The sequence below is a fragment of the Neolamprologus brichardi genome, chromosome 3 (assembly GCF_056152115.1).
Source record: "Neolamprologus brichardi isolate AB-2024 chromosome 3, ASM5615211v1, whole genome shotgun sequence".
NCBI classification, from domain to species: domain Eukaryota; kingdom Metazoa; phylum Chordata; class Actinopteri; order Cichliformes; family Cichlidae; genus Neolamprologus; species Neolamprologus brichardi.
The window spans coordinates 47,925,925-48,057,365 of record NC_142106.1 but is presented as its reverse complement, the minus strand read 5'-3'; the positions used below and the strand labels follow the sequence as shown (position 1 = coordinate 48,057,365).

The following is a 131,441-nucleotide window of genomic DNA, read 5'->3' as shown; positions in this document are numbered from 1 at the left end:
TTTAAAAAAAACTTTTAGAATCATTGTTTTATAATACATCTGAAAGCATAAGGAAATCAAAGCAACCTGTCTGAACTGTTTACTTTCAGGACCCTAACATAGCAATCTTAAGAAAAAACTTCCTAGAAGTGAGTTGCACCACTCAGCAGCCATTCTGAAACGCCTCTGGCATTACTTTGAAACATTTTCTTAATTAACCAAAATTCCAAAGATTCATTGGGACATAAATGCATTTATAGACCGGTCAATCAATCAAGATCCATATAAAAGCCATACTTCTACCATGTCAGGATTATTGCGTCTCTCTCTCTCACCACATGTAGGTACGTCTTCTTCAGCTGATGATGTCTGTTCATCTGTGGAGGGCTTCTTCTTTCCAAGTCCAATGATCTTAGTGATTTTCTTACTTGCTCCCTTCCCCACAGTGCCAGTCTTCTGCTCCGACTTTGTATTTTTCTTTCCTTTTCCTGAGAGAACATTTTGAAATTAATTCCTTTTTTACACTGAAGAGTAAATTAGTAAAAAGAACTCTAACAATCCTTGCTGAAGGACTCCTGCAAGCTATGAGGCAATCTATGATCTTGATCTCAGCACAGGAAAATACCAAGAGAGATGTTGATTCAGTTATGTTTGGATGCTTTTGTAATAATGTAAAAAAGAAGAGAAACCTTAGATTCTACTATAAACAACGCCGAGTTCCGAACGGGTTTAATCAGACCCTTGTGTTCAAAAAAAGCAATGTTGGAGAATTAAACTCATTTCAAAATCCCAACATTCCCTCTGGTCTGAGTGTTCTGATTTGAGCTGCCCTAGTTTCTATTCAAATAGCAAAAGAGAGTTGAATGACTGTGCACATTCTGCTGGAAAGAGGGCTAACGGTGAAAAAAAAGGTCATGAGAGGCTATGTCTGAGTCGCTCTGTCTGTGTAAGGAAAATAGCTTCTGCTCGACTCTCTTGCTTTGCTGATACTCTGGTCTGTGATGTATCTGAATGAGTGTAAATGAGAGTGAGAGAATATAAGAAAGACAAAAGAAAGATGTGTGTTTTAATGTGTTTGTATCTCTACACTAGAAAGGGAAAAAAAACTTGACTTTTGACCTCTCTCTACTGTCAGACATCGAAGTAAAACAGACAGTGGAGAACAAGCGGGGGAGGGAAATATAAAGCATTCCCCTTCACTTATGTCATAGCCAACGTCTGGACTGATCTAAACACACATGTGTACACAGAGATCTGTATAATCACTGAGGCTAGTTTGCACTTGCACTTGCACACACACACACCCATTAATACTTAACAGGAATCAGCACCTGGCTGCTAAAAACAATGAATAGCAGTTCAAACTGATATGATATAATGACAGCAACTCCCTGTGTTAACTTCCTCTTTGCAGTCAAAAATTCCTGATTTGGCATTTTTCCCACATTGCATTTTCCTCAATGCAAGATGACAATTACCATGGCAACTGTCTTAATTAAACAGTAAGCTGTCTGCAGTCAATTTAAGATGCAGGGTCTTTCTTGCAATAACAAAAGAATACAAAGACACAATGCAGGGCTGAGGTGGAGCGTAGACACACAGTTGTAAAAGTAATTTAAAAAAAAACTCTGATCAGGCTAATTTAATTCCAGTAAATCAGCTTTTTTTTGTTACCTGCCATGGAAAGAATGTGGCTGATTAAGATTAAGAGAGTTCTTGGACTGAATAAGAGAAGGAGCAAAGGATGAGAACTACTAACTATTTTTTGGCAATTATTACAGCTGATGATGTTGCTGTGACGATACTGCATGATTAATATATGTGAATTCTGCTCCAATCAGTCAGAGAAAAACCACATCCAAAACTTCCTGAAGTCTTTAAACATGGTTTGCAATACATTTTGGTGTAACAGAAGTCACATTAATAGTCGCCAATGTTCCCTCTAAGCTGCGCACGTGCGCAATTGCGCACTGCTGGCACGGTCTTTGCGCACAGAAAATCTGCGTTGCGCACAAAAAAATCCAACCTGAATTGAAATTAAAATTAATACTTTAACAATTCTGTTTTGCAGTGTTAGTCAGTAAGTGACTGGCTGCTCCCGTATGGGATTAGAACGATCCCACCTTATACCATAGTCCAGCCAATATTGTGATTCACGTTCGTATACGCAGCCAATCAACGTCGCTGACAGGCTATGACAGCGTCCTTATGTGCCGACACCAGTAGTGATGGGATTTCCGGTTCTTTTTAGAGATCCGGCTCTTTCGGCTCGGCTCACTAAAAAGAGCCGGCTCTTTCGGCTCTGAACCGGCTCTTCAGGTTGTTTTGTTGCTTTAATTATTTAATCATTAACAATAATAGAAAATTATGCAGAAAAGGAATTACTAATGTAAAAAAAAGTGGTTTTATTTATATATGTTTATATATGGCCCCTAGAGACAAAGCACGTACACACTCTAAAGCATATACAAACTCCAAAAAGCACGTACAAACTCCAAAACACATTTCTAGCGTTTACTGAACTTCCAAAACAGAGCTACCCAGATCACTTAAATTACACAATTGAAAGCATGTGTGTATTGTTTGTGTATTTATAGACAAGCACTCATATTTATTCAAATAATTAAAAAAAAAATTAATTTACCTGTTACTACCACACACCAAATCCGGTTGTTGATACTTCCTGGCTTGTGTAGCCACTAGGTAACAAAAGCTCAACACTGCGCCCTAGCATCCTGGAGCACTTCTGTTGTCTTTTGTAAGTGCTTCTTAGTTTTTACGTGTTTTGGAGTTTGTACATGCTTCGGGGTTTGTAAGTGCGTCTGAGTTTTTATGCGTTTTGGAGTTTGTACATGCTTAGGAGTTTGTACGTGTTTTGGAGTTTGTACGTGCTTTTTCTCTAAGGGCCACCATAAATATACTTTATTTATTCACTCCACATAAAATGTAATAAATAAATCATATAATACAAAGAACAACTATTTACATTTTAGACTTTTAACTATTTAAATTTTCAGCTTTTTCCTTTTAAACAAATTTAACGTGAAACAACACAAAACACTGCAAACCACAACACAATTAAATATAAATTAAAATATTAAAACAAAAAGAAGATGCACATTCTCTGTCATATGGGCCTGCATGATTTCTGAATCCTTTATCATCTGCAACTGAAAATAGTGGATGATTATGTGGGATTATGATATTATTTTATGCCATGTTATACCCCTAATTAAAGATTGTGAATTATTATGTAGTTTTAGTTTGCATTATGCTCCTGAATTAGAAGAAGGTGATAACTATTACATTTGGTAAACTGATTTGCATTACATTAGACTGCTGATTTATTGTGAATGAATGATATTGTTTTGTGATGCATTATACTGCTGAGTTAGAAGAAAATATTGTTCACAGAAAGTCATCGCCTTATTTGTCTGATTAGAAGAGAACAGAGCATACTGCCCCATCTCATCAGGAGCAGATAAACAGGGAGCCAAGGTCGTAGCTTAGGCGCTGTGTGAGAAAGAATGTGAATGTTTAGGCTTTTATGATTAGGTGGGGGCCACTAGAGGCTATAAGAGTTTGATCAAGGCTCCACCATTTTGAGATCTGATGCTGTCTGCTGTATGGTGTCTATCTCCCACGCGTGTGTTCATTAAATCATCGTTTGACTTGACCCGGCCGGACCAGTGTGGTTATTTTGGGTTTTCCTCCTGTATCCATCCCCAATATTTGAATCCGTAACAGTTTTGGGGGCTCGTCCTGTGGTATTGGGATGGAAGTTTTGGAGGTTTGGACGGTCCGAGGTGGTTGAACGGGCAGGCACGAGCCAGTGGTCTGACGTGAGTGGGCAAGCCGGCACATTTAAAGGTGAGGCACAACCTGTTGAATGTAAATCCAAACTGTGCCAAATTGGACTGTATAAATTAAAAGTCTACCCACTGAAATTACTGGTGAAGGCCTGTTTTGATTTTGATGAAAAATCTCATGAGTTTTGAAACTTGAAATAAGCTTAAAGGTAAAAATACTGAGTTAGAGTCTCAGGTAAAAGTAAAAATACTGAGTTAGAGTCTCAGGTAAAAGTAAAAATACTGAGTTAGAGTCTCAGGTAAAGGTAAAAATACTGAGTTAGAGTCTCAGGTAAAGGTAATAATACTGAGTTAGAGTCTCAGGTAAAGGTAATAATACTGAGTTAGAGTCTCAGGTAGTTTGATAGGGAATTGGTCATTTTGTGAGTTAGAGTCTCCATTGGTCTAAGGATTGCATCTGTGTTGGTCATTTTGCGAGTGAGAGTCTCCAATGTCCATAACGTTGCATCTGCCTCAGTCATACTCTTGTTTTTTGGGTGTTGTCTGTTGTTTAAAAGTATTATAAATTTTGTGAGAATGGTGGTTAGAGTCCACTAGGAGGCGCAGTGCTCAGAGGTAACGCTTGCCAAGGCCAGGGACGCCTAGGCCTTGTCCTCTTGGAGGGATAGTCAGTTGGTCACTGTGGAGCTTGGGGCACTCCAGAATAACTAGGAGTTAGAGTCTCCTTACCGTGTTGAACGGTATCTGCGCTTTTTTGGGCACTGTAAATTGAGTTAGGGATTTTAGAGATGAGGCCAGATACAGTTAGAGTCTGATACTGGTTAATTGATTACAAAAAAGTTGGACTTTCTTCGGTTGGACCCGTTAACTTAAATTTGTCAAAATTGTGTAGGCGCTAAAACTTTCAGGCCTGAGAGTGATTGTAAATATAAGACGTCTTTGTAAAATAATAGAGAGTTGAGTGTGAAACGAGGCTGTGTGTGTGACGACAGTGCGCTGCAGCGCTGCGAGCTATTTTGTGTGAACACGCAAATGAGGTGGCTGCTGTGAAGCCCACAGAGGACTTCCTGTTTAGTGTGTTATTGAGTTTTATATACGTATGATTTGCAAACAATGATACATGCCTGTAATTAAAACGCTGATTTTGCTGATTATAATATTACAAATAAAGTTTTGAATGACTACAGTGAATGTTTAATGTTTGGCTGGGTTTTGATATGGGAGAGACGGCTTCGCAGCTGCTGGGGGTAAGTGACCGGAAACTTGCATGCCCATAAAAGGCAACTGCCTGACTGTGTGAACTATGCACCAAGAGAGAGAGAGAGTAAAATCTAGGCAGATGAACCAAATGGATGTTGTAAGAAAAATAGTAAATGAATGTTTTAGTCTCTTAATACAGGTGGATTTCTCTCAACCTGGAGACCTGAGTACAGCAGCAAAAGGATAGATTAACAAAATTGGGACGACACACAGGCCAAGCTCTGGCTTAAAATTTTACAGCTTGACCTCTCACTTTGTCCCTACATGAAAAAGAAGCTTAAAGGACATCTTCTCCTCCAGTTATCGGCTACCATCACTGGAAATTTTCAGGCAAGTTTTTCACTGAATTGTTTTTGGCACCATGTGTCCCTGAATCTCACAAGCAAGCTCTAATTCCTGGCTGAAGACATGGAATGCTGTTATTTAAGGTGGGAGATCAAAATTTGGGAAACAAAATTAAAAACACACACAATTAGAGAAATGCCTTGTTGGAGAAAAAAAAAAGTTAAAATAACCCACCCAAAAACGCACACACACGCAATGAAGAAACAGCTTACATTCATGAACACGTGAAGATTTTCCAGCAAGCTTAAAGCAGCTAAACTTAACATACACCTGATGTTAAAAGATAAAGTTTATCCACTACTAACAAATAAACTCTCTGGGTTGCAGGACAACTTGACTTCAAAAAGAAAGACACTGGTAAATCACAAACCAGTGATGAAACAACAAATTTAGTGGTTAAAAGAGTCAAATTGTGACGTGATTACTATACCTTTCTAATGTGACGTTGTTGTCCCTCACTCTCTTTCTCTCTGGCTCTGTTCCTGTGCTACTGCAAGTGTAACTAACGCCCCTCCCCCCTCTGCCCAGCGCAAAGTACAGGCCGCGCGTGCGGAGTTTAGCAGAAAAAAGGGCGAGAGAGAGGGTGAGAGAAAGAAAAAAAAAACCTCACGGCTCCCAATAAGGAGCCGGCTCGCATCGTTCACTTCAAAGAGTCGGCTCTAAGAGCCATTTCGTTCGCGAACGACCCATCACTAGTGTTGATATCTGTGCATTCCTGTATTATCCTTCTGTGTTACACATTTTGATGTTTTTTTTCCTCGCTACCTAGCCTGACCTGTCTCCCCAATGTGATGTTTGTGTATTGTATGTACGGTCGGCAAGGTCTGTCATCTCGGTTGTGGGCAAAAGACCTCCAACTGACAAATAAAGGCTATCTCTCTCTCTCAAATAGATGAAAACCTGTTTAGCATGGTGATTGAGGACTCCCAGCCATTTAGCATTGTGGAGGACAAAGGATTTAAAAGATTTGTTAAATCATTAAATCCTAGCTATGTTCTCCCCACTAAAAAGGCCATAAAAGCAGTGAAAATGTATTTTTTTACAGAATAAAATGTGGGCATGACTGAGCCTCAGTCTGTAGCTGTCCATACCTCAACATTACAAAAGCACAACCACTGTCCACACCCCAACCACACCTCACCTCACAGTAAATGATCATTTCCATTTTAAGCATTTCCAAATAATCATTTTCCATACTGCCAGTATAAATATACACAGTATACTGCCATCACTACAATATACATGTTTTACACACTCCTTTTGTTGTTGACATTTACAGGCTGTGTGCAAAAGGTCACACTCTTCAAATTCATGCCAACTAATATTTTTACGTCCAGTAGGTGTCCTACTAGAGCAAATGAAGCTTCAAGACGCTTTGCGCTGGGGTGAACCAATTGGATGAAAAGCTTCAGTGCTTCATGAAGCTTCATCTGCCCATCACTACTACCAGGGGACCTAGAAGGGAGAAATACATCGCCCACGGAGGATGCCGAAGCACGCTCCAATAGACGCACACACACAGTACTCTCAAGGTAAGCACTCTTTCGCGCACACACACAACAAGTGGAGATCAACGATCACCGGTGTCACGTCTGCACAGCTGTTTTATACGTAAGCTGTGGGGCGTAGCCGGGCATGCCAGAGTGTCTTAAAGAAATATCCACACGCCACGACCAAGGGGGGGGTCGTACCCCGTACACATGGAATATGTAACGGTGTGGAGAGATAGTCTCGATATGCTAGAGAACTGTCACTATACAGAGATGTGCTTCTGAATGTGGATGATGTGTCTTCTGATTTTGTAATTAAAGTTATGCTTGTGTTAAGTGATGTAAACAACCAATCGATCTACACTCTTCAGACGTCAAAATTGATCATTCGATTTTTTATGACACAGTAATGGTAAGTGTTCCCACCTACTACTCTTTGTAACTTAACGTGATTCTTCCATTTTCGTGTTTTGGACATGATTTTGGAGTCCATCTTCGCAGTAGCGATTGACTGCAAAAAAAACCCTACCGGAAATGTACAACTCTACATCTGGTCTTAAAACAGGAAGTTAGCATTTTCTTGTCAGGGTCTATTGTGTCAGAGAAAATCTCATGTCCTCTTCATGCAGCTGAGTACATTCAGTTTTTAAAACCGAAGCTCTGCAGGTCTGAGATCAGTGGCTTTCTGAACCACTAAATTGTGGTACTGTTAATGCTGATATATAGTGACACCAGTTAAATGGATGATACCTTTGACTTTTTGTCTTTAACTTTATCAATTAAACAGCTGAAGCTTTCACTGACAGCACATGTGATACTTTAACTTTTGTACTGTTTTCATCAGTTAATTTTAACATGTGAAAATGTTGGATGATCGGTCTGCTGTCACTGGGTGGAGCTGAGGTCTGAATCTGAGGGCAGCTCCTGCATTCACAAAGGGAACAGAACCATCACAAACTGAAATATAAAGTTTATCCCTCAAATCTGAAATAAAGCTGATCCTCCCTGTCCTCACACACTCACATTTTTTTTAGTTCTACATTTCTGCTGACATATGAGCTGTTTATTTACAATGTGCAAAACCTTATATACTATATTTACCTTTGACCTGTTGGTGCTTTTTGCATGATGAACTGCAAAGATGAGATGATGGAGCAGGTTTCAGGCCCGGTTCAGTCTTCTGCTGCATAGTAGACAGCAACATGCAGAGGTATTATAACTGGTGTTTGAGCTGCTGCTTGAGAATTGGACAACAAATATTAACGCTTTCAATTATTTTTCTCAAAGGATGTAAGCTGTAAGCACTACCGGACATCTAACGCTGTGAACAATACCTCATTAAGATTAATTCAGACTGTTTTTTTAACTGAAACTAATTCAGTAAAATAAATACACAGAGTCAGTACTAAAAGTTAATCAGTGGAAAAATTAAACAAATTTTAACTTAAGCTGCCAAATGTCCATAGCCAAATGGCCATAAATAGCAAAAGCTATTTATGTACTGGTCCTTAGGGACTAGCAAAGCGCTATACAAATACAGGCCATTTACCATTTAATCGATAGTGAATGAGTTATGAGGTGCTACTGCAGTGCAACCTTTTTTAAACTTTGGTGTTACTGTCTTTACAGATGTGGCAAGAGACAGAAAACGTGCTGCTGTTTGCACATATTTAATAATCAGCTCTGCACAGGAGCTGTAGAGTCCAGCCTGTTGCTCTTACAGTATAATACTCATAATAAACGTACAGTAATGGTTTTTCTCAGGATAAATTAATTAACCTGCACAGATGAGCTAAACGAACTTTACAAAATTAGTTATTTTTTATTTTAGTCTGACGCCAGTACTGCAGCCAGACACAAGGGGGCAGTAGAGACATTTTGGCTTCATTTCTGGGGAGTTATCTGACTCATGTGAAAAGAGACTTTTTAATATATTTAAGATGACAATAAACGAAGCAGCTATAACTCCTCCAGACAGTTACACTGAATTCTGTGCTTGAATAATGAATTGTACAATACATGATGCATTTCTAAGTTCATTTACGATTTCATGTTTTAAAATTATTTTATTTATTCAAACATTCAAACAACACTAAAGTAATTTATTATTTAACAAGTTAATTTAAAATAAAAAAAAACGTTTTAAATGAAAATTTTAAACCTTATTATTACTATTAATAAATACTTCAAATCACAAAAAATTAAATTCTCAATATAAACCGCATTTGAAAAACTATTTTCGAATTCTAAATTAAAACACAGATTTTCAAAATCATTTTTAAAACACAATTTAAATGGATAAAAAAAAAAAAGATTTATTTCTGACATTTAAAATGGCGATTTGTGCCTCTCATTTGAAAATCCATTTCCCTTTCCTGTAAACTCGCGGATTAGCTTTTCAGATTAGCCTGCCTGGATTTTTCTACACAGCTGTGCACTGCCAAAAAGCGTGTGTGCTTGAACAAAGGCCATTCAGCTGCGGGCTTTACACTCTTGCCCGACATGGATATATGAAGAATGAAGGAGCTCTCCAGGGAAACGTAGTGCGCCTGTGGACTCAGCTTGACCACCTGTTGAAGGTAGTTTGATACCATGGCTAATTCTAGCATCACCGCATGTAGCCCTGCTGTTCTAAGAAAATATTACCCAGCTGAACTAGCTAGCATTATCTCCAGTCTTAGCAGAGGACAGTGACACTATTATTTTAACCGGCAAAAGTTGATTCTATTCATCTTATGTACCTTTTTTGGATGAGTGACAAAATGTTTCTCCCACTAAAAAAGATAAGACTTGATGAACAGAATCAACTTTTTAAGATTTCCTTACCTGGATGATTGAGCATACATCAAGACACTATTGATTTAAGTCCATAAGTGTGCGCAAACATTTCTTGCCTCTTGATTTAAATTTCTGAATCTAAAAAGTGAATGCATTTAAAGCAGGAACTGCACACCTAGCCATCAAAAGGTTGGTGAACTTAGGGTACTCATCCTACTGTAGGGTCCTGTTAAAAAAAATCACACAAGCATCACATCACCTCTGGTTATATTTTGTAAATTACAATCATAAACTATACATTCCAGTCATCCACTAATCAGTATTTTTTTGAGTAAATGGATGTCACTGATAAATCAGTAAACATCCATCACTACGTTCTCACTATTAAAAAGTACAATTATTTTCTAAATAGATTCATTATTCTCAGTCAGCTACACACAAACCAAGCTATCTAAATCTTGCTGGGTTTGATGGCTTGATAGAATTAATCAAAAAACAAAAATTGGAAGAAAAAAAAACTTCCATTTTTGCAAAATATACATTGAGAAAATTTCTGCTTTTGTCTGTGTCAACAAAATTAAAATAATTGTGAACGTACACTGACCATCAAAGAACAACATAAAAGCTTCTTCTGACATGAGAATTGTAGAACAGTGAAATCTACTACGTCCTGATGAAGCTCTATAGACTAGCTCTACCATACACATGACTAAAGTGAAACTCGATTGACAAATTTAAAGAAAATTTCCAACTCTGACTCTGTCACTAGAAAATTTCAAACCTCTTACACTTTTAATGCTAGGAATGATGATGGATTCTGAGTATTGGATGTGCATAACCTGTAGAACACTGGAAGGAACACTTCCAGAAATCAATGTCTATGAAAAGTTTATATCTAGATCTATCTACAAATTCAGGTTAAAGCTCTAACATTTAAAGAAGAAGCCAGATGTGAATAGGTCTGGAAACACTGCCATTTGCCCTGGGCCAAAGCTCATTTAAAACGATTGGAAAACTGTTCTGTGGTCAATACATTGCTCTGCTTTTGAAAAGAACCAACAATAAGGCACAAAGTCCAAGACCGGTTTGTTCGGAGGTTTATTAATTTATGTACAAGTGTGCCTGTCCCCGAGTTGGAGACTGTCTGTGATATAAAACAAGAGAAAATGTATATGGTGCAAAAGAAAAAATAAAAAAAATTCAAAGCCCTCCTGCCCTTCTACAGTACTACATTTACCAAGCTATGTACAGCAGGTTCACATTTACTGACATCAGACATCCTTTTTTGTTGCAGGTCAACACTTGCTGACCACCATCTCTTGTCCCATCTTCAAGCTAACATGCTTGTAAAACCTTAGGGATATCATTCAGGCAGGAGACAGGAAATATTTACATCACCACGAACCAGTGAGTGTCTGTGTGTTCAATGAGTTCCAAACTGAGTGCATGCTTTCACTACATCTGTCAACACTCCCCATAAAGTAAATTAGCCTTATATACATAGTAGCAAAGCTTAGGCAGTGAAACATCGTCCAAAAACAACAACAACAACACAAAAGAAACACCATTATCAGTGTGACACTGATGAATGTATGTGTGTTTAACAGTGTGGAAATCAAACTCACAGTCTTTGATTGAGCAGAACACACAGCAGTGTGAGTTTACAAGTGCCCCACTTTTAGTCAGTGTAATGTTGAAGGATTTGCAATGTGCCATGAAGACATCTCTGAGCAACACAAGCACACACACACAGAAAGAAGCGCAAGTTCTCCATTAACAATACAACTATTACAAAGCATGGATGATGATGCTCTTAGTGAGGCCTTAATTAGAAACATTTTAATAAACATATAGGCTGTATAATATGTATTTTATTTGGGTCTGTCACCAGTATGGCCTTTCTTGATAAACTGGTCTGATTTGTCATATTTTCAATTTTAACTTTCACCAGTGAGTGAGAGTATGGACTGCAGGCAGGTACTCTTAAAAAATGTCACCTGACTATATGTTGTTCCTAAACTTGTTTACATCATTAATGGTGCCTTCACAGAATGAGCGAGCTTCCCATGCCATGCGCACTAATTTCACTTTGTTATAGCCAACCATGTTACTGTCTAATCTAACTGTAAGGCATCCTGTTGTTCTTTAAGCGTTACACCTTTCCTGTCTTTTCTGCCCCGCCTACTCTTTATATTAACAATGTTCACATGTTTCACCACATATTAAAAAAAAATCTTATATGTGAAATCGAATATGTAAATTTAACAGGTTATATTTATATTTGACTCAGCATCTAATCTACTTTCAGTTAGTTGGTCAGCTTTCTGTTCATAAACTTCTCTAAACTGGCAGAAAAAGACATCCTTTTGGAAGTTGTCCAGACCACACATGTCTGTATTCAGTCATGGTTGTTTTAATGCAAAAAGAAAAGCTGAAACAAACAGAATAAACAAGGAACTTACCAAACCAACACAAACTTACCATCGGATTACCCATAGCAATAAAGTCACAGATATAAAATATGGACATTCATATTAAAACACGCTTCAAGTGTGATTCATCATGATCTGTGTGTGAAAAGGTCTTTAGCTTTTCAAACACTTAACACAATTAACAAAATCTTCTGCTAGCCATGAGTCGGTGTTTCTGACAGTTGGGACAATTGTATTTGTACTTCTTCAAACATCAATGAGAGAGGAGCTACATTGTTGCCAGGCTGGTGTGTGTTACAATTATTGTTACTACAACAGAGGCATCATGACTGATGACCAATTATGTTGTGGGAAAAGGGAGAGTGAGCAGAGCCACAAACTCTACGAAAATACTTTAAATACGTCAACATAAATAAACACAGGGAAGCTAGTATTTCCTTTAACATTTACAAATAAATACTTGGTTTTGACCTTGGACCTTTTTAACTTCAAATGGCTGGAACACATTTTGAGAGGAAAAATAAAGACAGGTGTTTGCTTGAAAAGATGTCAAAGCGGAAAACACAAGTTGCACAAGCAAGTACACTGAACATGCTCAATAGTATAAAAGTTTATGTTGTGGTACTTACAGTATACTCAAACTAGGCATGTGTTTTAGTACATGTGAATGCTATGCATGTATCCTCCTCAGCACACCTTCTGACGGTATTTTGTTTTTTTGTTTTTTAAATAAATATATACACAATTTCAAAAAAAGAGATTGGAGGAAGACGGATGCAAGGGTGTATGTGATGGGTTTATGTGCCGGTCTTCTGTTCCCATTCCTGCAAACAAACACAAAGACTTGGTTTGCATACTTGTACACAGATTGCAAGTATTTGCATTTGCTGGGATTCTCTCATTTGTTTACTACCTCAATGCATTTTTCATTGCTAGTCAGTACCAAATTAAATGAGCAGCTACATCACACTTATGTACGTGTTTGTGGAGTACCTAAACTCACTCGCTTGTAGTTCACTGAAGCATGCAGTGAAATACAAACTTTATTAACCATCTTTATTAGCCTCACTGGTTATCTAGTTGGTGGAACTCCTCTGTGGACCTTGACACACACACACACAGCTGTTCTCTGCACTGCAGGAATCCTGAACCATAACGCTGCTGACCCGATCATTCTTATGCAAGTTGTTATGAGCTAACTCACACTGTTTCCACTGCTACCACACAAGTTCAAGACAAATGTAATTAAAATTACATATATTACATATGACTAAAAGAATGGGGATACTAACGTTACATTCATATTTAAATATGTCGATATTTTAGGAGTGACAAAACCATCTTAAGCCGAGGAATGCATCTTTTAGATGTATCAGAGCCTTTCAGAAGGTTCCAAGAAGTTGATTGCTTAAAATACTCAGCCTACTGTTTTATAACAGCCACATCACACAAAACAGGGAAGTCAAAGAGAATAAAACCAGATTTCAAAAACAAAGGACCCTGTCCACACCAAACAATGTGCTTCCAAAAAGGTCCCAGCATAGTTTAAAGTTTTGCAAAAGACAGAGCTAGTCAGAGATGTAAAGTTAAAGGCACACTAGAAAAATTTGCATTTCCTGCGAAAATGCTGTGTGGATGCCTTAACGTTGAAGATGTCTGCTGAAAAAAGCTGAAAAAGTTGCAAAGAGTTGTATGGTGGTGAAGACACTTAAAATTCTGCTGAATACAGGTGAAGAAGCAGAAAATTTTGTTGAAAAGTGGTGAAAAGGCTGAAAATTTTTCAGAAAAGAGATGAATCAGCAGAATTTGGGCTGAAAAGAGGTGAAAATTCTGCTGAAAAGAGTTCAATCAGCAGAATTTCTGCTGAAAAGAGTTCAATGAGCAGAATTTCTGCTGAAAAGAGGTTTTTGCTGAAAAAAGCTGAAAAAGCTGGGATTTGTGCTGAAATGTGGTGAAAAAATTTAAAATTCTGATGAAAAGAGGTGAATCAGCAGAATTCTGCTGAAAAGAGGTTTTTGCTGAAAACAGCTGAAAAAGCTGGGATTTGTGCTGAAAAGTAGTGAAAAAATTTAAAATTCTGCTGAAAAGAGTTCAATGAGCAGAATTTTGCTGAAAAGAGTTCAATCAGCAAAATTCTGCTAAAAAGAGGTTTTTGCTGAAAACAGCTTAAAAAGCTGGGATTTGTGCTGAAAAGTGGTGAAAAAATTTAAAATTCTGCTGAAAAGAGTTCAATGAGCAGAATTTCTGCTGAAAAGAGGTTTTTGCTGAAAAAAGCTGAAAAAGCTGGGATTTGTGCTGAAATGTGGTGAAAAAATTTAAAATTCTGATGAAAAGAGGTGAATCAGCAGAATTTCTGCTGAAAAGAGTTCAATCAGCAGAATTCTGCTGAAAAGAGGTTTTTGCTGAAAACAGCTGAAAAAGCTGGGATTTGTGCTGAAAAGTAGTGAAAAAATTTAAAATTCTGCTGAAAAGAGTTCAATGAGCAGAATTTCGCTGAAAAGAGTTCAATCAGCAAAATTTCTGCTGAAAAGAGTTCAATGAGCAGAATTTCTGCTGAAAAGAGGTGAATGAGCAGAATTCTGCTGAAAAGAGTTTTTTGCTGAAAACGCCTGAAAAAGCTGGGATTTGTGCTGAAAAGTGGTGAAAAAATTCAAAATTCTGCTGAAAAGAGTTTTTTGCTGAAAACGCCTGAAAAAGCTGGGATTTGTGCTGAAATGTGGTGAAAAAATTCAAAATTCTGATGAAAAGAGGTGAATCAGCAGAATTTCTGCTGAAAAGAGTTCAATCAGCAGAATTTCTGCTGAAAAGAGTTCAATGAGCAGAATTTCGCTGAAAAGAGTTCAATCAGCAAAATTCTGCTGAAAAGAGGTTTTTGCTGAAAACAGCTGAAAAAGCTGGGATTTGTGCTGAAAAGTGGTGAAAAAATTTAAAATTCTGCTGAAAAGAGTTCAATCAAAAGAATTTCTGCTGAAAAGAGTTTTTTGCTGAAAACAGCTGAAAAAGCTGGGATTTGTGCTGAAAAGTGGTGAAAAAATTCAAAATTCTGCTGAAAAGAGTTCAGTGAGCAGAATTTCTGCTGAAAAGAGTTCAATGAGCAGAATTTCTGCTGAAAAGAGGTGAATGAGCAGAATTCTGCTGAAAAGAGTTTTTTGCTGAAAACACCTGAAAAAGCTGGGATTTGTGCTGAAAAGTGGTGAAAAAATTCAAAATTCTGCTGAAAAGAGTTCAATGAGCAGAATTCTGCTGAAAAGAGGTTTTTGCTGAAAACAGCTGAAAAAGCTGGGATTTGTGCTGAAAAGTGGTGAAAAAATTCTGCTGAAAAGAGTTCAGTGAGCAGAATTTCTGCTGAAAAGAGTTCAAAGAGCAGAATTTCTGCTGAAAAGAGGTGAATGAGCAGAATTCTGCTGAAAAGAGTTCAATGAGCAGAATTCTGCTGAAAAGAGGTTTTTGCTGAAAACAGCTGAAAAAGCTGGGATTTGTGCTGAAAAGTGGTGAAAAAATTCTGCTGAAAAGAGTTCAGTGAGCAGAATTTCTGCTGAAAAGAGTTCAAAGAGCAGAATTTCTGCTGAAAAGAGGTGAATGAGCAGAATTCTGCTGAAAAGAGTTTTTTGCTGAAAACACCTGAAAAAGCTGGGATTTGTGCTGAAAAGTGGTGAAAAAATTCAAAATTCTGCTGAAAAGAGATGAATCAGCAGAATTTCTGCTGAAAAGGGTTTTTTGCTGAAAACAGCTGAAAAAGCTGGGATTTGTGCTGAAAAGTGGTGAAAAAATTCAAAATTCTGCTGAAAAGAGTTCAGTGAGCAGAATTTCTGCTGAAAAGAGTTCAATGAGCAGAATTTCTGCTGAAAAGAGTTCAATTAGCAGAATTTCTGCTGAAAAGAGGTGAATGAGCAGAATTCTGCTGAAAAGAGTTTTTTGCTGAAAACACCTGAAAAAGCTGGGATTTGTGCTGAAAAGTGGTGAAAAAATTCAAAATTCTGCTGAAAAGAGTTCAATGAGCAGAATTCTGCTGAAAAGAGGTTTTTGCTGAAAACAGCTGAAAAAGCTGGGATTTGTGCTGAAAAGTGGTGAAAAAATTTAAAATTCTGCTGAAAAGAGATGAATCAGCAGAATTTCTGCTGAAAAGGGTTTTTTGCTGAAAACAGCTTAAAAAGCTGGGATTTGTGCTGAAAAGTGGTGAAAAAATTCAAAATTCTGCTGAAAAGAGTTCAGTGAGCAGAATTTCTGCTGAAAAGAGTTCAATCAGCAGAATTTCTGCTGAAAAGAGTTCAATCAGCAGAATTTCTGCTGAAAAGAGGTGAATGAGCAGAATTCATATGTAAGACTGCGTTCTTCCATTTGCGCAACATCTCTAAAATTAGAAATATCCTGTCTCAGAGTGACGCTGAAAAACTAGTTCATGCATTTATTACTTCCAGGCTGGACTACTGCAATTCATTATTATCAGGATGTCCAAAAAACTCACTGAAAAGCCTTCAGCTAATCCAAAATGCTGCAGCAAGAGTACTGACAGGGACTAGAAAGAGAGAGCATATTTCTCCTGTTTTGGCTTCCCTTCATTGGCTTCCTGTTAAATCCAGAATTGAATTCAAAATCCTGCTCCTCACATACAAGGTCTTAAATAATCAGGCCCCATCTTATCTTAATGACCTTGTAGTACCATATCACCCTATTAGAGCACTTCGCTCCCGCTCTGCAGGCCTTCTTGTTGTTCCTAGAGTATTTAAAAGTAGAATGGGAGGGAGAGCCTTCAGTTTTCAGGCCCCTCTTCTGTGGGACCAGCTTCCAGTTTGGATTCGGGAGACAGACACTATCTCTACTTTTAAGATTAGGCTTAAAACTTTCCTTTTTGCTAAGGCATATAGTTAGGGCTGGACCAGGTGACCCTGAATCCTCCCTTAGTTATGCTGCAATAGGTATAGGCTACTGGGGGATTCCCGTGATGCATTGAGTTTTTCCTTTCCAGTCACCTTTCTCACTCACTATGTGTTAATAGACCTCTCTGTATTGAATCGTATCTGTTATTAATCTCTGTCTCTCTTCCACAGCATGTCTTTCATCCTGTCTTCCTTCTCTCACCCCAACCGGTCGCAGCAGATGGCCGCCCCTCCCTGAGCCTGGTTCTGCCGGAGGTTTCTTCCTGTTAAAAGGGAGTTTTTCCTTCCCACTGTCGCCAAAGTGCTTGCTCATAGGGGGTCATATGATTGTTGGGTTTTTCTCTGTATCTATGAAGCGCCTTGAGGCGACTTTTATTGTGATTTGGCGCTATATAAATAAAATTGAATTGAATTGAATTGAATTGAAAATTCTGCTGAAAAGAGTTTTTTGCTGAAAACACCTGAAAAAGCTGGGATTTGTGCTGAAAAGTGGCGAAAAAATTTAAAATTCTGCTGAAAAGAAGTGAATGAGCAGAATTCTGCTGAAAAGAGGTTTTTGCTGAAAACAGCTGAAAAAGCTGGGATTTGTGCTGAAAAGTAGTGAAAAAATTTAAAATTCTGCTGAAAAGAGTTCAATGAGCAGAATTTCGCTGAAAAGAGTTCAATCAGCAAAATTCTGCTGAAAAGAGTTCAATGAGCAGAATTTCTGCTGAAAAGAGGTTTTTGCTGAAAAAAGCTGAAAAAGCTGGGATTTGTGCTGAAATGTGGTGAAAAAATTTAAAATTCTGATGAAAAGAGGTGAATCAGCAGAATTTCTGCTGAAAAGAGTTCAATCAGCAGAATTTCTGCTGAAAAGAGTTCAATGAGCAGAATTTCGCTGAAAAGAGTTCAATCAGCAAAATTCTGCTGAAAAGAGGTTTTTGCTGAAAACAGCTGAAAAAGCTGGGATTTGTGCTGAAAAGTGGTGAAAAAATTTAAAATTCTGCTGAAAAGAGTTCAATCAACAGAATTTCTGCTGAAAAGAGTTTTTTGCTGAAAACAGCTGAAAAAGCTGGGATTTGTGCTGAAAAGTGGTGAAAAAATTCAAAATTCTGCTGAAAAGAGTTCAATGAGCAGAATTTCTGCTGAAAAGAGGTCAATGAGCAGAATTTCTGCTGAAAAGAGGTGAATGAGCAGAATTCTGCTGAAAAGAGTTTTTTGCTGAAAACACCTGAAAAAGCTGGGATTTGTGCTGAAAAGTGGTGAAAAAATTCAAAATTCTGCTGAAAAGAGTTCAATGAGCAGAATTCTGCTGAAAAGAGGTTTTTGCTGAAAACAGCTGAAAAAGCTGGGATTTGTGCTGAAAAGTGGTGAAAAAATTCTGCTGAAAAGAGTTCAGTGAGCAGAATTTCTGCTGAAAAGAGTTCAAAGAGCAGAATTTCTGCTGAAAAGAGGTGAATGAGCAGAATTCTGCTGAAAAGAGTTTTTTGCTGAAAACACCTGAAAAAGCTGGGATTTGTGCTGAAAAGTGGTGAAAAAATTCAAAATTCTGCTGAAAAGAGTTCAATGAGCAGAATTCTGCTGAAAAGAGGTTTTTGCTGAAAACAGCTGAAAAAGCTGGGATTTGTGCTGAAAAGTGGTGAAAAAATTTAAAATTCTGCTGAAAAGAGTTCAATGAGCAGAATTTCGCTGAAAAGAGTTCAATCAGCAAAATTCTGCTGAAAAGAGTTCAATGAGCAGAATTTCTGCTGAAAAGAGGTGAATGAGCAGAATTCTGCTGAAAAGAGTTTTTTGCTGAAAACACCTGAAAAAGCTGGGATTTGTGCTGAAAAGTGGTGAAAAAATTCAAAATTCTGCTGAAAAGAGTTCAATGAGCAGAATTTCTGCTGAAAAGAGGTTTTTGCTGAAAAAAGCTGAAAAAGCTGGGATTTGTGCTGAAATGTGGTGAAAAAATTTAAAATTCTGATGAAAAGAGGTGAATCAGCAGAATTTCTGCTGAAAAGAGTTCAATCAGCAGAATTTCTGCTGAAAAGAGTTCAATGAGCAGAATTTCGCTGAAAAGAGTTCAATCAGCAAAATTCTGCTGAAAAGAGGTTTTTGCTGAAAACAGCTGAAAAAGCTGGGATTTGTGCTGAAAAGTGGTGAAAAAATTTAAAATTCTGCTGAAAAGAGTTCAATCAACAGAATTTCTGCTGAAAAGAGTTTTTTGCTGAAAACAGCTGAAAAAGCTGGGATTTGTGCTGAAAAGTGGTGAAAAAATTCAAAATTCTGCTGAAAAGAGTTCAATGAGCAGAATTTCTGCTGAAAAGAGGTCAATGAGCAGAATTTCTGCTGAAAAGAGGTGAATGAGCAGAATTCTGCTGAAAAGAGTTTTTTGCTGAAAACACCTGAAAAAGCTGGGATTTGTGCTGAAAAGTGGTGAAAAAATTCAAAATTCTGCTGAAAAGAGTTCAATGAGCAGAATTCTGCTGAAAAGAGGTTTTTGCTGAAAACAGCTGAAAAAGCTGGGATTTGTGCTGAAAAGTGGTGAAAAAATTCTGCTGAAAAGAGTTCAGTGAGCAGAATTTCTGCTGAAAAGAGTTCAAAGAGCAGAATTTCTGCTGAAAAGAGGTGAATGAGCAGAATTCTGCTGAAAAGAGTTTTTTGCTGAAAACACCTGAAAAAGCTGGGATTTGTGCTGAAAAGTGGTGAAAAAATTCAAAATTCTGCTGAAAAGAGTTCAGTGAGCAGAATTTCTTCTGAAAAGAGTTCAATGAGCAGAATTTCTGCTGAAAAGAGTTCAATTAGCAGAATTTCTGCTGAAAAGAGGTGAATGAGCAGAATTCTGTTGAAAAGAGTTTTTTGCTGAAAACACCTGAAAAAGCTGGGATTTGTGCTGAAAAGTGGTGAAAAAATTCAAAATTCTGCTGAAAAGAGTTCAATGAGCAGAATTCTGCTGAAAAGAGGTTTTTGCTGAAAACAGCTGAAAAAGCTGGGATTTGTGCTGAAAAGTGGCAAAAAAATTTAAATTTCTGCTGAAAAGAGTTCAATCAGCAGAATTCTGCTGAAAAGAGGTTTTTGCTGAAAACAGCTGAAAAAGCTGGGATTTGTGCTGAAAAGTAGTGAAAAAATTTAAAATTCTGCTGAAAAGAGATGAATCAGCAGAATTTCTGCTGAAAAGGGTTTTTTGCTGAAAACAGCTTAAAAAGCTGGGATTTGTGCTGAAAAGTGGTGAAAAAATTCAAAATTCTGCTGAAAAGAGTTCAGTGAGCAGAATTTCTGCTGAAAAGAGTTCAATGAGCAGAATTTCTGCTGAAAAGAGGTGAATGAGCAGAATTCTGCTGAAAAGAGTTCAATCAGCAGAATTTCTGCTGAAAAGAGTTCAATCAGCAGAATTTCTGCTGAAAAGAGGTGAATGAGCAGAATTCATATGTAAGACTGCGTTCTTCCATTTGCGCAACATCTCTAAAATTAGAAATATCCTGTCTCAGAGTGACGCTGAAAAACTAGTTCATGCATTTATTACTTCCAGGCTGGACTACTGCAATTCATTATTATCAGGATGTCCAAAAAACTCACTGAAAAGCCTTCAGCTAATCCAAAATGCTGCAGCAAGAGTACTGACAGGGACTAGAAAGAGAGAGCATATTTCTCCTGTTTTGGCTTCCCTTCATTGGCTTCCTGTTAAATCCAGAATTGAATTCAAAATCCTGCTCCTCACATACAAGGTCTTAAATAATCAGGCCCCATCTTATCTTAATGACCTTGTAGTACCATATCACCCTATTAGAGCACTTCGCTCCCGCTCTGCAGGCCTTCTTGTTGTTCCTAGAGTATTTAAAAGTAGAATGGGAGGGAGAGCCTTCAGTTTTCAGGCCCCTCTTCTGTGGAACCAGCTTCCAGTTTGGATTCGGGAGACAGACACTATCTCTACTTTTAAGATTAGGCTTAAAACTTTCCTTTTTGCTAAGGCATATAGTTAGGGCTGGACCAGGTGACCCTGAATCCTCCCTTAGTTATGCTGCAATAGGTATAGGCTACTGGGGGATTCCCGTGATGCATTGAGTTTTTCCTTTCCAGTCACCTTTCTCACTCACTATGTGTTAATAGACCTCTCTGTATTGAATCGTATCTGTTATTAATCTCTGTCTCTCTTCCACAGCATGTCTTTCATCCTGTCTTCCTTCTCTCACCCCAACCGGTCGCAGCAGATGGCCGCCCCTCCCTGAGCCTGGTTCTGCCGGAGGTTTCTTCCTGTTAAAAGGGAGTTTTTCCTTCCCACTGTCGCCAAAGTGCTTGCTCATAGGGGGTCATATGATTGTTGGGTTTTTCTCTGTATCTATGAAGCGCCTTGAGGCGACTTTCGTTGTGATTTGGCGCTATATAAATAAAATTGAATTGAATTGAATTGAATTGAAAATTCTGCTGAAAAGAGTTTTTTGCTGAAAACACCTGAAAAAGCTGGGATTTGTGCTGAAAAGTGGCGAAAAAATTTAAAATTCTGCTGAAAAGAGGTGAATGAGCAGAATTCTGCTGAAAAGAGGTTTTTGCTGAAAACAGCTGAAAAAGCTGGGATTTGTGCTGAAAAGTAGTGAAAAAATTTAAAATTCTGCTGAAAAGAGTTCAATGAGCAGAATTTCGCTGAAAAGAGTTCAATCAGCAAAATTCTGCTGAAAAGAGTTCAATGAGCAGAATTTCTGCTGAAAAGAGGTGAATGAGCAGAATTCTGCTGAAAAGAGTTTTTTGCTGAAAACACCTGAAAAAGCTGGGATTTGTGCTGAAAAGTGGTGAAAAAATTCAAAATTCTGCTGAAAAGAGTTCAATGAGCAGAATTTCTGCTGAAAAGAGGTTTTTGCTGAAAAAAGCTGAAAAAGCTGGGATTTGTGCTGAAATGTGGTGAAAAAATTTAAAATTCTGATGAAAAGAGGTGAATCAGCAGAATTTCTGCTGAAAAGAGTTCAATCAGCAGAATTTCTGCTGAAAAGAGTTCAATGAGCAGAATTTCGCTGAAAAGAGTTCAATCAGCAAAATTCTGCTGAAAAGAGGTTTTTGCTGAAAACAGCTGAAAAAGCTGGGATTTGTGCTGAAAAGTGGTGAAAAAATTTAAAATTCTGCTGAAAAGAGTTCAATCAACAGAATTTCTGCTGAAAAGAGTTTTTTGCTGAAAACAGCTGAAAAAGCTGGGATTTGTGCTGAAAAGTGGTGAAAAAATTCAAAATTCTGCTGAAAAGAGTTCAATGAGCAGAATTTCTGCTGAAAAGAGGTCAATGAGCAGAATTTCTGCTGAAAAGAGGTGAATGAGCAGAATTCTGCTGAAAAGAGTTTTTTGCTGAAAACACCTGAAAAAGCTGGGATTTGTGCTGAAAAGTGGTGAAAAAATTCAAAATTCTGCTGAAAAGAGTTCAATGAGCAGAATTCTGCTGAAAAGAGGTTTTTGCTGAAAACAGCTGAAAAAGCTGGGATTTGTGCTGAAAAGTGGTGAAAAAATTCTGCTGAAAAGAGTTCAGTGAGCAGAATTTCTGCTGAAAAGAGTTCAAAGAGCAGAATTTCTGCTGAAAAGAGGTGAATGAGCAGAATTCTGCTGAAAAGAGTTTTTTGCTGAAAACACCTGAAAAAGCTGGGATTTGTGCTGAAAAGTGGTGAAAAAATTCAAAATTCTGCTGAAAAGAGTTCAGTGAGCAGAATTTCTTCTGAAAAGAGTTCAATGAGCAGAATTTCTGCTGAAAAGAGTTCAATTAGCAGAATTTCTGCTGAAAAGAGGTGAATGAGCAGAATTCTGCTGAAAAGAGTTTTTTGCTGAAAACACCTGAAAAAGCTGGGATTTGTGCTGAAAAGTGGTGAAAAAATTCAAAATTCTGCTGAAAAGAGTTCAATGAGCAGAATTCTGCTGAAAAGAGGTTTTTGCTGAAAACAGCTGAAAAAGCTGGGATTTGTGCTGAAAAGTGGCAAAAAAATTTAAATTTCTGCTGAAAAGAGTTCAATCAGCAGAATTCTGCTGAAAAGAGGTTTTTGCTGAAAACAGCTGAAAAAGCTGGGATTTGTGCTGAAAAGTAGTGAAAAAATTTAAAATTCTGCTGAAAAGAGATGAATCAGCAGAATTTCTGCTGAAAAGGGTTTTTTGCTGAAAACAGCTTAAAAAGCTGGGATTTGTGCTGAAAAGTGGTGAAAAAATTCAAAATTCTGCTGAAAAGAGTTCAGTGAGCAGAATTTCTGCTGAAAAGAGTTCAATGAGCAGAATTTCTGCTGAAAAGAGGTGAATGAGCAGAATTCTGCTGAAAAGAGTTCAATCAGCAGAATTTCTGCTGAAAAGAGTTCAATCAGCAGAATTTCTGCTGAAAAGAGGTGAATGAGCAGAATTCATATGTAAGACTGCGTTCTTCCATTTGCGCAACATCTCTAAAATTAGAAATATCCTGTCTCAGAGTGACGCTGAAAAACTAGTTCATGCATTTATTACTTCCAGGCTGGACTACTGCAATTCATTATTATCAGGATGTCCAAAAAACTCACTGAAAAGCCTTCAGCTAATCCAAAATGCTGCAGCAAGAGTACTGACAGGGACTAGAAAGAGAGAGCATATTTCTCCTGTTTTGGCTTCCCTTCATTGGCTTCCTGTTAAATCCAGAATTGAATTCAAAATCCTGCTCCTCACATACAAGGTCTTAAATAATCAGGCCCCATCTTATCTTAATGACCTTGTAGTACCATATCACCCTATTAGAGCACTTCGCTCCCGCTCTGCAGGCCTTCTTGTTGTTCCTAGAGTATTTAAAAGTAGAATGGGAGGGAGAGCCTTCAGTTTTCAGGCCCCTCTTCTGTGGAACCAGCTTCCAGTTTGGATTCGGGAGACAGACACTATCTCTACTTTTAAGATTAGGCTTAAAACTTTCCTTTTTGCTAAGGCATATAGTTAGGGCTGGACCAGGTGACCCTGAATCCTCCCTTAGTTATGCTGCAATAGGTATAGGCTACTGGGGGATTCCCGTGATGCATTGAGTTTTTCCTTTCCAGTCACCTTTCTCACTCACTATGTGTTAATAGACCTCTCTGTATTGAATCGTATCTGTTATTAATCTCTGTCTCTCTTCCACAGCATGTCTTTCATCCTGTCTTCCTTCTCTCACCCCAACCGGTCGCAGCAGATGGCCGCCCCTCCCTGAGCCTGGTTCTGCCGGAGGTTTCTTCCTGTTAAAAGGGAGTTTTTCCTTCCCACTGTCGCCAAAGTGCTTGCTCATAGGGGGTCATATGATTGTTGGGTTTTTCTCTGTATCTATGAAGCGCCTTGAGGCGACTTTCGTTGTGATTTGGCGCTATATAAATAAAATTGAATTGAATTGAATTGAATTGAAAATTCTGCTGAAAAGAGTTTTTTGCTGAAAACACCTGAAAAAGCTGGGATTTGTGCTGAAAAGTGGCGAAAAAATTTAAAATTCTGCTGAAAAGAGGTGAATGAGCAGAATTCTGCTGAAAAGAGGTTTTTGCTGAAAACAGCTGAAAAAGCTGGGATTTGTGCTGAAAAGTAGTGAAAAAATCAAAAAATTCTGCTGAAAAGAGTTCAATCAGTAGAATTTCTGCTGAAAAGAGTTAAAAACGTTTAATTGTTAACTGAAAGAAATTTTGCCATAAGCGGGATTTGAACCCGGGCCTCCCAGTCTGAGAACGGATGCTCATCTCACTGAGCTAAAACACAGGTCAACCCGGCAAGGAAAATCAGTGAGGCCACTGATAATGTGGCAGAAAAGGGCAAAAAATATTGCAAAAAAAATTCAATATCTCAAAAAGTATAGAAGTTATGAGCACCAAAAGTCATAGCAGGAAAGAGCAGAATTTTTTAAGATTTGAACGGTGAAAATAGCATGAAAACTGAGGGAGTAGTTAAGGTCCAAAAAACGGAAGCAACTTGAAGAATAATAATAAAGAATAAAGAGAAACAGGAACTCAATAGTGTGGATGCCCTATGAGGGCATCCACACAATTATATTCTCAGAGAAAGCCAGTCGCGTTGTGTAGCGTGACCTCTGACCTTAGCCTTCCTGAGGACATGTCCCCGGACTGCTGAGGGCTTCTGGCTGCCCTGCTGCCGGTAGAGCAGTGAGGCGCTGTTGACCGGCAGCGAGCAGGACTCGGTGTCACTGGTGTCACAGCTGGAGAATGGAGAAGACTCGTGTGTCCGTCGCAGCATTGCTGGTGACTATACAAGACAAAAATATGAAGGAAACATGAGTACACTAACGTGTCAGCACAAACTTATAAAGTAACTTCATACTCACCTGGAGGCCAGAGGAGCCAGCTTTCGGCTCGATGGTGAGGCCCAGGGTGACACCTCCGCTAAGGGCTTTCTTCAGGCTCTCTTTCACCTCAGTTAGCTCCAGCTCCAGGTTCACCCGCTCCTCCTCCTTCAGTTTGCACTGTTCTTCCAACTTCTTCAGGCGCTCTGATAGTGAAATATGTGAGCGTTTGCCTAATGTGAAAGAGAGGAGAAATATTACTTTATTAAACTCGTCTTTTAATGACAAGCACGTTTCTATCTCTCTCTCTTACCAGCCGCTGCCTCCACAGCAGCACGAAGGTCTCTCCTCTCCTTCTTCAGCTGAGTCAGGTGGTTTCTGATTTCCTGCTTCTTCTTCATCAGCTCTTCCTCCTTTGATTGCAGTCGCTTGGCATCAGCCTCCACACGGTTCTTCCCATACTTACACTGGTCCCCATCTACACAAGAAAAGTCGGGTTTCAAAAAGTTAGAAGCCAGAGACTGGGGTCATTTGCTAGCAGAGAGAGAGAGGGGGGGGATGAACTGCTTAGAAACCCATTGATCTCAGTGCCATACGCAGGAATTAATTGCCAAGCCTATGTTTCAGTGAAAAATACACTCATTGTGAATAACTGTGAAGAATCAGTCATATAAACCGCTGCTAATAGTTTCAAATTTAGCACTCTTATCTGTGGTACTCTAAACCCAACATGAAACATTTGGTGTTTGCATTCTGACATTTGGAGGAATTGCAAGCTACACTAAGTGGTTACAACCCTCCTCGTTCACACATTAGGCAAAAAATATTTTTCTGAACCACAAGGATTAACTCGACCACATTTCGCTCTCTTCCAATGAGCTAGGGTCTGTTTCTGCTATCGCGCCTCTTACCCTGGAGTTGGCAGGAGGCTCAAGGCCCACATGCGTCACATGGACTGTCTCGAGGGTAGGATAGGTTTAAAGGCTTTCAGTTATTTACTCCCCTCTACTTAAACCAACTGTAATTTAGATATCCTGCATTTTCCACATTGCTGTGGAACAGAATTTTGCTTGAAAGCAATCAGCGGTGAGAAGCCAGACACACTGTCTGCTATTCCTTACAGAGCAAGACCTGACTGGGAAAGGTGGGTGATATTTCAATTCAAGATGACTTCCTGTTGGTATCTTCAAATCTCAAAACTTACTGGAGTTGTTGCGCTTCAGAGACGCAGTCCCATTTGTGCCAATGACTCCATTCTTCTTTGGCTGGTTCTTTGGCTCTGGCTTCTGTTTTGATGCCACCCCATTGGTTGTTGCTCCCTTCTTTCCCTTTAGCTGAACAAACAGGAAGGACACAATTCAAATGACCCTTCAAATAGATGTTAGCAATGCCTATAAGCTATACACATACAAAACTGTACCAACATGCTCTTCCATAAAAAAAAAAAATAAACATTTCAAAGAAAAATGTGTAACTGTTGTTTATGCCACAGGTTTTCTACTTGGATTGCACTCAATATCACAAAGGTTACAAACACTTTTATTATTTCATTAATTTTCCTACACTGGACTACTGTAATTCAGTTATCACTTTGTTCTAAAAGTTTCACAAAAAGTCTAAGCTGATCCAGAATTATGCAGCCAGATCACTAACTGGGACTGGAAAGAGAGACTATATTTCTCCCATATTAGCTTCTTTTTATTTCTTCCTTTTAAATTCAGAATTGAATTTAAATCCTTCTCTTGCATTATCAGACATATCTAAACGACTGCACCTTATTATCCTAACAGATCACAGGAGACAGTTTCCTTTTCGGCTTCAGGAGACAGGCATCATCTCTACTTTTGTTGTTTGGTGTTCATAATGACACAGGAAGAAAATCAGCAAACAAACTCCAGTTCACACTAGTTTCATGTTGGCCTATTAAATACATAAACATAAGAGATCACTAAGTAAACAAACAGCGAAGGAGAATTAAAAACACTAAAAGTTAAGAGGAGGTTAAAACAAACCCTGAATTGTTAGACAGTTAATATGCAGAAATGCAAAAAGAAACATGAAGGTTATGCAGCAGAGTGTTAGTCACCTGAGCGGAGTCTTTAGTTTTAGAATCAGCAGACAGGAACTTAGAGGAGATTTTAGAAACAGGGGTTTTGTAGTGACAAGCAGAAGAAGATGCAGCAGTAGAAGAAGAAGCCTTGGGAGGACAGCTGGTGACTAGCTTGGGTGAGGGCATGTTCTCATAGAGCTCAGTGTTTTCATAGTGCAATTCCTCTTTCCGCTGGCGCCCCCCTGTGCTGGGAGTGGAGTACTGCATCTCTGGGTCCTTGGGTTAGACCAGGTGAGCATGCAATAAGCAGAAGATTTAAGAATAAGGAGATGCCATAAAGGGGTGGGGGGGAGGGGGGGGGGGAATAAGGAGAACAGAAAGGAAGAAGATGATAGCAGCATTACTGCAGTATGTGAAATTAAAGAGCAATTGCTTTGACTTAACAAATTTAGTTTAGCTTCCCAAAATGGAGAGTACTGCTCCACGACTGAAAACATATTTAATGTTTCCTCTTTTTAATTGTTGATGAGCTTTTATCCAAGTCCTGTAACGTTAAATCACAGGTTACTCTTTACTCCTTTATTATAGCATCTTTTATGAATAAACAATGTTATATTCTCTGTCTGCTTGTCTTTATTAGTTTTATATCATTATTATCATGCAACAGTGTAATTTTGCTCTTCTTTGGGTGCAGACAGACTCAGCCCTCAGGTTTATATGTAAATCTGTCAGGAGGTCAATGAGTGCAGAAGGTAAAAGCTGTGGTATGCAAGGGGCCCGAGCACCATTATTGCAAATAGCAAAGTACATACCATTACTTGGTCTAATTTGATTTTAGGAAAGAAAAAGATTTTTATCATGCAGGCTCACTGGAACTTCTGAAAGTGTCATAACAAAAATGACACATTTTCCAATAATATGTTAATGATATGCAAAAAATGAAAAGCAAAGAAAGAATCAGCCAAGAGTTTGTAAGCAAACTAGAGGGTGCTGAAGTGAATTATCTCACACTTTTTTCATTGCAGTACATATGCAACATCAGCAAGCAGTTGTGTCCTTACCATTCCATTTATGGGCACATCATCATAGTGTAGTGCCATACCAGTGGGGCAGGCATAGCCACTGACTGGGTTGTCCAGATATGGGTTAGGAGACACGGCACGCTTACTGGTGAAACTAAACATAAAACATCACGATTGAGGCTTAAATATACAGTGCCCTTCATATATCTTCATTACCTGCGATTTTTGTATCTCTTAGTCTACAAAATAGTACAAACTATCGTATAAAAACAGGAAAATGAAAAAAGCCAGACATACTACGTTTCAACATATGAGTCATTGTGAGCTAATGAAATAAGAAATAAAACACATTAAGCACTAATTCTTTAAGAGTTCTTTCAGGTATTAACCAGAGAGAAAAAGATTCATGTGAAATGATGTGGATGCATCTCTCACCAGAAAGACTGTTTGGCAAGCTGGATGACGTTAGCAGTGGTCTCAACATCAATGTAGTCATAGTGCAAGGTGGCTGGGTCTGTGGTAGATCCAGTCTCAGCTAGCAAAACCCCCAACCAGCGACCCATCTCCTCAGAGGAGGAGGCCTGAAGGCAAAAGTCAGAGTTACAGAATATGCAATCCCGCCAGTGTCTGTGAAGAGTTAAATGTTTAAAAAGAGAGAAGGTTTATGATTTAGTGAAGGAGGACAGTAGAAACAGGGTGAGATGGAGGCAAATGATCCCCTAAAAAGACCAGCCAAAACAAGAAGAGGATCCTTATAAACTTTAAATTCCTTATTATTATTATCTGTTTAAATGAAGATAATAATAATTGGATTGTTTAAGGATAGCGTGCAGACTATGTGAGGAAATAGAATCAAAACAAACTGGATGGCAAATGGAGGAAGTTTGTGAAGACCAACAACATTAAACACAAAAATCACTGTGGGTGGAGGAGATATGGAGCACTCGAGAGGAAGATAAAAAATAAGGAGCAATATTTTCCTGCACCAGCTTAAGTGTGATTTAGTGGTGTTTGAGGCATTTCTAATTCCCTCAACAAAGTTTTTTTTCTATGAAAATCTCTCAAGTATGTAATCAAACTCACCTCCAGTACGGCCACTTCTTGGCTGTTACGAAGGAGGCGGAAGGCAAAGGGGTGTTTGTGATCAAGGCCGGGGCTGACCTCACAGCCTCGGAGGGGCAGTGAGGCTATGTGGCTCTTCAGGTCATCCCGGTCCTTGTGAAGGAGCAGCTGGTTGTCCTTGAGGCGGCACCAGCGCTCCCTCCAGCGGTTATTAGAGAGAACATTCAGGTAGCCTGTCAGAGCAAACACAGTCAAGAGGATACCATCTGAAAGAAGCCGTTACAGTGACAATATTTTTACAGGCCTGTCTAGTTGGGAGACATTTTAGTCGTACCTATTTGAGCCTAAATGAAGGAAATAATAAGACATAAAAGGCATTTCTATTTGTTTGTCCATCACTGGTCCTTATTGCACACAATGGGGTTAGCATGGACCCTTGAGTACATGGGTACTTCAGCATCTAGCTAGTGCTACTAGCTACTCAACAAATATCAGCAAACACACAAACTGTTTCTGGGCAGTTTGTCACACATTGTGTTTGGTAGCTAAAGGTACAACTGCTATATTTCCCAGGGAGAGAAAAAATGAGAGATAACTTCACTTTGAGATGGAGAAAGATGTAAGAAAGAACACAAGACGGTGGGGTTACACTATCCTACTAATCTAAAAATGCCAAGAAACACAACAAAAACAGGATGTCCAGAAACATGCACTTCTAAATGAATTTTTAAAAAAAACTTTTAGAATCATTGTTTTATAATACATCTGAAAGCATAAGGAAATCAAAGCAACCTGTCTGAACTGTTTACTTTCAGGACCCTAACATAGCAATCTTAAGAAAAAACTTCCTAGAAGTGAGTTGCACCACTCAGCAGCCATTCTGAAACGCCTCTGGCATTACTTTGAAACATTTTCTTAATTAACCAAAATTCCAAAGATTCATTGGGACATAAATGCATTTATAGACCGGTCAATCAATCAAGATCCATATAAAAGCCATACTTCTACCATGTCAGGATTATTGCGTCTCTCTCTCTCACCACATGTAGGTACGTCTTCTTCAGCTGATGATGTCTGTTCATCTGTGGAGGGCTTCTTCTTTCCAAGTCCAATGATCTTAGTGATTTTCTTACTTGCTCCCTTCCCCACAGTGCCAGTCTTCTGCTCCGACTTTGTATTTTTCTTTCCTTTTCCTGAGAGAACATTTTGAAATTAATTCCTTTTTTACACTGAAGAGTAAATTAGTAAAAAGAACTCTAACAATCCTTGCTGAAGGACTCCTGCAAGCTATGAGGCAATCTATGATCTTGATCTCAGCACAGGAAAATACCAAGAGAGATGTTGATTCAGTTATGTTTGGATGCTTTTGTAATAATGTAAAAAAGAAGAGAAACCTTAGATTCTACTATAAACAACGCCGAGTTCCGAACGGGTTTAATCAGACCCTTGTGTTCAAAAAAAGCAATGTTGGAGAATTAAACTCATTTCAAAATCCCAACATTCCCTCTGGTCTGAGTGTTCTGATTTGAGCTGCCCTAGTTTCTATTCAAATAGCAAAAGAGAGTTGAATGACTGTGCACATTCTGCTGGAAAGAGGGCTAACGGTGAAAAAAAAGGTCATGAGAGGCTATGTCTGAGTCGCTCTGTCTGTGTAAGGAAAATAGCTTCTGCTCGACTCTCTTGCTTTGCTGATACTCTGGTCTGTGATGTATCTGAATGAGTGTAAATGAGAGTGAGAGAATATAAGAAAGACAAAAGAAAGATGTGTGTTTTAATGTGTTTGTATCTCTACACTAGAAAGGGAAAAAAAACTTGACTTTTGACCTCTCTCTACTGTCAGACATCGAAGTAAAACAGACAGTGGAGAACAAGCGGGGGAGGGAAATATAAAGCATTCCCCTTCACTTATGTCATAGCCAACGTCTGGACTGATCTAAACACACATGTGTACACAGAGATCTGTATAATCACTGAGGCTAGTTTGCACTTGCACTTGCACACACACACACCCATTAATACTTAACAGGAATCAGCACCTGGCTGCTAAAAACAATGAATAGCAGTTCAAACTGATATGATATAATGACAGCAACTCCCTGTGTTAACTTCCTCTTTGCAGTCAAAAATTCCTGATTTGGCATTTTTCCCACATTGCATTTTCCTCAATGCAAGATGACAATTACCATGGCAACTGTCTTAATTAAACAGTAAGCTGTCTGCAGTCAATTTAAGATGCAGGGTCTTTCTTGCAATAACAAAAGAATACAAAGACACAATGCAGGGCTGAGGTGGAGCGTAGACACACAGTTGTAAAAGTAATTTTAAAAAAAACTCTGATCAGGCTAATTTAATTCCAGTAAATCAGCTTTTTTTGTTACCTGCCATGGAAAGAATGTGGCTGATTAAGATTAAGAGAGTTCTTGGACTGAATAAGAGAAGGAGCAAAGGATGAGAACTACTAACTATTTTTTGGCAATTATTACAGCTGATGATGTTGCTGTGACGATACTGCATGATTAATATATGTGAATTCTGCTCCAATCAGTCAGAGAAAAACCACATCCAAAACTTCCTGAAGTCTTTAAACATGGTTTGCAATACATTTTGGTGTAACAGAAGTCACATTAATAGTCGCCAATGTTCCCTCTAAGCTGCGCACGTGCGCAATTGTGCACTGCTGGCACGGTCTTTGCGCACAGAAAATCTGCGTTGCGCACAAAAAAATCCAACCTGAATTGAAATTAAAATTAATACTTTAACAATTCTGTTTTGCAGTGTTAGTCAGTAAGTGACTGGCTGCTCCCGTATGGGATTAGAACGATCCCACCTTATACCATAGTCCAGCCAATATTGTGATTCACGTTCGTATACGCAGCCAAACAACGTCGCTGACAGGCTATGACAGTGTCCTTATGTGCCGACACCAGTAGTGATGGGATTTCCGGCTCTTTAAACAAGCACCACAATAATCATGGTGCTTGTTTTTTTATTCATAGTATAATATGTCATTAAATCACTCCAAACCTCCATCCTGTGAACAATGGTGTAAAAATAAGTCTCACTAAAAAGAGCCGGCTCTTTCGGCTCTGAACCGGCTCTTCAGGTTGTTTTGTTGCTTTAATTATTTAATCATTAACAATAATATAAAATTATGCAGAAAAGGAATTACTAATGTAAAAAAAAGTGGTTTTATTTATATATGTTTATATATGGCCCCTAGAGACAAAGCACGTACACACTCTAAAGCATATACAAACTCCAAAACACATTTCTAGCGTTTACTGAACTTCCAAAACAGAGCTACCCAGATCACTTAAATTACACAATTGAAAGCATGTGTGTATTGTTTGTGTATTTATAGACAAGCACTCATATTTATTCAAATAATTAAAAAAAAAATTAATTTACCTGTTACTACCACACACCAAATCCGGTTGTTGATACTTCCTGGCTTGTGTAGCCACTAGGTAACAAAAGCTCTTCAAATTCATGCCAACTAATATTTTTACGTCCAGTAGGTGTCCTACTAGAGCAAATGAAGCTTCAAGACACTTTGCGCTGGGGTGAACCAATTGGATGAAAAGCTTCAGTGCTTCATGAAGCTTCATCTGCCCATCACTACTACCAGGGGACCTAGAAGGGAGAAATACATCGCCCACGGAGGATGCCGAAGCACGCTCCAATAGACGCACACACACAGTACTCTCAAGGTAAGCACTCTTTCGCACACACACACAACAAGTGGAGATCAACGATCACCGGTGTCACGTCTGCACAGCTGTTTTATACGTAAGCTGTGGGGCGTAGCCGGGCATGCCAGAGTGTCTTAAAGAAATATCCACACGCCACGACCAAGGGGGGGGTCGTACCCCGTACACATGGAATATGTAACGGTGTGGAGAGATAGTCTCGATATGCTAGAGAACTGTCACTATACAGAGATGTGCTTCTGAATGTGGATGATGTGTCTTCTGATTTTGTAATTAAAGTTATGCTTGTGTTAAGTGATGTAAACAACCAATCGATCTACACTCTTCAGACGTCAAAATTGATCATTCGATTTTTTATGACACAGTAATGGTAAGTGTTCCCACCTACTACTCTTTGTAACTTAACGTGATTCTTCCATTTTCGTGTTTTGGACATGATTTTGGAGTCCATCTTCGCAGTAGCGATTGACTGCAAAAAAAACCCTACCGGAAATGTACAACTCTACATCTGGTCTTAAAACAGGAAGTTAGCATTTTCTTGTCAGGGTCTATTGTGTCAGAGAAAATCTCATGTCCTCTTCATGCAGCTGAGTACATTCAGTTTTTAAAACCGAAGCTCTGCAGGTCTGAGATCAGTGGCTTTCTGAACCACTAAATTGTGGTACTGTTAATGCTGATATATAGTGACACCAGTTAAATGGATGATACCTTTGACTTTTTGTCTTTAACTTTATCAATTAAACAGCTGAAGCTTTCACTGACAGCACATGTGATACTTTAACTTTTGTACTGTTTTCATCAGTTAATTTTAACATGTGAAAATGTTGGATGATCGGTCTGCTGTCACTGGGTGGAGCTGAGGTCTGAATCTGAGGGCAGCTCCTGCATTCACAAAGGGAACAGAACCATCACAAACTGAAATATAAAGTTTATCCCTCAAATCTGAAATAAAGCTGATCCTCCCTGTCCTCACACACTCACATTTTTTTTAGTTCTACATTTCTGCTGACATATGAGCTGTTTATTTACAATGTGCAAAACCTTATATACTATATTTACCTTTGACCTGTTGGTGCTTTTTGCATGATGAACTGCAAAGATGAGATGATGGAGCAGGTTTCAGGCCCGGTTCAGTCTTCTGCTGCATAGTAGACAGCAACATGCAGAGGTATTATAACTGGTGTTTGAGCTGCTGCTTGAGAATTGGACAACAAATATTAACGCTTTCAATTATTTTTCTCAAAGGATGTAAGCTGTAAGCACTACCGGACATCTAACGCTGTGAACAATACCTCATTAAGATTAATTCAGACTGTTTTTTTAACTGAAACTAATTCAGTAAAATAAATACACAGAGTCAGTACTAAAAGTTAATCAGTGGAAAAATTAAACAAATTTTAACTTAAGCTGCCAAATGGCCATAGCCAAATGGCCATAAATAGCAAAAGCTATTTATGTACTGGTCCTTAGGGACTAGCAAAGCGCTATACAAATACAGGCCATTTACCATTTAATCGATAGTGAATGAGTTATGAGGTGCTACTGCAGTGCAACCTTTTTTAAACTTTGGTGTTACTGTCTTTACAGATGTGGCAAGAGACAGAAAACGTGCTGCTGTTTGCACATATTTAATAATCAGCTCTGCACAGGAGCTGTAGAGTCCAGCCTGTTGCTCTTACAGTATAATACTCATAATAAACGTACAGTAATGGTTTTTCTCAGGATAAATTAATTAACCTGCACAGATGAGCTAAACGAACTTTACAAAATTAGTTATTTTTTATTTTAGTCTGACGCCAGTACTGCAGCCAGACACAAGGGGGCAGTAGAGACATTTTGGCTTCATTTCTGGGGAGTTATCTGACTCATGTGAAAAGAGACTTTTTAATATATTTAAGATGACAATAAACGAAGCAGCTATAACTCCTCCAGACAGTTACATTGAATTCTGTGCTTGAATAATGAATTGTACAATACATGATGCATTTCTAAGTTCATTTACGATTTCATGTTTTAAAATTATTTTATTTATTCAAACATTCAAACAACACTAAAGTAACTTATTATTTAACAAGTTAATTTAAAATAAACAAAACGTTTTAAATGAAAATTTTAAACCTTATTATTACTATTAATAAATACTTCAAATCACAAAAAATTAAATTCTCAATATAAACCGCATTTGAAAAACTATTTTCGAATTCTAAATTAAAACACAGATTTTCAAAATCATTTTTAAAACACAATTTAAATGGATAAAAAAAAAAAAGATTTATTTCTGACATTTAAAATGGCGATTTGTGCCTCTCATTTGAAAATCCATTTCCCTTTCCTGTAAACTCGCGGATTAGCTTTTCAGATTAGCCTGCCTGGATTTTTCTACACAGCTGTGCACTGCCAAAAAGCGTGTGTGCTTGAACAAAGGCCATTCAGCTGCGGGCTTTACACTCTTGCCCGACATGGATATATGAAGAATGAAGGAGCTCTCCAGGGAAACGTAGTGCGCCTGTGGACTCAGCTTGACCACCTGTTGAAGGTAGTTTGATACCATGGCTAATTCTAGCATCACCGCATGTAGCCCTGCTGTTCTAAGAAAATATTACCCAGCTGAACTAGCTAGCATTATCTCCAGTCTTAGCAGAGGACAGTGACACTATTATTTTAACCGGCAAAAGTTGATTCTATTCATCTTATGTACCTTTTTTGGATGAGTGACAAAATGTTTCTCCCACTAAAAAAGATAAGACTTGATGAACAGAATCAACTTTTTAAGATTTCCTTACCTGGATGATTGAGCATACATCAAGACACTATTGATTTAAGTCCATAAGTGTGCGCAAACATTTCTTGCCTCTTGATTTAAATTTCTGAATCATAAAAGTGAATGCATTTAAAGCAGGAACTGCACACCTAGCCATCAAAAGGTTGGTGAACTTAGGGTACTCATCCTACTGTAGGGTCCTGTTAAAAAAAATCACACAAGCATCACATCACCTCTGGTTATATTTTGTAAATTACAATCATAAACTATACATTCCAGTCATCCACTAATCAGTATTTTTTTGAGTAAATGGATGTCACTGATAAATCAGTAAACATCCATCACTACGTTCTCACTATTAAAAAGTACAATTATTTTCTAAATAGATTCATTATTCTCAGTCAGCTACACACAAACCAAGCTATCTAAATCTTGCTGGGTTTGATGGCTTGATAGAATTAATCAAAAAACAAAAATTGGAAGAAAAAAAAAACTTCCATTTTTGCAAAATATACATTGAGAAAATTTCTGCTTTTGTCTGTGTCAACAAAATTAAAATAATTGTGAACGTACACTGACCATCAAAGAACAACATAAAAGCTTCTTCTGACATGAGAATTGTAGAACAGTGAAATCTACTACATCCTGATGAAGCTCTATAGACTAGCTCTACCATACACATGACTAAAGTGAAACTCGACTGACAAATTTAAAGAAAATTTCCAACTCTGACTCTGTCACTAGAAAATTTCAAACCTCTTACACTTTTAATGCTAGGAATGATGATGGATTCTGAGTATTGGATGTGCATAACCTGTAGAACACTGGAAGGAACACTTCCAGAAATCAATGTCTATGAAAAGTTTGTATCTAGATCTATCTACAAATTCAGGTTAAAGCTCTAACATTTAAAGAAGAAGCCAGATGTGAATAGGTCTGGAAACACTGCCATTTGCCCTGGGCCAAAGCTCATTTAAAACGATTGGAAAACTGTTCTGTGGTCAATACATTGCTCTGCTTTTGAAAAGAACCAACAATAAGGCACAAAGTCCAAGACCGGTTTGTTCGGAGGTTTATTAATTTATGTACAAGTGTGCCTGTCCCCGAGTTGGAGACTGTCTGTGATATAAAACAAGAGAAAATGTATATGGTGCAAAAGAAAAAAGAAAAAAAATTCAAAGCCCTCCTGCCCTTCTACAGTACTACATTTACCAAGCTATGTACAGCAGGTTCACATTTACTGACATCAGACATCCTTTTTTGTTGCAGGTCAACACTTGCTGACCACCATCTCTTGTCCCATCTTTAAGCTAACATGCTTGTAAAACCTTAGGGATATCATTCAGGCAGGAGACAGGAAATATTTACATCACCACGAACCAGTGAGTGTCTGTGTGTTCAATGAGTTCCAAACTGAGTGCATGCTTTCACTACATCTGTCAACACTCCCCATAAAGTAAATTAGCCTTATATACATAGTAGCAAAGCTTAGGCAGTGAAACATCGTCCAAAAACAACAACAACAACACAAAAGAAACACCATTATCAGTGTGACACTGATGAATGTATGTGTGTTTAACAGTGTGGAAATCAAACTCACAGTCTTTGATTGAGCAGAACACACAGCAGTGTGAGTTTACAAGTGCCCCCCTTTTAGTCAGTGTAATGTTGAAGGATTTGCAATGTGCCATGAAGACATCTCTGAGCAACACAAGCACACACACACAGAAAGAAGCGCAAGTTCTCCATTAACAATACAACTATTACAAAGCATGGATGATGATGCTCTTAGTGAGGCCTTAATTAGAAACATTTTAATAAACATATAGGCTGTATAATATGTATTTTATTTGGGTCTGTCACCAGTATGGCCTTTCTTGATAAACTGGTCTGATTTGTCATATTTTCAATTTTAACTTTCACCAGTGAGTGAGAGTATGGACTGCAGGCAGGTACTCTTAAAAAATGTCACCTGACTATATGTTGTTCCTAAACTTGTTTACATCATTAATGGTGCCTTCACAGAATGAGCGAGCTTCCCATGCCATGCGCACTAATTTCACTTTGTTATAGCCAACCATGTTACTATCTAATCTAACTGTAAGGCATCCTGTTGTTCTTTAAGCGTTACACCTTTCCTGTCTTTTCTGCCCCGCCTACTCTTTATATTAACAATGTTCACATATTTCACCACATATTAAAAAAAATTCTTATATGTGAAATCGAATATGTAAATTTAACAGGTTATATTTATATTTGACTCAGCATCTAATCTACTTTCAGTTAGTTGGTCAGCTTTCTGTTCATAAACTTCTCTAAACTGGCAGAAAAAGACATCCTTTTGGAAGTTGTCCAGACCACACATGTCTGTATTCAGTCATGGTTGTTTTAATGCAAAAAGAAAAGCTGAAACAAACAGAATAAACAAGGAACTTACCAAACCAACACAAACTTACCATCGGATTACCCATAGCAATAAAGTCACAGATATAAAATATTGACATTCATATTAAAACACGCTTCAAGTGTGATTCATCATGATCTGTGTGTGAAAAGGTCTTTAGCTTTTCAAACACTTAACACAATTAACAAAATCTTCTGCTAGCCATGAGTCGGTGTTTCTGACAGTTGGGACAATTGTATTTGTACTTCTTCAAACATCAATGAGAGAGGAGCTACATTGTTGCCAGGCTGGTGTGTGTTACAATTATTGTTACTACAACAGAGGCATCATGACTGATGACCAATTATGTTGTGGGAAAAGGGAGAGTGAGCAGAGCCACAAACTCTACGAAAATACTTTAAATACGTCAACATAAATAAACACAGGGAAGCTAGTATTTCCTTTAACATTTACAAATAAATACTTGGTTTTGACCTTGGACCTTTTTAACTTCAAATGGCTGGAACACATTTTGAGAGGAAAAATAAAGACAGGTGTTTGCTTGAAAAGATGTCAAAGCGGAAAACACAAGTTGCACAAGCAAGTACACTGAACATGCTCAATAGTATAAAAGTTTATGTTGTGGTACTTACAGTATACTCAAACTAGGCATGTGTTTTAGTACATGTGAATGCTATGCATGTATCCTCCTCAGCACACCTTCTGACGGCATTTTGTTTTTTTGTTTTTTAAATAAATATATACACAATTTCAAAAAAAGAGATTGGAGGAAGACGGATGCAAGGGTGTATGTGATGGGTTTATGTGCCGGTCTTCTGTTCCCATTCCTGCAAACAAACACAAAGACTTGGTTTGCATACTTGTACACAGATTGCAAGTATTTGCATTTGCTGGGATTCTCTCATTTGTTTACTACCTCAATGCATTTTTCATTGCTAGTCAGTACCAAATCAAATGAGCAGCTACATCACACTTATGTACGTGTTTGTGGAGTACCTAAACTCACTCGCTTGTAGTTCACTGAAGCATGCAGTGAAATACAAACTTTATTAACCATCTTTATTAGCCTCACTGGTTATCTAGTTGGTGGAACTCCTCTGTGGACCTTGACACACACACACACAGCTGTTCTCTGCACTGCAGGAATCCTGAACCATAACGCTGCTGACCCGATCATTCTTATGCAAGTTGTTATGAGCTAACTCACACTGTTTCCACTGCTACCACACAAGTTCAAGACAAATGTAATTAAAATTACATATATTACATATGACTAAAAGAATGGGGATACTAACGTTACATTCATATTTAAATATGTTGATATTTTAGGAGTGACAAAACCATCTTAAGCCGAGGAATGCATCTTTTAGATGTATCAGAGCCTTTCAGAAGGTTCCAAGAAGTTGATTGCTTAAAATACTCAGCCTACTGTTTTATAAGAGCCACATCACACAAAACAGGGAAGTCAAAGAGAACTAGAAAAATTTGCATTTCCTGCGAAAATGCTGTGTGGATGCCTTAACACTGAAGATGTCTGCTGAAAAAAGCTGAAAAAGTAGAAAAGTTGCAAATAGTTGTATGGCGGTGAAGAACTGAAAATTCTGCTGAAAACAGGTGAAGAAGCAGAAATTTTTTGCTTAAAAGTGGTGAAAAGCCAAAATTTCTACTGAAAGGGGTAAAGACGGAGAATTTTTTGCTGAAAAGTGGTGAAAAAAAACATTGCCCTGAGTAGGATTCGAAACTGGCTCTTTTAGTCTCAAGGTGGCTATTCAGCTCACTGAGCCAAAGTCATTTTCACAAAGAAGAGGTGGAGAGACTGACAATTCTGATGAAATGAGAAGAAGCTGCTGAGAATTGTGCTGATAGGAGGTGAAAAGGCTGAAAACGTTGCAGAAAAGAGGTGAATCTGAAGAATTTCTGCTGAAAAGAGGTAAAGAAGCAGAAAGTTGCGCTGAAAAGAGATGAATCAGCAGACTTTCTGCTGAAAAGAGTTTTTTCTGAAAACAGCTGAGATTTGGGTTGAAAAGAGGTGAAAATTCTGAAAATTCTGCTGAAAAGAGGTTTTTGCTGAAAACAGCTGAAAAAGCTGGGATTTGTGCTGAAAAGTGGTGAAAAAATTTAAAATTCTGCTGAAAAGAGTTCAATTAGCAGAATTTCTGCTGAAAAGAGTTCAATCAGCAGAATTCTGTTGAAAAGAGGTTTTTGCTGAAAACAGCTGAAAAAGCTGGGATTTGTGCTGAAAAGTGGTGAAAAAATTTAAAATTCTGCTGAAAAGAGGTTTTTGCTGAAAACAGCTGAAAAAGCTGGGATTTGTGCTGAAAAGTGGTGAAAAAATTTAAAATTCTGCTGAAAAGAGTTCAATCAGCAGAATTTCTGCTGAAAAGAGTTCAATCAGCAGAATTTCTGCTGAAAAGAGTTCAATCAGCAGAATTCTGCTGAAAAGAGGTTTTTGCTGAAAACAGCTGAAAAAGCTGGGATTTGTGCTGAAAAGTGGTGAAAAAATGTAAAATTCTGCTGAAAAGAGTTCAATCAGCAGAATTCTGCTGAAAAGAGGTTTTTGGTGAAAACAGCTGAAAAAGCTGGGATTTGTGCTGAAAAGTGGTGAAAAAATGTAAAATTCTGCTGAAAAGAGTTCAATCAGCAGAATTTCTGCTGAAAAGAGGTGAATGAGCAGAATTCTGCTGAAAAGAGGTTTTTGCTGAAAATAGCTGAAAAAGCTGGGATTTGTGCTGAAAAGTGGTGAAAAAATTTAAAATTCTGCTGAAAAGAGGTTTTTGCTGAAAACAGCTGAAAAAGCTGGGATTTGTGCTGAAAAGTGGTGAAAAAATTTAAAATTCTGCTGAAAAGAGTTCAATCAGCAGAATTTCTGCTGAAAAGAGTTCAATCAGCAGAATTCTGCTGAAAAGAGGTTTTTGGTGAAAACAGCTGAAAAAGCTGGGATTTGTGCTGAAAAGTGGTGAAAAAATGTAAAATTCTGCTGAAAAGAGTTCAATCAGCAGAATTTCTGCTGAAAAGAGGTGAATGAGCAGAATTCTGCTGAAAAGAGGTTTTTGCTGAAAATAGCTGAAAAAGCTGGGATTTGTGCTGAAAAGCGGTGAAAAAATTTAAAATTCTGCTGAAAAGAGGTTTTTGCTGAAAACAGCTGAAAAAGCTGGGATTTGTGCTGAAAAGTGGTGAAAAAATTTAAAATTCTGCTGAAAAGAGTTCAATTAGCAGAATTTCTGCTGAAAAGAGTTCAATCAGCAGAATTCTGCTGAAAAGAGGTTTTTGGTGAAAACAGCTGAAAAAGCTGGGATTTCTGCTGAAAAGTGGTGAAAAAATTTAAAATTCTGCTGAAAAGAGTTCAATCAGCAGAATTTCTGCTGAAAAGAGGTGAATGAGCAGAATTCTGCTGAAAAGAGGTTTTTGCTGAAAATAGCTGAAAAAGCTGGGATTTGTGCTGAAAAGCGGTGAAAAAATTTAAAATTCTGCTGAAAAGAGGTTTTTGCTGAAAACAGCTGAAAAAGCTGGGATTTGTGCTGAAAAGTGGTGAAAAAATTTAAAATTCTGCTGAAAAGAGTTCAATCAGCAGAATTTCTGCTGAAAAGAGTTCAATCAGCAGAATTCTGCTGAAAAGAGGTTTTTGGTGAAAACAGCTGAAAAAGCTGGGATTTGTGCTGAAAAGTGGTGAAAAAATGTAAAATTCTGCTGAAAAGAGTTCAATCAGCAGAATTTCTGCTGAAAAGAGGTGAATGAGCAGAATTCTGCTGAAAAGAGGTTTTTGCTGAAAATAGCTGAAAAAGCTGGGATTTGTGCTGAAAAGCGGTGAAAAAATTTAAAATTCTGCTGAAAAGAGGTTTTTGCTGAAAACAGCTGAAAAAGCTGGGATTTGTGCTGAAAAGTGGTGAAAAAATTTAAAATTCTGCTGAAAAGAGTTCAATTAGCAGAATTTCTGCTGAAAAGAGTTCAATCAGCAGAATTCTGTTGAAAAGAGGTTTTTGCTGAAAACAGCTGAAAAAGCTGGGATTTCTGCTGAAAAGTGGTGAAAAAATTTAAAATTCTGCTGAAAAGAGGTTTTTGCTGAAAACAGCTGAAAAAGCTGGGATTTGTGCTGAAAAGTGGTGAAAAAATTTAAAATTCTGCTGAAAAGAGTTCAATTAGCAGAATTTCTGCTGAAAAGAGTTCAATCAGCAGAATTCTGCTGAAAAGAGGTTTTTGGTGAAAACAGCTGAAAAAGCTGGGATTTGTGCTGAAAAGTGGTGAAAAAATTTAAAATTCTACTGAAAAGAGTTCAATTAGCAGAATTTCTGCTGAAAAGAGTTCAATCAGCAGAATTCTGCTGAAGAGGTTTTTGCTGAAAACAGCTGAAAAAGCTGGGATTTGTGCTGAAAAGTGGTGAAAAAATTTAAAATTCTGCTGAAAAGAGTTCAATCAGCAGAATTCTGCTGAAAAGAGTTCAATCAGCAGAATTCTGCTGAAAAGAGTTCAATCAGCAGAATTCTGCTGAAAAGAGTTCAATCAGCAGAATTCTGCTGAAAAGAGTTCAATCAGCAGAATTCTGCTGAAAAGAGTTCAATCAGCAGAATTTCTGCTGACAAGAGGTGAATGAGCAGAATTCTGCTGACAAGAGGTTTTTGGTGAAAACAGCTGAAAAAGCTGGGATTTGTGCTGAAAAGTGGTGAAAAAATTTAAAATTCTACTGAAAAGAGTTCAATTAGCAGAATTTCTGCTGAAAAGAGTTCAATCAGCAGAATTCTGCTGAAGAGGTTTTTGCTGAAAACAGCTGAAAAAGCTGGGATTTGTGCTGAAAAGTGGTGAAAAAATTTAAAATTCTGCTGAAAAGAGTTCAATCAGCAGAATTCTGCTGAAAAGAGTTCAATCAGCAGAATTCTGCTGAAAAGAGTTCAATCAGCAGAATTCTGCTGAAAAGAGTTCAATCAGCAGAATTTCCGCTGACAAGAGTTCAATCAGCAGAATTCTGCTGACAAGAGGTTTTTGCTGAAAACAGCTGAAAAAGCTGGGATTTGTGCGTAAAAGTGGTGAAAAAATTTAAAATTCTGCTGAAAAGAGTTGAATCAGCAGAATTTCCGCTGAAAAGAGTTCAATGAGCAGAATTTCTGCTGAAAAGAGTTAAAACAGTTTAACTGTTAACTGAAAGAAATGTTGCCATAAGCGGGATTTGAACCCGGGCCTCCCAGTCTGAGAACGGATGCTCATCTCACTGAGCTAAAACACAGGTCAACCCGGCAAGGAAAATCAGTGAGGCCACTGATAATGTGGCAGAAAAGGGCAAAAAATATTGCAAAAAAAATTCAATATCTCAAAAACTATAGAAGTTATGAGCACCAAAAGTCATAGCCGGCATTAGCAGAAAGAGCAGAATTTTTTAAGATTTGAACGGTGCAAATAGCACAAAAACTGAGGGAGTAGTTAGGCGCCAAAAAGTGTACGGAAGCAACCAGAATAATAAAGTAGGATAATAAAGAATAAAGAGAAACAGGAACTCAATGGTGTGGATGCCCTATGAGGGCATCCACACAATAAAACCAGATTTCAAAAACAAAGGACCCTGTCCACACCAAACAATGGATCAAACAATGTGCTTCCAAAAAGGTCCCAGCATAGTTTAAAGTTTTGCAAAAGACAGAGCTAGTCAGAGATGTAAAGTTAAAGGCACATTATATTCTCAGAGAAAGACTGGTGCCAGTCGCGTTGTGTAGCGTGACCTCTGACCTTAGCCTTCCTGAGGACATGTCCCCGGACTGCTGAGGGCTTCTGGCTGCCCTGCTGCCGATAGAGCAGTGAGGCGCTGTTGACCGGCAGCGAGCAGGACTCGGTGTCACTGGTGTCACAGCTGGAGAATGGAGAAGACTCGTGTGTCCGTCGCAGCATTGCTGGTGACTATACAAGACAAAAATATGAAGGAAACATGAGTACACTAACGTGTCAGCACAAACTTATAAAGTAACTTCATACTCACCTGGAGGCCAGAGGAGCCAGCTTTCGGCTCGATGGTGAGGCCCAGGGTGACACCTCCGCTAAGGGCTTTCTTCAGGCTCTCTTTCACCTCAGTTAGCTCCAGCTCCAGGTTCACCCGCTCCTCCTCCTTCAGTTTGCACTGTTCTTCCAACTTCTTCAGGCGCTCTGATAGTGAAATATGTGAGCGTTTGCCTAATGTGAAAGAGAGGAGAAATATTACTTTATTAAACTCGTCTTTTAATGACAAGCACGTTTCTATCTCTCTCTCTTACCAGCCGCTGCCTCCACAGCAGCACGAAGGTCTCTCCTCTCCTTCTTCAGCTGAGTCAGGTGGTTTCTGATTTCCTGCTTCTTCTTCATCAGCTCTTCCTCCTTTGATTGCAGTCGCTTGGCATCAGCCTCCACACGGTTCTTCCCATACTTACACTGGTCCCCATCTACACAAGAAAAGTCGGGTTTCAAAAAGTTAGAAGCCAGAGACTGGGGTCATTTGCTAGCAGAGAGAGAGAGGGGGGGGATGAACTGCTTAGAAACCCATTGATCTCAGTGCCATACGCAGGAATTAATTGCCAAGCCTATGTTTCAGTGAAAAATACACTCAATGTGAATAACTATGAAGAATCAGTCATATAAACCGCTGCTAATAGTTTCAAATTTAGCACTCTTATCTGTGGTACTCTAAACCCAACATGAAACATTTGGTGTTTCCATTCTGACATTTGGAGGAATTGCAAGCTACACTAAGTGGTTACAACCCTCCTCGTTCACACATTAGGCAAAAAATATTTTTCTGAACCACAAGGATTAACTCGACCACATTTCGCTCTCTTCCAATGAGCTAGGGTCTGTTTCTGCTATCGCGCCTCTTACCCTGGAGTTGGCAGGAGGCTCAAGGCCCACATGCGTCACATGGACTATCTTGAGGGTAGGATAGGTTTAAAGGCTTTCAGTTATTTACTCCCCTCTACTTAAACCAACTGTAATTTAGATATCCTGCATTTTCCACATTGCTGTGGAACAGAATTTTGCTTGAAAGCAATCAGCGGTGAGAAGCCAGACACACTGTCTGCTATTCCTTACAGAGCAAGACCTGACTGGGAAAGGTGGGTGATATTTCAATTCAAGATGACTTCCTGTTGGTATCTTCAAATCTCAAAACTTACTGGAGTTGTTGCGCTTCAGAGACGCAGTCCCATTTGTGGCAATGACTCCATTCTTCTTTGGCTGGTTCTTTGGCTCTGGCTTCTGTTTTGATGCCACCCCATTGGTTGTTGCTCCCTTCTTTCCCTTTAGCTGAACAAACAGGAAAGACACAATTCAAATGACCCTTCAAATAGATGTTAGCAATGCCTATAAGCTATACACATACAAAACTGTACCAACATGCTCTTCCATAAAAAAAAAAAATAAACATTTCAAAGAAAAATGTGTAACTGTTGTTTATGCCACAGGTTTTCTACTTGGATTGCACTCAATATCACAAAAGTTACAAACACTTTTATTATTTCATTAATTTTCCTACACTGGACTACTGTAATTCAGTTATCACTTTGTTCTAAAAGTTTCACAAAAAGTCTAAGCTGATCCAGAATTATGCAGCCAGATCACTAACTGGGACTGGAAAGAGAGACTATATTTCTCCCATATTAGCTTCTTTTTATTCCTTCCTTTTAAATTCAGAATTGAATTTAAATCCTTCTCTTGCATTATCAGACATATCTAAACGACTGCACCTTATTATCCTAACAGATCACAGGAGACAGTTTCCTTTTCAGCTTCAGGAGACAGGCATCATCTCTACTTTTGTTGTTTGGTGTTCATAATGACACAGGAAGAAAATCAGCAAACAAACTCCAGTTCACACTAGTTTCATGTTGGCCTATTAAATACATAAACATAAGAGATCACTAAGTAAACAAACAGCGAAGGAGAATTAAAAACACTAAAAGTTAAGAGGAGGTTAAAACAAACCCTGAATTGTTAGACAGTTAATATGCAGAAATGCAAAAAGAAACGAAGGTTATGCAGCAGAGTGTTAGTCACCTGAGCGGAGTCTTTAGTTTTAGAATCAGCAGACAGGAACTTAGAGGAGATTTTAGAAACAGGGGTTTTGTAGTGACAAGCAGAAGAAGATGCAGCAGTAGAAGAAGAAGCCTTGGGAGAACAGCTGGTGACTAGCTTGGGTGAGGGCATGTTCTCATAGAGCTCAGTGTTTTCATAGTGCAATTCCTCTTTCCGCTGGCGCCCCCCTGTGCTGGGAGTGGAGTACTGCATCTCTGGGTCCTTGGGTTAGACCAGGTGAGCATGCAATAAGCAGAAGATTTAAGAATAAGGAGATGCCATAAAGGGGGTGGGGGGGGGGAATAAGGAGAACAGAAAGGAAGAAGATGATAGCAGCATTACTGCAGTATGTGAAATTAAAGAGCAATTGCTTTGACTTAACAAATTTAGTTTAGCTTCCCAAAATGGAGAGTACTGCTCCACGACTGAAAACATATTTAATGTTTCCTCTTTTTAATTGTTGATGAGCTTTTATCCAAGTCCTATAACGTTAAATCACAGGTTACTCTTTACTCCTTTATTATAGCATCTTTTATGAATAAACAATGTTATATTCTCTGTCTGCTTGTCTTTATTAGTTTTATATCATTATTATCATGCAACAGTGTAATTTTGCTCTTCTTTGGGTGCAGACAGACTCAGCCCTCAGGTTTATATGTAAATCTGTCAGGAGGTCAATGAGTGCAGAAGGTAAAAGCTGTGGTATGCAAGGGGCCCGAGCACCATTATTGCAAATAGCAAAGTACATACCATTACTTGGTCTAATTTGATTTTAGGAAAGAAAAAGATTTTTATCATGCAGGCTCACTGGAACTTCTGAAAGTGTCATAACAAAAATGACACATTTTCCAATAATATGTTAATGATATGCAAAAAATGAAAAGCAAAGAAAGAATCAGCCAAGAGTTTGTAAGCAAACTAGAGGGTGCTGAAGTGAATTATCTCACACTTTTTTCATTGCAGTACATATGCAACATCAGCAAGCAGTTGTGTCCTTACCATTCCATTTATGGGCACATCATCATAGTGTAGTGCCATACCAGTGGGGCAGGCATAGCCACTGACTGGGTTGTCCAGATATGGGTTAGGAGACACGGCACGCTTACTGGTGAAACTAAACATAAAACATCACGATTGAGGCTTAAATATACAGTGCCCTTCATATATCTTCATTACCTGCGATTTTTGTATCTCTTAGTCTACAAAATAGTACAAACTATTGTATAAAAACAGGAAAATGAAAAAAGCCAGACATACTACGTTTCAACATATGAGTCATTGTGAGCTAATGAAATAAGAAATAAAACACATTAAGCACTAATTCTTTAAGAGTTCTTCCAGGTATTAACCAGAGAGAAAAAGATTCATGTGAAATGATGTGGATGCATCTCTCACCAGAAAGACTGTTTGGCAAGCTGGATGACGTTAGCAGTGGTCTCAACATCAATGTAGTCATAGTGCAAGGTGGCTGGGTCTGTGGTAGATCCAGTCTCAGCTAGCAAAACCCCCAACCAGCGACCCATCTCCTCAGAGGAGGAGGCCTGAAGGCAAAAGTCAGAGTTACAGAATATGCAATCCCGCCAGTGTCTGTGAAGAGTTAAATGTTTAAAAAGAGAGAAGGTTTATGATTTAGTGAAGGAGGACAGTAGAAACAGGGTGAGATGGAGGCAAATGATCCCCTAAAAAGACCAGCCAAAACAAGAAGAGGATCCTTATAAACTTTAAATTCCTTATTATTATTATCTGTTTAAATGAAGATAATAATAATTGGATTGTTTAAGGATAGCGTGCAGACTATGTGAGGAAATAGAATCAAAACAAACTGGATGGCAAATGGAGGAAGTTTGTGAAGACCAACAACATTAAACACAAAAATCACTGTGGGTGGAGGAGATATTGAGCACTCGAGAGGAAGATAAAAAATAAGGAGCAATATTTTCCTGCACCAGCTTAAGTGTGATTTAGTGGTGTTTGAGGCATTTCTAATTCCCTCAACAAAGTTTTTTTTCTATGAAAATCTCTCAAGTATGTAATCAAACTCACCTCCAGTACGGCCACTTCTTGGCTGTTACGAAGGAGGCGGAAGGCAAAGGGGTGTTTGTGATCAAGGCCGGGGCTGACCTCACAGCCTCGGAGGGGCAGTGAGGCTATGTGGCTCTTCAGGTCATCCCGGTCCTTGTGAAGGAGCAGCTGGTTGTCCTTGAGGCGGCACCAGCGCTCCCTCCAGCGGTTATTAGAGAGAACATTCAGGTAGCCTGTCAGAGCAAACACAGTCAAGAGGATACCATCTGAAAGAAGCCGTTACAGTGACAATATTTTTACAGGCCTGTCTAGTTGGGAGACATTTTAGTCGTACCTATTTGAGCCTAAATGAAGGAAATAATAAGACATAAAAGGCATTTCTATTTGTTTGTCCATCACTGGTCCTTATTGCACACAATGGGGTTAGCATGGACCCTTGAGTACATGGGTACTTCAGCATCTAGCTAGTGCTACTAGCTACTCAACAAATATCAGCAAACACACAAACTGTTTCTGGGCAGTTTGTCACACATTGTGTTTGGTAGCTAAAGGTACAACTGCTATATTTCCCAGGGAGAGAAAAAATGAGAGATAACTTCACTTTGAGATGGAGAAAGATGTAAGAAAGAACACAAGACGGTGGGGTTACACTATCCTACTAATCTAAAAATGCCAAGAAACACAACAAAAACAGGATGTCCAGAAACATGCACTTCTAAATGAATTTTTAAAAAAAACTTTTAGAATCGTTGTTTTATAATACATCTGAAAGCATAAGGAAATCAAAGCAACCTGTCTGAACTGTTTACTTTCAGGACCCTAACATAGCAATCTTAAGAAAAAACTTCCTAGAAGTGAGTTGCACCACTCAGCAGCCATTCTGAAACGCCTCTGGCATTACTTTGAAACATTTTCTTAATTAACCAAAATTCCAAAGATTCATTGGGACATAAATGCATTTATAGACCGGTCAATCAATCAAGATCCATATAAAAGCCATACTTCTACCATGTCAGGATTATTGCGTCTCTCTCTCTTACCACATGTAGGTACGTCTTCTTCAGCTGATGATGTCTGTTCATCTGTGGAGGGCTTCTTCTTTCCAAGTCCAATGATCTTAGTGATTTTCTTACTTGCTCCCTTCCCCACAGTGCCAGTCTTCTGCTCCGACTTTGTATTTTTCTTTCCTTTTCCTGAGAGAACATTTTGAAATTAATTCCTTTTTTACACTGAAGAGTAAATTAGTAAAAAGAACTCTAACAATCCTTGCTGAAGGACTCCTGCAAGCTATGAGGCAATCTATGATCTTGATCTCAGCACAGGAAAATACCAAGAGAGATGTTGATTCAGTTATGTTTGGATGCTTTTGTAATAATGTAAAAAAGAAGAGAAACCTTAGATTCTACTATAAACAACGCCGAGTTCCGAACGGGTTTAATCAGACCCTTGTGTTCAAAAAAAGCAATGTTGGAGAATTAAACTCATTTCAAAATCCCAACATTCCCTCTGGTCTGAGTGTTCTGATTTGAGCTGCCCTAGTTTCTATTCAAATAGCAAAAGAGAGTTGAATGACTGTGCACATTCTGCTGGAAAGAGGGCTAACGGTGAAAAAAAAGGTCATGAGAGGCTATGTCTGAGTCGCTCTGTCTGTGTAAGGAAAATAGCTTCTGCTTGACTCTCTTGCTTTGCTGATACTCTGGTCTGTGATGTATCTGAATGAGTGTAAAAGAGAGAGAGAGAATATAAGAAAGACAAAAGAAAGATGTGTGTTTTAATGTGTTTGTATCTCTACACTAGAAAGGAAAAAAAACTTGACTTTTGACCTCTCTCTACTGTCAGACATCGAAGTAAAACAGACAGTGGAGAACAAGCGGGGGAGGGAAATATAAAGCATTCCCCTTCACTTATGTCATAGCCAACGTCTGGACTGACTCTAAACACACATGTGTACACAGAGATCTGTATAATCACTGAGGCTAGTTTGCACTTGCACTTGCACACACACACACACACCCATTAATACTTAACAGGAATCAGCACCTGGCTGCTAAAAACAATGAATAGCAGTCCAAACTGATATGATATAATGACAGCAACTCCCTGTGTTAACTTCCTCTTTGCAGTCAAAAATTCCTGATTTGGCATTTTTCCCACATTGCATTTTCCTCCCCGAATGCAAGATAACAATTACCATGGCAACTGTCTTAATTAAACAGTAAGCTGTCTGCAGTCAATTTAAGATGCAGGGTCTTTCTTGCAATAACAAAAGAATACAAAGACACAATGCAGGGCTGAGGTGGAGCGTAGACACACAGTTGTAAAAGTAATTTTAAAAAAAACTCTGATCAGGCTAATTTAATTCCAGTAAATCAGCTTTTTTTGTTACCTGCCATGGAAAGAATGTGGCTGATTAAGATTAAGAGAGTTCTTGGACTGAATAAGAGAAGGAGCAAAGGATGAGAACTACTAACTATTTTTTGGCAATTATTACAGCTGATGATGTTGCTGTGACGATACTGCATGATAAATATATGTGAATTCTGCTCCAATCAGTCAGAGAAAAACCACATCCAAAACTTCCTGAAGTCTTTAAACATGGTGTGCAATAAATTTTGGTGTGACAGAAGTCACATTAATAGTCGCTAATGTTCCCTCTAAGCTGCGCACGTGCGCAATTGCGCACTGCTGGCACGGTCTTTGCGCACAGAAAATCTGCGTTGCGCACAAAAAAAATCTAACCTGAATTGAAATTAAAATTAATACTTTAACAATTCTGTTTTGCAGTGTTAGTCAGTAAGTGACTGGCTGCTCCCGTATGGGATTAGAACGATCCCACCTTATACCATAGTCCAGCCAATATTGTGATTCACGTTCGTATACGCAGCCAATCAACGTCGCTGACAGGCTATGACAGCGTCCTTATGTGCCGACACCGGCGTTTTAACTAGCAAAGCGGCGTGGCTGATGTGGAGTGAAGCCACGTTAATGACAACGTGTACAACGATTGGAGATGTGAGCAGGACAGACGGAACAATTGACGGAAAAAGTGTGGACTTTACACCAGTTTTTAAATTGTGTTGATAGGCCACGTAAAACTAGAGTTTTGATAAAAATATCTGCAATGTTTGGTTTCCTTGCTGAATGCTATCATTGTTTATATTTACTGCAGGAAGAAACGGTAAAAAAGGCGTTTTATAAGGAAAAAGGCTCGAAAGCACTCTCCGTATATGAGCAAAAACAAACTCCACCCCCCTCTCGCTTTCCTATTCGTCCAAAAAAAGTACCATGTCGACCAATCAAAAAATGGTATGGCAACATGGCATCTAGTTGTTAAGAAGCGGGGGTGGAGGGGGGGGATTTTAGGAGTGACGGCGGTGTTTTGAGATGTGAGAGATTTGAGATGTTTAGCTCAAATCTTGTGTAGTTAGTGTGTAGTGTAGTCAATATATTTGTTGTGTGTGTCAGAACAGTGAGGCGACTGCTGAATGTTACAGGTGTTACAGGAGTGTTACATCTGCTGTTGTCAGGCCTGCAGGTATCAGGCTGTTGTTCTCCTTTATCTCATAGTGGACATAAATTATTTTTTGGAGTGGCACAAATAATTTGTGTGGCATCAAATTTGATGCAGAACAGCTGATTGTTCTGTAAATAGTTTGAAATGTTTATTTTAAAATGCATTGGCTGCATTTAAAAAAATAGCTGCAAAAAACTTTGTTTGCCAAACTGAGTTACTTTTTTGAGGAGTAACTATATAATTATTTGCCCAACATTGGCCATTATATCCTGTATTTTGCAGACAGAGAGTTACAGGACTCTCTCCCAGACCACACACTCATACTCATAATACAAGTCAGAGCTTTATAAAAAAAAGAAAAAGAAAGTTGTGTTTTCGAAGTTGGAGTTCAAGTCATTTTTACTTCCAATAGTGTTAACATACTACACAGGCCAATGGCTAGATTTTTTTTTACATTTTCATTGTAAATGGGCTGAAGCAGTTTAAAAGTAGTCTAACATAAATGTAAATGCTGTAATTTGATTATTTTAATAAACCATGTAACTTGGATGGATTAGATGCTGGCGTGACCACAGTGCACACGTCTGATGTCGCTCACAGTGGTCCAGGGGACCGCTCAGGGAGTTTGTGTGTTCGCTCAGACACATGAAAAATTAGAGGGAACATTGATAGTCGCTGAATTATTTTCTCACAATGTTGGTTCTAAAACTATGTTATGCACTTTACTACTGTTGGAGTGGAAGTGGATTCATTTTTCTTCCCTCTTTCTGGGTTAGTATCGTGGACAAATCTACCATGACACCATCGTGGTGTTTTGAAACCAGAATGAGGCGTTGATCTGACCCTGACGCCACATGCTAATTTTTACTAGCAATTTTTCAATCATAGGTCATTAACCAATGACCATATAATGAATAGTGCCCCTTTATGGCTCTTACAATGACCAGATTGATCAAATAAATGCTGTTTTCAATCTGACCCAAATTGAGTGACTGAGTCCATAAACTCACCAGGAAAGGAGATCACAGGACCAGGTTGAAATAATAGCAACTTATTTATAAGCAGGGCTGAGGACCTATATTCTAAATTTGAGTAAATGTAGGGCAGCAAAGGAAAAGCTGTGCTAAAACAGTCAGACAGAGAGAGAGATCTTTTTTTATTATTAATGGAACGCTAATGTTTACTATATAGCAAATTATCACAGAGTCAGTAACAGCATGTAGGTCTTTGGGATCCAATTCAATGGGATCCAATTGATTCTAACCACCACAAAGCGTACTTCATTGTTCAAAGATGCACTCTTTTTTCAGTACACATCACCCCAGATCTCATAATTTCATGGAAGCAACACAGAAAAATGTCTTGCACAACCAAATCTTTTCAAATCTCGAAACCCAATTGGTTGTTAGACTTTAAATCAACTGCTGGTGGGAAATCTGTTTCAGATACAATTCTGGAAAAATTAACCAATCTAAACAGAGCAAAAAAAATAAGAGTGTTAAATTTGACAATCCAAATAACTGAGCTGACAAGTAAAATGAGTTTTCTCTCCCAGAAGAATTTTGCCAGCTGAGAAAACACACGGTAAATAATCTGAGAATATTTCAACGGTATCTCTTTGTTTTGGCTTTTAGTTGAGTGAGGAAAGACCATCCCCATGTAAAAGCATGTTAAATAAATCCAAATGCTCATTCTTCAGCCTTCAATAAAGGCTGACCTTTCCACAGCTTGCGGAGATTCCTCTCTGAATTATGAGGGAGATTACGTGAGAAAGACAGCCATTCAGCCTGAGAACAATTCTTTACAGTTCCAAGAAACACCAGTTTTAATAACTCCTGTCCCTCACTGAATTTTATTATTGATGTTGTACTGTGCCATGGGGCTATGATTAAAGGTACTATGTGAATGCAATGTGATCGGAATGGCACTATGAAAACAAGCTTTTAGCTCAATCACACAGTCTTCATTAGATTGTTCATCTGTCATGGATCTGTTGACATGCAAGCTCAAAGCTGATTTTATTTAATCTATGTCATCCAGATGAAAATATACTTTCTGTTTGGCACCATAAAGGGCAACAACTGGTCTTCATTCACCTTGACCAGATGGGATGGAAAGATCCAGAATTGCAGTTGTTGTAGTTGTTGTTACTCATAACACAGAGTCCTTGTTCTGTTAATCCAAAATTAACTAGAAATCCTTATTTTCTCTTTATCAGACATGAATTTTCTCATGAAAGATTGTTCAGACCTTTTTGTTTTAAGCACAAACTAAAATGGATGAAAATTATTCATTTCTGGTAGCAACTGTCGCTGTGACTCTCACCTTGGTCCTTGCAGTCGCTGTGACCGTTCTCATGGGTTGCTTCCCCATCTGAGCTTGGCCTGTCACACGATGTCTTCTGGAGGCAGGACAACCACAGAGAGAAAAAGAAGAAGAAAGAAAAGAATGGGTGTACAGGAAGGTACATAGTGAACAAAACTGTACTTTCCTGAGGACAGGCAAGTCAAGAAGGCATTAACGCACAAACACAGCTAATTACACTGCAGTAACATCTGCAACATGTTACAGATGAATAATTAGGCTGGGCTTACGTTTGCCATGCCAAGTTGGAAGAGGTTTGTCAGGCACACATATATGTGCCGAGTGCAGTTTGTCTACAGTGAGTTTACCTGCTTTTTCCCATGAAAGCCAAATTTCCTGTCTGTGCCATATAGAAGTAAATGTTTTTAGACACCGACTTAAAATATACTGTGATTTTGTTTTATTGCACTAAGAAAATACAAGGTTATGTCTACAAGAATACATTCATCTAAGGAGTTTTAGAACCAAATAATCTATTATTGACGTTTGAAAATTTATTGGCTAAGGCCAATAGCCTTATGTCATCTTTCTCCTTCCTGTGTTCATTGGAAAGGCAGTAGTGTGTCAACAGAAAAAAAAGAAAATTGCTCATAAGAAGCAAGTGTCTGCTTCAAAAAACAGTAACAAATCCTGGTTTAACAGATTAAGTACGTGTAACCTTTTATTGACACTGGAAGCACATTTTATTAAACTAAACTGGTGTTAATTACAGTGGGAAGACAGATATTTGATTCAAAACACTGCTGTTCCATGAAGTTATCTATTGCACAAATAATAGTAAGCCAAGGCTAATAAATTAAGGTACCATCTGAATGACATCACACACAATATATATATATATATATATATATATATATATATATATATATATATATATATATATATATATATGTTTATTTAGTGTGTTCCTGACAGAAAATACACTTCCCACACCTGCTAAGACTTAAGCAACACTTAATAACAAAATACAACATTTGCTGTTAAAATGAGTATCATCTATCAGTGTGAGTGTGTTCTGTTTACCTTTTCCAGTTCAGGTTTATGCACTGGAGATCCAGATCCAACTCCATCCAAATCTATGCTCCCATTAACACACACCTCTCTCATCACCTAGGAACACCACAAGGAAATACGCCATTAGCTAACGTGGCTGCCATTCACATTAAACAAGTCCACAGTCACACATTTGATTGCCGCTGTGGGAGATCAGATGCCGCCATCTCTACCGGCTCCTGACTGCTGATCATACCATGTGGGTGGATTCCTAATTTAAAAATCCTAAAATATTTCCTCGCTGAATTGCCACATGATTAAGAAGCTCATTCCTTCAGTCTAGAAGGTTTGACTGGGGTAATGCAGGCCACATGTATGGTGAACTCTCTCACATCTCATCATGCTACTGAATCACAGCCAAGGGAGCAACAAGCAGTGCATGAACTGCAGGAGGGAGAGCATGCATGCATGTGGTGTGTGGCAGTAGTTGGTGGTGGGGTGGGGGTTGGCAGGTCTGTAACACACATGAGACACAAAGACTTTGCCTGCATTCATGGAATCCATACACAATAAGGTCCAGTAGGGGTGAATGAGATCTGCAGAGCTGTGAATAGGGCGCCAGCGTGCTTTACCATGACCTCATTGGATGTCTGACCTGGCAACCCACCATGGGATCTGGCAATCCCAGACATGTGGCAGTGACAGAGAGTGCAGATGAACAGTGGGTATAGCAAAATGAGATTTCAGTTGAACCGCTGTGTGCGCAAGTTGGCTAATGCACTCCCTGACACACATGCAGACACACACACACACACACACAAACTCCCACTCGTCTGAACCATCTCTGGCTGCGCAGGGCTCCTCAACTCATTGGTTTTGGCTTGGAAGGAGCATAACTGGGTTTCGTGGGGGAAATGACAGGCTGTGGCTCCATGGGTTTGGCTCTGAGAGCAGCTAAGAGGCCAGAGAATGGGATAGACAGCAACATCATGTCTATCTTTCTTTCGGAGAGCTTTTGCTGCCATGCCAGTGTACTACGTAGGTCTGATAATGCACTACAAATCAAAAAGAGGAGGAGGTGGTGAGACTGGAGGCTATAACTATGGGTGCTGAAACACAACTTGCAATAAAAAAGAAAATAGTGCTGACTGATGACTTGTTGCTCATTGCTTGTTCACCTCCTTGCAGTGCACATTTTGCAATTTTATGGTCTAAAAACAGCATAATTTCTTTACAGATGAAGCAAATTGAAGCACTTAATAGACGTGAAACCCATTCTTTACAATGTCTGTAAACCTACAAATGGCTGTCCCTTCATGACCCTGGTTCTCTTCCTGTTAAAAGGGATTTGAAAAACGTTTTCTGTCTGTCTGTTTGTTTGTTTGTTTGTCTGGCAAAAGATAAAAGAAAAAAATGATATAATCAACCAACACAAACCTTTTGTTTTCTGAGTGATTGACTTTTGGCAGCACTTATCCAATTGATGCCAAAAAAAACAACCTAAAAATAAACTAATCTGTCTGTCTCAGGGTTTGTTTGGTTTTTTTGGGGGTTTTTTACAATTCATTGAGGCCTATTTTAAAGGCTCATGCTGGAATAGTTGCATTGCAGCTCAAGCTATAAATGTATTGTAAATGCTTATCTTGAAAGTGATGAAGGCATTGCCATGCACAGGACAACCATACACTGTCAAGGAGTTTGCACAAGAGGTTGGACTGTAATGGAAACTTGAGTAGATAAGCTGTGACTAACAGTGCACATTCCACTTACTTCCCCCAAAATTTATGCAGGCAAAGAAAAGAAAAGAGAAGTTAGTCAGTCAGCAAGACAAAGAAATGAGGTCAGACTATATCAGCAGGCAAAGATGAAGACAAAGAAGGAGTTGGGGCGTGGGGAATCTATACAATTAAAAAACACTGAAAAGGAAAATGAAGCGATGACACAATATGGACATGTGTGCTCCATAAACACATCGTTAGCCTACAGGGTCTGGGAGACTCATTATTGTAAACTATGGGCTTTGGAAAGCCTCAGGTACTCTCCCAGCTTTCCCTTCACCCTGCTTTCTTTCATTTCTTTCCTCTCCTTCGATTGTGGAGCAAAGCAGGGCTGCTCCTTCTGTTGAATCTGATGACTTCTATTTCACATGCCTTCACCTTTAACATACTGTTGGCCAGTGGGGGGAAAATATCCAAATAAATTTGAACTTTTTTGATTCAGATCGATAATATTCAAGACTGTTACTGAAGCTCAATGTCTCTCTGGGTAAAAGATGAGCTTGTGAGAGGTGGACAAAAAACACAAAGCTCAAGAGACAAAAATAAATTTAAGGGGGAACAACGAATACTTAAAATATCCAAAAACAGTCTCAATTACTATTTTTTCCTTCTTCTTTTAATAAGCTGTCCTGTCCAGCAGTTTTAGTAAGTTGAATCGTAGTCTGCATGTTCAGTTGTGGCAACCACAAAGAGACAAAGAGGGAGGGGGGCAGCAGACACACTGGGACATACCCACTTTGTGTGACTTGATGCCACTCTTACACACCCCACAGCTGAAGGGAACACAGACCAGCCAAGGAACGTAACACTGCATGTGCCACTTGGCAATTTCAGCCAACTGGATGTAACAAAGCCAACTGTAGTGGCATGACGAACTACATGTGCATCAATTAAGTAAACAAAAAAACACCAGAGCAATTGCTAGAGTTACAAAATACCTGCCACGGCACTATCAGTTCAATTTGTTTCCACAATCCCGACACCTGACTAAATATGTGTCCAGACCCAGTTTCTCCAAGCAACAATTAGAGCACTCATTACCATCATTCGGATGGTTGAGGGATTTGTATATTTTCATGGGTCTGGTTGAAACCGCCTGCAGATACTTCAGCCCCCCGATGAGGTTACCTGCACCAGCCAATCAATAAACAACATCTAATTACCATGCGGAGCAAGTAATTGAATCAAGAAGAAAAAATCCAAACTGTTTGGGTCTTTGTTTCCTGACTGAAATAAACATGCTACAGCTGAAACTTCCAGAGAAAGACCAAAAGGAAACACTGCATATAGTAAGACTGGTGTTTCCATCAGTACATGGGGAAAATATGCTTGAGGGATTGTTTTCTTAACAAGGAGGAAAACAAGAAGACAAATCACACATTCAAGTTTAAAAGTCCACTGGAACTGCTGGAGGCCACAAATGTTTATAAAAAATATCATCACACAAATGCGCTAGGAGGCATCTTAAAATAGCACACGATAGGTTGTTGAGAAACCATAAATTTCAGGAGATACATATGACATCTGAAGGGAGCAGAGATGAAGAATGGGGGGTGGGGGTTTCCTTTTAAAACAAAAAGACCAGATGACACCCACCATCAATGTAACTGAAACAGACAGAGCACAGAGGTGCTCTCCAACAACAAATGGTTGCAGGGATAGAAAAGCAGTACCGGAGCTTATTTGATGTCAGCGGGGCGGGTTTGTTTTGTGGACTTGTTGAGCTGCCAGAAGGAAAGATCAGAGAGTGAAAGAGAAGACAGGGGAAGGAAGGGGGGGGGGGGAGTCTGTGAGAGAGAAGCAGAAGAAAGGACTCAGAGGACTGCAAACCAAACATCTCCACATGAGAGAGAAACCAGCTGAACCACCTGTTCACAACAAACCAGTCATACAATACGAGGAAAAGGCCCATCCTGAGGAAGGAGGCCAAGACAGTTACACCCTTTATTCTTTAAAAGTAACTTGAACCCACTCTCTAAAACATGTGAAAGCAACTTAAAGGCTGATCCCAAGATATTTTAGATGTTCAGCAATCAAGTAAAGCTAGTAAAGCCCCAAGAAAAGCTAGTATGCTGCACTGGTGTTCTTGTCAGCTTCAAAGTTGGGCCACACAGAATGTTCTTTATCTACTGATTAACTCTTTACCCCTTAAAAGCCTACCAGGCATAACCTTTGAAGTTCTCTTCTCAACTGAGTTGTTGGAGTAGAAAAAAAAAAGACTGTGTGTGCACCCTTGAAAAATCCGGAAACTATTCTAATGGTCATCAAACCACAACTTTATTGATACATATCAATAAAGATGTCAAAGCTCGTCATTATTGGTACAAATCCCATCTTTATGGGGAAAAGAGTTCAAACAAACACCGTCTCTATTCAGTGTGATGGTAAAAGCATTAGTTTTGAGATTTATTGTTGTACCTTAAGCCACTCCTCGGCCTGTTCTTTGCTCTGCACAGCCAGCACCAGGGCGTCTGCACCTTGGTGGACAATCTTTAGTTCGTGCTTCTTTTTCTTGCCATCTTTAGGGATGTGTGTGATGCTGCACACTGACAGGTTCAGCTCCATTTGGGGAGTGTGGTCTTTGGAGGATTTGTAACACTGCATGGAGAGAAAGATTCTGTTTGTAGTGCAGTTTATGCTCACCATTTGTACGTACACAGACAGTAACATGCCTGAGTGTTTCTCACCAGCAGTTTGTTGTCTTTGATGACACAGAGGAGTTTGGTCCACTGGCCGAAGCGTTTCTTGCGCAGCAGGAATGCACAAATCCGGGCGTCCTTCACGAGGTCCATGGACGCTTCCTCAGAGGGCCACTGGTGACGCATCTTCTGGCTCTTCCCATCCTCCTCTTCCTCATCGTACGACTCATAGGAACTGCTCATGGCATCCGAGTCATAGTCTGAGAGGGCATGAATAGACTGCCCATTATTTTATATTCAAATCAGGTAACGCAAAAACTTGGGACACACTCACTTTTTTCTTCAGAAGTCTGTAACATAACTACTGTTATATGATTGATGTGTTTTATATATTAGCTTATCACTTACTGGAGGTGATGTATTCTGGAGCCTTTCCAGGACCTAAAGGAACCGCTTCCTCATAGTAGCCTTCTGGAAGAGATGAGCTGGGCAGGGGAGGGGGCCCGCTATTTGGAGTCTGCAGAGTGAACACAGGTTTCCTCTACTTTTAATAATGAAACTTCAAATGACATTTTAGCTGCTTTGAAACATGGCACTGAACGGATCCGGTTTAGAACCTTCAATCATTTCAGCACTTGCAATTCAACTGACAAAACAACAGCCCTCTACATTAACACTCACCAGGCACATCAATTGCTTTCATTGATGACGCCTGGCTCTTCTGTGCAGAGATGTTTTTTCAAACAAAAATGCTATACACTATTCCTGGGATTATTTCCTTTATTTCCTCTCATCATCAATAATGAGAGGAGATAAAACACCAGTTTTACATTCAAATGTATCAATATTTTCATAAATCCTCATTCATACAAAACTCTACCCATCATGCCTCAAACACAAAGGGGAATTAAGGATACCAGCCATGATCTTTTGTCTTCAGTCTTTAAAGGTGGTGACGATAATTCAAAATGATTAATCTCCCCATCTGCCTTTAATCACTGTCAGAACTACAAAAAGGAAGTAATTAGCTGCTGTAACATGAAGAAGGAGATATTCTTCTGGTCCAAGACAACTTAAAGGAAGCCATTAACAATGTTATCAGTGCAGCATTGAGCCTACTTCATTACTAAGTGTCACTTAATAGACACTGACAGAGCAAAACAGAGGCACAGTGGTTGCCTTTGTTTTGCTGAGGAGTCTTTTACTTTTCAGGTCAAAATCAGAAAATATTAGGTAGAAAGACGAGACAATATAATTAGACAGTGTCTGAAAGAGAAAACAAGAAAGTGTCAGTTAAAGAAATCAAATCCGAAGTTGTGTTAAAGACACTAAAAATGGGTGAAATTATACCAACAGAAAGGTACTGACATAATTCCACAATGATTAACTGTGGTCTTAAATGAAGTTAAAATATTTTCATGCTATTATACTGCAGAGCTCATGAGCAGTGAAGCTGAAGGGTGGGGGTGAGACGTGCTTTGTTTGGACGTGTTCTCTTTGGCACTGCACAGTCCTACAAATCTAGTCAACAGGGTGAGGGATCAACTGCGCAGCCTGACGTGATCCATCTTGGCTGAGTCACACTTCTCAGACATTTCACCTCGTACTAAAACAGCACTGTGGCTACAAACATCAAATCTGATAATGTGGTTTAACACTGGAACAAATAGCTTAGCGGCCGGCATACGTCAATGTACATATATTTTTTCCATTGCTGTGGAGTTGGGAGTTTTTGAAAGTTCCCCATGGAGTGCTACGACTTCTGTGGAACAGCTTTTTGATGAGTGTGTCCTTGTTGTGTTTAATGGATTCTGAGGTTCTCTATTTTGATGTTGGTGATGTCACATAAGTAGTAATATAGATGTTTTCATAAAGCTTTAAAAACATAACCCTTCTTTTAAATAACTAATATGACCCAGCTGAGTGTAGCATAGCTTATTAATGTTTCTTCTAGAGCCTCAGTTTAATAAGCAGCCTACACAGAATACAAGCCAGAGAAACTCAAAGTGCATGACATGTTGTCAAGTTGTAAAGACCTTATAAGGCCACACTCTAAGCGTCCCTGAAAGCACTTTTAAAAAAGACCAAGCCCGGCTGCTATGGCTGCACACTTATGGAAAACCTCTTTGATTTCCCTTTTTATTTTCTTTACTGATGGTATTGCCGATTTTCCAGTTATAGATGGGAGAAACATCATAAGTGCAGTCTAAGTCTACGTGCTATGGGCCATAGGTTACAGCCGGCCCAATCAGGTGTCAGTGCTGCATTGATGTAAGCACCCATTACTGTAGCAACCTGGGACATAAAAAGGATTTGGCTCATGCTCTCAACTTCTTCAAAGCACAGAAAGTGTGTGTCACTACAACATGACAGTGCACTGTCCAACATCACAGCGTTGGTCATAATTATGGCATTTCTGTAATGAAAGAGCACTATTGAATTTTGGTTGTACATGTCTATTAGTGAATTAAGATGCCAAGAAAAAGCCAATCTGTTATGAGTATCCTGCTCGTCATTTTTATATTCTAGTATCTCTAGTGTTGAGTGGAGAGGAAAGCTGGGAGGGAGTGGGGAAGAGTTGTAGCAAAGGGGCTCGACTTGGACTTAAACCTGGGCTGTTCCGATTTTTTTTTCCTTTCTGTGGTAAGACAGTGGAAATGGTGACTCAAACATACAAACACACACATATATGCTAAAAGTCACTCACTGAAGCCAAAGTATAAACTTGTGTGATGGTCTGTATCTCCATAGCAAGCTAAAATATTAGTCAAATAATCCCTTCTAAAATGCTCCAAAAGGATCCAACAGATACAGGTAGTTATAAAAATAACTTTTTAGCCCATTCGGGTTTGTTATGAAGGGGAGGAAGTACAACATCACTTTTGTACCAGGGTGTAAATATGCTTTTCACTGCTGCAAAGATAGGCATTTTAACATCGGAGTCTATGGAAATTGACTGAAGCCAGCCTCAAAAGGCACCTCAAAGGACTGCAGTTTTTGCCACTTTCACGTAGGCTTAATTTGTTTTTAACCTAAAGGTTACCACTTGGTAAAGAAAAACAGCTGGGATCAAAGCTGATATGAAAAATACTAACAGAGTACAAGAAAAAGAATAAAACAGGTGAAGGACAAGCACCATGTGATCTGTTGAGTCCAGAAATCCAAAAATCCAGATTCTCCATTAACCATGAGACAGTGCCAAGAAATGTTACTGTAAGTGGCGAGAGGTCATTTTTAAATGAAAGATGAGAACATTTAAGATACACTAAAATGAGATAAGGGATAATGAAATAAGTTTAAATTAAAAGGTCAAAGGCTACATCTTTCATGCATTTTTGAATTATACTTTTGTGAGTATTTTGTGGTTTATGGTGGAAGGAATGCAATTAAAATACCGACTGAGGTGACCACACATAAGAATTGCATTTTGCTTAGTGGTGTCAATGCTCGTAAAACGTCTAACATGTCACTAACACTGAAAACATAATATTGGCGAAATTCTTATGTTAATAACTGAGCCAAGCCAACTCTTCATCCCTGAATCATGAGAAGAAATAAGACAATTTGGGTCGAAAAGATGAAATATAAACACTTAAAAACAAAATAATCAATTATAAATTATTCAAAGTTCTGGGACCTGACACTTTCATTCATGAGGTTTTCCTTTCTCAAGCCAAACCACAGTTCCCCATCCACCTGTTCATGTTCAGATGAAAAAATATCCAGTTTGTGTTGTCTGAAATTCATTTTTGTTGAGAAAACCAAGTTTCCTTTTCTTCACCCCAAACACACCCTCATCCTCACCCCCTAATCCTTGTTGTTCATCCTCCCCACGTCTCCTTTTTCATCTATAAGTCAAGTGTCTGGCTGGGCCTCTAGCAGAAATCTTATTGCATCTCCTCTGGGGAAACAGCAGTTTGGTGAACTCACTTTTTGGCATGGATGTGCTGCCCTGTTAAACGCCAGCAACACTAGCGTTCTCCACCCTAGCCCAGCCCTAAAAAAACAAAGGAAAAAAATGTCTCCCTGGAGAAGAAGACAGAAAGAAAAGAAAGGCAGAGAAAGAAAAAGAATGAAAGCACTCTGCCCAGACAGTCTAACAACAGGGAATAATATATGGTTTAGAAACTTGACTTGTTTATGCTGGTGGAGAAAGACTTTTGATATGGAAACTGCAGCGCCATATCTCACATCACAATAACTTCCTTTTAAAGACCCTTGAGCAGCAATAACACCATTAATAATCACACAGAAGTCGATTGTTTGGCTAAGCATTTTGCCTGAGTGCAGTATTACACCAGCGAGAATGTGACCCCATGACACTGCAGCAACTCCAAGCTTGGAGGTGAAGAAAGAGCATTAGCACACATGAAACACACAAACGCACACACGTGTACAAATATACACCTGTGCACTTACACAAGTCACAGCACAACATCTTAGCTGTATCACACAAATGACCTAAAGCTTAACTACACTGCAATACAGGAGCATAATGAAGAAGAGCTGACTGTTGTCACAATGTATATAACCCATCTGTTAACCATAAACAAATGAAAAACACACACACTCCATGTTCACATGGAGTGTGTGTGTTTTTTAGTGTGTTTATTTAAATGTTTAATCTTGAGTTCTTAGTTCTAGTTCCTCTTTAAATTAGATTTTTCCCTCTATTTTCCCAATAGAAAGTTTATTTTTGTGCCTTTGTTTCTCTCTTTAGGTATTGTTGCTTACTTCCTTATCTTACTTTGTTAGTTGTTTTTCTGTATATTCAGTTTTACTTCCTGTGATTTGGTTGATCATTTGCATCTGTGTTTTATTTCTTCCCAACTGTGTCTAATTCCCATTATCCCTCAGTGTGTTAACAAAAAAATCCCTTTTAACAGGAAGAAACCTCCATCTGCCGTGACCGGTTGGGGAGAGAGAAGGAAGACAGGATAAAGACATGCTGTGGAAGAGAGACATAGATTAATGTCAAAAGAATGAGCAGAATGTTTTAATTTGCTGTTTCAGAATTTGTATGTTTTAATACTTTGTTCTAATGTGCTGTTGCGTCTATTTTACACCAGTGGAATTGCAGCAATTAGAACACAGTTGAATCAATCAAATTAACATCCCCCTGATCTGACAACAAACTAAAGGAATTTCCACATCTCCTTTATTAGTAGACAGTATTAGGATGTTTATAGTGATGTATACAGTAATGTATTCAGTTTAAGGGTTCAGAACGCTAATATGCATTCTGAAGTAAGCCGTGTGCCCTCACCAATAAAATAATTATAAGGAAGAAAATGTTTATTTTACCCCTCTCTGTGTGATTAATCACCAGTTTTTCTGCAGCACTAGACTCGTCTTATTTGCAGTGTTGCATTTTGCTGTTTTTTATAGACCTAATTACTATTTTATCATCATCTGATGAGCTTCTTCAGTCTCAGCTGACTGCAGGTTTTAAAATATATATTTTTTCATTAAAAAAAATCAACTTGTCAAAAAGTAGGGAGACTTGGAAACAGCCAAAATTGATAATAATTTAATTTACAAAGCTAAAACAATGTCTGAATAAATTGTTTATGAGTACTTGAGTCATTTGTATCCCTTAATCACCAAATCATAGGAATGAATTGATGTTTATGGAGTGTTGCTTTAATTTCCGTGTATGCCTGTGTGTCATGTTATTTCACCTTTTTCTTAGTATAGAGGTGACCACAGTTTGGGGAGGAAATAGCTCACGAGTCACATACATGCACCAGTTACCCAGCTCATGCTGCTTGTGTGGGTGGACAACACAAAGGCCCTGATTTCCACTCCAGCAGTTGTTGTTTGCCACTACCAAGTCGCTTACATTTTCATAGTCAGAGCTATTATAGTTTTGCATTTTTATTTATTTTTATGTTAGTTTGAATTCTTTTTTTTTTTTTTTTTTAAATCATTTTGGTTTCCACACAAAGTTGTGAAATGAAAGAAAAGACAAAAAACCAAAGTTACTGATTGTGTGAAAAGCACAATCACTATTACCAGTAATTTTCATTATTTTCATCATTTTCAGTATTTCTATACTTATTTTTATACTTACACTTTATATATTTATACTTTCTTAGTGTTGCTTATACTTTATATTGCAAAGAACTCCCAATTTGCTTAAAGCAATTATATTAAAATTGTAAAGGGAGTTTTCATGACCCATCATGGCCTACATCAGTTCATGTCCATGGATGTGGATCCGAAATACCAGAATTCCAGTCATAATGTGTAATTAGATAGTGGTAAAGAAGTCCTGACCTTGGTTTGGAGACTTTGAGTGGGAGGTTTGTCTGCTGCTCAGGCACTGACCTGAAACTCACATCTAAACATTTATGCCAAGTATCCATTTTTGCTCTGAGTAGGAGGACTGGACCTGAATAATGTTTCTGCCATGCTGCCAGCAGGACACTGGAATGGATAAACTGAGTGGACATACGAAAGCAACTCCCTTAGGAAAGGATCTGGAAAGGGAAAACTGCAGTAGTAGCTACAGGTTTTGACAGTGACACCCCTATCAAAACTGAATTTTGTTTTATTGGCTAATAAAGGCCTGAAACATAAGAAATATTTATGTTTGTTCATCAGTATATCATAGAAACAGATTGAGAAATGTTTATGAAAAACAAAATTTGAGCCACTGCCAAAACGTTTGGCCATGATGGCAAAAAAGATTTGAGAGAACAGTTTCACAATTCTAAAGAAGCCGTGGCTTTGTCATTAATTGAAAGAATTAATTGAATATACCCAGAAAACTGAAATAAAATGTTCCTTTAATCTTCTCCAAAGATTTTTCTAAGTGACTTGACTTCCTGGAGAACTTCCAAACTCTCACTGTGTCATCATTACAAAAAATATTCCAAAGCACTAGAAATATCTGGTTCTTGAGAATGCTAAAGTACAGGCCTGGGTAGAGTGTTAGTATATCATTTACCCAAGACAGTGTTTTTTTGTGTGTGTGTGTGTGTGTGTGTGTGGGGGGGGGGGGGCTGATGATTTGACTGAATTTGAAAAAAAAACATTAAAAAAAAAGAAGTTTATCCAACTCTGATGGGTATTCAATGTTTCAGTGTTTACTTGCAGTCCAAGTCCACTTCATAAAACATACACACTTCAAACCTAAAGGTAACAGAAATACAAAGACTTTGGTAACCATAGTTTGGCGGACATTTAAAACCAAAAAAGATTTATTTGAAGCTGAATACATGATTATTCCAGCTTTATTTATCCACAGACTCCTGCCCTGATTTCAATGTCTCTGTAATCTACATTTACTGAAGCAGTCTTACCAAGCACACCTATAACATTTTGAAAGATTATGAAACCTTAATGCAGCACCGTAGCCCTGTTGCCTCACAGCAAGACGGCCCTGAGTTCAATTCCCTCATCAGACTTGGGTTTTTCTGTGTGGAGTTTGCATGAGAACTCTCAGTGTACTCTGGCTTCTTCCCACATTCCAAAAACATGCAGTTGTTGGGGTTAGATTAATTGTTAACTCTAAACTGTCTATAGGTGCGAATGGTTGTCTGTCTCTATGTGTTAACCCTGCGACACACTGGTGACCTGTCCAGGTGTACCCTTCCTTTTGCCCCAAGACAGGCTGGATAGGCGCCAGCCCCCCGGGACCCTGAAGAGGATAAGCGACAGAAGATGGATGAAACATTATGTTCAAAGTTTGAACTATTGTCACTTAAGATAAAATTCACCAATAGATGGGACAAAATGTGGACACTTGCATACACCTTTTCCACCATATATTCTTTGAAGCTTGGGCATGTGATCAAGTTAAAAATTCACGCCAGACTGCAAGCAAGGTCACAAATATAAAACTTTGTTGTCCTAGTTAACCATCAGCCTCAGGCTGATCCTGTATGCCTCACCTTTGTCTCAAAGTAACCCTCAAATCATTAGCTTTTAAAAAATTGCATTTTAAAGCTCAATGTCAAATCAAAAAACAACTATTCTAACTGAATTAAGTTCAATTTCTCTTCTTCATGTTTGCATCTAAACAACAGGAGCTCAGTTATTCACATACAGTATGTCTGTTAATGCATCTGGGTTATCAATTTGAGTTTTGTGAGAAACCAACCACAGCATACATTATGGTGGCTAGAGGAGTGGCTTCTGTCCAGTAGCAGCACTGAAAGTTTCATTGTTTGAGAGGGGAACTCAATCTGGAAGTCAGGTGATTAGCAAACCGCTAAACATTTCAAACAAGAGACACAGTAATACGGGACGAAACCTAAAAACTCTCTCTGCAGGACTGCAGTACCAAGCTCAGTGTCTGCCAGCCTCTGTGATACATATCTAAGTTTTCCAGCTCCCTGTTTATACATGAACCACCCATGCTAGTGTTACCTCTGACAAAACAAAACCTTTCACACAACTCCCATTTTTGAAACTTCATTCTTTGCTTCCCCCGCATCGTTTTTTACTTTTTCCTGCCTCAGCTGGGCCAGTTAAATGTGCGTTTTGCAGGACAGGTGCATTCACCAGAGTGTCGTTACTGGAGGAAGTGCCAGCTTGCCTGAAAAAATAACCAGAGTGAGACTCAGACTGGGTTGGGCATTTCCTCCATTTCTCTCACCTCACAATGAGGAGCCAGTGGAAGCCAGCATGAGCTGGTGGTCTGCAATTTTGGAAAGCAGGATGAGGTGGGCCAGGCCTAAGCCTGTCATATCTAAATAGTGTTCTGTATTGCAAATAAGTAAGAAGTCACCTCAGCGAAGCGGAGTTTCATGAAAATATTTAGACATATTATAGAAGTGCTCTGCACATTTGCTCTTTGTCTGGGTATGAACTCAACTAATCTGATTGCAACAAAGTGAAACATTTTACAGTTGGAAAATACATTTGCCAGTGTTTTCTGTTCAATAAGCTATCTAATAAGTCCCCCATTGTTTTCAAATTACCTGATATTATGTGATCCATCTGCATTTCTGTTCTGAAAGAATGACATTTCAGTACCAATACCATGATATGCTATCATGATCAGCCCCTCTAGCCTATACTGCCAGTCGACTGTCAGCGTTTGGCTCAGACAAAAGGACCTTTTCCCAGACTTCTTTCATTCCAGTTAAAAGTCTGGCTATGCAGGACTATTTCCAACAAATAATCACAATTACCGTGATAACTGAGCCAAGGACTTCACTGCTAAACTGTCGAGTTTTAAAATAGGGTTGCAATATCTTCTGCAAACAAGCAGTTTCTTTAATGGCCATTAGGTGGTGCCTTCAAGAAAACACTAGATTAAAGACCACCCTCGTCCTGCAAGCTGCTGTCACTACTGCTAACAGCCAACTGAATACAGGGTAAGTTTAAACTTCACCTCCACCGCATGCAGAAGTTCTCTGAATGTTTATTAATTCATAAAACACAAAAGGAAGTGTGTGGTATTTAAGATTAACCCTTAAATGGACTGGCTGATTTTATGACATGATCACTCAATTATAACTATATAGCTACAAGCATGATATCATACTGCCAGTAACCTTTTGAGAGAAAACCTAAAATTATAATTTAGAAGCTCTTCAGGCTTACCCAGTTCAATTCTTGTGAATTTATAGCAGCAGGAACTACATGGGATTATCAATCAGATCCACTATCTCTTTAGGCCACTAAAGGAATTTGGCTATTCATTTTCCATGCTCCAATAACCATTCCCATTTGTATACATGCTGTGATCAGAGTCACTGAACAATAGTCCGACAGTGTATAGAGTACACTGTAGTATGAATTCATGGGTTAATGGGCATCTTGGTCAAATACCTATCAGTTAGTAACCACAAAAGCTATTTTTCTATCGAGCACCTCTAACTTTTGTTTGGTTCCATTGTAAAGTCTGTTAGTTCTCTACAAGACTGCAGAAATAGACTCAATTTTCCCTCCGTGCTTTATTAAGTCACTTCAATCACATCATGTGTCAGGAAAAAAAAAAATTAACTTGGCATTGTAAAAAGCCTTCAAATGCACTAGAGTGGGGGAAAATGTTGTGAAATAGGTTTTCCATCCATGCTCCAGTTACTCAGTGGGGACTTTTTCCAAAGAGTGTTAGTAACTGAAACAGTTCTAGCCCTTAAGATTAACCATGTTGTGTGCATGTGTCATTAAGCAAAGGCCTACTGATTTCTGCAGTTAAGACCTATTCAATCTCCAATTTCCCACTTGTTTGGTTATCCCAGTGACAAAGCGTGACACCTTACAATATAATCTGTTAAACAACTTCATTTCCTGTCACAAGTCAATGACACAATACTGCTGATGTCACGAAATGCTTTGCTGTGGTATACCAAGCCACAAAGTAGGGAAACCCCACAGAGGAATTAAGTCAAATATGAAAACAGATTCATCAGCACCAAATGAAAAACACACTGCGTGGAAAAACTCCTGAAGACAAATAATTTCTGAGGCCATACAAAAGTAAAACAAGGCTGGTTCAACTCAATATGTTTGATAGCAATCCAACTGTTGCCACGCACGCACCGTGTAGCTTGACACTGTACAGTGACACATTTAGTTGCGTGAGTGTTTCCCCTTCAGGCTAGGAATAATTTGGTTTGGCAATATACAGCAATATAGTCTAAGGAGCTTGGAAAGAAAAGCATCTGGACTTCTTTAAGTTTCCTTGAAGACGTTTCACCTCTCATCCAAGAAGCTTCTTCAGTTCTAAGAGCAATTGGTGGAGAGTCCCAGATTTAAGCCCTATGGGGTTGTGTCCCCTAGAGGGTCTTGGACCCCCCTATTGATTCTCTACCTACCCACGCTCTTAGAACTGAAGAAGCTTCTCGGAAGAGAGGTGAAACGTCTTCAAGGAAACTTAAAGAAGTCCAGATGCTTCTCTCTCCAAGCTCCTTGGACTATGATGACCTGGATGACTGAGAACCTTCACAGACATACAGCAATATACAATGTTTTATAAGTGAGTAGAAAACACTCAGAGAAGATGGTGGGTTAAAAAACAAAGATTCCTCACAACTTCCAGTAATACAGAAGACTGTATGGTTACTAGTACTAGCTACATTTGTGCTGAGATGAATATCCATCTTTAAAAAAAGCCTGGGAGGGAGGGATGTTTGAATCAAAATGAGAAGAGGAGGAAATGAATTCCAAATGAATTCTAGACATACGGATCTACGGATGAAGCAGCCCTGTTACCGTGTATAGCACGTCGACCACGTGAGCACACTTCTGTGACGTGAATGCTTGAAGCACGGAAGAACGGGATGCTCGGCATGAGTTTCTCATGCATGATACAACTAACTTTAGTGTGCATTACATGGGTAACTAATGGTGTGCGGGAGGGTCTGTGTCAGGGGAAAGGCAAGGGAAGAGAGGAGAAAGGGAGAGGTGGCACTGTTCTCCAACATCAACACAGATGGAAATCATTTGTGTTTCAACTAGCGGGAGGACTGATTCACATTCTGCTCGAACAGTGCAGCCCTTAGGATACAGCCGATAAAACGAATCCTGACTTGAAGGTGACTGCAGCAAACGTTAGAACTCAAAAAATCAACAAAAATTCCTAACACTTGAGGTTGCAGTCTAAGAATTTTCTTCTTCTCTCTGGTTTACAGTATTTGTTTTGTGGTGTGGGGATCTTAGACACAAACCTTTACCTTGGGCTTGCGGGACTTTTAAGAGCAGCATAACTGTTTTTTGTAACATAAATGTCGAGTGAACTGTCAAAGCAACTGGGGAAATTGTTTTGGACCCAAAAAAGTTCTGCACTGCTATGTGCTCAAAATGTTGGTAAAAGTAGTTGTGAGTAGTAAAACAAAAAAAGCTTGAGACCCAAGTTAAAATTCAGATTCATCAAAACTGAATGTTTGTTCCATTGCTATTAAAATAAAAACAAAAACCACAAATCAATGGTGCACTGCTACAACAGATGACTTTAAATATCTCACCTCCTTTTTTCATCACGTGACAGCATGAAGCATGAACAATGCAGAAACATTTTAGGCAGATGTTTACTATTTTTCATGTTGGGTGGAGCTCCATTCTCCATCTGGAAGTCCATTTGTTTTCTTTAAAGGACTTTAATGGAAACACGCACAATTTACATTTTATTTTCCAGTATTCTTCTTTAAACTGCTCAAATTTTGGATGAAAACCATTCATGTGGCTGAAGCGTCAAGCTTTTTGATGACAGCAATGTACTTCATGCCAAAGATAAAAGAGAAATATTAATGTAACATAAATCCTGAATATGAAAAGTGACAGGATGACAAGAAGAGGACTTCAGTGGGATTTTGTCATACTTATTAGTCATTATGATCCAATCAGAGCCAGACCTTGTTTTTACTGTGTTTCTGTGCATTTACGTGTGGCATGTAGCACATTGTAAAATGGTGCTGTGATCCTCTTCCATGGAGGAACGTAGAGATTTATAAGGTGAGTGTTGTGGAAAGAATCAATCTGACATAAAAAGGTTCAGCTGCTCTGTCAGCAAACCCAATACTTGTATGGATTAAAGGCTTGGCATATTTTTTAACTTTCTAAAAATTGCTTTGTTGTTTTGTCTGTCTTTGATTAGCAGGCATCACCAACATGTCCAGTGTACACAGATAAATATATTTAAGGTGACAAAATATTGTGACCTTGGATATTGTTGCTGTTGCATCAAACAATTATTGAACTTTAGTTATATTTATACTGAGAAAAAACATGATCAGTAGTGTTATTGTTCTGTAGGTTTACAGATATTCTAGTTTCTGGGTTATCTGGCACTCAACTCTTGGAAATGAAGTTATTCCAGATGACAGCCTATTCCATCATCTCAGACTTGTAACCCTATCACACTGTCATGAATCAGTGCTGCTGACATTATGGTTTTTAAAGTGGACACTACCCCCTTTTTGTTGTGCTTTTATATAAATATATAAAGACCAACTTTATATGCATATACAATTAGGGAAAGACAATATAGTGGCTCAAAGTAGACCAGTTTCAGCTTGATAAACCAAAACAGGATCCAGTGGAAGTCTGTTTGGTTAGTGGATATCCTGCTGTGTGTGTGTGTGTGTGTGTGTGTGTGTGTGTGTGTGTGTGTGTGTGTGTGTGTGTGCGTGCGTGTGTGTGTGTGTGTGTGTGTGTGTGTGTGTGTGTGTGTGCGTGCGTGTGTGTGTGTGTGTGTGTGTGTGTGTGTGTGTGTGTGTGTGTGTATAAGAGTCAATCACAAGTTTGCCCTTGGGAAAGAATTGGAGTAGTTTACACACATCATGTCTTTGTTTCTTTATTTTCCTCTGCTCATGCAAAGGCTAACGGGTGTCACACATGTGACTGTCATGCTCTGCTAAGAGCTACACTGTGTTAACATGCCCCACTAAGTTTGTAAAAACACTAAGAATGTCTTTTCAAGATCGTATATACTCTTGAACAAAGGCCTTAAGATGTGCAAAAAAAATGCCACAAACACCTGGAAATAAAAATATTTTAACAAGCGAATAAGTTCTGAAATGGACTAAATGTGACGACACACTGCAGAACAATTCAGCAGTAAATAAACTTATCGTGGAAGTCTGTGCAAAGCCATTTGTCTTCTTTTGCACTTCATATACTAGCAGAATATTCTGGAAGAGTCTTCAATCTGCATATTGTTTGTGTTTGAGTAATAAATTCCAATACCACTGTCCTCTGATTAAGTATTGTACATCAAGTGAGCTACTCTAAACTAAGTATTCCTTATGTAACTGTTAGTAATCAAAATGTGGAAGCTAAGGACTGATTCAGCTTCTAAAGGCACAGGCTCTTTGTGTACGTGAGTGTCAGTTTGGCTTTGCATTGAGGCTCGACGGGTCACAAAGAGACTGTCTTCCTTGTCTATTATTTCACCAGATTGCTCTAGTCCATGTTCCACTTCTTCACCAACACCAACTAAAGACTGATGCCGTATAACACAAATAACTGCAACTTCTCATGACTAACAAGGTTGTTTTCCATCAACATGAAATCTTTGTTTCTTTAACTCTCTACCCTGTTTACTCTTTTCTTTCTAGCCGCCTCCTCTCTCTTTTCCTCTTAACCGTTTGTCCGTTGTTTCATTTGCACGCGGTGGAAATTTTGCAAGAAATGAAGAGTGGAGAAAGGGAGCACAACACTTTTTTCCTCAGTCTGGACAGCTTCTCCAGAGGTCAGTGTGGAAATGTGATAGATGGTAATTTCAGAGCAGAGACTGCAACAGGGAGACAGAGAGCTGGCACAAAATAAAAGACAGTAGCTGGGTTTCCATCCAAGTATATTTATGAGAATTATACTTTACTGCTGCGACTCTGCAAACCCTGCACATATATTACTCAGAGAGGTTTTGTTCTAATGTGAATGGCTCTATTTAACCACTTAATATATTTTAGCTGCTTTCTTTTCTATTCTCTTTTCTGCTGATGAAAATCCCTGCTGTTGAATGTTTGTCACAGCTTATGCTGTCGTTAGTATTATGATCACTTTGTACACATGTAAAGCCAGTGTCCAGAGCATGATATTGTTGGATACAGTGTATAAAGTATGGTTGGATGATTTTGGACGAATATATCAACTAAGAGAGATTTATTTATCTATTTATCTGCCCATGAGTAAGTTTGCTAATAATGCTGGTTGAAGCTAAGAGAAGGAGTCAACTGAAGAAACAATAGCACTGTTTAACGGCATCCTCTTCCAGTTGCAAGCAAATGCACCCTCCTGAGAGTGCGCCCAAACGTGGCAATTTATTCACTCAAACTCATAACGGAAAGAAAGGCAGTAGTCTATGTTCAGAAAAAAACAAAAACATTTTATTTAAATTAAAACAACACACAATGGTGGGGAGGGAAACAAGGAGAAACTGGCATCTTTTTTCCACTATAACCGTGTTTACAGGCTGTTCCAGTGTTTATCTGTCTCACACACTCGACCAAACAACAAATACAAAATTCAACAAAAAGTAAGTTAAAAATCAAAATGCTCAACCCAGTCCTGAGTGGGTCTCCTTCAGCCAGTGATGAAGACCTGCTAAAAACTTCACTCTTTCCATAAAAGACAGAAAGAGTTGTGTAATTGTGTGCTTATGTGTTTTGTTTAAATAAAGGAAAGCACCGAACAGGCCCGAGAGTCTGGGGTGTCGTGCAAGGCTCTGCTATGTATTTTCTTATGTTACTGGTTCTGATTGGGGCAGCAGAGAAGAGAGACAACAAGCAGAGACACAGAAACATCAGAAACTCCTCCTCCTCCTCACTCGCCTAGTTTTCTGGGAAAACCTCGGCTGTGATTTCCAGACACACACTGGGGTCACCAGAGGAGGCTGAGGCTGACGACTGGTTCTAATTACAAACTGCACTGTAAGGCCTTGTGCCTTGGAATGTGTGCGTGTCCTGCGTGTGTGTGTGAGTAAGATGTAGAACAAGGTGTTGTGGCTTATTGCTATGAAATAAAGGCTTTGCAAGCCATCCCAGCCACCTGCTTTTTATCACAGGCATCTGTTCCCACAATAATGGCAGACACACACTGTTATTCTTCACACTGGGTCTTTTTACATGCACATCTCACTTTCACAATAATGACACACACATCACTGTTTTAACAGAGATGTTACGGTCCTCATTGACTGTCATGGTGATGTGAGGCACAGTATGAGAGAGGAAAACATACTGAAGCCATGACAGCCCTTCCAACTGCTTTACAAGTGACTGTAAAACACATCTCATATGTCCTGCTGCATTGGGAACGCCGGTATTTGCGTGATTAACACCATTCAGGTGCAGGGTGTCACAAAAACTTGTGCACAGAACTTCACCGTATTGCTAACAAGTTCACCATCTGATGATAATGAAGGTAAGGGTCAGCGTTATTGGTCATTTCTCTGCAATGTCTACTAGCACCAGTTGTGTTTTACTGGTAAGCAGTCCTGCATGAATGTTAAAGATACCTGTAGTGTTAACATGATGAAGTTATTTCTGTTACGTAACACAGTTGTTACTATCAGAAGTTTGCCTTCTTCACAACAAAACCCAAAAATATCCAAAAGGGATTTGAAATTGGACCTAAATTCAATTAAATGCTGTAAATGAATGCAAACTGGGAGGCAACGTTCAGCTTTGAACAGATGATGTGACAAAATTAGCTAGTTTGGGGAAAGTAGTGCAACTGCAAATAGCAGCACTATAAAGTAAAGACTCTAACACTGACCTAACATTAAGAATAGTGCATTGTTTTATAGATAGTTGTCAAATCATTTTATATTCAATATTTTTTGGTTATGTTCAAATGTATCAAATTGGGTCGTATACAGAAACGTTAGGTCCTTGCACTCTGGAGTGTGTATAGTAACCTGTATAATAGCAGGACAAAGAAAATGAGCTGTCTTTCCTTTATTTATCACTTACTTATGCCACATAAATTACATGTGACTTGCACTGCATTGCTCAAAATGTAGTTACTCAGCAGTGTCCTGAAAATAAAGTATTCTTTTGTCCTTCACCATTGATTTGCTTGGTTTTGCATTAAAGCAGCTGGGCTGAGAGGATGACCCATAGCAGCGGAAGCAGAATGACGCAGGGCTATCTGGTATTTGTAGAAACAACTCTCTTTAGTCAGACAACCAGAACGCATACTGGAACTCGGTATAACTCTTACTGTGAGCATTGCTTGCAATAAGTTCCAACATGGCCAAATTACACAGAACTAAAATTAATAAATCTAAATAAACTTCAGTCTTACCATCCAGGGGTGAGGGATCTCTGGAAGTGGCATCTGAGGTGGAGCAGGCAGTCCGCTGTGTATCTCTGACTTGAATGAAGGCTCTAGAAGAAATCAAGTGGCTATTATGAATATAAACAAGAAGATGCTTTACAGTGCCACTAGTGTCAAATCTAAGTAGTGACAAAAAATAAAATGTCATAATTTCCCTTCTTAAAATCATAGAACCAAATAGACTGTGCTTCTGTGTTTCTCTGATTTTAATGCGCTTCACTTCTGCTCCTCATTACAAGGTCCCTTTGTGGATTTTTTTAATGTTAAAATGCAAAATCTCCAATAAATATCAGGATGTCTACACGTGACATTTTGTTGTTGATAGAAAACTGAAACGTCATTATGAATTTATGTGAATAATCTCATGTTTTGAGGCTCCCAGTATAGCACTAAAACAATCTTCGCGTTTAAGGATGCAAACAAGAAACAAAAATACAATAAAATTTCTGTGTATATCTTCTTTTCATGTTAGATTCATCCAGATTTTAATATAAACATGTTTTTGCATTTGAATTTTATTTTAATAATGGCAGCCACACACGTGAACATCTTAAAGAAAAAAAGTCTGTGTTAAAGAAAAGCTCAGAAAACATCAAACTGATGAAATTAACTCTTTTAATCTGTCATAAACAACTTTTGGCTATATTAGCTTACAAGTAAAGGGTTTTATAAGTAAATGTATACCAATATAACTCTATGATGACAACAACCAAACAATTCAGTCCCACACTGACCTAGTACCAGCTTATTGTGGTCTACATTCTTTGTGTATGTACCAGACTGCTCATGGAGCTCCTGCAGTCAGCCATAGTAAGGTCAGGTGTTGTATCTAATATCTGACCACCTAATGGACTTACTCCAGCTGTGAGTCCCTTAAAGTGTTTCAGAAGGTGCAGTATAAGTTTAATCCTCACCTTTGTCGGACAGTACTCTGTGCAGAATATTGGAGAGGTGTATCTTCTTCTCTCGGACCCCAGCACTCAGATATTCTCTGTCCAGCAGGTCCAGAAACAGACGAAGCTCACACACCAGCTCCTCCATTGCTGAAGAACAAATACACAAATATCAAAGAGTCAGGTTATGGAACTCTAGTCTAACTGGAATGAGACCTACGCTACTTTATCTTTAAACTTGCAGTGATCGCACCAATACTGAAAACAACTAATTTCTTACAGCTTGCTTTTCTGTTTTTCACTGTCTGCAATTAAGAGCTGGGTGAGAAATCAAAGACTAGTTAGTTGTTTACCTTTGTTTAACTGAGCGGATGTACACCATCAGCCAACAGAAACACTAAAGCACTTTGTTTGTAGATGAAGAGCAGTATAGACTATATCACTACAACACCGCAAAACTGTACCATCGTTTTCATTCACGAGTCATACTTTGGTAAGCGTTTACCCAAAATGATGATGACATTCTAATGCTTACATTGTAAGAGATTATTTTTTTCTTTGAACTATTTTGACCTGTGGATTAATACCAATTTAATACTGTATTGAGTGAAACAGAGTGTTTCAGAATGTGAAAAGTGAGTGCTGGGCTTCCTAAACAACCTTTTGGTGGCACACAAACAGGCCCCAGCATTAGCTGCTCATTAATCAGTCCCAATGTAGCGCATGTTTCAGTTAAAACACACTGACAAGTATTTTTTGGCCCTGTGCAACAAACCAACATTAAACATATACTGGAAAAGCACAAAATACTGTTATGTAACATAAGTGGGCAGCCAGGTGGCCCGGTGGAAAACAGAATTTTCAAGTAAATCAATCACAAGCGCTGACAGTCCTTCAAGTGCACAGAGCCAGCAAGCTGATAGTTGCTGGGCAGAGACAGATCTGGCAATGTACCTGATGGAATTATAGCCGCAGGTGAAAAATACACCAGCAGCTTCCCACACAGAGCAAAACAAAAGAAGGGAAACCAAATACAGAACATAGCTCGCAGATGAGGTATGGGAGCAAGGTATCAGTGAGTCTATCTCCACACACTTGATCTGAGAGCATTTGATTGGGCTCAGAAGCGTGACTCTGAGATGCCACGCTCTGCACAGACACTCAGATAAGAAGCACTGTCTCAAGATGAGGGTCCCAGTTCAGTTAAGCTTTTTGTTAACACCTGATTGTATCAAAAGGCACTGCATCATCCTGGACAGCAGCTGCAGACTGAAAAAGTTAAGTGGAGATTCTGTGGTTACTGCCCTCTGTGACAACGTCGAGTCACTGAATGTCCGAGCGTGATTCAGAAACAATCTGACAGCAGCTGCTGAGCAGACTAACCTGGGAAATTTACCGGAACTCACTTTTTGTGCATCTACAAACTAGCTTGTTTTTGTTTTTTTAGGTTTTAAACTCTACCCGTCAGAGAATAGATTACTGTTTTTGTTTTCTGGGGCTGCAGAAGAAAATCTCTTAGTGAGATCTTAGTGACGACACTGAACCTGACTTTAATCCACTTCTCCAGGCCCAAAACGAGAAAAGAGGCATGAGGAACTGAAGATGAAGTAATTAAACTACAAGCCAAACAACTGTGTATGAATTTAAAAGTCTGGAATTTTCAAAAACATTCACATTTTGTTCAAAACTATTTTGATTATTATTGATAGTAGTGACTTAAGTTAAACTTGTGTTACATGACACAAAAAAAGTGTACACTAAATCTTTATGGGAGACATTAGCATCAAACATACAGACAAGACTTGCTTCCAAGCAAGCTGTGATATGTTCGTGTTCCCATATAATCACATGAAATCAGCTTAACCGACATCTGAGCAACAGGCACACGAGATAAGCTGACCTAATGGCTAACCCATGTGCCAAATGTCACAGCAGTTTAGTATGTCTTAGTATGTGCCATTAAGACTATTTCAGGCTATTTTATAACAGACATAAGTCATGACGTAGCAAACCTCATATATCTCATTCAAAACAGGTCTTTTTTTTATAACTTTTTATTTATTAATTTACAGTACGAGAATACAAAACTTTAGGTCAGCATGGAAGACATACACAGTCTCAACATTAGTATCTATTTACATTATGGTAATATTTAATTGTTCAGTACAAAGGGAGTACACAATCCATTTTTCCCAGAGCTTCTTGAATTTCTCAAGCTCAAGTCTAAGGACAAAGGTAAGTCTTTCCATTCCAAAAATTTCTTCCACTATCCCATGCCACTGGGCCCGAGTTGGAGGGTCTATTCAAAACAGGTCTGAATACCACATGTAATCACAATTCCCACAAGCATTTAACTAAACAAAAACAGTAGCTGGCAAAAAGCATTAATGCTCTTCATATTAATATCTCAGCGTTATGACGATAAAATCAATAGATGTTTGTATCCAGTGCAGCCACGGTTCATTTTTATTCCTGCTCGACTGTTAGAGAGCAGCTCTGACACTGAATACACAGACACTTTCCCACATTCCTCACATAATCTGATTATACTACAGGAGAGTCCGGTGAGGAAAAGGGGGCTGGGGTGAAAGATAAACAGAAAAAGTGAGGGTGATGGGGAGACTAACATGGAGTAACATGTTTCCTCCGTTTGTGCATGTAATACCACTAAAACTGCAATTAACGATGACAATAACAACAGAAAATATTTAACTCCTGAGCCACCAATGGAAAAACATATTTCAATGCCGTTTTAATTATATATCACCAAATCACAATCTCAAAGCCTCAAGTCACTTTCTATTGTAAGGTAAAGACCCTACGATAATACAGAGAAATCCCAACAATCAACCCCAAATATCTGTAAGTCTGAGTGCTTTAAATCCTTTTACAGCAGAAAGATTACTTGCACTTTACCTACACTATGACTCTGTACTTGCAGATAAACAAGTAGTAACATCCCTCACTGCGAAGGTACACGCTCCCTGGATCACTTTCAGCACTACCTGATTTTGTACTAAACTCTGAACAGCCAAGCAGCTATTTACTGCTCCATTTACTGCTTCGTAGAGCTTTGTGCAACGTGTGCAATGCTTTACCTCCACAGGGGTGGCCAAAAAACACAACCTGTGCGCATGTGTGCCATTAACAACCGAAAGTGAGCTCTCCAGTTCATCAAAGATGGCAGAGAAAATGAAGAGGTGGAGGCAAGGACCACCCTCAAAGAAAGCCTAAGGGCACGCAGGAAAATAAAATAATAAAAAAAAAAAACATGTTGTGCAAACAAACTGCCCACGTCCTTTCTTCCCCATCTCACCCTGTTCATTCAGCCACATTTTTCCATTTCCATAATGCCCTTCATTGTACTCAACATAAAAGGCAGTGCATGTGTTTGTGTCATGTATTCTAGCTTTTTGATTCTAATGCCATAAATGTTTTAGTCAGTTTTCTGATATCTGCATACATTCTTCATATGTACCCCAAACCACATCTGCTGTGTTAGCATTTGGTCTGCATGACAAAAAATACGTGCTCTTTCCAAAACATCAATCCCCCCCCCCCCCCCCCCCCACACACACACACACACACACACACACTAAAAACACCTAGACAACTCACAGCGATGTTTTCACTGCCAGGTATTCAGATCAAAGGGGGTTTTCCTAAGTGAGGACTGTGTTTGAACGAGACAACGGGGTCACGTTTGGATTTCATGTAAAACTTGAGAGCCTGCGGCTTTGTTATTGTGCAAAAATGCTTAGCAAGGTTAGAGGGGGGAGGGCTTTCTGCCCTCTTCCTGGAATACAGCTGTTATGATTGACGGAACACTGACAGTCGCTATCCCGCACCACATATTCCAGGTGTCTGTTTCTTGTTACCAGCAGCGCCTTTAACACTTCGAAGACGTGTTTAGTTTGATTATCTGACAGGTCTTCAGGTCAGGATCTGCCTCAACATACACACACTGCTGAAATGCGTCAACTATTAGAACTGGAATTATTCCAGTTTGGATTTGGGAAACAGACACTATCTCTACTTTTAAGATTAGGTTTAAAACTTTCCTTTTTGCTATAGTTAGGGTTGGATCAGGTGACCCTGAATCCTCCCTTAGTAATGCTGCAATAGGCCTAGGCTGCTGGGGGATTCCCATGATGCACTGAGTATTCCTTCTTCAGTCAATTTACTTCACTCACTATGTGTTAATAGACCTCTCTGCACTGAACCATACTTGTTATTAATCTCTGGCTGTCTTCCACAGCATGTCTTTTATCCTGTTTTCTTTCTTTTATCCTGTTTTCTTTCTCTCACCCCAACGCAGCAGATGGCCCCGCCCCTTCCTAAAGCCTGGTTCTGCCGGACGGCTCTTTCTGTTAAAAGGGAGTTTTTCCTTCCCACTGTCGCCAAAGTGCTTGCTCATAGGGGTCATATGATTGTTGGGTTTTTCTCTGTATGTATTATTGTAGGGTCGACCTTACAATGTAAAATGCCTTGAGGTGACTGTTGTTGTGATTTGGCGCTGTATAAATAAAACTGAATTGAACTGAATTGTTTTTTTTCCTTTAAGAAAATGGTCCAAGTCACTCTAATACCAAACCATTGTCATAATCATAAAGCCATACCACTTTTGTAAATCAACATGGGCTCAGTTTACTTGGATAAATGGGCCATACAAACACGGTAAAGGTCTTTAAGTCTTGGATGGGAGTATAAATGCACTGTGCCAAAAGTGAACAAGGAGTAGGGTTTATATTCCTAACAAAAAAACATAAAATGCTTTGAATGGCAAAACAATACAAAATATACCAAGAACATAGAAAATGATGATTCTAATTAGCTTTACTTGTAATAAAAGCAATAATATCAGGAACAAACACATAAATTGATTTCTAGTATATTTCCTTTGTTTGTTCTTCAAACTTCAAGGCTTGACGCAATAATGTTTTCAGACTATTTTTTCATGGACCTGACAGTTCAGATTCTTATCCAAAGTTGAATCAGCTGAATATGTTGTCTACCATACCAGGTCAGCTCAACCAGAACTGCTATTTTGTGGCAGTTAACAGATTTTAAAGGAGTCCTTGTGCACCTAAAAGATGCATGAGAAGCCAGAGACTTACAGTTCCAAACACCCACTTTCTGTGGTTTTGGGAAGCTTAACTGCACTGTGGGTTCAGTGTTACAGTAAGAAGGTGGTTATTGTTAATTGAGGTTGGTTTTATGGTCTGGCATCGTCATGGTTACTGCTTCCAACATGCCACCAAAACACAGGGTAATGCTGGAAGGTATTTATTTGTCACATGATTACATAAAAACCATCACACAGACAAGCTGAAAAATTCTTAATACTTTGGGGGGGGAAGGAAGAGTATCATCTGCCTTTCCACTCTGATAACTCCAACTTGTAAAGGTAACTGCTTACCATCTGAATTTTCACTGCCCTTCTCAGCTTCACTTTATAATTTATCAGATAAAAATAACTCTTAAATGTCGTCCGCTATATAAAGATATTTTAGTCCTATACTGGTAGCCTTGTGTACTGTTTTTTTCCCTTTCCACTGCTGGTGGAAAGCTGTGAAAGTTGTGTGCTATTACCAGTCATAAATGTTTCATAAAGACTTTTAAAGCCTCAACTTGGATGAGCACCAGGCGAGAGGGAGAGTTCTGAAAAGATCAGAGGACGGGTGATGCTGCATTAACTTATGATGAAAGACAAGCTGCCTTGCTCCCGCCCCATTTCTCAGGTCTGTAATTATGAGGTTTGTGTGTTTTCTATCTTCCATCAGGCATGCCAAGCAAACATCACAGAGGGGGGCTGATTGCTATCGAACTGTACAGGTGGTTTACTGTAGAAGCAGATGTTTCCCAGACCGCAAACACACATCTGCAAAACCCTGATGTGAAAAAGAAAGGTGATGGGATAGGGAAGTGCTGATGGAGGTGTAGAGAAGATAAGAGAGGTGGAAATATGGTGGGAGAAGGAAGACTGGTCCCGAAGCAAGCTCTAAAACCAAACAATATTTGGGGATAGTAATGATGCGCCCTTTGGTATCTCTTTTAAAAAGATAATTAGAGGGAGCTCAGCTAAAGGAGCTTGTGGAGGGGGAGACACTCCTGCTTGTAGTTTTGATCTTCTGGTGGGAATGGAGGACATGACGTTTTCTTGATTGGACTGGGAATTGTAGCTGCATGGGTGTGAGAAATGAGTGTCACATTATACATGGTTTTTGACTGGTGAGGATATAGAGGCTGTAGGTCTACTAAGCATCATCATTTGTTTCATCCACAAAATGGCTCAATTCAGATACAGACTGGAGTTTTCACAGCCACACGTCTCTGATTTACTATCTGAGAACTCATGAACATTCAACACAAAGTAATTTCACAGGAAAATTCAGATTTTTCACAGGTTGTGATAGCTCAGGAGGCAGCACGTCATCTAATAAATGAATTCAATTCAATTCAATTTTATTTATATAGCGCCAAATCACAACAACAGTCACCTCAAAGTGCTTTATATTGTAAGGTAGACCCTGCAATAATATATTGACCACCTATGAGCAGCACTTTGGCGACAGTGGGAAGGAAAAACTCCCTTTTAACAGGAAGAAACCTCCGGCAGAACCAGGCTTTAGGGAGGGGTGGGGCCATCTTGTGTGAATGAGGCAAGTTTTATAAATTTACCCAAATAGACTAGCAAAAAGCAATATAACAACCAGTCTGTTTGCCATGCACCATACCTTTTGTTATTAGCACCAGGTTGGTCACAACAAGTTGAAAAACCGATCCCACTGAGTCTCAAACTGTAGTACACACCTTCTACATTTGGTAAAGAGAAATCTAGAAGATTGGAGGTCCTAGAATATGGACTTTATAGCTGCATTTGGGCATCCCTGGTATTAATTTTCCACAATGCTGCCTATTTCATCCCAGGACACCTTAGATGAGATCTTTTATTTAACTCAAAACTTCCATTTAATAGTTAAACACAGTCGTTGTGTCTGAAGTATATGAATTCACCTTAACTTCACTTTCATGGGCTAAAGTTGGCAGCTGTGTTCCTTGTTCTGCTCTGTAGCCTTGGTGAGCTCGGAGCAACATCACATAAACCATTTCTCTGCTTCCTACAGGTTCTGGTTATACTGGCTCACAGGTCAGCGAGCCAGGCAATAGATAAAACTGGCATTTAGTTTGAAGCAGCTGAACACTGTGATCAGCTATTTGTCTGATCACAAACAGCGTTGTTCTGTCAGACATAAAAATACTAACCTCAGTATCCAATTAAAGTCTATGTGTGGAAAACACTGAAAATACAAAATTCATCATGCATGATTGCCCCTTTTTTCAATCTGAAATAGCTAAAAGCCTGTCTAACTTTGATTTAAATCAAATTAGATTCCTGTAGGTGTACCCATTGTCCTGACTGTGATAGAAGCCTTTGGTCTTTTCATTAGTTACTTATTAAACACCACCTACAGAAACAGGACACGGAGGCACTCTTATCTGTGCGAGTGTAAACAGCAGCTACACAGTCACAACCAAACGCTCAAACTGAAAAAATTACAGCTCCCTGTACCCTTATCCTCCTATTATGACACCCCACCAAGGCAGCTTTAGTCTTGTACTGTAATCCTAAAAGCTTTGTTAAAGGCAGACAGGCTAACAAGTGAATGCACTCATCCTATTACAATAAGCTCGTTGAAGGCTAGTGAGACTCATGAGAAGTGATTTCCTCCTAATGCATCCAAATTTTCAAGGCGACCATATATGCTTGCAATAAGCAGAACTATTTTAACTTCTTTAAAGTACGAGTCCAAAGGCAAATGCTTGTTTGATGATGTTAAATCAGTAGGCTACCAACAGGCTGCCAGCTGGATGTATGCCATATCATTCTGTGCTATTTGGCATACACTGGGGTCCTTTGAATTGTGCTTGAGCTTGGCACTCGCTCCCCATTCTTTTTCCCTGTGTTTTTCCAGATGCATATTGACACAGGGGTAAGGCTGGGAGGGCTATGATTAGTCGGCCCAAAATTAAAGTCTCTCTTCCCACATGCCAGCTTACTGACAGGCCAACTCTGCAGGGAAGGAGGGAGAAATTACAAAGTCATTTTGCCTCATCTCTCCTCTCCACTGCTGGGATCCATCACCAAAAAAAGGAAGGGGCTCACGCGTCTGACAGATGAAAGCTTTTAAACTTCAATCACTATTGGGGTGAATGAGGCAGGGAAGGAGAACCAAATGAGCGAGGCAGGCCAGTACGGTGACACCATGTACCCACCGTCCCCACATCACACACACTCCAATTAATTGCTTGTCGACTCAGAGTTTCTGTGTGGAAAGCTGCAATAATAAATGGCAATAAACACTTTAACACTTGTATTTGCCCCCAAAGCACAGCACCCCATAAATGGGAGAGCTATTGAGCATGGACTTGCTAAAAGAGACAGTTGACGTTGACTTTGGTTTGCTATTATTGCCTCAAATCCACCACCAGCTCAAAACAACATAGAAAGGAAAGCAAGCCAGGGTCCATTAGATCAGAGATGTTTTAGAAGCAAGCAGTTGCTCAAATTTGACTGCTAACCCAAGTAACATTTGGTAACGATCCCAACTCTGACCTAGATAGTTAAAGTATGCAATTTTGCTTTTCATTAAACAGTTCTCCCAAAAAATTTCCCTAATTGATATTTTAAAAAGTATCCACTTTTTTCCCAGAGTACAGGTTAAGATAGGGTTAGGGTTAACGTCTTTGGCTGTGACCTGCGTCCGATCCAGTGGGTTAGGGTTGGCAGATAGCATAGACAAAGGGAAGCATCAAAAACAACAGCAATGCATTGATTATCACTAAACTGCTGTATAGTCATTACTGTTTGCAAAACGTCACTGCAGTTTCGTATGTTTTATGTTTAGTATCAATCAACACTGTTCCACTGTTTCAAACTGCCACAACCGCTGCCAGGAAGCCGGTTTTTCCTTGCCACAACAGCAAGGGAAAAAAAAAAGATTTATCTAGAAAAAGTATACCTGAGCTAAATTTGGCTGATCTCCATTCAAGATCATCTTCTTGTGCATTTCTGTACTATTTTTCTGAGCTTCTACCATTTGTAAGTCACTTTGTAGAAGTCCCAGTATGTCCCTTTGTTCTTGCACTAGATCTCCACCAGTGTGTCAGGACAGTCTTAGAACTTGGGTTTCATTTTCGGGAAGTAGAAAAATCGCAGGAAGGCAATTTTGACAAACAGGACAGGTGGTAAGTGATGACTGCGTTGGACAAAAAATCTTTTCAATGGCACTCTGGTATGCATCACAATAGGTCATTTCTGCTGAGTGTTTTACAGTAGATTTCCACACTTGACAGCTTCACCCTGGAGCAGGAATTCATGGTGGGACATGACCCCAGTAAAAAATAATTATAGAAGCCACACTTAAAATTTTTGGGGCATGCCAGAGAAGATCATCAAACTAATGTATAAGAAAAACCATAGAACTATCAATTGCAGTTTTAAGGTATTTGACTAAAATGTTGTATACATTCACAGCTAAGTTGATAAAGAGGAAGATTAATTTTGAGAGTTTGTGACAATGACAAGTTTGCTCTTTATCAGGCGTGCCATTTTGACCTGAAAACAAATGCCATAGTTATCATCACTGTCCTGCATATTGTTTAAAGCAGCCTGTACAAGAGTAAAAGTAATTTTTAGCATGGAGATTGGTGAAGGTAAAACCTCATGGCTGGCCTCTTTAGTAATAGACAGTGTTCCCAACACTGTTTAAACTGAGAAGTTCCAATCAGTGAACACCATCATAAACCAATACAACATAAAACAACATAAACCAATAAAAAAAAAAAAGAAAAAGAAAAAAAAGCATAAATTAATACTACTCCACCCCAAAAAATTCTTTAAATTACCTCTGAATGCATGAGGACAATGTTTACTCTAAACCAACCTGTTGGGTTTATTTCCAGAATACCGAACAAAGCTCCACTCCAGGAGCCCTAATCAGTTTTTCTTAGTATTATTAAGAGTAAATCAAGATTCCTTATTTATATTTCAGCAAGGACTGCAGTATGTGTTGTTACTATATCATAGAAAATCCTGAGCTGGGAAACTAGAAGACCAGCTGAGTTGTGATATCTATTTTATACCTGCACACTGGCTCTTCTATATCCACACTGGTTAAACAAAAATCTTATATACTGCATGCTTCAGTAGTACACAATAGATGTCTGTACAAACCTCACCAAATGCCGGGCACTGAAGCACTGCCGGGCCACCCGAAACCCTTGCAGCTGCTAGCATTGGTCCTGTTATTGTGCACTCACTTCACAACCACATGAGGACAAGTGAGAGATATCGAGCATTTGTGTTGTCATTCCAGGGTTGTGTTAGAAAACCTCTGACTTCAGGGTGGAGTTGCCCTAACGCTGACCTGGACTGTTTAATAACTGTCTGAGTACTGCCAGCTGTATAAAGCTAAATGGATAAGAAGATGAAAAAAACTGTTCTGTTAGTGTACACAGTGACAAAGGGACTATTTTGACTAAATAGATTGGTTTACCGTTATCCTGCTGTTGCAACCAAGTCTAGAGAGCCAGAGTTTGTTGTCTCAAAATCTCAGGCAGGCAAAGATAAGGGTAATACTCCTCAATTTATCCCGTAACTGCTCAGCTCCAAGTGTACAGTAGGAGTAACCCTCCAGCTCAGAATTATGCAGCAGTTTTTCTGAGTACTGTTGAAAGTACTCTGATTTTTAAGGATTATTTTCAGAGACAGATACTGCACATGTTGTTGATGTATGTGGATCTGCTGTCTAGCAACAATGAGGTAATAAGAAACAGACTTGCTTTTACGCTCCATGCCAGAAAGAAAGGAATTGGGTTGCATAATAGGGGATAATTACAAAATGAAAACCGATAAAATGGTGAAATATCTGAAAAAAGTACTGCTTTTGCTTGTAAAGTACAATGATCTTTAATTACATTATTTGTTAAGAGCACCTTCCATTGGTTCACCTTTAATAGGTGAACCAATGGAAGGTATTCTTTTGTCAATTGTATGATAACACCACCAAGTTTCACTGGTGGCAGCAATGAAGTCAGCCCAAAAGCTGAGTCTAGTTATATCAGTTTAACTACTGTTACACATCATTATGAGGTCAAACTCTTGAAGACCAGAATCACCAAAACAGATTGCTTTCTCATTTATAAAGGGATTCATTTCTGTAGTCAGAGCTACATTAAATTGCCAGATGACTGAACGGAGTCCGGCATAAAGTCCATATACTACATAGACACTTAACACGCGACCACAAACCTAATGACACTGCGAGGAGCCAACTGTCTCTCCGCAGTCTCTTCCCCGTGCCCTCTTTCAGCATACCTTTTAGAAACATTATTCATTTGTGGCTTTTTTCTGCGCTTGCGTGTGTGCTGAACGGCGCACGTGCACCAATCTGATGCATGCACAGATTTCTACAACACACAATCTGAACTACAACAGAAGAATAATAAAAGCTGGCAAGGAAGCCATAACAAACGTTATCGATCGGTAATCTTTGTTAGTGAGTACACTAGCAGCCCCGGAAAAATCATGCTTTTCTTGGCTTTCAGTTTGAACGTCGTGGTCGTGGAGATCCTACTGTACAAGAGATACATCGTAAGAAAGTCGCTTTAAGCAACCTTGCATTTTAATAGGTTTATTGCTGCTAGAAAACCAAGCCGCATTAATTTTTTCACGGTAAAAAAAATGGACAGCTTAAGCCACTCACCCCTGCTGGAAGTGAAAAGAATGGGCTCGCTCCTCATCTTAAAGTCAAGCTCATCTATAATCCCCCGTCCCGAGCAGGCGCGTGCCCAGCGGCTTCCTGGCAGCGGTAAAAAATCCACACAGGCACGCAGTTGTCTTCTATGCCTCCTCTTTCTACCTCCGACTGTCCTTTTCCTAGCTAACCGGCGGCCACTGAAACGTCTTTTTTTCCCTTTCAAAGTTTTTCCCCGGATCTTTCTCCTACTCCCTCCCTGTGCCTTCTCTCCTCCCCTCTCCTTAACCAAAAGTCTCTACGCGCCCCCTTCTCTCCCTCTCTTTCGCTCGCTCGCTCGCTCCCAATCTTCCTGCACTGATAGCTCTGCTGGATTTATGAGATTTTCCCTTTGCTTTTCTTTATAATCTCCATTTTGGCCTGTTCTGTTTTATTCGAAATTATGTGACTTCAGAATGAAGGCAGATTGATATAATTTAGATGCCAGTACTGTCTTTAATATGCTGCAATTTATTAATTTAATATGCTTCTTTTCTTTCCGTTTTTTAATCGAGTCAGAGACGAAGGAATAAACACCAAACCAACGCACATGAAGGCACGTGTCATTGAAAGCATATGTGTGTGTGTTTTACATATGCTTTGATCACACTTTTATTGAGCTTATTTCATCTGCTCTGAATATATACAAACTATTACTAGGATTGTGTGAAAATGTATCTCAACAGCTGCTGACTCTTGTGGCCCAGAAGTTGCAGATGGTAAGCAACACTCCACATTGTTTTACTTGTGGAGTGAGGGTGACTTTTTAATGTGAGAATTCCAGAAATCCCAGTGTAACTGGGCCGGGGGTGTTGATTACACAGCATTTTGTTTCCTGGTGCAGTCACTCCACAGCACAGAAATGTTTTGTTTGGTGCGCATGTCAACACCTTTAGAGCCACACTGTGTACAAAAAATGATTTGAAATCTCTTTCATGTTGGTTCTTTGCAGTAGTAAATCATGTATGTGCAAATTCTTTCATTTTTGAGGGGGGAAAAAACAAACTTGCTTGAGAATTGGATGCCTTCGCTAATTACAGTACACTGCATTACCATAAACTGCTGATCCCTACGTCTTAGTCCCCAGGGGCAAACAAGAGCCAGTCTGAGTTCAATATCCCATCTGCCATCAGGGGAGGAGGAAGGGGGGAAGGAAAGACTTGCTCTACCCTGCCCTTTTTCAGTGTGGAACTTGAGACTGTGAGGAAGGGAACAGTGTGCAGTGTGGAGAGAAAGAATAATGTGCCGGATCACCTTTTGATCTCACGAGTTCAAGAAGAACTACAGACTGGCAGAGGCTGTTGACGTGCATTTCCCTAAAGAATAAGACACATAATGTGGTTTCAACTGACATCTCAGCTTCACATGGGCTCTAGACAAAATGCAGTTTTTGATACTTTGCCATTGGCTTGATTTGTTTAGGGTCACAACAGCATTTTGTATCACAAACAAGTATAACAAGCGCTATTATTATAAACACCATTATTTAAAAATCGAGAGCAGGGTGATAATATCTTTTGGATTCCCAGCTGATGATCCCTTACACAGTACACATAGTGATTTGATCCACTGTTGATATAAAAGTTACCAGAAGATAACACCGCTTTATTTTTCTCTTTGTTTGAGTTATGACTAAAACTTTCTTTTCAGAAATATGAGTTGCTTTTTAAAAAAAAATCTTCTCCACTCGCACACAGGATTGCTGCCAATTTTCCTCAGGCAATAGAGCCTCAAGTTCAACACAACAGACAGCAAAAGGCCACACACACACAAAAACAGTGTTATCAGAGACAATTGCTTTGGACACACCGGTCAAAATGAACAGCAGGCTAACGTGAACATAAAACCCTTTGCATTTTACCTCCATTGCAACTAACTTCGCTAGTGCCAAACTCTTTTGAGCTTAAAACACAGGAGGTATGTTGGTGCACTGTAAGGCAGTATGCAGACTAGATGACCCTAAAGTCAGTTAACTGCAGTGGACAAATCTAGTGGGAGGATTTCGGGTTGAGTTATGAGACTCTTATGAGGGTGAGATATGAGATGGAGAGGCAGCCTGTGGTGAGTAGCGATAAGTGATGAAAGGATAGACAGGTTACAGTGAAAAAGCACCAGACTGTATATTCTTCACTCAAGTCTAGAGTCTCAAACACACTTTTCTTTTGTGTAATGTGTATGCGCAAGTGTGATCCCACTGAAATTGCATACTGGATGAAAGTTAACTTGGCTCTGTTTCTTTAAAAGTCAATAGTGACATCAGTCTTCTTCCCACTTTTATTAAATCTAATAGAGATTGAGATACTGTAATAACTTGGACACTTCCCTATCCAAGTCAGTCATCAACCTGTCAAGTTATTCAGACACCCTAGTGAGAGAAAATACACATGCACAAACACGTAAATGTTAAAGCTGATGATGAAACGTTGATGTTTTGACCAATTAGACTATCAGACATCCACTTTCTCTGCTTAATGATCAGAGGATTTTGCAGGTTAAGACATCAATCAGATAAGCCTAGAAACCATCTGGTACCGAACATGAGGGAAAATTGTGTATTCCCTGACTGGTTGCAACTCGTTGCTGGCAGTCGTTGTAAAATTGATTTCTAAAGCCCCATTCATGCAGGCCTAGCAACCACTCTTTGAGTGGTAGGGGAATAAATGGTATAGGAACTGATTCTTATATAGGGCTTTTCTACTCTACCTGAGCACTCAAAGTGCTTTATACAACATGCCTGATTCACTCATTCATACAAGCACATTTGTCTGTTCCTAAGTGCTTTCTATCTAACATTCACAAAAGTTGCTCTCCAGTGCATCCATTACCAAAGACTGCAGGTCCGAGTAGCCAGAGATCAAACCACCAGCCAATAAGCAGATGGCCTGCTTTACTCCCTGAGCCACAGCCAGCGAGTGGTTGCAGATGGTTGCTTGGTCTCACTAGCATGAAAATAGGCACAATGAGGTATACAGTACTGCACTGAAAACCTCCTTTTGATTACTTTGTCACTAGAAGGTCCAGTCAAACCATTACAAATGACTCGCCAAATTATAGTGAAACTGCAAAATGTGCAATGCATATGGGAAACAGAGAATGTTTACCTTCAGAGTAAAAGTTGTACCTTTTGAAATGTGTTTCACAACTTTTCTTTGTTTGCATCAACATCATTGAAGTACAACTATAGTTCGAGAGTGAATAGCAAGTGTCTACAGACAAGACGGCATCTTACATGCAAACTACAAGTGACTGTAGCAACCTCTTAGCAGAAAAGCAATCACGAAGAGTTTTTATGTGCAGGACCCACAATTTCACCTGGCGAGTAGCCACAGCCAGTAACCAATCACAAACTGGTTAGGATCTACCACATATGATCTAAGTATGCAGTACCTTTTTTGGGTTAAAGTTTTATTACTGTCGGCGGCTAATGCCATAGAGGTTTATCAAAATCTATAACTAGTGACAGTTTTGTACTCCACAGCACAAGTCCATTTGCATTACTATTAGAAATGTATATCCCGAATGCTTTTGCACCTCACTCCACCCATTCATGGCATCAGACAGAAGTCATTAACTTTGAATATTTCATATACTATATTTTATCCATAAATGTTTTCATTACATCATAAACTCCTGGAAAAAAAGGGAGAAAATGTATATACTGTAAACAACAGCAGCAAGCCACCTCTATTTGTACAATAATGAAAAGATTCCACCTACTGCATATGTTCAGAAACTAAATCAAATAGCCCAAGTGACAAATCCAGAGTCGCAAGATAGACATCTGACTTGGAATACATACCAGTTCCCCAACCCATCCCCCATTCTAGTTATTGAATTAAGACACATGGTTTGGCTTTGGGACAAGGCTCGCCTTGTCTTTGCAATGTGGAAAGCCACTGGTGGAGTGTGGTGCTGTCAGGGTCTTATGACAAACCAGAGGATGGATAGTCATGCCAGACTCAGTCAAACACTTATACTGGGACTAAATGAATGACTTGGTGTGATTGTATATGCCATTATTCCTGTGAAGCTTTTTGATAAGGAAAAGTTCAGACTGACTAGCAAGGTAAATGCAACAAAAATAAGATCTTGTGAGCTCTGTACATCAGCTAGAGACCCCTGTGGATCCTTACTAAAAACAGCCAGGGATCCCCCCACTTTAACTGCCTTCCTGAACTCATCAGACATCTGCTCATAATTATCAGGCGTTATATATGGATTATATTTAACAAATGTTATTTTGGACAATGTTAAGAAATTCTTTGCTTTACTGAATTTGAAGAAGGCAAAGGAAATGAACTCTTGGTAACTCTTTGGTGTAAAAAATCACCAACAATTTGATGCCAGCTGGTTTTGTAAAACGTAAACCAATGAGGAAGGGAACTGCAGATTATCTGCAATTGATTGCTATAAGTGCCCCATTTCAATTTTTGAATATAATTTCATCCACTGTTCTTCCACAGTGTGTCTTCACTGCAAATAAAAATGAACAATGTCTTGGCTGCCATAGATATTCTGAATACTCCAGATCATTACAGTTCAAATCATGAATGTACACTAAAAGCAGAAATTACCAGCGAAACTTTCTCAAAGTTGACTCAATAGCAGAATGATCATTTATGTAACAGACATAGTATCAGTGTTGCTTCAGCAGTATCAGAGGGCTAAGAGTTAAGGAAAGTGGTCTAACTCTCTCTCTGAGCAAGGTTATCCATGTGTGTGTGTATACGTGTGTGTGTGTGTGTGTGTGTGTGTGTGTCCGTGCATGTGTGTGTGTCTGTGGTTTGGCTGTTTTGAGTCTGGGTGTTTCCCCCTTTACTTGATAAAAGGTAAGTATTCAAGATATGCTTGTCAAAACAGCAGCCAACCTGAGCACCTCTCAGTGTGCACTAAGACATGCCCAGCCATAGCCCCTCCTCACACACACACACACACACACACACACACACACACACACACACACACACACCTCTTTTGACCAAAATAGAATGGAAAGACTTGTCAGGGTGGGCTGTTATGCATTTTATTGTTCATGAAAATGTGTGTGTTCCTTCCTAGCAAACATGCCGTGGGGGCACTGTGGGTGCACCCACACTCTAACTTTGTTTTGAACATGTTCAAACTTTATAGAAACTTCAACAGCAACAGTGATTTCTACACACTAACCTCGTGTATAAACTCGTAACTCAGACTGCACTGCTTTCTGGACTTTTCTTACTACTTTGATATTTAAGCAAATTCAGCTATGTGAGTCATCGGAGTTTTTCCTTTTATTGCAGAATCTTTAAGCAATTTTCACTCACAGGCATAGAAAGCAAAGAAAAAGACCACAGCAGCAACTAATGGAATCAACTCTGAATATATTCACTATTTCTTGCCAACCAGACATGTAGAATATCTCATTTTTATATGCTAGTTAATCAAGAATTATTAATCTTAAGGCTTTAGATAAAGTTTAAAACATAATGAAAACCACACATTTCTTTCCTGTCAAATCCATTGTGCTTGATTATGGGTTAGGAATGGAGAAATTCCTATGGATCCCAGACCTCCTGCTGCCTGTGTTACAACAGGCACAGTACATCAATATCCCCATCAAACAAGCCATGCCGCTTTCACAACACATCCAGTAGCAGGCACAATCACTTTCATTTACATGATTATGTACATGCAAGCATTCATAAAATGATCAGATGTTTCACATTATTGCCATAACAAACCATGGGCCAGGGGTAACTACTTTTTTAAGGCCTGAAAGTACTTGAAAATAAAACACGGCTTGAAGACGTAAATCAGTATCAACTAGGCTTCACATTGCTGGGACAGCACTGTAAATGGTATTGTTTCATACACACACTCCCAATGCAGGCTCACCTTTCTTAACGGGAAGTGTATGAGGAATGCTGACGTCAAGGCATTATAAATCTCTGGTGGCAGTGCGTCACATTTGAGAAGTTGGCCAGCTCTAATGTCCAGGTCTGGAAGTCCCATTATCATCATCATTCTCATTGCAGTCAGTGAGCTCTGTGTGTGTGTGTGTGTGTGTGTGTGTGTGTGTGTGTGTGTGTGGTAGATGGTTGTGGTAGGCAACACTTGAGTGTAGCTCATCATTACAGTCAACCTATACAGTTAATACATACGGTTGTGTAGGTGTGTGGGTTTGTGAAAAGATCCATTACAGTGTGGCTAAATACAACAGTACTCTTTTTTTTTTCAGTTTAAATCGTTATTGTTAACACAAAAAAAGAAAGATATTTCAGGCCTTGGCAACCATACTCTGACATAGCCAATCCAATCATAACAACGCTTGGGATATGGTCTAAAGCTCTCGGAATAGCTACGTAAGGATCATGTCTTTAGAGTAGAGCCAGTGAACATTTTGGACAACTAAACGGAAACATGATGCACATCACAGAACTGAAAAATGAAAAATTCCTTTAAACTGCTAGATGTGTCCGAATATTATACAATATAATATTGAATTTACTCAATATTTTTTTACAACTTTATATATGGTGTTTATGTGTGGTGCACTCTTTGGTATGAACTTTTAATTGGCCTACATAATGCTGATTAAGCACCACTGCATAGGTCACGGATAAAACAAATATTTCCATTATAGCACTGCATCAGTGTATGCCAATAATCTAAACATTAACATTTTTCTAAAAGGAAAAATGAGCCAATGGATATTAAAACCAAAAATATCTTTAGATCTCTGAGTGATCTCCCTGGTGCAGTCAACCCCTATTGGCAGTTCCCAAGATCAATATCCATCAGCACAACCATGACTGTTTATTTAGCTGGCGCAGCATCCAGGATTACCTGTCAACCTTGTCTGGTCTTTTTCTGTTGCCTTTTCTTTTCTGCTTTAAAATGCATAATCTGTTAACAAATAAATAAATACAAAATAATAAAATACCCAAAATATGAAGATAAATGGTAAGGTTCCAAAACTGAGTGTTTAACTCTCGACATTCTTATTGCTATCACCTGAGACAAATGACAACTAGGAAATATTTGCAGTTCAGCCTTAAAAGTGTACACTTGTATATTTTAGGAAACGTCACTTAATTTTTTAAAATTAGTTTACTATACATTTTAAGAACTTAATCAAATTGATTCAGGTCTCTGTGAACTGAAATTGACTAAGGGATGAGCTTCACTACTCAACGCTTATCTGTGACACCAACTATAACCCCTACACCAGTGTTTCCCACACATAGGTGTGCCGTGAGAAATGATCAGGTGTGCCGTGGAAGATTATCTGGTTCCACCTGATTAGTACCCTAAGCGACCGGCATGAGTAACCGGCAGAGCATTCTCTTCCACTAGAGGGCAGTACAACTATCTGCTCTAATTAAATGGGTAGCCAACTGCCAGTAAAACAGAAGAAGACAAAGAAGAAACAACATAATAGTCATGCTGTGAGTGAGACAACGCAGCGCGTAAAAGCAATAGACAAATATTTGAAAAAGTAGTTAATCTGACCTGGATCGTGGAGAAAATCCAGACCCAGATGAAGGCCCTAGCATGAGTAGTGGTCAGAAGAAAGCAAAAAGGGTATACCGGGGACAAACCGAGCCAAGTCCCTAATTCCTGGTCTGCTTTTTGTTACGTTTTTGTTTGGTGGGGTGCAGTGTGATTTTTCTCATTTGAAATATGTGCCGTGGCCCCAAAAGGTTGAGAAACACTGCCCTACACACAGTGTGAATACTTGTAGAACTAGGATTTCCTCCGAGCATTAAAATTCATATGGGCAATAATGACACCTGGTTACGTCAAACGGAGGTCATTAAAATTAATATTGACTCTGTGTGCAACCAACGGTGTTGCCAAAACAATGTCAGACTCTGTAGTTTTCTCTGGTCCCCTCCCCAGTGGGCCCAGGAGTGACATGCTCAGCCACACATTCTCCTTTAAATGAAATTGCTGGCTGTCTGAGTGATGTGGGCTTTACACATAATTGGGCAACCTTCTGGCAGAAACCTGGTCTTGATGGGAGAGACGGCATCCATCCCACTTTGGATGGAGCAGCAGTTTATATCATCCATCTAATAGACTGCAATTTGTTCATGTAAATGGAGAGTCCTCTTCACACACTAAGGTTAATTATGGAGTTTCACACAGTTCTGTGTTAGGACCAATTCTGTTTACATTATACATGCTTCCAGTATCATTAGAAGACATAGCATACATTTTCACTGCTATGCAGATGACACCCAACTCTATCTATCCATGAAGCCAGATAACACACACCAATTAGTTAAACTGTATGAATGTCTTACAGACATACAGACCTGGTTCACCTCTAATTTTCTGCTTCTTAATTCAGATAAAGCTGAGGTTATTGTACTCAACCCTGAAAATCTTAGAAATACGGTTTCTAACCAGATTCTTACACTGGATGGCATTACCTTGGCCTCCAGTAACAGAAGGAACCTTGGTCTAATTTTTGACCAGGATATGTCATTCAATGCACCTATTAAACAAATATGTAGATTGCTTTCTTCCATTTGGGCAATATCTCCAAAATTAGAAACATCCTGTCTCAGAGTGATAATGAAAAACTAGTTCATGCATTTATTACTTGCAGGCTGGACTACCGTGATTTGTTATTATCAGGATGTCCTAAAAACCCCCTGAAAAGTTTTCAGTTGATCCGAAATGTTCAGCAAGAGTTCTGACAGGGACTAGAAAGAGACAGCATATTTCTCCTATATTGGCTTCCTTTCATTGACTCTCTGTTAAATACAGAACTGAATTTAAAGCCTTGCTCATCACATACAAGGTCTTGAATAATCAAGTCCAATCTCATCTTGATGACCTTATAGTATTGTATCACCCCATTACTACTTTTAATATTAGGCGTAAAACTTTACTTTATGATAAAGCATATAGTTAGGGCTGGATCAGGTGACCCTGAATCCTCCCTTAGTTATGCTGCAATAGGTTTAGGCTGCTGGGGGATTTCTATTATGGATTGAGTATTTCTTCTTTAGTCACCTTTTCCACTATGTGTTTATACACCTCTCTGCATTTAATTATTTCTTATTATCTCTGGCTGCCTTCCATAGGATGTGTCTGTCCTGTCCATATCTACTAGGCCGCCCTTCCCTGAGCCCGATTCTGCTGTAGGTTTCTTCATATTAAAATTGAGTTTTTCCTTCCCACTGTCACTAACACGCTTGCTCATTGGGGGCCATATGATTGTTGGGGTTTTCTTTGTGTTATTGAGGGTCTTTACCTTTACAAAATAAAGTGCCTTTAGGTAACTGGTTTTTGGGATTTGGCATTATATAAATAAGATTGAAATGAGCTGAAATTGGACTAACTTTGAAATAGTGCACATACACAGGGTAAGAAAGCTTTTAAAGAAGGTGATCCTTGAATCTGATATTTCTACAACAGTGTATGGAGCCATGGCCTTCATCCAGACTGAACAAGGGTACTGCTGGCAGGAAAACTAGGTCAAGAATGGACCAGGTCCTTTAACAGTATGGACCTCCCTCAAAACATCTAGCAGTTTAGGTACTGTATGTGCATAAATAGAGCTTTCCCGTTGCTCTGTCTCTCTCTGATTCAGATATCTATGTGCACAAATGGTTTTCACATATATACGGATAAAATGTCTCATTAAGCTCCAAACAATCCGCTGATTAACTTATTAGTAAATTATCACACAAACGTAGGTTAAGATTTACTGTGATTGTCTATATTATCTATCACTGTAATAACAAGTTCTATTACCCTGTTTTGTAATAGGTAATAAAAATAAGAAAATATATCATTTTAAAAATCTAGGTGTTTTAGGTACCTGCTTTTAAATGTAGTTGGTGGTTTTCCAAAAGCTCCAGGCCCTGCATAAAACAGATGGAAGTAATGTCCACAAGGTTCAGGTCCAGCTGGAAGTGTTAACTTACCAGTAAACAAAGAAAAATTGTTCCGTCTTTTCTGTTTAGTTAACTCTTTGCTAACTCTGTTGTTCTTCTCTTTTCCATCCAGAGTTTACAGGAAGGTCAATGAGATTCTTTAAAATAGGTTTGATAGATATATCGATAGATCTGCAATCACAAGAACTGCCTGTAGTATCCGCAATTTCTCAGAGAAGCCCCAGTTTCATCACTGTAGGTAACTGTTGGTGTCAAAGTACATGTCTCTACAATCTGAAAGAGAGCATAAATTCAACCTGCATGGTCAAGCATTACAGTTAGATTACACTGTCAAGACCAGACATTTGGTATTATCTTCTCTGAATATTGTTTGGCCACGGGATAAGTAGATACACTTGGCTGTGACCAAAGTTTTTAGTGGAATAATTAATTTCATCCATTAAAAATGGAGATGAAATGTTGTGGTTTATGGCTGTTTTCCTCAGGGAAAGGCTGGCTTCCAGTTAATGAATCAACTATATTTCTGCATCATAGGAAAGTGTGCTTGGAGATAATTTAAGAGCCATCTGTGTGAAAGTAACATTTGAACTGGAAGTGATCCATTCAACAGGACCTATGAGCACTAGAGCACCCACCAAGACTCAGCTAAAAAAGATGAATCAGAGGTGAATGAATTATTGAGTCAAAACCCAGATTAAAGTTGCTCTGAAAGATTTGAACAGGCCATGCACACAAGAGAAAACCTCATAATTAAGACCTCATTAAGAGATAAAGACAGAATTACTGAAAATGTCAGCAGACATCACATTATGATAACAGACATTGTGGTATTTGCATCTGAATGTTTCATGACATTATAAAATAATGCGTATAGTGGCACCCCTTCAGCCAGTTGTCAGATCAGACTGGATTTCCTGTACTGAACTGTTCTGAGAAATCATAATATTCACACGTTTTGCTTGTTTAATGTTGATGTAAATGTAGTCATTGTGAGTCAGCATCTTCCACCCATAATCCCCTTTCTGTTGGGCCGTTTGTCCACTTGCTCATACATTTTTAATGGAGCTAACCAAATACACATGGAAACGCACACAATAAAAATCTGGCGGTTGTTGCAAATGGCAGCAGATGTACTTGTATGTCTACACACACACACACACTTACACATGCGTGTGTTCACACATGAATTCTGAAAGGCCATATGGTTCGGTGAAGGATGACCTGGAACGAAGAGTGGATGGGGCTTCCTGCTCAGGCCTGGATACCAAACATACTTGATTTCTGAGTTTTAGGTTTTCTGCTGGCCATCGGGGCGGCCGGTAACTGATGCCCTCAGGGGTCGGTGCGTTGGTGGTTCTTGGTGTCCTGGGCTGGGCGCTCAGGTATGTACCAGCTCACTCCCGGTGACTACTTGGCGGGGCCTGGTGCCTGTTACTCGGTCAGGCCTCTTCTGGGGCAACGGGGGCCCTCGGGCCTCCGGCCTCTGGGCCTGCGGCTCGGTTCACTCTGGCACAGTTGGCTGCCGGCAGAGCCGGTGGGCACGCCACTGCAGCCCCCTCTGGCTTCTGCTCCGTGGCTACTGGGTGACCCCTCATCTGGGACTCTCCTCAGCTCTTCCCAGGAGGGTGGCACGGATGCTCCTCCGGTGGTCCTCCTTGGGCTCTCGCACTCTGGGGCCTCTGGATGTTTGGAGCCTGGATCTCCTCCATGCCTGCTTCATGCCCTGGGGGCAGGGCTATGGCTCTCTACATCCTCTAGCAGACCATTACATGGGGAAACCTTTTGAATACAAGCGCGCTGATCCACACAGGTGTGCACACGGGTGTTCACTGTTCACAGACATAAACTACACCTTTATTGGCTGCTATTTCCAAGCACATTGTGCGCTGTCGGTCCTACGTGCTGCACAACAACATCCAATATTTAGTATTTACTGCCGTTTACATTTAGCTAGATTAACGTGATGGTGTTGTGTTTAGTATGTTGCTCTGGTTGTTTTGCTTTTTTTCTCTCTCAACAGGTGATCCAGGAGATTTTTTTTCTCTTCTTTCTCTTTTTAAGTGCCCTTTCTCACTGTCCCTCTTCTCTTCTGTTTTTCTTTTCCTTCCTCTTTCTTTCTCCCTTTCCTATCCCTCAGTCATGTCTGTCCCGTCTGTAACAACTGAAAATAAAATAAAATAAATAATAACAAAGGTCGATCAAATGGACCAATACGGCAAGGCTGTGATGATCCATTTGGCAAAGTAAATCCATTGGGTATCCTTGTTGGTCTTCAGACAACAATTCTGGCAGCTAAAGAACCAAATGGGACAGGCAAAAAAAAAGAAAAAAAAAAGAAGAAGTATGAGTTTATTCAAGGCTAGGTACAGTGTTGTGCAAAAGTCTTAGGCCAGTTCTTGTTTCTTTATATTTTGCTTCCCAAGAGCCAGACTGTCTTCTAATTTGCGGTCTTGAGCAATAGTTTTCCACACTTTTGCTTGGGCATTGCCTGCTTTTTCAGTAATTTCCAGTCCAGTCTCGAACATTTTCAGAGGATTTTTTTCCTTGTTAATAGCAGTTTGTCACAAAAATACATAATTTCTTGCAATTTCTTTAGCTGAATATACAAAAAACTTAACTGATAACTGAGTTTGACTGGAATAAAATAATATTTTTGCATCAACAAGGTGATTCCCAGGAAATATTAGCTGAAACATGGCATATCTTGGCTTGATCTGCAACAGAACAAGTGGCAGGCCTAATATTATCTAGACATTTAAACTGTATCTGAAAGTCATCTCCTTAAAAACAGGCTGTCAAGAAACAGTTCTTAAGGAATGGAAACAGGGAGGAAAGGCCAAGTTATGCCAAATTACAGAAGAACTGGACTAAAAATCAGCAGCAAAGGGGGTTATGGAGCGATGTATCCAAATTTGACATTTTTGGTTACTATCTATGAAGGAGATCGGGGGGAGGTGGAACAGGGAGCATCTATAATTGTCTGTAAAACACAGTAGAGGTTCTGTTATAGTTTAAAAAAAAAAATACCATCATCATTCTCCATGGAATACCATCTGGAAAGCATCTGATTGACAGTGGTGTCATTTTTCAGTGTGACTATGATCCCAAACACACTGCCAATGCACACAAGAACACCATCAGTCATGGATTGGGCTCCCCTAAAGTTTGGATTATTTGCATTATTGAAACAGTGTGGCTATTAGAATTAATTCCGTTCTGTAAATATAATCTAAATATCCATCTTTCTTTTGCATAAAAACTTAAGTATGAATGAAGAACTCACTTTATTTTAACACTTTATTTTATTTTAAATGCCACTAACATGATTTAAAAACTTATACTACGGCCAAAAGTGCAGTAAGCTCAGTCCACTTACCATTTGCTCACACAGCGCACAGTGGGCAATCCAGTGTGGGCCCCAGCATTAAATTTGGTTTTCCTTATATAGTGCCAAATCACAGCAACTTTATGTTATAAATTAAAGACCCTCTAATAAGAGAAAAAAAAAACCCAACAATCCATGACAACACCCTATGAACAAGCACTTGGGGACAGCAGGAAACAAAAACTCCCTGCTCCAAAGGAACCAGTCCTTATATTGTTGTTAAGGCCTTACATTGAACAAATTTGCTTTTCCCTTGATGCTAATTTGGATTATTAAAAAAAAATCTGTCATCTAAATTGAAGAGATTTTTTTTACAGTGCAGCATACATGCAACACTATCCATCATGCACAAGGAATCACACCAGTCCAATATAAAAGCCATATGCTCCAACAATGTGGTGGGTGATCCCAGAGATGGAATGAAGTGAAATGACTTCATTTCTTTCCACTGAGTGCAAGAGGAGAATTAAGGGTGGAGCAGGTGGGACACAGAGCAGAGTTAGGTTTCATCATGCTTCTTCAGCTTACTGTCATATGGTATTTATAGTGCAGACGTTGCTGGAAATAATTGTGTGTGTGTGTGTGTGTGTGTGTGTGTGTGTGGAGATTGGAGAGAGATATATGAAACTCGTGCAGGACATATTGACCTTTATACCCAGGATTATTCATCATGCTGGCAAACAGCACTGATTGGCATGCAGGTAGAAAATTGAACAGCTCGAAACCAACCAAAGTAATTTTGTGTGCGAGCTAGAGGGCATTCTGTTGGGGTCTAAATAATCAGAGCAGGCTCCATCCAGCCAGCCAGCATTTAGCCAAATTCCAGTTGTATTTCCTGTCTGGAAACCAGGTTCCAGAGTTCATACAAGCACATAAGCATTTTTCATACCAATAGGTCATGATACCAAATGATACCATTCAAATTTAATAAAATTACCCACATTCTGACTATTAACATTGTAAGATAAACATGACATGTACAATGATGCTTCTAATTTGTAAATTAAAGTATATGTTATTAGACACACTTTAACCCTTTAAGGTCTAAGTCATCATAGATGCTAACTCTAACCTTACCCTAACCCAGGGGTCGGCAACCTGCGGCTCTAGAGCCGCATGCGGCTCTTTAGTCCTTTTAGTGCGGCTCTGCATGGTTTGGGAAAATAAATTATTTTTTTAAGTAATTAGCTGAAGTGTATTTTATTTATGTTAGCTCTTTTTTTTAACTTGTAGTTCTAAATTGGAAGATTATTGTGATATTGAAATATAGAAATAAAATTATATTCTATTATTTTTTTAATCGTTCAAAATAAGCGTCACACTTGCGGAAGCCGATATACCCGCCGAAACGCTGTGCATTTATCGAGACTTTCAACCCCAGGTAGGCCAGTTATGGATCTTAGGATCCACATTATGTCGGCAGCTGTTCTCCACTGTGAACTATGTTAAAAACAAACACCGCTCACGCCTCACAGATGACAGTTTACAGTCCTGCGTAAAGATGAAAGTGACTTCGTAGAGCCCCGATTTGCAGACGCTGTGCGCAGAGGTTCAGGAGCAGAAGTCCCATTGTAAACATACCACGGCAGACCCGACGATGTTTGCATGATGGTCAGGTGCGTCCGCCTCCCCTGCAGCGGCACTGCAGACCACGCCCCGCCACACACATTAACCAGGTAAAATACATATTCAGGCTGAATTTTTCAAATATCTATTTTTCTTTTTTTTTTTTAGCAGCATAGTGCTTGTTTTCCAATTATTCTTTTTAAAAGTCAGGTCAAGGCTCCAAAAGCCCAAAGGCGATATAAGGGTGGCGGCTCACAACAGTTTTTGTTTGCTACATGGATCGTTTTAGTTCAGCTGGGTGTCTTTCCTTTTGTTATATTTCTTTAAGAGTTCAAAATGTGTTGATTACATAAATAAAATGTAATTTTCTCTGTAGCACTTCATGGATTTCATAAGCAACACACCTTAGTTGTTTACACAAAGCATAAAGGTAAAAAAAAACTATATATACAGTGTTATCTTCATTTTAGATGTCAAAAAGTATTTGTGGCTCCCAGTGTTTTCTTTTGCGTGGAAATCGCGTCCAAATGGCTCTATGGATGTTAAAGGTTGCAGACCCCTGCCCTAACCCTACATATAGGATAATGATAAAAGATAAATTTTTGGGAAAAAAAATTTAATATAATGAACAAATGTAGAATAGTGTGTTTGAGTACTTTATGAAAGACAGCTATGAAGAATGCAGCAAATACAGAGGGATAAAGGTTATACGCCATATCATGAAGCTATGCAAAACAGTTGTTGAAGCTAGTTCAAGGAGCCAGCAGTATTGAAAGTGTTAGGAGTGATTTGTGACAGATGGACAGCAGCAAGAGTGAGAAGGAAGAGGTACATTTCAACAGGGTGATGCTGAAAAAAACATACAAGGCAGAGCTGAAGGTGTTGAGGTTTTCTCTGAGAAAACCATTATGGGCAGGATTAGAAATTAGTATAGAGAAACATGTTCAGATGATGTGGACATGTGCAGAGGAGGGATAATGGATATACTGGCCAAAGGATGTTAAAGATGGAGCTGCCAGGAATAGGGCTGTTTGATATAATGATACATATCGGATGATGATATAAAAACGTCTATCATTTCATTTTACGCTATCGTTTGTTTCGTGGTGTCGCAAAATAAACTGTTTATATTTTTTCATCGTTTTGATGGTCACCGTAGTGGCTGTCACTACCCGATCCGTACCAGAAACCCGATCGGTACCACACATGTGCAAATCTTACGTCACTTCCTCTCATTGTCAACATTGCGACAGTTATGTTTTGGGTTTTTTATTGCACAAAAATATAATGTACAACAAATATGGCACTCTACAAAGATTTTTTTTCCAACTTGAAATAGTATCAGAACAAGCTGTATTCCAACATATAGAAGATATCTTCTATATGAACAGGAAGTACAAACAACAACAAATAAATAAATAAATAAATAAAACCCCAAGCAAAAGCAAAGAAAACAAACAAACAAAAAACAAAACCAAAACAAACGATAACTAAAAGACATAAAAGAGATTATACCTTAGGGGTTTTTCTAACAGATTTATTTCATTAATCATATGATACAGATCCAGAGCTTGTTTTTTGTCCATAAACTTTATAGATGAGAAGAAGAGGCAGAGTTCTTTGTGAAGAGTATAAAAGGACGGCTTTGTTTTCAGAAAACAACATTTGTGAATGAAGAATTTACCCATAATAATTATTACATTTAAAACATTTTCAAGCTTCTTTTCTTGTCTTAGAGATCCAAAGATAAAATCATTTTTAGAAAATTCAAGTAAGTTTGGAATCTTTGGGAAAAGCCAGTACTGCACATCGATCTACAGGGCTTTACAGAATATACAATCACAAAACTAATGTTCTGTTGATTCAATATCCCCATCGCAAAAAGATGGAATTTGGATTGGATCTATATGGGAAAAAAGCATTAGTAAATAATTCCCAAATTTTTTAGATTGTTAGCTGTAATGTTGTGTCCATTTACTAAGGGTTTAGGGAGGTCAGGTGATCTATAGTCAGGGTTTTGAAAATATGCTGTACATAAAATGTTTTGAGGGATAGCCTTAGTAAAGTTATGTATTTGAATGACACGGTTAGCGTCCAGTTAGCTCCTAGCATTTCTCAACAGCTCTGCCTCCTTTTTGACTGCCCGGGACATTTAAACAATGGATAATCCGTATACAAACAAATTCATGCCTTTCTCCTCAACAGAGAGCGTCCCCCAATAGAACAACAGCGACGTAAAATAAGATGGGCGCCTAATAATACTGACTTAGTAATATGTCACGTGAAGACATATTCAGAGATGGTGGACCATCTCTGAATCGAGGAGGGGGCCTAAGGGTACATCTGTCACCATCTTACAATGCTGTGATTGCAGCCATTCCCCAACTCTCTGTGAATGGTACTCATGGCCATTGATCAGTGGTCTTTGATCAGTGGTTGTTGATCAATGGTCTTGAGAATTTGCATAATTATGATTAAGGAACTGAACTCCCAGCCCATTGTTCCTTCAGTGGGCTGGTTTCAGTCATTATGCAAATGTACTGTTTATAAGATTGGGGAAACCTGCAGTCAGCTGAGACTGAAGAAGTCACTTGGATGAGTGACGAAACGTTTCTCCCAGAAAACGCTACGTCCAGATGAACAGAATCAACTTTTGGGGATTGCATTTATAAAGCGCTTTTCGGGACCCCTCAAAGCGCTTTACAATTCCACTATTCATTCACACACTGGTGAAGGCAAGCTACAGTTGTAGCCACAGCTGCCCTGGGGCAGACTGACAGAAGCGAGGCTGCCGTACTGCGCCATCGGCCCCTCTGGCCATCACCAGTAGGTGAAGTGTCTTGCCCAAGGACACAACGACCGAGACTGTCCGAGTGGGGGCTCGAACCCGAACTCGAAGACGAACACCCAACTCTTGGGCCACGATCGCCCCGTGGCTCAAGGTACTGCACATGCGCAGTAAGGATCGGGGAGTCCTGATCCGTAACTATCTTTTTATTTTTCGTTTTTGTCTACATTATATTGAAATGTTTCATTATTGCCAACATTTTAAGAGATACTTATTATTCTTAACATCTTAACAGATACTCTGACCCGTAACTATTGTAAAATGCTTCGAGCGGAAGTAGTGGCCTTTTGCACATGCGTGGTACCGAAATTTTAATATAACCACACTACGGATGGACAAGCACCTGTTTTTATGCGTTGTCGTTAGCAACAATGACGGTAAAACCATCGCGTGTCCGCTTGTTTATTTTCTACATAAACCTTTCACAGTAAAGCTCAAGATCCTGTTGAGACTTTTCAAAATAAGCTGAATCACATGAAAGAGTATGCAGAGTATTTACGGATGAGAAGCAAAAAAGGGCCGTCAGGTGCTAAAAAAATAAACCTTAGACTCAAATGTTAGAACAGGCGTTTCCCCGCAGCACGCTGTGTAATAAATACTCACAAAGAAGCTGTTACAACTTATGTCTAAAATTGTATCGTTTCATACATCGGTTAAAACACTCGACTCTAGATACACGACGCCCAGCTGGAAACACTTCACACAATTTGAGCTGCCCGAGATTAACAGAATTTACAGAAAATGTTACATTTTTGTGATTTATATCGTTATCAGGACAATGGATGTCTTATATCGGGATATGAGATTTTGAATGATGAATGATGAATGCTGAATTTGTTGGCATGTACCAAAGATTTTGGCATTGTATTAACACAAAGCTGCATGCTCCAGATCAGCAAACTGACTTTTTTTCTGCTTCTCATAGAGATTATAACACATTTATTTTCCAAAGAAGATGAACCCTAATTCTGTCTTTGACCAGCAGCTTCAAGATGTTTTTTCCCCTTGTTTATACAAATGCCAAAAGAGTGGATTTTCAGCACTGTAGAAACTGGTTTCAAAATGCACTTTCCATGAGCTCTGTTTTTGTGCACACTGCACCATTAAGTCAGTTAATGTGCAACTGAAAAAAAACTTAAAACAAAATAAAAACAAAAAAAAAAAAAACCTTTAGAAATCACGTTTTTAGGCAGTCGACAGATATGGTGGGAGCACACAAACCTCTCACAGACATTTAGCCTTTTTTTCTTTCTGTACACACTCTCCTTTTGGTCTCTTCCAAGAAATAGTAAGAAAACATACATTAGTTTGAAGTTTAGATCTAATCTCAAACATGGCATAAACTGGAAACCAGTGTAATATAAAACACATACGCAGGAACCACATGTTCTTGAAGTATCAAAGAAAGTAGCTTAAAAAACCCCACAGGAGCTGAAACCATGTAAGGACAAAGCCATGATTCGTGTAAGGAAAACCGTGTTCAGCTAAGAAACTCTATCTGATTAAAAGCTTAAATGCCTATATTCTTGCTATTACAGAGGCCTCGCTGTAGTCTCCTTTAGTTCTAAAGTACAAAACAAAAACAAGTTTCATAAATAGCTGATTCAAGAGTTTAACCAAATGGTAATGGCCTGTATTTATATAGCGCTTTTACTCAGTCCCTAAGGACCCCAAAGCGCTTTACACATCCAGTTATCCACCCATTCACACACTGGTGATAGCAAGCTACATTGTAGCCACAGCACACTGACAGAGGCGAGGCTGCCGGACACTGGCGCCACCAGGCCCTCTGACCACCACCAGTAGGCAACGGGTGAAGTGTCTTGCCCAAGGACACAACAACAGAGACTGTCCAAGTCGGGGCTCGAACCGGCAACCTTCCGATTACAAGACAAACTCCCAACTCTTGAGCCACGATCGCCCACAGTTCATCCAAGCATCATGCTTGGATGAACTGTAGTGAAAAAACATAAATTCTCATAGTAAAATATTTCAGTTATCTGTATTAACAATAAAGTGGCAAAGTAATCAATTATAAATCACCATCTTCTTTGTGACACAGACACAAACAGTAGTTTAGGCATCTGATCAGTATGCCTTCCTGTGGATATGCCCTGTTATGCTCTATGGACAGGGGTTTGTCAAGCTGTCCAAGCCAACTTGTTTAACCCACAGATCCACCACCCAACCCTTATGAATGGTGGAGAACTGGTGGATGGCATACTGCATTGGCACAAACAAAATATGTCTTTCTGACAGAACCTCTTTCAATATGAGTTGAATATGTTGGAAAAACAGACCTGTTTTTATTTTGAAAATTGATTCCATTGCTGCTCCGCCAATGCTTGCAATAAATCCAGTGCAATAGATAATTACCATGGAGGATATAACATTTCACAGAGTACATATTTATGAACTAACATAGCTAGATGTCTTGTAGGTTCAAAGGATAGGAAGGGTTTACGATAATGACGTGACACGCGAGGTTCACTATGAGACAGCCTGGCAGGTTACTTTCAGTAGGTGATTTTAACACCATGGTAACTCCATTTGAAAAGCCAACACTGAGAAAACAAGTCCAAACATTGAAAAGATTTTGTTATTTTCCTCCTTGGCAAGAATTTGAGGTGAAGACACACCGCCAAAGGAAACACATATTTTTGAAGACGCAAATTATGCAGTAAATCCTGAGAGCTCAGCCTCAGATTTACAACCTAATGAGAGGCAAAAGGAGTATTAGAGAGAAGATGATGAGGTAATGAAAATGGTGATGAGTTTCATATGTCTTGCCATAGACAGAAGGACAGAGTGCATGACAAAGACCGCACTGCAGCTTTTAAAAACCACATAATCACAAGGATGCAGAATGGTAGTCTAAACAACCCAAGAACGTTTCTCCAGCTAAGGGTGAAAGAACATGGGTACATGAAAGGAGATGAGATCATTTCACATTATATCTGCTGCAAATTCTTGCCATCTCATTACCATTTGATGGAATTTAGCTGATTGCCCCAAATCATTTCATTTACTTAAATTTAGAGATTCTTGGTCTTGGTTATGTATACTGTTTTATCATATGTTCCTAAGTAAGTGACTGCATCTCAGTTTAAATGGGCACCATTACAAGATCATCACTTTGCAAACACTGACATTATGACTTGGAAAGAAAAGTGTTGGGACTTTTCACCTCTCATCCAAGAAACCTCTTCAGTTCTAAGAGTCATTGGTGGAGAGTCCTAGATTTAATCCCTATGGGAGTGTCCCCAAGGAGGTCGTAGACCCCCTATTAATTCCTCTACCTAATCACACGAGCCAAGGTGTGAAAATGGGTGTGGGTCACAATCAACCAAGATTTTGGGTGAACCCATTGTGAAACCTAACCCCAACCTATCATGTGATTTACTAAGGTCAAATGGCCTTAAAGAAGAAACTTTAACAAGTCCAAATGCTTGTCTTTCTAAATTCCTTAGACTATGATGACCTGGATGACTGAGAACATTCACAGACACTGGCATTATGACATTTCTAACTGCCCTCGGCTTAGTGGTACTCTGGTTTCACTCAGGTGCTAATGAAAACTGTTGCATTGCAAATACAGGCTTTAAAAGCATTGTTTATTAATTTATGGCTCAATAACCACTTTAACATAACACAGCTATGACAGTTATCTAATGATGGTCATGATCACTCTTTTAAACATTGTAAACAATCTTGTGTACTTGTGGTTATTTGTAAAAGCCTCAGAAGTGGTAAATAAAATATTGTCATGCTTTGTGTAAAAATATCTATTAAGTGAGTTCATTGATAAATCCTTGCATTCTTTAATCTGGGGAGCGGTTTAAGCTTTATAAGCCTTATCTGAAGTCCCGAGGGAGAGTTTAAGGTGGCACTGTAACACTCAAGTGCTGGCTAATAACCCAGTTGCCATGGGCATAGCTTTGTTTTTTGTTTCAATTAATTTTCGAGTTTCTTCTCAGCTGTTTTAAGTTTGTTTTTGTATACTTTCAGTCCTTTCTTGTCCATACCACCAACCTGAGCAGCCTTGTTGTCAGCATTTGTAAATAAATTACATATCAGGTGATTAAAATTCCTGCCTCCAAGTGTGCTTCCTCCACTGCATCTGTAGCCCTCTTACAGAAAGCCCTCTTACGTCAAGAGAACAGCTTGACACATTAACTCATTTATCCAACTCACCTGGATCTACAGCGAGGACATCAGGACTGGATAAGTGTGACCTAATAGGTGCAAAGAGAGGGTAAGTGATCCAGACTGAAGGGATGGAGTTGGCAGAAGGCAGAAAAGGAGATCTATAGGACTGTCATAGGCCAATGGGAGCGGTCATAAAGATGCACAAAGACCACTGCCACCGCCAAATACCTCTAAAAGGTAAGACAGGTGCTGAGAGGCCAGCTGAAAGGTAGAAATAATAAGTCATCAATACATATGCCCTACAAATCACTGGATACCTAGCTGGAATATTAAGGTAGCCACAGAGGGAGATAGTGATGTTGACATGTGAAAACTCCTCATAATGCATGGAGGTCGCCACCTAAAGCACCCTGAGGTAGGGCTGTGCGATATGACCAAAATCTCATATCCCAATATAAGACATCTATCGTTTATAACGATATAAATCACAAAATTTTAACATTTTCTGTAAATTCTGTGAATCTCGGGCAGCTCAACTTGTGTGAAGTGTTTCCAGCTGGGCGTCGTGTACCTGGAGTCGAATGTTTTAACCGATGCATGAAACTATACATTTTTAGACATAAGTTGTAACGGCCGTACGTTTTCTTTGTGAGTATTTATTACACGGCGTGCTGCGGGGAAAAGCCTGTTCTAACGTTTGAGTCTAAGCTTTATTTCTTAGCACCTGACGGCTCTTTTTTGGTTTTCATCCGTAAACACTCTGCATACTCTTTCACGTGATTCAGTTTATTTTGAAAAGTCTCAACAGGATCTTGAGCTTTATTCTGAAAGGTTTATGTGGAAAATAAACAAGCGGACACGCAAAAGTTTGTCTTAATTTTTTTTTCTCCCATGTCACTTGCGGGGCTCCGTATTACTGTCGTTGTTGCTAACGACAACGCATAAAAACAAGCGCTTGTCCTTCCGTAGTTTGGTTATATTAAATATAAGAGAAAGAGAGAACTTTAACAAATTAATATAGCCACTACAGTGACCATCAAAACGGTGAAAAAATATTGCCGTAAACAGTTTATTTTGCGACACCACGAAACAAACGATAGCCTAAAATGAAACGATAGACGTTTTTATATCGTCATCCAATACATATCGTTACATCGAACAGCCCTACCCTGAGGCGCTATAAGCAAAGGAAAGAGCCTACTTAAGGATTAGTGAGTGTCCATACCACAATTCAAGATGAAGCACTACGCATTTGCGAATACATAAGGAAGATACCCCCCCTAAAATGAACTGCTCCAAAAAAAAAACCCAAATGCTATTACTATTATGGACAATATGGGATGTACTACCAACATTTAGAGGAAGTGGATGAAGAAATTAAGAAATCCAACCAGTGGCTAGGAATGGCGGGCTCAAAGGACAGCATAGAGGCTCTGATCATGGACACCAGTCTATGGTGGAAGGGTCGTGTTAAAGACTGAGCTACAATCCACAAAGAGCAGCCTTGTATACACCTCTTGGTGCTCCAGGTGGACCAGAGCAGAATGGAGAGAGGCAATAGCATCCTCTTTAGATTTGCTGGTGCTACAGACAAACTGATGTTTGTCCAAGGATTGCCCAAGAACTTGCTGGCTATGATGTGACTTTACTCAAAGCACTTCGTGACAAAGGATGTGAGTGCCACTTGGATGGTCATCATTTAATCTGTTTACAGTGGACTTTTCTGGCAGGGAGATAATGACAGAGGACTTTAAGAAGAGTGGAATTGTGGACTGTGACAAGAGTGAGTGAATGGTTGACAACCATGGTCAATTCCCTAGCCAGATGGTCTGCACAGTCTTTCAGCACCCATCCAGCCTCACTATCAGGGCCAGCAGCTTTCCTTGTGTTCTCTGTGCTCAGTATTCGGCCTACTGCACACTCCTTCATCATAAATGTGTTGGAGCTTCAGACTGGTGTGGGTGATGGAGTGCTGCTGAGACAGTCTCAAAGTGGGCAAAGAACAGCTTTAACTCTTTTGCCAGCAAGGCGTTGCCCTCAGTAGCTGAAAGGTTGCCAGACTTGTAGCCACTGATGTGGTGGATCCTTCACCATACCTGTGTGTTGTTTTTGCTGCTTAGGTGGTCCTCTGTCCTCAGGCTGTAAGCTGGCTCATCCTCAAATATGCCTCTCTTCACATTGGCTCCACGGAGAATTTGGTGTAGCTCAAATCTACAGCTGTGTAGTCTTCTAGTGGTTAAAATTATACAATTTGTTTTTTGGAAACATTCCTGCAGCTGGTGAGAGTTAGCTTCAGGCCATGTTTTTGTAATCTTAATTAGTGGGAGCCCTTTTCCTGAGTGGGGTGTATGCTAGAAGCAGGGACATATGGTCAGACTGACCAAGGAGAGTTAGTGCTTTTGTGCTCTAACCCTAACCCTGTATTGCTCCCCTGGTTGAACACTGGTGAAATTTAGAGAGCCCTGTCCTTGAATGAGTAAGTCCACAGCTATAATGTAAGCAGCCTCCAGTTATGTGCTCTCTCATACATGTGCCCAATATCTGCACTATGCTAGCATCAGGTAGTATGTAAACAGCAGTTAGCAGTATGACACTAAACTCCCACAGCAGAAATATGAGCCTGCAACAGTCACAAATTGAAAGTCCGGGGAGTAGACGCTGGTGATCACGTTTTCGGTGGTACATTAGCTGTTTTTCTATCTATATCTTGATTTGAGATCGGATGCATTCCTTTGAGCAGTGTATTTTCAGAAATACTAAGCACACACTACAAAAAACAAGATGAGAATACCACAGCTGACCTTCCCAGGTGTATCCAATGATTTTTTCCTGCTTTCTCTTTTTTCTACCTCTTATTTATTTATTTATTTTTTTAGGGGGTGATATGGTAAATATGGTGAAGGGAGCCCCAAAATAGCTGACATTTGCATGAAGAGAGAGGAGGAATGCAGTGGGTTACAATAATAACAGAATGGAAACTTTGCGTGAAATTGACTTTCAGCCTCGCAGTTAGCACGCGGGCCTCGTATAAGTAATGACTTCAACAGGCCTGCCAACTAAAGACACACATGTACCAATAGTAGTCGAAAGACAGAAACATATGCACACACACACACAATGGAAAGAAATGCCAGGTCCTGCCAATTAGCATCTACTAAATTTGCCAAAAAGACACACATGGCCAATACAAAGTGTTGAAAGAAAGAAGGAGAAAAAAAATAACTATGTACTTACAAATAATGGCCTTGAGAATTGATAAGCTCTAAAAAATCATTTTTGAGGGAGTATTGAATGATACAGTAGAAACACTTGTTTGATTGTGTGTGCGTCATTCCCTCGTCACATCTGTTTCTAATGGGCTGTTGGGCTCATAGTGGCACCCAACACATCTGGGGGTCTCTCTCTGAGATAGTAGAGAGACCAGGTCAGGATCAGACCTTGGACAATCACACACACTTTTCTCATTTACACATATGGCCCACTGGGATGGACTGCTCTTTCATCTGAACCTGCTACTTTTTCAGACACTATATGCAGTGAAAACTACATGGTTCACCGCTGTTCATGTTACATACATAGATCTTTACAATGCATACTTTGAGATGAGTGTTGTTGCAATTTGGTGCTACAGAAATAAAACTGAATTGAATTAAATGAACAAATGAATGGAAAGGAGGTGTATTTAATGGTGTATTTAATGATATACATCATTATTTGTTCAAGATGATAAGGACAGCAGACATAGTCATCATCATTTCTTGGTCATTTTTGTTATTTTAGGACTTCCTCTCCCACTGCAAATATGTATTCTGACCTTGCAGTGCAATTCTCTACAGCAGTCTAGTAACCAGTTTACTTTACCACTAAAGTTAACAGATTCAGTAGTGTTACAGTTAGTAGTAAGCATACCATTGCAATTGTGCATTTACACAAAAAAGAAGTTGGTACAGCCTGGTGAATGCTTGCTAGGACATTAGTGAGAGGTGTCTGCCACTTCCAGCTTGTCATTTTTCAGTGTGCAAAGTTATTGTTTAAACAAGTACCATTTAGCCCAAACCACAATGTATTCGTAAATCCTTAAAAATGAAACAATTCAGCAAGTTTAAGAAAAGAAATTGGTGTCCACAAAAATACAAACCATGATCCTTCTTTAAAAAAATAAAAAACCTTCTACATGTTTAATACTGTTTTATCACGTTAATTGCATCTTACCATTAGATGCAGGATGACCCTAACTCTACAGCATTTACAACATGTTTTATGTGCAATATAGATTATCGGCTGGGCAGATACGTTTTATAGGGGTGCAACGATACTCGTATCGATATCGAACCGTTCGATACAGTGCTTTCGGTTCGGTACGCATATGTATCGAACAATACAACATTTTTAATTTATTTTATCAACTTTCCTTCTGACGATGCTGTCTGTGTTGAGCGCTCAGTGGATCTGCGCTCGACAGTGCAGCCTAGGCGGAGTAGTCGAACACAGATTCACTGAGCGCAGGGCAAGCTAGCTAGACAGAAGTTAAGCTCGTTGCAACATGGCAAATTGAACCTCCCCCACCCTCATTCAGATCTGGCGTTTGGAACTATTTTGGTTTTCATGTGACGTATGACCCTGAAGGTAAGCGTGTCATGGACAAAAGTAAAACAGTATGTTGGATGTGCCAGCAATGCTCAATTGGTGGGAACTAGTGTGTTAGCGCAGTTAGCTCGTTAATGTGTTGATGTCTTCCAGCCCCACTCATGAGGCGATCCGCGGTAGCTCGTTAACGGAGATTTGCCGTGTTGTGACCTTAACGTCATTTCAGATTAACGCTGACAGCACTAGTGGGAACACAACCAATATGACTGCACATTTACTCCGACATCATCCTAGTGCAAAGACAAGTGGAAGCAGACAAAAACAAGCACGCATGCTACAAACTTTACCCGAGTCATTTAGACAGCCGTTAGCACATGATTCTCCTTATGGGGACCTGATATGTTTAATATGCTGCTGAGAATATAGCCCAGAAGAAGCGTATAGTATAGCTTTTATTTTGGAAAGAGACATTTCTCCATAATAAACTCTCTTTTCCAAAGATGAGTGATTCCTCAATCAGATACAGGGCTCGCAAAATCGCTAGCCCGACGTCCTGGGGCTTTTTTCCAGTCGGGCTACCAAAATCTATCTCAGCCCTGCCCGTTGGCCTATCGTAGGAAGGAAAAATATATGTCAATGCTTTTGCATTCTTTCGGAAATGTAGCTGGGTAATTATGTCATTGGCATCGGCCACTGTCAATATGTGACATACTGAAATCGCGTTTGAATTTGCGCTTGTTTTTTGCTTTCACTTTGCAATCGCGTGAACTGTGTATAGAAAGCGACAGTACTGATTGGTGAGTGATGATAATTTGCGCACCAATTCCTCTGACATCGTCTTATCAATCGTTAGCTTACTATGCAAACATAACAAGTGAAATCTCCTGCAGCTTAAACATGTGAAAGGTTGATCACGCAGAGAATCGCTGAGTGTTATGTGAGTGCGTGTGTAAAAGCAGCAGGATATATATTTTAGTTCTGCTGAGCCAAATAAGACAGGTCAGGGTGAAGAAGTGACAAAACGGAAAGGTTATGACAAATCAGACTATAAGGCAAAAAGAAAGTGCAGCTTTATGGTTTCATGGACAAAAGAATTTCTGTGGCTGCAATATGACGAGCTAAATAACCAGGGCTGCACATAAGTGGTCCGCAGGTGCGCATTCTCTGTCAAAATAAAAAACGCGCACAAGATAAGAAGTTGCAACGCGTGTTTGCGTACATAAGATTTTCAGGAGGAGGACAGACATTTGTTTAGAACTCTTAAAGATGTCGAAGAAGCTCCTTTAAGCAATTACTGTGATGTTCCTCCACCTCCAAAGAAATGTCAGGAGTCCGAACCACAAAAGAAGCGCGTATTCTCGGAAAAGTGGTTGCAGGAGGTGAGCTGGCTTCAAACAAATGATGAACGCACAGAGATGTGGTGCAGAATGTGCCGTGAAAATTTAATAAATGACAAATTAATAAAAAGGCATGATCATTTTTTTTGTATCGAAAAAATATCGAACCGTGACACCAAAGTATCGAACCGAACTGAACCGTGAATTTTGTGTATCGTTGCACCCCTAACGTTTTATATGTGCAAAATGTTAGTAAGATCAAAAAACAAAGCCCAAGTGACAGCACAATTGGAATAATGCATCAGTGGGAAGGGAAAATCCTAACAATGCATCCTAACAAGTCATAAACACAGTCACAGCTAGCGTATTTTAACAATAACTAATGCAATCTAAAGAGCAGTGGAAATAAGCAGATAGGTGAGTTTCAAATACCTGTGCGTAGCCATCCATATTGGATGGTGTATAAAAGAAGCAAAGAAGACTAAACATGCAAGGTGGAGTAGGTAGAGATCGTTGTTGGGGGTGATTTAAGACAGAAGGATAGCAGAAGAATGAAAGGGAAGGTTTACAAGATGGTAGTGAGATCTGCTGCAATGATGTATGGTTTGGAGGCAGTGGCATGAACAAAAAGATATCTTTCAGGAGGCAAAGCAGACCACGCCAACGGCAGATCACACTAATGTTGCAATTAAAAATAATTTTTTGCATAAATTCTATTTCTAATTTTATTGAATATTTATCAAATTAAATACCTACTACAGCTATTATACGCTTTACTCTACATCTGTTTCAAATTCATACCTTATTTGCCAATAAAAGCACTGTACTACTATTTAGTGTTTTTAGTGATGCCTACTACATCAAACAAAAACAATGAAACCACTGATAGAGAAAGGGCTGACTCATTTATTTAGACAACTGGTGAAATGTAATTAGCGAGTCATCACAGTAGGAAGTGATATTTCGACCTACAGCAATTGTAACACTTTGACTGAAATTTTCCCTTTTCCTACGTCATCTTCCTGCCTACTGTTAGTCCCACTACACACACACACACACACACACACACTGTTAGGCCCTTCTGCAGCCCCTAATCACTTTGCAGTGTTTTATTGGTTTTGTTTTGTTTCTTGCACTTTTAATACGATTTCTCACTTTCTTATTAGCATGTTGTTTTCTTTCTGAATCAGTAATCGGAATGAGGAGCACAGTAACAACGTCTGAATGTAAAAATGATAACCCTGTGTGTCTGTGTATTCCTGTCGACCTTGTGGTGATTGCAACAGAGTAAAACTGGGTTGGGACTCAAGTCATTCAAAAGGTATTTAAAAAAAAGTTCTGCAGTATTCAGTTTTGAATTTAAGAAGGCCGTCTGTGAAAAATCATTTATTAAATGACAAATTCACCTGAATCGGAAGTGGGAATCGACCTCTGCAAAAGCAGGAATACAACACTAACAGTACTGATCAGCATTTACTGTTCAAGGAACGCATCAGAGTTTCCAGAGAAGCTACAGAAGCAACAGACTCCAGGAAAAAAGAAGAAGAAATAACCGAATGTCTTTGAAAATGTTGCATTATGTGTGTGTTTGATACCATTTTATATTATTGATACGAACTGAAATGAATCTTGTGTGTTTTATAAGGAATTAAGTAAATCATTACTGTCTGTAACCTCAGTGTGTCCCAGACCTGGACAAAAAAAGCTCCCCACTGTTTGTTTTTTTAAAGTTATCTTGGAGGCTCTTTGCATTTGAGTCTCATATTTTGGAAGATAAATGAAAAACCTGTTTGGTCCTGAGCTGAAAAAGCATAAGGACCTCTGCTTTATCGGGCATAACAGGGCCCAAGAAAAATCAAGATTCCTGGTGAGGCTCATGTTAAACTAAGTTAACCACCTGCTGGTATCTTTTTTTGTCCAGAAACATTTAGGAAACTGATTGCTGCCTTTCTCGGGTTAATCAAAATAGCGGAAGAATCCTGAAAGGGCGATCGTGAGTAAATAAAGAGCTTCTGTTTAAATTATCTAACTGATTTCAGTTTTATACATCCTGAAACTTTGTGTGTCAGACTGAGGAGCTAGACGAGGCACAATCTGTGGCCTTCTTCTCTAGTCCCAGGGTCACTTATATTTCAAAAAGAAAATAACAATAAAAAAAATGCCACTGCAATGAGATTAGGGGCTGCAGAGGGGCGTAACGCACACACACACGTCCCCACACCAAAATCAAGGCACACTCTATGTGCATTCTTTTTAAATATAGTTTGTGTTCTCAGGACAATCTCCTGCATTTCATCCCCATGTATAAGTGAACTGGAAGACATGAATCTGCTGGATCACATTCCATCCAGTCAGTACACTCCAGCCTTAGGAAAGACATGTCTTGTTCCATCTGCATGTGGTCTAAAGGAATGCAGAGGAGATAGGTATGAGCTAAGATTTGTGTGTGCATCCATACTCTCTGTCTCTTTGACTCTCAGTCTCAGTTGGGGCTTAGTCTACATTCTCTGTGGGGGACTAGAGTTACTTTTTTCCATAGTCTTCCCCCTGCAGGCTTTTAATAAACAGCCTTTATCTGTGATCAGACTCCAATAACAAAGCTGATCCTGCCCGTTTATTCTTTGTACAGCAATTGGAACTGCATTTTTAAAACATCTCATTTTGGTTGAAAAACAGTTCAAAACAGAAAGTTTTAGTCATGTGCTAGATGCCCTTTACATGTCCTTCCTGGATTTTCTAGAAAGGGAAGGTTTGTGTACAAGAAGATTCATTAACCCTCTGAGGTCTAAAGCCATCATCAGTATTAGCCACAACTCTAGGCCTTGTCCCTTCACTAAAAAGACTTGGGAGAACAATGTAAAACAAGGATATTCTAATAGCATATGGTTAAGATTACAGGTATGGTCATCACCAGTAACGATGAACTTTCTCAGAATTCTGACTTTTTTTTAGAATTCTGGAAGAGAAGAAAAAAAGACATGCCAAGGCTCGCAAAATCTATCATATAGCCCGACAGGCGGGGCTGAGATAGATTTTGGTCTCCCGACCGGAGATATCGCTAGCTCCGGGACGTCGGGCTAGCGATTTTGCGAGCCCTGCTGATGCCCACTTTTTTTTCTGGTGGCCCTCTTCCATATAATGTAGAGAAATTGAATATCAAATGGAAATAGACTATCAACAAATTTAAAAAATAACACACACAAAAGTTATAAATTGATTTGCCTGCCATAGAGCGAATTAAGTATTTGATCCCAAAGGAAAGCGTGATCTAGTACTTGATTAAGAAACCTTTCCTAGCAAGTGATGGTTGCCAACGGCAACGGTTTCTCATAATTGGAACTGTAGAGTACAAGGACATTTAACCAAATATTAGTTGGGATTTATGTTCATTTCTATTTCATAAAATTTATTTTAACTTGTTTGCCTAATTCTTGTTTTTAAAAGTCTTTACATTTATGCATGCATTAAAGTCATTAGTATATGCTGTACAACTATTCCACAATGGTTCAAAGTTCAAAGAAATCATCAAGACCCCAAAATTACCATGATACTGTAGAGATTTATCAAGCTTGTCTAAATATTAGTCTGTTTTGGATGGACTCTTTTTTTTATTGTGTTTCATATGCATTATCTCTAAAATACTATACACAGCACCTAAAAAAATTCACAACGTAAAACGTGAAAAGAGGTCACAGGCAAAGAGACTGAATGGAAATCTTGGTAGTCTGTGAGGACTTCTGATGGGCAGATTTTATAGAGTGGATGAGAAAGACAGAGGAAGATTAAGACAAAGGCACTCCTGTGTGCCAACCTTGCTGAACTGTGGGAAGACTACACAGTCATAGACACATCAACACTCAGCTCATACCCCCTAAGACTGTGACTCACACCAGCAGTTTTTCATCTGTTAAAACCCGTCACATATTCTGCTTTTACACAAACACATACTCGCACATAGGATGAAACCCTCCCCTTTCCAGTATTTCTCACTAATGCTTTTCTTGTACGTACCCTGCAGAACAATCTGGATAGCATCTGACATATTAATGGAGAAGAACTCCCCCTAACCTGGTTCACTGACATCCTGACTTATTACACATACATGCAACTCTATTACACTTGAGCAAATGTTGACTTACACAGTCTTTATCACCTGAAGCTACTATTTATCTTCATACGGTATTTGAAAGATTCTTCGGGATTAAAAATCTTGCACAAGAACATCTACATTTTTTATAAATCATAAACATAGTTCATGTATAGATATAAATATATATTCACTTCTCAGAGGATTAGTAAGAATGAAGTGAGGGCAGCTATGAATAGGATGAAGAGTATTAAAGCAGTTAGACCAGATACCTGTGGATGTATGGAGTTGTCCTGGAGAGAGTGCAGAGGACTTCTTATTCAGACTGTTTAATACAAACTTGGAGAGTGAGAGGATTTCTAAGAAATGAGGGAGAAGCGTACTGGTACAAGAACAGGGGTGATGTGCAGAGCTGTAGTAAAAGCACTGACAGCTACATCAAGGCTCTTTATATTGTAGGCTAGAGACCCTACAATAATAGAGAAAGAAGTCCAACGATCAGACAACCACCTATGAGCAAGCACTTGGAGACACTGGGAAGGAAAAACTCCCTTTTAACAGGAACAAACTGCTGGCAGAACCAGGCTCTGGGAAGGGCAGCCATCTGCTGCAACTGATTGGACATGATAGAAGCTAGAAAGTAATCATATCCAATGATTAAATGCAAAGTGTTGTACAAACACATAGAGTTAAAAAAAATGTGAGTGAAGACGAAATGCTCAGTATATCATGAGAAGCAGCCTCAACTTATTGCAGCATTACGAAGGGAGGGTTCACAGTCACCCGATCCAACCTTAACTATATGCTTTATCAAATACTGAATTGCACTAGTTTAATCTAGATGTAATAAATACATGAACAGTTTTTTCAGCATCACTGAGTTTGTAAAGAAAGCTGCATTCTCAATCATCCAGGTAAGAAAATCAGAAAAACTCAGAAAAAAAAATTCAAACGTAGTGTTTTCAGTGGTAGAAACATTTTGCCACTTATCCAAGTGACTTCTTCAATTTCCACTGGTAGTGACCAAAATGAACATGACTTGAGAAACAACATCAGAGAAACAACTCAGGTTGAGCAGTTTACAGACAAAGTTAAAAGGCGAGACTGGGGTGATTTAGAGGAGGGATAGTGGCTATACTGCCTATATACAGGACAAAGGATGCTAAATATAGAGCTCCCAGACAGGAGGAAAAGAGGAAGACCACAGAGAGGATTCATGGTTGTAGTAAAGGAAGATTTGGTGTTACAAAGGAAGATGCTAAGCACAGGGTGACAGATGATCCACTGTGGTGACCCCTAAAGGGAACAACATCTTTAAAATAATCAATTAATTCATAAATATACTAAAATCTTTAAAAGACAGGATTAAAAAGAGCTCGGCGATTTAAAATAAAATTTATAAAAGCTACTTTATTAATGGACTTACTGTTCTAGTAAATTAAATATGGCAAGTTAAATCAAAAATGATGATTGTAGCATTTATTCATGTTGGTTCAACCAGCTGTTGCACTTACATCACATTTTGTTAGAGTTATTGACCAAACATAGAAAACTTCACACTGAACTTTATAATTTAATACGGATATGAATAACACCAAAACAAATATGCAATGAACTGGCCATTATATAGCACTTTTCTATCTCTAAAGTTAGAAATATCCTGTCTCAGAGTAAAGCTGAAAAACTAGTTTGTGCATTTATTACTGCTAGGGTGGACTACTGTAATTCATTATTATCAGGATGTCCTAAAAACTCCCTTAAAAGACTTCAGTTAATCCAAAATGCTGTAACAAGACTACTGACAGAGGAGATTTCTCCTGTTTTGGCTTTCCTTCAGTGGCTCCCTGTTAAATCCAGAATTCAGAATCCTGCTCCTCACATACAAGGTCTTAAATAATCAGGGCCCATCTTATCTTAATGACCTTATAGTACCATATCACCCTATTAGAGCACTTCGCTCTCACACTGCAGGCTTACTTGTTGTTCCTAGAGTATTTAAAAGAAGGATGGGAGGCAGAGTTTTCAGCAGACAGACACTATCTCTACTTTTAAGATTAGGCTTAAAACTTTCCTTTTTGCTAAAGCATAGAGTTAGGGCTGGGTCAGGTGACCCTGAATCCTCCCTTAGTTATGCTGCAATAGGTATAGGCTACTGGGGGATTCCCGTGATGCATTGAGTATTTCTTCTTCACTCATTATGTGTCAATAGACCTCTCTGCACTGAATCATACTTGTTATTAATCTCTGTCTCTCTTCCACAGCATGTCTTTTATCCTGTCTTCCTTCTCTCTCCCCAACAGGTCGCAGCAGATAGCGGCCCCTCCCTGAGCCTGGTTCTGCCAGACGTTTTTCCTTCCCACTGTCGCCAAAGTGCTTGCTCATAGGGGGTCATATGATTGTTGGGTTTTTCTTTGTATGTATAATTGTAGCTTCTACCTTACGATATAAAACGCCTTGAGGTGACTGTTGCTGTGATTTGGTGCTGTAAGAATAAAAATTGAATTGAAATGAACTGACAAAACACTATACACCAGAGTTCACCATATATTCCTAATAGTGCTTTAGTGTATACACTCTAAGCACTTTATCAGCCTCACATTCATGGCCCATCACTAATTAACCTGATATTCTAGGGCTCAGATTCACCAGAGCCACTTGGTAAATGGCTTTGGTATTTACTACCAGGTCATAGATCTGCAATCTCACTCATAGTTGCTTCAATCGCTCACCTAGAAGATGATCACCTCAGGTGCCACACACTTTGCTGCTATTTCACCAATGTCATTTTTATTTTCTATACTTCTTTATCACTACTTAAAGAGTTGGTGGAAAATATAGGATTTCAGTTTATGTGCGTAGTCACGTAAATGAGTGCATTTGGAACAAATGTTGACGTAAGCATTTGTGTATGTGCCTGTTTAAGTGTGATTGCAGATGGATTGCTTGAATAATTCATGCAGGGATAAGGTGAAGAATATAGGCAACTATGGCTCTCAGGACGGAACAAATACTTTTTCATGGCACTGTACAACGCTGTGAACATACACCACTCTTCCTCCACAAATAGAATTGAAATTGAATATCTGGAAAACATCTGGTTGTCAAATAAATAGATGTTTCAGTTTTGCTACAAACCTCCACCAGCAACCACCACCAAAGCAATGAAAAGGAATGATGGCTTTCTGGGCTCATATTGACAGACACTGAATTATCCAAACACATTACTTGTGAGCTGCAGATCCCGGCCGTGTCCCGACTTGAAATTAGGCAGTCTATCTGCGCAGCACAGGCATTACAATCATGCATTTCTTTCATTTCTTTTCAGTCTTCTCACAAGCGCTGACAGGCCAGAAGAAGCAGACATCAGGAGAGAGTGAGGCAGGAAGGCAGCTGTGCTCTGTGGATGCCTCCTCGGGTTGGAAACAATTATTTAGACGTATTGTTCTGCTCTAAGAGCTTGTTAGCAACTTTTTCAGATTCAGATTCAAGATCCAGTCATTGACTATAATTGACTCTTTGTTTGTTGAGGCCATTAGCAGGTTGTAATTCACTACACACAGAGACACACACTGCAGAGCAAATATTTCATCTTTTCTTTTTTTTCCTCATGACTTTTAACTATGAGTGTAGAGTCCCCACCTGCAGGCAGGATTGAAGACAGAGATTTATACAAACTGAGAGAGACACTGGAGATAGGGAGCAGACTGGAAATGTTGGCCTAAAGCTAAGCACAGTACGGTACACATACCAAAGGTGGGGGTTGGGGGGTTTAAGAGAGAGAGAACCGACAAAAGGAGGAAATGGACAAAAGAGAGGACAAAGGAAATTGTGCTGAGGATGAAGAAGAAGAAGAGAGGTCAAAAGAAACACAGCTGTTCAAAGTTAAACAAGGAGGGCACACCGATTAGTTAGAAAATGACATATACCTGATCAAGGAAACCCAAAATAAATAAATAAAGCAGTGGTTTGAGTCCTGTAACAAGATAAATATGTATCGTGCATGCTTGAATTATATCTTGCATTGTTACACCTCAACACACAAACCCAAACAGACCCAGATGTCCAATAGTGATGATGTCACGAGCAGAACCAACAGCATTAACAGAGCTGAGGTAATTAAGACTCAAAACCAGTGAGTGTAAATATTAGGGGTGCAACGATACACAAAATTCACGGTTCGGTTCAGTTCGATACTTTGGTGTCACGGTTCGATATTTTTTCGATACAAAAAAAATGTTCATGCCTTTTTAATTTGTCATTTATTAAAATTATGAATATATATTTTAACTCAAAAGTGCAGTTTTTGAATTTAATGTTGCTGAAACAACAAAGTAATAAAAAAAAATAAATCTATCTGATCGAGAAATCACTCATCTTTGGAAAAGAGTTTATTACAGAGGAATGGCTCTTTCCAAAATAAAAGCTATACTATACGCTTCTTCTGGGCTATATTCTCAGCAGCATATTAAATATATCAGGTCCCCATAAGGAGAATCATGTGCTAACGGCTGTCTAAATGACTCGGGTAAAGTTTGTAGCATGCGTGCTTGTTGTTTTTGTCTGCTTCCACTTGTCTTTGCACTAGGATGATGTCGGCGTAAATGTGCAGTCATATTCGTTGTGTTCCCACTAGTGCTGTCAGCGTTAATCTCGTTGAAATGACATTAACGCCACAACATGGCAAATCTCCGTTAACGAGCTACCGCGGATCGCCCCGTGCGTGGGGCTGGACGGCGTCAACACGTTAACGAGCTAACTGCGCTAACACACTAGTTCCCACCAATGTAACTGAGCATTGCGTGGCACATCTGACATACTGTTTTACTTTTGTCCATGACACGCTTACCTTCAGGGTCATACGTCACATGAAAACCAAAATAGTTCCAAATGCCAGATCTGAATCAGGGTGGGGGAGGTTCAATTTGTCATGTTGCAACGAGAGCTTAGCTTCTGTCTCGCTAGCTTGCCCTGCGCTCAGTGAATCTGCGTTCGACTACTCCGCCTAGGCTGCACTGTCGAGTGCAGATCCACTGAGTTCTCAACACAGACAGCATCGTCAGAAGAAAAGTTGATCAAATAAATTAAAAATTTTGTATTGTTCGATACATATGCGTACCGAACTGAAAGCACTGTATCGAACGGTTCAATACGAGTATTGTTGCACCCCTAGTAAATAGGAATAAATATATGAACCATAGTGTTTGAAAAGATATGCCAAAGATGATGTATATTATATTGAACTTTTCCTCATTGGAATTTTGCTATACTGGACTTTTTAAGTTACATCTTGTGAAGAATGCATTCTTAGAAGTGAGCAAAGGAATAGTTCAAGCTATAATTAAGCCTCTGAGTGATTCAGATAGGGGCTGCTGAGAGATAACAGCAGAATGACAAAATCTGCATTAGGACGTTGAAGAGGTGGCAGTATTTGTACCTCATCCAGCGAAGGACTAATGGGTTCTTTGAACTTGCATGTAAAGGAATTTTAAAAACCAACAAAAACACTACGTTGGATTAAGGTAATACTTAATTAGTCATCAGTCAAGAGTCCTTACACTACCCCCTCTTGCTCTGTCCTGTTTATGTGTGTTTCTGCAGGCTGTTCCAGTAGTTGGGGGAACATAGCATCAGGGTAAATGGAGACACCTGGGCCTTCACCAGTCTGGCAGAATACTGTTCACTCATTCACACATACACCGTCAATACTGGTGACTACTATTTCTTTCATTTGTTTTCTGTTGTTATCGTCATGCCTTTCATGCCAGAGTCAGGTTTCTGTTAAGCTATAGCCTCAGCAGTCTGGACAGTGGACAAAAGAGGAAAACTAAACAATGTTTATCAATCCTTGCAGCTTACAGGCAGGTGCATTTATAACTATGTAAGTAAATGAAGAATGATTTGGTCTTTAAACTCTAACGATGTAGGGTTTAATGCCTAACCCAACCAGTAAGTAAATCGTGACCTTGTGCCTGAACCAAACTGGGTGAAGATTCATTCACAGGTTTAGAGACCAGCTGCTGCCCCCAGCTGGTTGGTGAGTGCTGACAGTTGCAATGTGAAATTGCTCACATAAAGGTGAGCAATTAGAGATTCCTTCTCAGTTGCCTCAACCCTCACTCATAACTTGCGTGAGTAAGGCTTGTGACCAGTTTCACTTAGCGACTACCAACAACAGAGAAGACTTTTTTTTTCCTAGCGACTGGTAGTTGCTGACTGGTTTCTAAGACTGAAGCCTTACTCCTATTCTTTAATGACTATATTTTAAGCCCTAGAACATGTTCAACTGAAGCAACAAAACAAATATAAATCATTAACTGTAAACAGACTTAAGGCAAACTTTGACAAGTTTCTCAGACGCTGCTTTGTTTTAGTCATAACAAGTGGTGAGAACTGGTATACCAGTTCACTAAGGTTCTTTCTGCCATTATACAATAGCTTTTTCCAGTCATTAGTAACATTTGTTGTAGGAATTCTAAAACTGTAGAGGAAAATAATCTAGTTATCAACACTGATGTAACACTGTGAAACTGTTAACTGTCAGGGTTCCTGGGTCGTTGACCCAGTGCTTTCAGTTTTGTTCATGTTCAGTTTATTTTGCCACTTCCATGTTCTCACTTCCTGCTTTTCCTGTGTCAGCTCGTCTCGTGTCATTAGCCAGATTATGTTCAGCTGTGTACTCATCGGTCTCTCATTATCATCCTCATCAGTCTGTGTATTTAAGCCCTCTGTTTCTACTCGTTCACTGTCGTGTCATTGATGTTGTTCAGTCTTTCAGCCAGTCAGTCCTTCGTTCCTGCCCTGTTCATCCACGATTCATAATAAACCATCTTCAGTTCTTCACTATCCACGAGTCCTGCGTTTGCGTCACTTCCTCGCCTCCACACACGACACTCCTGACATTAACCCAGACAGAAGCTCTCCAGTGAAACTACAAAGTGTGTGCTACAAATCTCACTTCTCACCTTTCCTCCGCATGTGCAGATTACATTGTTGGCTCAAAGCTCCATTCAGTCTACAAGTCTACAGGATGTTTACAGTTTGTTTGCCTGCTTTTGTCTGTTGTCACACAGTAACTGGCTGTGGGGAAGCTGGTCTGTCCTTTGAACTAATCCAGGACATAACAAAAATCAGAGAGATAGAGATACAAACAGGGGTTTAAAAAAAGAAAGGAGTCTGGGAATAACTGTACATGAATAACCCACAAACAAAACAGTCAGAAATGTCTGTATAGGCCAGCATGATGCCTGCTATCTGAAAGGTTACTGGGTTACCGATATTTTAGGTACCACAGCATATGTGTCTATTTGAATATCAAATGGGTACCAAACTGTCAGTTATACACAGACTGGAAAAGCAGTCTGAAGTACACAGCTTGTAGACTGTGTCGACTGACAAACCCCTCTGACCAGCCACACTTATAAGCTGCTGTGTCTCACATGAATCATATAAATTGGATTAACGGTGTATAGTAAGGCTGTCATTGATTATCTAAAATTACCATAAAAGAAAAAAGGTGTTTATTCACAGGCCCGCATCAAACTTGGTACAATTACAGCTGAGAATTTTAAAGAAAACATATATAATAGGACTTATTATACGACTAACTGACAGGAAAGACAGAATGGCAATGGCCCCATCCTGTATATGGTGCTGCTCATATAATCATCAGCTATTTATACTGGTTGTTATTTAATATGATTTCTGTTATTTGTAAACACTGATCTACTTATAACTCACAAACCTAAATAACTCAATTACTAACAAATTACTAATAAATAGGATTTTGAGCTGTGGAAATAATAGTGGAATAAATAATAGGGGGGCTTTTAATTGTAAACATAGAAATTAACATGGAAATGACAGAAAAGGCAAGGAATTACTGGCCACAACCCCTGTTCACAGCAACTACATGGGGCCTTTTATGTCTATCATGGTTCTTTGGATGTAATAATATCTGGAAATATTCTCCTCTCTCTGTCATTTGTTCTGACTTTCTTTCACCCTCGGTTAATGTCACAGAATGATAAAGACGCGCCAGATTAGAAGTAAAAAAAATAAGTTAAAAATTGTGAAATTCTTAAAACTTAAACCATGTGGTGACTGTTCAAATGTATGTGTAATGTGAACATGAACGTGTGTAAAATGGTTACACCTTTTCATACACAAAGACAAAGAAACAGAAACAGTGCTTATCATTTGAAGTATATCTTTGAATCGGTCATCATAAAGATTTGTTTGTTGAGGAACAAAGTAAAAAATAGTAAAAAAGTAAAGATTTTAGAGGACTTCATTAAATGAACATTAATATACAAAACAGCTGATTTGGGGTTTATTCTAACTGGCTGAGTAACTGATCACTACAATTTCAACATTTTCAAAGGTGACTAAAGGGATCATTTTTATTAGAAGTCATCTCCGGTGCAAGCTGACTTTTTTAATCCTATTAATTGTTCCACCCTAATTATTCTTCATCTCATGTTTCATCTGTCTAATTGCTCTGTTGTATTTGAATAACTGCATCCGGGTGGGGGTTGCCAGATCAGCTGATGCCTGTGCCTCTCTTTAAGACACGAGGCAACACTAGCAAAATGTCTTAACCCTCTTGAAACAAATGTGTTCAAAATTTTAAACAAATATGGAAATCACCTCTGATATGTTCGGATTCTAGATGGCATATAACCATAAAAAAATTGATAAACATAAACTTTTTTTCTTTAGATATATCATTCTAATCGATCAAAAGTGGATTAAAAAACAGTAACGTTGCCTTAAACGATGCGTTTTTTCATGTTGAAAAGTCTTAATTTAATGAATTAGTCTGTTAACTGGCCTCTCTTTGCTCTTTTCATTTCAATGACGACCACTTGTCTGGAAGTCACAGCTGGGAAAGCTGACAGAGATCCATGCTCCCAGCTGGTCCCCTGTTCACCCCCTCCTTCCTCCTCCTCCTCCTCCTGCAGGGCTGCTGATGCTGAGAGCAGCCTGCAGTATCCAAACACAGGCATCACACACCCAAGGTCTACCAATTATTCACACCTCTTTCTCCCTGCCTCCTCCTTTTCCTGTCTTCGTCTGTGTTACCACATGGCCCTTTGTAGCTTTATTCTAATGTCCTTTAATATTTACCAATAATACAAAACATGTAAAAAAAAAAAATACTTTAAAGAAAATACACTAAAATGTCTAAATAGGAAAATGAAATGAAAATATCAAAGAGTAGATGCAACTGAAGACAGCGTAGTCACTACACAGTATCACACACACACACACCAAAAGACTACTCAAAGGTACAACTACAGAGAGTTGGGGACAGTAAATATCACAAACGAACCAATAGGAATTTAGTGTCATTAAACCGTTATTTAAAAATGTAGGCAGTAAATAAAGCCCAGCACACAGCTTCCATCAATTTTTTTGAATGAATTCAGCAACACACCCAGACGAACTGCGAGCAACTTGTTAAATAAAGTCTACGACCAGAGGTCGTTTGAATCCAGACAGCGGCTTACCTTTGTCGTTTTTCTCCTTATCCATGTTACAACGGACAACATGGATAACTCCTCTCCAGCCGGTCACAATAAAGGAAGGGCGGGTGCACCCGTCAAGCACCCCCCTCTCCGTCTCCTCCACCCTGTTCTGACAGGAAGTGAGTGATAGGAGCGCCGTCCAATCATAGGCTGTATCGCGGGAGGCGGGTCTCGTGGCCATGTGGGCCCGGAGGACCCATTGTAGAGCGTGTTGTGTAGCCATGTGAAAGCAAGTGAAAGCTGTTTGGCATATACAGTCGCAACGCACTGGAGCACCAAAGCACACCTAAACAAACAAACAAACAAAAAAATCTGCTGCTCTTTGCCCACACAAACTATGAAACTATAGGGCTCAGTTAATGTTTAATCTTAAAACATAGATAAATAACTAGAAAGTATTTAACTCTGTGAGACTTCATCTCAAAAACAAAAAATACGTTTAGGAAAATTATTCAGCCTTTAGCAAAACAATACCATGTATTTTATAAAGCTTGTGTTTCTGATAGTTTTTTATTCATCATCACCTCTCAGATCCATTTCTGGAAATGAGACAAGTTTTAAAGGGGAAAATAATTCTATAATATTCTTTTTTAAAACATAAGAAAAAGAGACAATATTTATAGTTATTTACCTTTTATAGTCTTTTTTTTACAGTCATAGCTTTAACTACGTTCCTTTGCCTTACGTCATGGTGTAGATAGGAAGAGAAATAGAGTAGGGGTCATCTTGAAAGAAGAACATGTGAATAGGTTTGTGGAGTCGAAGAGAGCATCAGATGGATTTGTGAGTTTATAGTTGGAAATCAAAGGGGAGAATGTAGCTAGAGCGCACTGGAAGTTAATCTGTAGCATGACTTTCAAAGTCAAGAAGAGGAGGAGAGTGAAGGCAGCGATTAAATGGTTGAAGTTGAAGGAAAGATGTTGCACAGAGTTCAGGGAGGAGCTGAGTAAAAAGTGTCAAGGTGGAAGAATTGCCAAATGACTGGAAAAGTACAGCAGAAATGGTGAGGGAAACTGTCAAGAAAGAAAATCCTCTGAACAGAAAAAAGAAGACAAGAAAAATTGATGGTGGAATGAAGAAATGCAGGCATTCAAAGTAATATCTTAGCAAAGCAAAAGTAGGATTGTCCGAGAAAGT

General features: G+C 39.2%; 2 protein-coding genes across 5 annotated transcripts; both read right to left on the bottom strand.

The window, feature by feature from the left end:
- Positions 1 to 24,903: 24,903 nt before the first annotated feature.
- LOC148104381 (actin filament-associated protein 1-like) lies at positions 24,904 to 30,493 on the bottom strand (the record flags this gene model as incomplete). The annotated part of the gene is made up of 9 exons (XM_087837789.1): positions 24,904 to 25,119; positions 25,199 to 25,389; positions 25,470 to 25,634; positions 26,361 to 26,490; positions 27,243 to 27,482; positions 28,268 to 28,382; positions 28,664 to 28,809; positions 29,312 to 29,523; positions 30,331 to 30,493. Coding segments are annotated over 9 exons (1,578 nt in total), but the record flags the coding sequence as incomplete, so codon positions are not given.
- Positions 30,494 to 36,821: 6,328 nt separating this feature from the next.
- afap1 (actin filament associated protein 1) lies at positions 36,822 to 130,396 on the bottom strand. Of its 4 annotated transcripts, none has more exons than XM_087837787.1 (18): positions 130,287 to 130,396; positions 77,149 to 77,277; positions 76,202 to 76,284; positions 59,903 to 60,011; positions 59,543 to 59,754; positions 59,274 to 59,453; positions 55,108 to 55,194; positions 54,046 to 54,121; positions 49,247 to 49,399; positions 48,228 to 48,439; positions 47,580 to 47,725; positions 47,184 to 47,298; positions 46,167 to 46,406; positions 45,287 to 45,416; positions 44,396 to 44,560; positions 44,125 to 44,315; positions 43,878 to 44,045; positions 36,822 to 38,992 (listed from the first exon to the last, which is right to left on the bottom strand). In XM_087837787.1, exons 1-18 carry the CDS (start codon positions 130,309 to 130,311, stop codon positions 38,966 to 38,968), a joined length of 2,448 nt encoding a protein of 815 aa, XP_087693913.1. In that variant the 5' UTR covers positions 130,312 to 130,396; the 3' UTR covers positions 36,822 to 38,965. The 4 variants fall into 4 exon arrangements, with proteins under 4 accessions (XP_087693913.1, XP_087693911.1, XP_087693912.1 ...); XM_087837785.1 differs by lacking the exon at positions 130,287 to 130,396 and adding an exon at positions 88,896 to 89,137; XM_087837786.1 differs by lacking the exon at positions 130,287 to 130,396 and adding an exon at positions 88,896 to 89,137 and having other exon boundaries at positions 54,046 to 54,118.
- Positions 130,397 to 131,441: the final 1,045 nt, after the last annotated feature.

Coding starts and splice junctions, on each gene's coding strand:
- afap1 (XM_087837785.1), bottom strand. CDS start 88,932: ATGAGGAGCGAGCCCATTCTTTTCACTTCCAGCAGGG. Junction 59,755..59,902: donor TCCAGAATACATCACCTCCA/GTAAGTGATAAG, acceptor ATGCCCTCTCAG/ACTATGACTCGGATGCCATG. Junction 44,316..44,395: donor TGCTGTGGAGGCAGCGGCTG/GTAAGAGAGAGA, acceptor CTTTCACATTAG/GCAAACGCTCACATATTTCA.